The following is a 141,017-nucleotide window of genomic DNA, read 5'->3' as shown; positions in this document are numbered from 1 at the left end:
CATTGGCTTAAGAGTCAGTGACAAAATCTCTTGTGTATCTCCACATCATGCGGTCGGACCGAATTCTGTTCGCTTTCGACATGAGACTACAATGCGTGTCACATCTTAAAGGCTATATCCAAAATACCCCCCCCCCTAGAAATAAGAACGCCCCCATGGTGAGGTCTCTAAATACCTGACACACGCGAACGCCATTAAAAAAAGGGTCGGAAACGTAGGTATACCGTAAATTTTTGTTGGACAACGGACCTTTGATCCATTTACAGATGAATCAACCTAAAAACTCACTTTAACTCAACACAATTACAAAAAACGCACTTAAGAAATTTAAATTGGGTACTCACATACTGACTCGACTTCTAGATTTAGGTAAATAATTTTTGTATAGCAACTCTAGAATTGATTTAAAGTAATTAAGTTTAACTCGAGAAGTTTTGAAGAAGTATGTTTTAACTCAAGAAGAAGTTTTACTCTTTTGACAGTTGGGCAGCTCCACCTTCCCACTCGAGTGTTAATCTGGTCCAATCAATCATCGTCTTGATTTCTCGTCCTGAACTCTTGATTTTCTGTCAGGAGCAAGACAGCTCTACTCGTGTCTAACTATTCCGGTAAAATTGCGAATAGCTATTTTACTGTCGTATCTTTCTAGCGAGTTTCCCGCAATTCTTACTTGAATCTCTTATCTGATTTTGTTTGCGTTTTCAGTTGCCGCGAGAAACTTGAATATGACAGGCTGCATTCGAAATTTAAAAAAACTACTTTTGTACCCAAAATCGAGATTAAACTTCTAATTCAAAGCCAAACTTCCAAATATGACCGACTGGCATATACTGCCCGGACTCAAGATCGATGTCCTCATCGCGCGTCGCTGTCATTTCAGTGAGACTCCAGGTTGTTGAGTGCGTCTCAAGATACAGTGCCAACGGTCATTTACAGAAGTTGGCAGCAGTTTCAACTTTATCTACATCATCAAAATTCAAAGCCATGCAAAATTGTCACATTATAGCCAAACAGCAACCAAAATCTGCATCCACCTGCATCCTGAAATCCAGCTTCATAAGCCATCCTTCAGAAGTCTTTTTGTTTAACCCAGTCATACACTTGTCATGCAGCATTTTGATTTATATAAACAGATACATTATTTTGATAACAATATTTTATATGTTAAAATTTAATTTCCGTGCCCTCAAATTTTATCTGAGTTCACATTCAAGACTCAAGATCCAATCTCTGAGCATCCTGCTCAAATCATGCTCCCGTCTTCGAAGTACTGGGTCCAGACGCACTCGACTTAGTGATCGGCCTCATTAACTCATCTTAATCCTCGGAACTGATCCTCTTATTCCTCCCATGCCTTCAGCTGTTCTGATGATCGCATCCATTCTTTTGATCTTGCAATCTCCTCTTTTGACTTTGTAAGCTCTTCACCTTTTACTCTCTGTTCAAATGAAAGGAGTTATGCAAGCTCAAGCTCACGTTCTTCGCCATGTCCTCTTCCAGTATTGATTCCCTCGCCTTGGTTTTATCTCCAGACACCCTTTCAACTCTTTTCCAGCCCGCGGTTATGTTGGGTGAGCAGAGGTGGGTAAGCAGAGGTCTCTTGAAGGCTTCCTGCCCTATCTCGGCCAGGAGTTGACGGTATTCCTTCTGATGTTTCGTCATGTGATTCTTCGTCAAAGTGTATAGCCAAAAGGTCAGTGTCGCCCGAAACCATGAAAAGAATCGTATGCGGTCAACACTTGCCGCACTTCCATGGGTACAGCGAATACTTTGCACGCAGTCTCAAACAACTCAAGCCTCCTGTTATAGTCAATGGCAGGTATCGCCTCCACTGTTGGTGCCTTCGATTCCAGATAATTCGTTATATTCTCATCAATCCATCGCAGTGCCAACATCGAGCTCACCACGATATCCCCCATCAAGCATAGGTTTGACTGCTCTGGAAACCACACCGTCAGTGCCAGACAAAGACATGGGTATTCTCCGTGTGTCAAGTTGATGCTCCGGAGGTCGCGTCCTCCAGAAGCCTCGAGCAGGTATGTTCCATCATTTTCGCTTGTGCCACATCATTCTCATCCGCAGCTTGTGTGTTGCTTGTCGCCTTCCCGCTCGCGCCTTGCCTCTCGAAATCACTGGTGTTCTCCGTTTCTAAACTCGAGAGTTCCTTTCCCCAGATCTTGCTCAAGTCCTCTCTTCGGTCCCCTGGTACCACTCCCAGCATCTTCCGTAACAACCGATGCGAGTGATATGACATTCGCGCCAAGCGCACGCACTTGGGCACCGAGAAAGCCCTGTTAATCAGCAACCTCTGACTAGACGCCTCCACCATCGCCATGTGCAGTGGATAGTGACTTCCGCACAAGTTCGCCCTGACTGATCCCACCAGAGACTTCGCATTCATGCCTCACTCGCGGGAAAACCAATCTCTGCCTCAAGACCGACCTTCCATCCTCTGATATGCTTGTGGATCATTTATAGTACTCCAGGCCAGGACTCCACACTCAACGCTGTCACCACATGATGTTCTAATTCTAGCATCTCCAGTGACTGCAGACTACACAATCTTGAGGAAAACCCCGACGCCGTCGCTAAATTCACCGAGTTGCTCGCGTAACAATCAGCCATTATTTGCACCTCACTTTTTTCCATCTCAGTAAATTCACCGAACCAAGTGGCTAGATCTTTCCTTTGAAAAGACTGTATCCTGACACAAGACCGTCCATCACAAGAATTTTCTCCACCTCCACTCGTTAGATCAAGACAACTGCCTGGTTCCAGCTTCTTAGGCGACTCGTTCAGCTTGCTCATGCATTCTTCAAATTCTTTTTGATGAGGCAGGATCAATTTGTGTCCCAAGTTCAGATTCCCCAGATCCTCAACCTTCCCAGGTGACAGTGTCACTCGCTCCGTGACTTCTTCGTTCAAATTTCCCTGAGGATGTGGGCACCAAGAAAGTCTCAGCAACTTCCAAACAGTAGAAAATATGTCATCTTTGCCTCCCAGCCTCAGCTTCACCTTCCTCTAAGAACGCGGCATGCTGACAACTTCGGGCACCTTCTCAAGCAGCAAACCCAGGCTCAGTTTCTTCCTCTCAGTCGGATCAATCTCGATTATCTTCTCTGTCTAGAACTTCTGCAGCTCCGTAACTTCAAAATTCATATAGGCAGCTCCTGCCGCCGCATCAAGGAAAGGGTTGTGTGATATCCCCATTACGCCGAACACATACTGATACTCCCCTCGCTTCGTGGGTCTCGAAAAATCTTCCGCCAAAGCCAGGCTACGATGCACGTCATCACTCTCATCAAACTTTTTGTTCGAGCACCGTCGGATCTCGTCAAGCTCTGTATGGTTCTCCAGGGACTGCCTCGAACCATCCTCCTTCTGAACCGCAGTACTCTGATACACATTCAGGATGACGCTCGAGACTTTCTTCTTCAATGCTTTACCTCCCGCCGCACTTTGATAGCATGCCTGGAGGGTAGCATCAGGTATCACCGACATGATCCATCTCAAGAAAGAGGTGGCATCTTTTATCCTTGCAAGACTCAACCCTGAATTGTCTCGAGCAACATGCAGCGTCAGCATTCGATACACGTGCAGAACTTTGTCGCCCATTTTTAGTTTATCATATGAAGTCAACGCTTCTAGCGCCACTCCTGCCAAGCTCCACGTAAACATCAACTGACCCGCCGTCCTGACAAAAAGAATTGGCCAACAAATATTTTGCCGACGAGGGTCCCCACATTTCGACTTCAAAATACTCCAACAGCAACCTCTCCCAGGTTCGCCCAAACTGATTCTTCAACTCTAGTTCATTCACTTCCGCCATCTTTTGGATAGCCCAATTTCGAAGTTTTCTGGACACCCCGCATTCAAGTTTTTCCAGGCATCTCTCCGGTTTCTTCGCAGTATTCAGGGCTATCCGCCAGGGTCGAGAAGTCTTTCTCGTAAATCCTCTTCGAGGGGGTCACTTGCTACTTGTTTTACAATGCCCTGGTGTCGCTGCGGTATCCATTTTTTGTCGATGTCCACTTCTCGCATTTGTCCACTGATGGAGTCCTTCTTCGCATTCGCCTTTTGGGGTCGGAAATCTTCTTCCGTTCCGGGAGCCGTCGCGTTCTCCATCTCGATCAATACTTCAGCCAAATCTCGCTAGAACCATAGGAGCCATCTCCTTCAAATTCTTCCCTAAAACCGCCATTAACGAGAGTCTCGCTTCTTCTAACTCCCGCTTCCTTTTCGTCGACCTCACTCCTTTACTCGGGGGCATAGCCATGATCATCACTGAATCCCCTTCTTTGTCCAGGTCTTCCCCCATCCGACTCTTGCCTCCCCTCCTCGAGTCTTCGGAAAATTCTTTTTGATCTTCGTTTAAAAGTTCACGTACTCTTGATTCAGGTGTTGCCAGCTTTAGGTAGTTGATCGGGGACGGTTTTTTATTCATCAATTTCCTCATTATATTCCTCTTTTTTATTGCATTTGATGTTTCATTGCTTCTGAAGTAGGTAAACTCATTCGATGTTTTGTCTTTTTGGGTATATGTTTTTCCAATATCTTATGTAGCCAATCATACCATAAATCAACTACAACGCCGACATTGCTGAAGCAGTAAGGCAAGAAAGGATTTTGCACAATGTATAATCCGATTTCATTCCAATTTGCTTTTTCGAACGAAAACATGCTAAAATCTTCTTTTTTAGGCAAGGTTTTTGTCACTTTGAACCAATCATTTAAACTCTGTTTGAGCTGGAATGGCTGATGATCTGATTTAAATAGCTTCTTAACGTAATTATCTACACTTACGTTTAGTATTGGTTCTGTATTGTTGACTACAATGACATCAACTTGCTTTTTAGCACCTGTGATCAATTGCTGGTAACTGTGTTCGAACAACTCTTCTAGTACCAGTGCTTCGTCCAAATTTGAGGACTCCATATGATGCCAGTTTGTGTTTTCAAAATTGATATCCCCTACAAGCATTGTAAGGTTGGTGACGTGATTCCTTCTCAGTTCGTCTAAGCATTCAAGAAGCTCCAGTAGAAAAATGGGCGAATGCCTGTATGGACTGTTTATAGGGGCACTGTAGATACAGCATAGGAGACATCTGTAGTCATTAAATTCAAGCTGAACAAGTACTGTATCAGGAAATTTTGAGTCAATAAATAAACACCAGTGTTGAATACTTTTGTGTACTGGAATAAGCACCCCACCATGCTTTCTTTGGCCATTAACCGTATTACGATCATTTCGATGTATGACGAAGTTATTGAGAAAAAGTGCATTATCGGGTATTTCTGGTACTAACCAGGTTTCCGCCAAGCAGATAATTTTGAAGTGATCGCATTTTCTTATGACATTTGAAAAGTCCATGCGTTTAACAAAGTCTACAAGACTTCTTACATTGTACAAAAGTAGGTGGGTACTGTTTTCAAGAAGGTTTGCGGCGAGTCATGACAACGATTCCTCGTCATTTTTCATTTCTACCCAGTCATTCCCGTCCTTCTTATACAATTTTAGGTCGCGAATTTTGAGTCCCTTCCGTAATATTCCAGCTTCAATCATTTCTCGGCGTTTCTTAAGTATCAGACGTTCTTGTTTTGCTTCTTCAGCGTTGATTTCTTTACTTACAAATACTAATTTGTCGTACTCCTTAAGCTTGCTGATGGACAGGAGAATCAGTCGTCTGTGGAATTTATTTGCAACTGTGAAAACTATTGTCCTTGCTTTTCCCTCTTGATAGGGTCCGATACGTTTTATTTCAGTGATCTCACATTCGATTGATAAAAACGTAATCAAATCTGATATCTCTTTAATATCATGCTCAGTTCGCTCACGGGCAAGTTTTGAAGTGCTTTCAGGCACACCTCTTATTCGTATGCCTTCGGGGGTTTCGACTTTCACGGTTTTCTTTGGTGTTGGATGTTCTGCTCCTATATGAGTTTGTTTTGGAAATGGTTGTTTTACGAAGGATTCCTTTAACTCGGATATTGCTTTTTTGATTTCCGTTACCAATGTTTGAAGCAATTGAATTTTTGCAGCTGATTCTATGATCCGATCTTGCTGTTTTCGCGCCCCACAGTCATTGCACGGAAGAAGTGCCTTATTTCAGTGATTTCACATTCGATTGTTTAAACGTCATCAAAACGGATATCTCTTTAATATCAAGCTCATTTCGCTCACAATATCTTCTTGCAGCTCTTTTACGCCTAGGAGCGCTGCATGATTTAGTGCCGTACAGCCTTTTGTCAAATAAAAGTTGACTCCACAACTGAAGCAGGAAAATCAACCTCATCGGCAGATATTTCAAACTTAAAGGTTTTACAAAACTTTTGGCCCTCTTTTGCTGCATCTGTTGCAGATTTTAGCCTTGTTTTATGAGACATGGCTAAACACTTACTTCCTTTCTAAAAGTCTGTATCCAAAATCCGTAACTCGCTGACAAGAGCGGTCACTAGATTTTTTACCACAAACTCTTTAGATATCCTGTAACTCATGATCTGTAACTCGCTGACAACAGCCGTCACTTGAGTTCAAGCCACAAAATTTTATTACTGCAAGAAAATTCGTTTTTAATTTTGTATTACAAAATCCTTAACTCACTTACAAGAGTGGTCACTAGAGTTTGTTCAACAAACTGTTATTACAGATTTGAGTCTTTGAGTTTTGAAGATTCGTCGTAAGTTGGCCGGTTTTTGCTTCGATTGCTTCAATTTTTTTCGGACTTTTCGCGCTTGTCCTGGGTTCAAAAAAATTTGAAAATTTTCTGGAATTGGAAACAATTCTTGGTCCGCAAGTTTCTTTAGCTTGAAGTTTCTCCTTCGACGTGCAGATAGTCGCGTTTTCTTCTTGCAGATTTTTTGTTCGTATCCGTCGTAACGCAGGACAACGTAGAAAGATTTTAATTCTAATGCTGAGGGTTGATGCAATCGTTTGTATAGCTGCTTTAACTCTTCACTGATGTCGCCTCTTTCGTGAAGCAATATCCTTTACCACGTCTACCACGTTTTTAAAATCTCGATAGATGATTGAGGTTTCAGTCCTTTGGCAGTATATGATTGATCGAATACGAGATGAGACAGTCTTCAAAGAATCAGCCAACTCTGGTCCAGTTAGAGGTGAGTCAAAGTTGTTGAAGTGGGGTGAGAGAGAGTTCTTTATTGCGTCGTGCCAAATAACAAACTCTTCTGTTGGTTCCGCCTCTCTGATATGATATGCGTGAAGGTTGACTTTCTCGCTTTTGGTGTCCTTCGATTACAATTGAGGCCGCTTATGATGGCTGATTGATTTACGCCTAGACTTCTCAAGCGTCTTTTTTTGATATTCTTGAGAATTAAGTGCTCTGAAGAGAGAACTCGCGCCAAGGATAATCATTATAGGGCAACCACGGCTGCCCTCATTTCATTCAATCTTTAAAGACACTATTTAATAAGTTTAATAAGTTTAATAAGTCTAGTAGTCATAAGAAATAAACTGTCTGAAAACCAAATAAAAGAGCTGAAAAATTTAGAAACCAAACCGCAAAAATCTAACTTCAGCGTGAACAACAAAATCATCATGACCTACAAGTGTCATAACTGTAATTAGTAGCAAAAAACACGGATAGAGAGAAACAAAATAAATCAGCAATCAGTGTTTTTCGACGCTTTTTTGCATGCAAAATCTGAAACGGACAACCTTGAATTTTTTGTCAGACCAAACTCGAAATGCAAGATCGTCGATTATACGATGATTATTATGCTAGTCTAATTTTTAAATACTGCAATGAACATCCAGATTCACCATAAAATAGATAGCAAAATTAGTTAAAAAATCGTAAAATCCAGAATTTTTTTAACAAAAAAAAACAGATTAGGCTGCCCCAAAAAAACAAATAGAAGTGAAGATGATCAAATCATTCAAAATCATAATTTCGACGTCATGTTTTTTATTTCAGCTTTAATTTCCGTTGATGTCTAGACAATTGCTCTTTTTAATCAATTCTGTCTTACCGAATTTTTGAAACTCTCCATACCTTGATTGACTTCAACAACTTCTAGGTCTCCGCTATGTTACGTTCCTGAAGCAAAACACCCCAGTAAAATCTTTTTGGCCTTTCAATGACCTTTTACAATGCAACTTAAACGATATAAGCTAAATCGATACTATTTAATCGGAAAGACATGCCCAGACAGTACAAATTGTGTTAGCATCGGAACAGAAGTTACGAAGCGGTAATAATCATAATAATATTAATAATATGCATAATAATAATCATAATAATAATCATAATAACAAGGGTTCGCATAAAAACCAGTCATAGCAGTGTTCAAAGTTTAGTTTTCAGTTAAAAATGTAACAGTCGCCTACTTAAGTCACATATGAGGCAAAGAAAAATAGACCCCATAACCATTGGCTTAAGAGTCAGTGACAAAATCTCTTGTGTATCTCCACATCATGCGGTCGGACCGAATTCTGTTCGCTTTCGACATGAGACTACAATGCGTGTCACATCTTAAAGGCTATATCCAAAATACCCCCCCTAGAAATAAGAACGCCCCCATGGTGAGGTCTCTAAATACCTGACACACGCGAACGCCATTAAAAAAAGGGTCGGAAACGTAGGTATACCGTAAATTTTTGTTGGACAACGGACCTTTGATCCATTTACAGATGGATCAACCTAAAACCTCACTTTAACTCAACAGAATTACAAAAAACGCACTTAAGAAATTTAAATTGGGTACTCACATACTGACTCGACTTCTAGATTTAGGTAAATAATTTTTGTATAGCAACTCTAGAATTGATTTAAAGTAATTAAGTTTAACTCGAGAAGTTTTGAAGAAGTATGTTTTAACTCAAGAAGAAGTTTTACTCTTTTGACAGTTGGGCAGCTCCACCTTCCCACTCGAGTGTTAATCTGGTCCAATCAATCATCGTCTTGATTTCTCGTCCTGAACTCTTTATTTTCTGTCAGGAGCAAGACAGCTCGACTCGTGTCTAACTATTCCGGTAAAATTGCGAATAGCTATTTTACTGTCGTATCTTTCTAGCGAGTTTCCCGCAATTCTTACTTGAATCTCTTATCTGATTTTGTTTGCGTTTTCAGTTGCCGCGAGAAACTTGAATATGACAGGCTGCATTCGAAATTTAAAAAAACTACTTTTGTACCCAAAATCGAGATTAAACTTCTAATTCAAAGCCAAACTTCCAAATATGACCGACTGGCATATACTGCCCGGACTCAAGATCGATGTCCTCATCGCGCGCCGCTGTCATTTCAGTGAGACTCCAGGTTGTTGAGTGCGTCTCAAGATACAGTGCCAACGGTCATTTACAGAAGTTGGCAGCAGTTTCAACTTTATCTACATCATCAAAATTCAAAGCCATGCAAAATTGTCACATTATAGCCAAACAGCAACCAAAATCTGCATCCACCTGCATCCTGAAATCCAGCTTCATAAGCCATCCTTCAGAAGTCTTTTTGTTTAACCCAGTCATACACTTGTCATGCAGCATTTTGATTTATATAAACAGATACATTATTTTGATAACAATATTTTATATGTTAAAATTTAATTTCCGTGCCCTCAAATTTTATCTGAGTTCCAAGACTCAAGACCCAATCTCTGAGCATCCTGCTCAAATCATGCTCCCGTCTTCGAAGTACTGGGTCCAGACGCACTCGACTTAGTGATCGGCCTCATTAACTCATCTTAATCCTCGGAACTGATCCTCTTATTCCTCCCATGCCTTCAGCTGTTCTGATGATCGTATCCATTCTTTTGATCTTGCAATCTCCTCTTTTGACTTTGTAAGCTCTTCACCTTTTACTCTCTGTTCAAATAAAAGGAGTTATGCAAGCTCAAGCTCACGTTCTTAGCCATGTCCTCTTCCAGTATTGATTCCCTCGCCTTGGTTTTATCTCCAGACACCCTTTCAACTCTTTTCCAGCCCGCGGTTATGTTGGGTGAGCAGAGGTGGGTAAGCAGAGGTCTCTTGCAGGCTTTCTGCCCTATCTCGGCCAGGAGTTGACGGTATTCCTTCTGATGTTTCGTCATGTGATTCTTCGTCAAAGTGTATAGCCAAAAGGTCAGTGTCGCCCGAAACCATGAAAAGAATCGTATGCGGTCAACACTTGCCGCACTTCCATGGGTACAGCGAATACTTTGCACGCAGTCTCAAACAACTCAAGCCTCCTGTTATAGTCAATGGCAGGTATCGCCTCCACTGTTGGTGCCTTTGATTCCAGATAATTCGTTATATTCTCATCAATCCATCGCAGTGCCAACATCGAGCTCACCACGATATCCCCCATCAAGCATAGGTTTGACTGCTCTGGAAACCACACCGTCAGTGCCAGACAAAGACATGGGTATTCTCCGTGTGTCAAGTTGATGCTCCGGAGGTCGCGTCCTCCAGAAGCCTCGAGCAGGTATGTTCCATCATTTTCGCTTGTGCCACATCATTCTCATCCGCAGCTTGTGTGTTGCTTGTCGCCTTCCCGCTCGCGCCTTGCCTCTCGAAATCACTGGTGTTCTCCGTTTCTAAACTCGAGAGTTCCTTTCCCCAGATCTTGCTCAAGTCCTCTCTTCGGTCCCCTGGTACCACTCCCAGCATCTTCCGTAACAACCGATGCGAGTGATATGACATTCGCGCCAAGCGCACGCACTTGGGCACCGAGAAAGCCCTGTTAATCAGCAACCTCTGACTAGACGCCTCCACCATCGCCATGTGCAGTGGATAGTGACTTCCGCACAAGTTCGCCCTGACTGATCCCACCAGAGACTTCGCATTCATGCCTCACTCGCGGGAAAACCAATCTCTGCCTCAAGACCGACCTTCCATCCTCTGATATGCTTGTGGATCATTTATAGTACTCCAGGCCAGGACTCCACACTCAACGCTGTCACCACATGATGTTCTAATTCTAGCATCTCCAGTGACTGCAGACTACACAACCTTGAGGAAAACCCCAACGCCGTCGCTAAATTCACCGAGTTGCTCGCGTAACAATCAGCCATTATTTGCACCTCACTTTTTTCCATCTCAGTAAATTCACCGAACCAAGTGGCTAGATCTTTCCTTTGAAAAGACTGTATCCTGACACAAGACCGTCCATCACAAGAATTTTCTCCACCTCCACTCGTTAGATCAAGACAACTGCCTGATTCCAGCTTCTTAGGCGACTCGTTCAGCTTGCTCATGCATTCTTCAAATTCTTTTTGATGAGGCAGGATCAATTTGTGTCTCAAGTTCAGATTCCCCAGATCCTCAACCTTCCCAGGTGACAGTGTCACTCGCTCCGTGACTTCTTCGTTCAAATTTGCCTGAGGATGTGGGCACGAAGAAAGTCTCAGCAACTTCCAAACAGTTCCAAACAGTAGAAAATATGTCATCTTTGCCTCCCAGCCTCAGCTTCACCTTCCTCTAAGAACGCGGCATGCTGACAACTTCGGGCACCTTCTCAAGCAGCAAACCCAGGCTCAGTTTCTTCCTCTCAGTCGGATCAATCTCGATTATATTCTCTGTCTAGAACTTCTGCAGCTCCGTAACTTCAAAATTCATATAGGCAGCTCCTGCCGCCGCATCAAAGAAAGGGTTGTGTGATATCCCCATTACGCTGAACACATACTGATACTCCCCTCGCTTCGTGGGTCTCGAAAAATCTTCCGCCAAAGCCAGGCTACGATGTACGTCATCACTCTCATCAAACTTTTTGTTCGAGCACCGTCGGATCTCGTCAAGTTCTGTATGGTTCTCCAGGGACTGCCTCGAACCATCCTCCTTCTGAACCGCAGTACTCTGATACACATTCAGGATGACGCTCGAGACTTTCTTCTTCAATGCTTTACCTCCCGCCGCACTTTGATAGCATGCCTGGAGGGTAGCATCAGGTATCACCGACATGGTCCATCTCAAGAAAGAGGTGGCATCTTTTATCCTTGCAAGACTCAACCCTGAATTGTCTCGAGCAACATGCAGCGTCAGCATTCGATACACGTGCAGACCTTTGTCGCTCATTTTTAGTTTATCATATGAAGTCAACGCTTCTAGCGCCACTCCTGCCAAGCTCCACGTAAACATCAACTGACCCGCCGTCCTGACAAAAAGAATTGGCCAACAAATATTTTGCCGACGAGGGTCCCCACATTTCGACTTCAAAATACTCCAACAGCAACCTCTCCCAGGTTCGCCCAAACTGGTTCTTCAACTCTAGTTCATTCACTTCCGCCATCTTTTGGATAGCCCAATTTCGAAGTTTTCTGGACACCCCGCAATCAAGTTTTTTCAGGCATCTCTCCGGTTTCTTCGCAGTATTCAAGGCTATCCGCCAGGGTCGAGAAGTCTTTCTCGTAAATCCTCTTCGAGGGGGTCACTTGCTACTTGTTTTACAATGCCCTGGTGTCGCTGCGGTATCCATTTTTTGTCGATGTCCACTTCTCGCATTTGTCCACTGATGGAGTCCTTCTTCGCATTCGCCTTTTGGGGTCGGAAATCTTCTTCCGTTCCGGGACCCGTCGCGTTCTCCATCTCGATCAATACTTCAGCCAAATTTCGAGTCACTGAATTGCGCTTGTAGGCTGTCTTTTTTAATCTCGCTAGAACCATAGGAGCCATCTCCTTCAAATTCTTCCCTAAAACCGCCATTAACGAGAGTCTCGCTTCTTCTAACTCCCGCTTCCTTTTCGTCGACCTCACTCCTTTACTCGGGGGCATAGCCATGATCATCACTGAATCCCCTTCTTTGTCCAGGTCTTCCCCCATCCGACTCTTGCCTCCCCTCCTCGAGTCTTCGGAAAATTAAAATCTTTAATTATAATACTAGACTTACTTTTATGATCAATTTTGGTCTTAAATTTTTCTTCCTTAATTTTTTCAATCAGAGTAGAACTGTCTTTACATGATTTAGGCTCGGCATTTGGCTTTGTTTCCCGCAAGCTAGTCATCCTGCCGAACAATTCCCTTCTCGCCTTCTCATCCAGTCCAGTGGCCATCAAGAAAGGTTCTCTAAATCCCACTATAGTGTCCCACAGCTCTTCTTTGAATTAATCCTTTTTCACTTTCCTTTCCACCTTTTGATTAAACTCACTCAAGAACTCCTGCCGCCCTTTCCGATATAGCGTGTCCAAGAACATCCATTTGTTTCCTCCGAAGGTGTTCGTTTCCCTCGCTTCATCACTCAAGAGTACCATGCCCATATCCGGGTCACACGGTAGCAATTCCGGGTCACACGGTGTCTCCGACTTGTACGCTTCCACCAGAGTCAGTATCTAGCTTAATTCGGCCCCGGCTACAAATATACAAGAGTCTGCGGCCAAAACCACTTCTCCGGTGTTCCCCTGAAGTCCGAACCGGCGACGATCACTACTCTAGTGGCTCCCGGATCCGGGCTATCAAAGGCAGCCAGTGCCTTGGCCAACTGAGACCATTCATACTCCTCTCCGTATCTCGATTTGTTCGCCAATTTTGGGCCCGCGTAAGCAGTGTAAGGAAGCCCCATGGTCTCCGGATCTAGAAGCTTCTCCACCGCTTGCAGCGGCGCCGGTATCGCCATCTTATTCTGGCCAGATCCGTGTTTTGGTGGCTCTGTAATCACGCCTGGACTCCCCAGCTCTTTCAGTGGTCGGTAGTTGATTGGGCCAAAGATCGACCTCTTCGAGAAAAATAAGCCTCGTCTCCAAGATCCAGATCCCTTACCCTTTCTAGGTATCTGCCCTTGCTCGTGCCCTTCAAAAGAAGGGCACGAGCAAGGGCAGATACCTAGAAAGGGTATGGGACCTGGATCTTGCAGACGAGGCTCATTTTTCTCGAAGAGGTCGATCTTTGGCCCAATCAACTACCGACCACTGAAAGAGCTGGGGAGTCCAGGCGTGATTACAGAGCCACCAAAGCACGGATCTGGCCAGAATAAGAGTGGCGGTACCGGCGCCGTTGCGAGCGTTGCCTTGCTCGACCACCACTACCGATGACACCACCGAGCTTTGCGGCGTCGAAGAACATCTTCTGTCTTTTTCTAGAGATGCCTCGTTGCCTTGCTCCACCACCACTACCGATGACACCACCGAGCTTTGCGGTGTCGAAGAACATCTTCTGTCTTTTTCTAGAGATGTCGAGCCAGGCTGCCTTCTACTGCTACTCGCTGGACTGTCTTTAGAGTCGATTCTCTCCCCCACCCTGTCTTCCACCGGTCTGACTGGGAAGAAAGGAGGTCTTGGAGGTGGACCAAAAGTAAACTGTCCAGTTTACATCAAATCCGACTCTAGACAATTGATATACCTCTGGAAGACATTGTTCAACCGCTCCACGCCTCTCGGGCAATCAAAATGGATGCCAGTGGAGGAACATCCGTCCGCTAGGGAATCCTCCATCTTGTGAGCAGTATCAAGCAATCTAAGCGGCATAATACTGCTCCTTTGGATCTCGTGTACTATCCTATTGAGGTTACGCACACTGTCGTTCACGATCAGTCCATTCTTGTCATGCATCATATTATACGGTACCGTGCAAATCGTTTGTATCGTAGGATCCAGGTAGATCCTCGTCTCCTGTATTAATCAGCTCAATTTCTCGGGAAGCAGGGTCATTTTCCTTGATCTGCCTCTAGAATCATCATTTGTGCCCATCATCTTGGTGACAATATGTTTTTTTTTTACTTCCAGCATCTCCAGGGAAGCCAAAGTTTTAGGCATCGCCGCGCCTGAGAAACTCAAGACACCCATCTACCAGTGCTCTCGGACTATCGTAAGAACCCTAACCAGGCTGTCCTCGGTTTTCAAGTGAACCGAGCCCTCAGGTATCGTTGGTTTCTTCAAATAATCCACCCAGGCCATTTCATTGAAGGCCCCCCTCCTTTCACACTTTCACACCACCAGTATTTTTTGCGGTGTCGTTGGTGGTGTTTTCCATCAAAGTTCTTCTTGTAGTTCGCGATAATCGCGCCCCTCACTGTTTTATTTTCTCCAGGTGTGTGGCTCCTCATCCGATGCAGGGCTTTCAGGGAACCTCGACGGTAGTTTCTCTTGTAATTTTTTGAGAAGCGAAGTTCCGGCGCTAACCTGGCTACCACCAGTTGAACTGGGCGTCAAGCCAGGTTGTGCCACATCCACTGCCAGCGGATTGATTTGGCTAAGCTCCAGATCTCTCAAGGACGCTTTGGTTCCGAAGGGTCCGAATGTCTAGATCCTTGCTCAATTGCTCTTGGGCTATTCGATCAAGATTGAACCGACCAGTCGCTTTGGGTGTTTCGTTCGCTTCAGTCTTCGATTCCGGCCTTAATCGAGCAATCAGAGGTTAACTCGATGTCCTCATCTTTCGCTCCTCGCTTTTTCCCGCTTCTTGTTGCCGCCTCTGCATCTGCTCGAGTTCCGACTGCACTTGGTAGCGTATTGCCTTGATCTCTTGTAACTTCCGGGTCTGCTTTAGCTCGGCCCTCAATAGGATCCTCTCAAGTACGGCATGGTCCCTATCACGATTGGCTTAGTCCCGTCCACATTGGGTCCTTTCCAATTCCTTATTCAATCTGCTGGTGTCTCGATATGCCTCCTCCGTTTGTTGAGCTCGAATCATCGATGTGGGATTGCTGCTAATTGGAATCCCCGTCCTCGTGGTTGGCCTGGTAGGGCGAGGGAACTTGCCATTACAATATTCCGTGGTGATGCCCAGGCCAGGATTTCTCGCCAAGTCAAACAATCTCAAGCCTCTGTCGATGCTCCATGACAGCCACCTGGTTTGCTCTTGGTTTGATATTCCATCCGACGTGTAACCCACCATCAGCACCGCTTCCATTGCCTACTCCTTCCGAATCCAGCTGCAGGATGGTATTCAACATCACCGCCATCCTCTGGTCCACCTGGGAATGTTCCAGATCCCTCAGACGTCTGTACAGTTCGTCAAGCGTGGGCTTATTCGGTGTCGCGGGCATCGGTTACCAGCCATCGTCGAACACTGCAGAGTACTCAAGAAAGTACCGAACCAGATAACCACTAAGGAGAGTACCGAACCATATTACCACTCAAGAAAAAACTGAACCAAATTACCACTCAGGAATTTCCAAACCAGATCACCACTCAAGAAGATCTGTTTCAATGCCTCGTGACAGTGCAGCGTGAATTTCTAGATGCCCACTGATTATCTTACACTTTAATTTCGGTAGTTTCAATTCAATTTCTTTCCATGATTTTTCAAATTCATTCTGAAAACAAAACTGAGTTTTAGACTGGCACTGTTTTTATTCCTTTTCACAGGCTTCTAAGAATTATTTAAACAGTTTTGATTTGAAGATCTTTTCGTCAATCAGTCTGTTACTTGCCCCAATGAGTGAAACGTCATAATGGCGATCAACATTTCAAACGTTCAATTAAATAAAAAATCATGCAGTTCTTATAATAGTTTATCACCGTGTGAATTGAATCAAAGTTTCAGCTTAACTCATAAGCTGTTCCCACTTAAAATTTAATTTTACATTGTGTACAATCCCCCTTAACACAAGACCCTTGTAGCAACTCATGACTCTTGTATCAACTCGAGACTCAAGCAATGCTCAGGTAACATTTCTTGTGCAGGTGTTTTGTTATTTCTGTTTCAGCGAAGACCACGTGCAAGATGGCATTAAGCTCCCGAGGATTCAATTTGCCTCTGTTCGGATCGTAAACTGGTATCGAGAAATCTTTTTTTCTCTTTCGACCAAGAAATCTCTCAGTCGCGTCAAAGCCAGCACCACATGTTCAGGATCGAACACATTCTTCTCGCTGACCTCTGTCATCAAAAACACAGGGATTTACCTGGCACCTGAGATACAGAGGGTGGGAATGCTGCCAGACCTCCCAATCCCGGTCACTGTCTAAACAGGAATTCCACATTTTGATATTCTCCCTTGAAATCCGTCTCTAGCCTGATCTTGAAGCTCATGTCCGCTGTTATTCAGATTGCGCTGGTCCTGTCCGACATGATGAAATTGCTGTCTGTAATCAATACGTTTTCCCAGTATTCATTCGGTAATTTAGTTTTGGTCTGGGAAGTTTTTCCAACAGTGGGTTCAACTTCCTCTGATTCTGCCTCCAGTCCGCTGGTTTCTCTTGTCTCCCTGAGCTTCTTTATCATTAAATTTTTGGTGTGGGTAAGTCCTACAACCACTCCCCAGACAGACAAAAATATCTATCGACATCCCCGTGGATGATGCCGACTCTAAGTTGCTTGAGCGTATGTCTAGTAGTCGTTCCGTCGCTATCCATCCAAACTAGGGGTTTCTTTCCTTACAATTGCAATAACATTGCTTATCGCATGCTCAATTAAGAAAAAAGTATTTCAGTTTTCTATTGCTAATTTTTGTATAGTTTATGGTGACGTCGAAAAAAAAAGAAGGCCGAATAAATTTTTTTTTTGAACTTGAAACTATATTGAAATGGGAGTTAAGCCAGTCATTAGAACTGGTGGGTTAATCAGCCTAAAAACAGACAAAATTTTGATCAATTCTTCTTGACCAACGTTTTTCCTAACTTGTGTGGCTAGAAAATTAGTATGTGTCACCGGCTTTTCCTTAATGAATGTGGCTAGTAAATTAATTCAATTTCAAAGCTAGCAGATTCAAGTTATGCGTTTTAACAGAAAGGCCCAGCAATTGATTAAATCCTTGTTCAAGAGATGAGGACTTTACGGAAGAAATCTGTTACACAATTGTAATAACCTTGCTTATCACATGCTTAATTGAAGTAAAATAAAGCAGTTCATTTTTCCAAGGTAACAGCTGATTTTTGTATAGTTTATGCTGACTGAATTACGTAAAAAAAAAACGAAAACAAAACCGACAAGTAAAATATTTTTGAAGTGGAAACTAAACTGAATTGGGAGGTAAGCTAGTCATCTGAACTGTTCTTACTTAGCCTAAAAACAGGCAAAAATTTGATCAATTCTTCTGAACTCAATTTCTTCTTAATGCGTGTAGCTGAAAAATTAAATTAGTTTCAGATTTCGAATCTACCATGCTCAAATTATGCATTGTAACAGAAAAGTCAATTAAGTGATTGAATTCCTGATCCAATAGATGAGTGCTTTACGAAAAAACGTTCAGTAAACTTTTGCAATAATGTTGCATATCGGATGCTTAATTGACAGAAAAGAATGTAGTCTAGTTTTCTAAAGTAACTGCTGTTTTATGTATAGTTTATGGTGACTGAAATAAGTCGAGAAAAAAAGAAAACGGACAAGTAAAATATTGTTAAAATTGAAACTAAATTGAAATGGGAGGTGAGCCAGTTTTTAAAAAATTTTCCAAGAAGCGATTTAAAAGTCAATCCGGCTAAGAAAAACTATTAAAATCGAGAGTAACTTTTCAAATGATTACTTCGCTTTTGGTACTTCTTGACCGCAAAAGATCCGTGACCGCAAAACCGAAAAAAATCCAAATGTAAACTTGGATGACTTGCAAATTGATTTGCAAACTTGAATGTAATTAACTAACCTCCTCCCCCGACTAAGGGAAGTACAAAATAATGGAGGAAAAAGAAATAAATGCAAGGAAACGGAAATAAAAATAAAAACTTGATTAAAAAATCTTTAAATTTAAAATTTTACAAAAATATTATATATTTATGCAATTAAAACTCTTTTAGTTTCAGGAAAAATTAGTTGTTAGCACTTTTTCGATAAACTTGACCCAATAAAACAAAACTGGTTCAAATGGTTTTTTGTTCCGCTGCGAAATCAAAAAATTAAATTAAAGAGTTGAAAAAATCAGAAACCAAACCGCGAAAAAGCTAACTTCAGCCTGAATGACAAAAAGTCACGATTTACAAGAGACTTTATTACGTGATTTGGCTTCAACAAATTAAAGATCTCCAATTTGTTACGTTCCTCGAAGTAAAACACACCTCAAATCACGCCTAAAAGTTTTTTGGCCCTTTGAATGACATTTTACCTTTTGCACCTAAACCTATATAAAGTACGCCGAAAGTCTTTAATCGGAACAACCTCAAAAAAGATTGTTCGGTTCACATACATTCAGGAAAAAAAATCGAAAAAAAAACATTTTTACAGAGACGAAGCTGAGTTTCGCACCACATGCGACACAACAAGCATAAATTTGAAACGGCAATACGCTTCAAAACCTTCTTAAAGCACCTAAAACGATATTTCAACGATTAATTAAAGCTTTTCAGAGTTCCATATAGGGCTGATTTGAGCATTCAAAAATAAGATGACAATGATTTTTCTATCTAATAAATTATTAAGTAAAGATTGTTTTGACAAAATTTGGTTGCAAAAAACCATACTGCCCAAAATTTTTACACGATTTACATTATACTGATTGCAAGATTTTTGTACATTTCGGAAACGTAATATTTTAACTGATAGCCAGAAAGCCAAAAAGCCATCAGCTAAATAAACAGCATTAAAAGCAGCCTATCAGCAAAATGAGTTTTAAAAACTAAACATACAATAAGATCTATCAAAATGAAATAAATATCTTTGGTAAAAATCATGCCCAGACAAAAGAAAAAAAATTAGCATCGGAATAAAAATTACCATGCTGTTACAAAACAGAAAAATCTGAAAAATGCTGAAATAAAAATAAAATATAAAACATTAATTGGAAAAACTCTTACGACCTCTTTCTTTTTGAAACAATGAACTCTGCAAAACATGCCTCTGTGACAGTTATTTTTTCGATCTTTACCAATGAAATGGCTGCCTTTCTATCACTCTAGATTATCAAAAAAGTAAGAGAGTTGGTGAATGTGCTTTTTATGTGTAAAACGTAGTGAAGTTTAATATTGACGGTGTAGGCTGCAAGTGTTCATACTTAAGTATTTCTACTAGACAAAAACATTCGGGGTTGAAATTTCGTAGGATATAAAATCCCGCAAAATAACAACGAATTGTTTCTGATAAAAAAATCGAGTAGCTTATACATTTGATTGAATTTAAAACTAAGTTTCTTGTTTGTGGTGAATTTAGTTTTTACAAATTTGAAACCATGCAGACTTCTAGATTATATCTGAACCTTATAAACGGCTACGGTTCAAATACTTAAACAATCAGCCCACTCGCGTAACCACATCTTTCGGTAATTGTTTTCATCATGTAATTGCAAACTTTAATACCAAAGAAGAAACAGTTTACTCAACCATTTAAGATCGCTTACATATGTATATATCTGGTTATGATAGTCTCACCACCCTGAAAATCCGAAGAAAGTTTGTTGAAATCTTAAAACTGAATCCATGAAATTTAAAGAGAATGGAAAATACAATGTCTACATTTTACTTTTTAATGTTCTTATAAGAAATTGTTTTCAAATCGTTTTACGCTTGTGGAGGAAATTAAAGGAAAGAAGCAATCATTGATTACAGATGCCTCAAAATTGTTCTGATCGTGAAAAGTGTGATGAAAAACTTAAACTTTAAAATTGGGTTTGTAATCCAACTGAAGCAAGTATTTTAGAAAACTCTACGGCCCGAAATCATGCATCGAAAACAACCCAAAAAGAACAAAGACAGTTTTTTGACTGTAGAGGTTGAAAGGTGAAAAAACTAAAACACTATTCCATGTTTTTAACAGTTTTGCCGAGGAAAATCAAAAAAATAATCAATCAAAATCTATTGGACAAAAATAATTTACTCAATAATTTTGAGTGTTACTTTTTGAACTGTTCTAGTAGCAATTTATTGAATTTTAATCAAAAAACAGAAAGAATGTTTTCTCAAAATTATACCAAACAACTTGGCCCACATATCAAAAACAAGTCAAACGGCAACCTTGCAAATACGAAATTTTCAAACACTGCTATACAAAGATCGCTTTCTGTAAGAGTTAGACAGGGCTTTTAATAAGTTAAAACAAAATATTTGATGTCTGGAAACATCCACAAAATTGCCAAGTACAGCTTTATTTGATTTCGTAAGCAGTTTTTTGTTACCTACTTGAAAATAAATTGACCCTTTACAAACAGTTTTTATAAATTCCAACCCACTTCGGTAAACTGTTTAGAAAAACCAAAAAAAAAAAACAAATCATCTTCTTTTCCTCTCCTCGATATTCTCTCGAATAGCAGTACTGCTCTTTAAGATTTCCCTCCGGGCAATTATTTAAGCTTTTGCTGAATGTATGTAGCAGTTAAATTAATTCAGTTTCAAAATTCAAAAGCTTTCAAGCAGTTTCAAGGTTCCAATTATGCGTTGTAGCGGAAAATCCCTGGTCCAAGAGATGAGTAATTTACGGAAAAAGTCTAGCACCTAACTGCAATAACCTTGCTTATCGCATGCTTGATTGAAATAAAAGAAAGTAGTTCAGTTTTCAAGGTAGCCGCTGATTCTTGTTTATGGTGACTGAATCACGTCGAAAAACAACAAAAAAAGAAAACCGGCAAGTAAATTATCGTTGAAACTGAAACTAAATTGAATTGCGAGAGAAGCCAGTCATCAGAACTGCTGTTCTCAATTAGCCTTAAAACGTACAAATTTCAGATCAATTATTCTCGACACAATTTAAATTTTTCTTATTTTTTTAGAATCAAAATTATAGAAATTTATAATCATTGAATGCGGAAAAACTTATTGAATGCGGTACTCTATAATTGTAAAAATTTCTTAATCGTTCAAGAAAGTTCGTTCTTTGGAAAGGCTAACAAGAAACAATCACACAGACGGTTGCCCAAAGTTCAAAAATTTCTCAAAAAATAAAAGCCATTGATATGAAAGAAAATGTACCGATCGGGATTCTATACCTAGAGCCTCACTCTGGAGGCACAACTTTATCTTTCGCCTAAGCGTTTTGAAAGGAAGCTTATAATATAATCTGCAGAAAAGTTTTTTGTATTGAGCTCATAAATTTTAAAATCTCACCTGTAGTTATTTTTTAAATAAAATTATGCCGGTTTTGAAACTCGATTAATAAATTGCTCCATTTGAAACAATGAACGATCAATACATCGCTTTCTTATAACACGCGTAAGCGAGGAATAAATCGTTCAAAACTGATTTGAGGCAAATCGTTCGGTCATTTAAGAAAACTTTTCTACAAAAAACGAGCAGTTTTGTTTGCGGCTTCAACTAAAATTGTTGTTCTCGGTGAATATCAGAGCCTTCCAAATGTTGAACTTCATTTTTTCTGGGATAATGAATGCATAAAAAACAATAAAATTTTTTTGTTTTTATTGTTTTTTATGCATTCATTATCCCAGAAAAAATGAAGTTGAACATTTGGAAGGCTCTGATATTCACCGAGAACAACAATTTTAGTTGAAGCCGCAAACAAAACTCATTCTTTAATAAAAGATAGTAGTTCAGTTTTCAAGGTAGCTGCTGATTCTTGTTTATGGTGACTGAATTACGTCGAAAAACAAAAAAAAACAAAAAATCATTCTTTTAATTAAAATGTACAACGGCGCTACTTGTGCACGGTTTTAAGATGTTGGGGCATCGACATAAATGTTTCTGTCAGTGAAAATTGATTCCATTATTTCAGATGTTCGAGTCATTTGATTTTCATAAGTTTGATTTATGCTCATAGGTTCCAGTGGATTTATGCTCATAGGTTCCAGTGGAACATGGTAACTTGGTATAACATCATCTGCGTTAGTCGGTAAAATGTAATTGGCATCATCTGCATTCAGAGTGTTTGCTCGTAAATTGATGGCGGCGTTCGTGATGTTTGAGCCGGGCCTGAAATCGTAAAAGTCTATAACAATCTTATTTATCGACAAGGGAAGGACACGTCTGACATTTCAGCTGTTCAGACCTTTACTTTTTTGCCCCTCGTCTGAATTGCATAATATTTTTTGATTTAGTATAAAAAGTTCAATGTATTTTTAATGTATAATATTATACGATGCCGAAGATGTTTTAACATATGGCTTGATATGGCAAAAATGCGTTATTTTCTAGAAAATTTTGGCGCTGACTTAAAACCAAGGTCTGTGACTTTTTACGATTGAATTAAGCATTTATACTAAAACTTACATGAACACTTAAATTTTCTGAAGATATAAACTTACTCATATAATTCGCTGGGATTTTGGTAGAATTCATTTCCTTCTAATTCGCTGGGATTTTGATAGAATTCATTTCCTTCATCTGTTGTCGAGCCTGGCCTAAAATTTGATCTCGTGTCGGCTTGGTGGCTCCCACAAAAAAAATAAATGGATTTTGTATTTTTTTCTTTTCAATGAGATTTGCCGAAAAACTTAAAATTTTTACATTTCTGAACTTAAAAGAGCCTATTTGTAAAACGATTGATATTTAGGTTGTTCAGACTTTTCATTTTGTGACCTCGTCAGAATTACATGCTATTTCTTTGGAATATTGTAAAATTTTTCTTTTGATGTACATTACAAAGACAAAAAGCTTTCACATATGGCTTCATAAGCCAAAAAAGCTTTCCTTTCTCAAAAGTTTCAGCGATATTTGAAAACAATGGTCTGTGACGTTCTACAGCTGAATTAGGTGTTTATACTACAATTAAATGATGCTTAATACTCTGAGTATATAGATTGCGTCTCTATTTAGTTAGAAACCAGGTCTGTGACTTTTTACGATTGAATTAAGCGTTTATACTAAAACTTACACGAACACTTAAATTTTCTGAAGATATAAACTTACTCATATAATTCCCTGGGATTTTGGTAGAATTCATTTCCTTCTAATTCGCTGGGATTTTGGTAGAATTCATTTCCTTCATCTGTTGTCGAGCCTGGCCTAAAATTTGATCTCGTGTCGGCTTGGTGGCTCCCACAAAAAAAAATAAATGGATTTTGTATTTTTTTCTTTTCAATGAGATTTGCCGAAAAACTTAAAATTTTTACATTTCTGAACTTCAAAGAGCCTATTTGTAAAACGATTGATATTTAGGTTGTTCAGACTTTTCATTTTGTGACCTCGTCAGAATTACATGCTATTTCTTTGGAATATTGTAAAATTTTTCTTTTAATGTACATTAAAAAGACAAAAAGCTTTCACATATGGCTTTATAAGCCAAAAACGCTTTCCTTTCTCAAAAGTTTCAGCGATATTTGAAAATCATGGTCTGTGACTTTCTACAGCTGAATTAGGTGTTTATACTACAATTTAAATGAATACTTAATACTCTGAGTATATAGATTGCGTCTCTATTTAGTTAGAAACCAAATTGCGAGAACAACTTACTCATAGAATTCGCTGGGGTCGTTGTAGACTTCATTGTCATCAGCTGTTGTTGAGTGTGGCCCGACCTTGTGGCTTCCACTAAAAGTTAAATAGTTAGTATAAAATTTTTCTTCTCAATGAAATTTGCTGAAAAAGTAAATATGTTTAAAGTTTTGAGTCTCAAAAATCGTATTTGTAAATTATATTCAAAAAAATACTCGCCGCAACAAAATATTAAATTTGTACACTTTGAGTTCAAAAAGTTATAGGTGTAAAATACATTCGAAAAAAGACTTGCCAAAAAATTACGTTTTTTTACAGTTTTGAATCTCAAAAAATTTGTTTGTAACATCAATAACTCTGTAACAATCTGAAAAATATGACTTCCTAATAAATTTCATTTACAATGCGATAGAGCACTTCGAAAATCAACAACCTTTTCTTCTTCAGGTTCTATTGAAAAGGCGGTTAAAAGAATTGGTTTCAGTCAAGTGGTTAAGCAAATTACGTGAAGCAAAAGAGATCACAGTGAACTCTGTTATTATCTACAACCAACGTTGCAAGCTAGCAGACAAGAAGCTAAACAAAAACGGCACAGAAAAACAAAAAAGTGTTCAAAAAAGTTAAAAACCTAAAAAAATTCAACTATTTGGCTCAGATCAAATGATGCTGAGTTTGAAGAAAACACTTTCAGCAGCGCAATTGCTGGCATTAAATGAGTTTTCACAGACATTCATCGTGCATCAAGTAGAACGACAAAAACTGATTAAACGCTCGTTGCGCACAAAATAACAGCTGTCATACAAAATTCGAGCTTCAAAGATCTGACATTTTTTGATGCTCCTATTCGAAAAAAAACAAGACTGCTCGTATCAGGGCGAAGCCCTGAATGTTCCGACTGCCTTTTAATGTTTAAGGAGCAGTAATAACCTAGTAAAAACCTAGTAAAAATAAAATGTAATAAAATAAAATGATAACTTTTTTTTCTAAAATTTGAATTTATTTTGGCAAATAAGCTTCTTCCAACCAATTTGGAACGATTTCTAAGACGGATTAACTCTCCGCCTACGCGTTAATAGCGCGAGTTATATCGCGCGTTAATTGTCCCAAATTGGCCAAATTGGCAATCTTTAAACCCTCATAACTTTACCAAAAATGATCACAGGTGAAATATCTTTTCAAATTTAAGCTCAAGACAACAATACTTTTTGAATGATATAAAAAAATTCCGTCAAAAATGGCTAGTTAAAAAGTCGAAAATTGTCTGAAGAAAAAAAACCCACCCCGAGCACAAATATTCCGTTACTTTCGTATCGAAAGTCGGAACAATTAGGAATACTCGTATCAGGACGAAGCCCTGAATGTTCTGACTGCCTTTTAGTTTGCTTTCAATTTTGACGAAAGTTTTTCATTTTTTTTGAAAATCATCACCCCACACACTATGTTGAGTATAGAGTGATATTTTTTGAATATATCAAAGTTTCAAATCAAACAATTGGATGCCTCAATTCAATTTAAAACGATTTTTAAGATGGATTAAATCTCCGCTTACGCGGTAAATGGACATAATTTATGGCTTGTTATTTGACACTCCCAAACTGGCAACCTCTAAAACTCCATAACCCAACCAAAATTGTTCACAGGTAAATTAACCTTTTGTAAAAATGAGCTCAAGAAAACAAAACTTTTTAGCTGATATAAGATTGATGTCAAAACTGGCTAGGTAAGGTCTGAACAAAAACTTGAAATTCTTTTTTCCTTGAAACAATTCAAAATAAGTTCAGTATAAACTAATATAAAATAAACCAAAACAATTTAGGGCGGAAAAAGCGTTTATACACAAAAACGACAAAAATTGAAAAGGAAATTTTTGCAAACTCACCATATGGTAGAGGATTGAGTTTGCAAGGATTCAGTTTGATACGGGGTTGGATTGAGGACTTCCTCGAAGGCCTGATGTCTGTTAAAATGGAAATCAAGCCCCTTTTCAAGAGAATGGAGTTGAGATTTTGATGAGTTTGCTGAGTATAAAGTTCGATGAATGTGTTAACAGTCCATGTAGCGAGAAATAAATTATAGTATATATACTAAAAGTTTTGTTTAGAGAAGCCTCTTATATGAAATTGATGAGTGTGTTAAGAGTCCATATAGGGAGAAATAAATTGTAAGAAATATACTTAACAGTTTTGTTTAGAGAAGCCACTTATATTTTAAAAAAGATATGAACATTTTATACAAATGAAGTTCTTGTGCAAAATATGTTTTTAAAATGTAATTTTGTTTGCCCGGGTTGACCAAAACTTCTTATCATACAATTTCCATATATGAGAAACTTCTTGTCATACAATTTCATACAATTCCATGCGTACAGAAAATTGTATGAAAAGTCTATGATAAGCATTTTTCCATAGATGAAAATTGTATGATAGGTGTTTTCCCATAAACCAAAAATTTTGATTTTTTCTTTCTAAATTTAGTTTCTGAAAAATTTTCGGTTGTAGTTGCAACCGAACACAAGTGACAGAGACCTTGGTTACTCAAAACACCAAAGGTTGGACGGTCTTGCATTTACAATGCATAGAAAACGACCTGAATCTGGCTGTCTTTCACAATTCATATAACAAAAGTAACAAACTTTTATTTTTTGGCAAAATTTATTAATGATGATTATATTAAATTTTTGAATTTTCAAATTATCAGACATTGATCAAGGCGTACATTAACACCCCATACAAAAGAAAAAGGAATTTTCAGCGTTTTTGAAAAAAAAAATTAAGTGAAAAGAAAGTAAAAGCCAAATTTATCGTATCCAAGACTACGTTATGCACAAAAAATATTAAATTTTGCATGCAAAGTTTTTTTTTCGAAAAATGTTTGTTTGCGTACGAAAATCGATTCGCGGTTGAAAAAAAAACCAAAAAAATTTTTGGGCCAAATTTTCAAAATAGTTTCAAAAATTTTTTGTGTCGCCATCAAAAAAATGCCAGTCATACAATTTCTATATATGGGAATTGTATGATAAGCATTTTTTTCAAAAAAAAGAAAACCTCAGTTTTTTATCACCAGATTGTTTTATTAGAATCAAACAGCCACAGAAAAGAGTTTATACCAGTTTTCAACCATTTTTAGAAATTGTATGAAAATTGTATGACAAGCATTTTCCCACACAATTGATGTATGGAATTGTATGATAAGCATTTTCGGTGTATGGAGGTCAACCCGGGTGGTTTTGAAAAATCAGAGTAGTAAGGTAGACATTTTTTGAAAATTTCTCGTTGGCCTTTTATCCTTCAAAAATTTGTTCTTTCTACCGAATTTCACTTATTGCGGTAACTTCAAATTATTTTTGGGTAGCATTTTAAAGTCTTACAATGAGTATAAAATTGACTTAAGTTCCGCGCGTTAGTAATAAACAAAGTCGTTTCTATATCGGGGCAAAGCCTTGAATGTTCCGATTGCACTTGAAGGCCAATTTAAAAAATTTTCTGTTGAATAATTGATGAAATGATAAAAAAGAAAAACTGATTCCCCCACACGATAATTTAAACAACAAAACTTCAATTCGAGTCTCGCATTCTAAAGATACTACCAAATTTCTCGCCTCAATTGAATTTGGAACGCTTTAAACCCCGTTTAGGCGTGTTATAAGAACGCAATATGTCGCGCGTTAGTTATCCGCAATAAAGCCAAATTAGCTATTTTCAATTAAGCTAAAACAACAATGTATCTAGAATGCCTTAAACTGTTTTGTCAAAAGTGCATAACTGAAATGTCGAAAATTGACTGAATAAAAAAACCACCCCAAGCAAAAAATATTCTGCTTTTTGTTCGAAAGTCAGAACAATTATAGTGGCAGTACATAATTTTGTTACATAATATTGTACCGGTTCAAAAATTTGATCAATTTTCCTGTCCTTTGATATTAAATTAAAATCGATCAAACTAAATTGTTTGTCATTTTGGCGACTTAAGAGCCGTGAAAAAAAAGTAATTGATATATAAATTAGTGCCCAAATAACAAATAATTTGAACAAAAACAAGTTGAAAATTTCTCAATGCACCGGCCCGCACAGGAGTTTCATGGGAAATAATCAATTATAATCAATTATTATACCGGCAGAAAATTAATCCATATAATTGACTTTCATTACCCATCCAGGGAGATTACAATCGATAATTTTCAATATTTTTAAATCCATTATAATTATAATCAATTTCTTGAAAATAAAATTGACTTTTTTTGAGCCACAAAAATCCATGAAATTCGTTTTTGTTTCTATATTGGATTACATAGATATAAAAAATCTAGGATTATAATCCTTTTTTAATAGATTATAATCTATTTTTTTTGTAACTTGATGGATAATGACTATAACATGACAGTATAATCGAATAAGATTATTAATGAAACTCCATTCCGGGGGTTTCGTCATTTGCCTACTAGACAACCCATATCAGTATGGGCCCTGCAAAACTTTCAGCGACAAGCAAAATTACAATGAACGACCCTTTGCAGATGGGTTTTCCAAAAAAAAATGAAGTTGAACGTTCTCTCTTTCAGGGTTTCGACCCCCTGACGACCCAAAAGGTCCCACTTTGCACTATACAAATCCATTTTTGGCTGACTGACCTAAAAAAAATTTCTACAAGCGCCTCTGGCGCCCAATTATTCTAATTTTGAGTGGGGAGCGAGCGCCAAAAAAACGCAATTTTTCGGTCAAATTGTCCAAAAAATGTCTAAGAACGCTTTTTGAGTGCGTAGTTTTTTGAATGATAATCAGTGATTTTTAATTTTGTTACTATAATTTGCATATGGTTTATCAGTGTGTAGTTTTTCTTTTTTACTACGAATTCCTGGCTGCTCTAAATATTAGCCAGGTTTTACTTTTTAACAAATATTCTCGTTTTGTACCGTTTCGTTCAAAATGAACCTTTGTTTTAAACATTCTGTATACACCCACGTTTGTATGATTTTGACCTCACCTGTCTCTAATAATCTTTCAAGGCCAATTTCAAAAAAAAAACTTAAGACTCGAGTTTATCCATAGAAAGAGAACAATTTTAACAGTTTCATGGGGAATGGGGTTTGAGTTTGAGTAAGAGCAAACTGAATTCAATTACCATTTGAAGGCACGAATCGCACAGACAATTGAAGCGGCGACAACCGTGCCAAAAGCACTGATTGTAATTATGAGATATAGTTTCATCTCTGTTCTTTCCTCTGTTTTTTCCTTCGCTGAACACAAAAGTATCACAGCACATTTTCTCTTATGTTTTCGAAAACAAAACTCTGTAAACATTATTAATTTGGGATATAAATTTTTTATAACCGCTAAGTGCCATTTGAAATAAATGTACCTTTAAGTGTGTAGAAATCCATTTTGAAAACTTGAGGCATTGTAACACCAAAAACAGATGGCTGCAAATCAATTGAGTAGTTTGATGCTGAAGTTAACTCCGAAAGGTGGAAGCTACAAAAACTCATATCTATTTCGCAGCCTGAGTTTTCCAGCCTGAATTCTCGAGCCAGTTCGTTCTCCATTGAGCCATTGTGATGCTTTACAAATAACTGCAGAAACATAAAACAGCGTTAGAATTTTTGTGTCCATTTGGGAGCAGGGGCTGATTCGGGGAAGGGGTGGGGGCGGACGCCTTCCCTCAGGGATTCGACCCACAGCCGAAGACTCAGAGGATCCCCCCTTTGTTACTATTTTAGAACATCCAATTTGGCTGACCTACACTAAAGTTTTTCGAAAGGCGCAAATATATACCATTACGAGGCCAAATTGTGCATTTTGTAAATTGTAAGCGGATTCCGCTACAAGTAAGCTTCCTTTATTATTCCGACTATCTTAACAAAAATAACAGAATATTTATGCTCGGGGTGGGTTTTTTTTTCTTCAGACAAATTTCAACTTTTTAACTAGCCATTTTTGACGGGATTTTTTGAATATCATCCAAAAAATATTGTTATCCTGGGCTTAAGTTTGAAAAAATCTTTTACCTGTGATCAATTTTTGTATAGTTATGGGGTTTGAAGATTGCCATTTTAGCCAAGTTGGGACAATTAACGCGCGATATACTTCGCGCTAGTAAGGCGTAAGCGGAAATTTAATCCGTTTTAGAAATCGTTCCAAATCCAAATTGATTGAAGGAAGCTTATTTGCTATAATAGATTTGTTAAGAGGAGCAAAATCTACCACTTTCTACTTAATATGACGTGTGGGAAGATGTTTTCACAAAAAAAGACAAATTTAAAAAAAAAACTTAAATATTATTTTATCACATTTAAATTTTTCAAGTTATTACTGCTTCATAGACCTTAAAAAGCAGTCGGAACATTCAGGGCTTCGCCCTGATACGAGCAGTCTTGTTCTTCTTTAGTTCTTTCTTTTTGTTTGAATTTTGCGACAAAATTTCAAGATGTTTCAAGATTGGTCTCTGGAATCCAAACATACAGACACAAAATTGTGCGCTGGGGTTTTATTCGAGACTGGATTATTAAAAATGTTAGCCCAAATTCTGTCTTACTGCAGATTTCATTTCAATAATTTAATCACCAGCGGATTTAGGGGCTGATCCTAACATTTTTCTAAGGGCGCCTTCGGAGCCAAAATTTACTAATTTTGATGGGGTGGGGAGCGTGCGCCAATAAAAAACGCATTTTTTTTTCAAAATTTTCTAAAAAGTGCCTAAAATAGAGTTTTTATAATGATTTGGAAAAACTCAGAAAAACAATTTGGTCGAGCTAAAAAAAATCGACAGCAGGGGCGCCGCAAGCAGAATTTTGAAAAAAGATAAAAAAAAAACATTATTTTTAGGCACTTTTTGTAACATTTAAACCGAAAAATTGCGTTTTTTCGGCGAGCGCTTCCTTGCCAAAATTAGTAAATATTTTAGTAGAAAAGTTTTAGAGTCCGTCAGCCAAAAAAATATATATCTCAAGTTAGTATTAATGGGGACCCTTTGAGTGGGCAGGGGGTCGAATCCCTGAAGGGTGGAGAAGGCGTCGGCCCTCCTAAATCTACTGATGGTCAACAAAACGTTCAAAATTTTTTTGAAAGCCCGCCTTCCTCGAGGAAATCCTGGATCCGCCCCTGTTTGGGGGACTGGTTTATTAGCCAATCTGTGACAACAAGCAAAGAGCAGTTATAATTACGGCATACGAAATTTGATTAGAAAAGATTTTAAGGGTAGAACATTAACCGTATATTAAAGGGGATAGCAATTTGCATGTGATCCAATTAGCAAGCACAAACAGAACACAAGCTCTTTTGGTAACTTAAATGCCGCTTTTGATGCCAAACAACTCCAAAATTTGACAGAAAAAAAATATTTTGTTTATCGAACACGCCCTCTAATGGCTTCATCCTTGCAGTAAATGCGGCGTAAATAGTGACAAGTTCCACATCGACATGTATGGGCTCGGACAGAGCAAAGAAGTTGTAAATAGAAAATCAAGTTTCGTAGTGTTGCTCTAGGATCAGTCGCACTTGCTAATGCCTTGTTTGGACTCAAAAGCGGATTTTAAGAAACCAAAAGAGGAAGTGTTCTAACTTCGCTTGCTAATTGGCTCACCTGCAAATTGGTAGCCCCTTTAATATACGGTTAATGTTCCACCATAGAATATTTTGAATTCAAGTTTTGTGTGCCATAACCAGCAGATTTGGGGGAGGGACGGACGCCCGCCCCCCGAGGGATTCGTCTCCTGACGACCCAAAGGGTTCCCCCTTTGTACTAATTTGAGATATCCATTTTTGGTTGACGAATCCTAAAATTTTTCTAGATATCAGCAAATAGTTATGTAATGAGTTTCCAGACTTTTGTTGGTAAAAATCCCCCGACAATTCCAGACTTTTTGTTGGTAAAAATCTTCTTAAGACACGCAAATTAAAGTACAAACCCGACACGCATTGTTTTTATTTTTGTATAGCAATTAAATAAAAATTCCTTCTGGTTTTCCTCAATTAATTTTTTTTTGTTAATAAAAACGAAACAAATCTCGCGTTATTTGTCCCAAACTAGCCAAATTGTTGTTTTTCAAATCGCCATTTTTTGGTCACAGGTAAACTATTCTTGTAAATTGAGTTTCAATGTGTCATTACCTTCCAGATGATATAAGAATCAACTTTTGAAGAAAAAACTGCACCTAGCATCAATATACCATTCTTTCTTCGCAAGTCGGACCAATAAATCAAAAATAAGATGCTTGAATTGCGCTTGGCATGCTAATTGGCACGCATGCTTATCTTTTACACTATTTCAAATCAATATATAACAGAAACTCACCTTCGCTTCGAAGTCGAGATAGTTTTGAACAATGAGTTCGTTGTCAGTGACACAGAGAACGCAGTCATCAGAAGTGCAATTGAAACTGATGTCCAAATTGAAATCGATACCTGTAAAAAAATATATATGTTGAAGCTGGTAAGAAACAAGAATTCCACAATATTTCTCAACCAAATTAGCGAGGGATGTTGTCTGTCAATCAGCCCATATTGTTGATTGAATTTAGTATTTCAAATGAAAATCGAGATTTTTTTCTCTAAAATTAATGCCAACCAATCACTATGGAGCATGTTGATCCAAGTTTCCGTAGTTTTTTTTAAATGCTTAAAATATATTGAAATTTGGTTTTTATGTAAACTTAGTTTTCCTATTAAGAACAGTACTGAATTGAAATAATTTTTCGATTGAATAATCGAAGAAAAATATACAAACAAGTAAACACAACGTAATTTGTTTCCAACTAAGCTGAGCTGTAACCCAAGCATTAGTGGATTCGAATTAAAAGTATTTAAGACTCAAACTTTTTTGCAAGAGTCAATAGTTTTTCATCTAATTTTCATGCTAAAAAGGACATCTGTTTTTGTTTTTGTTGAGCATGACAACAAAATAAATTTATATTAAGTCGTTTCAATTATCTGAAAAAAGGTCTTTCATTTCGCTAATAGGTTATTGAAGCTAATAATTTTGCGCTGGGCAGCGGTAATTCTCCAAATTTTGATGATAGATTTCATTGAAATTAACTGCTTTTGGTCACGCACGTTTTCGCAATTTAAAAGTTTTTCTCTGCATTTGTTGCTGAAAAGGTGTCTTCTGTACTGATTTAAATTATCCGGATAAAGTGAACTAAAACAAATTTTTCATCAGCTTGTGCATTGGTTTTTTTTCCTATTATAAAAAAAGTTTGTACTGACGTGGGAAAAGATTTATTTTCTTGTTGATGGAGGGGGCTGACGTCTTCAGACCACTTGGTCCAAACTCTCTTGAAAAGATCAAATTGAGGTTTATCTCATCACCCGATGTGTAGTTGTAGATGTACTCGAAACAAATCAACCCCACACCTTTCTAAAACAAGAGAAACTTCGGCTATTGTACCATTTGCCATCCCCTCCTACGATTCTTACCATTCCTCATGTTTTTGGTATTCAAAATTTGCAATATTGCGAACGAACGGTAATGTTGCAAGATTGTTGCAATTTTTTCATTCTTCTGCCGAGGCTTTGGAGTTCAAAGTTTTGATTATTTCTTGCGAAGGGAACGCAAATCTAGGATCAAACAAGACAGCTAGTTTATCAAGACATCGACTGAGCTCTGAATGCCCTCTATTGCCGATCACAATCTTTTTGGTTAAAATTTTTTTTGCTTGTTTGCAAATAAAACAGAAAAAAAAATATTTGAACACTTTATTTATTAATTTTTTTGAAACACGCTATATTAAGTAAAAAATGAGATACTTTGAGTGTCATATCGTGTTAATAAGAGCAAACTTCTTGCATCTTTTTGCGCGTTATTTATCCCAGTTTGAATTGTAGTCGTCGAATAAACCCCAAATTCAAACTTTTTGTTCCGATTTTCAACGAAATTGAGGAATATATATGCTCGTGGTGGTTTTTTTAATCAGACCAATTTTACAAAGCTTGGGCCAACCGGGGGATCGATCTCATGATCTTGACCGTGTGTGCACACCACTATAGTAACCTACCACGATTATGCCGAAACGGCTCGTTTTATAGTTTACACGTGGCGAATTATCCCGCACTACAAAACTGTTCCGAATTGAATTGATGCAGCTAATTAGTTTTATTAATTCTGCGCACGACTCAAATTTTTTACACTTAAATGTTGACATTATAAGCCTAAAATTCAATATATTGCCAATATTTAATCAGCCAAGAACTATTTGAGACCAATTAAAGGGTATAATTTCTTGCAAGTGACAGGATGGTCACGGTATAAGTGCGGTCAATGTCATCATTGGCAAATTATTTCCAAGGAAAGCAATATCAGTGCCAAAGAAGTTGTTTTGAGGTTATGCATTGGTTCGCAAGAATTTTAAAATTGTACAAGAGAATTTTTTGAGCGATGACACTTTAAAAAACACTTCAAGTCGTTTCTGTGGCCTGTTTTCTTAGAAAAAACTAAATTTCTTCAAAGCAAACTATTCAAGAGAAAAAAAGTCAAAATATTTCAAGTTGTTTGGAAGCCCCTATTAGTTTGCAAAACTTCAAGGTTTCTAAGGCCAGCTATAAAGAAATGAAATAGAGAAATTTTTCTAAATCAAGGAAAATGATGCGCAATTATAATGTTTTTAAATGAAGTACATGAGCGATTAAACATTTAAAAATTTCAAATTGTTTTGAAAGCTTGAATTGATTTGCAATACTTTTAATTTGATTGAACAAATTTTTTCATTTGATCAATCGTTGACGCATTTCAAGTAGTTTTTATTAATTTGAGTGGATTCCCAAAAAGTAAACAGTTCTAGAAGTTTTATCAGTTTATGAAAATCTGCAAACTGTTTCAATGCCTTGGATTGCTTTGCAAATATATTCTGCTTCAAACGAGCTTTTTCAAGCAATTATATTGTTTGAAGCAAACTATCAAATCATCAAACTTTGAAGCCAAAAAAGTTCTTTCAGTAACTTGAATTGGTTCGAAGTAAGCTTGAATTGATTCGAAGTGACTCGAAAAAAAACAACCTTTGCAGTAAGCTATTCAAGCAATGAAACAATGGATTAATTCAAATCTGGTTTGATGAAATTTATGATTCATAAAAAAATTTTGTTTCTGAAGCAAAGTTTTGATACCTTGAGTTTAAATATTTAAACTGTTTTGAAGTCCTGAAGAGGTTCGCAAAATGTTTTGAGTTTTTTCAAGCAAGCTATTAACAGATGAAAATTTTTGTTCGACCACTGAAAGTGAGGAAAATTTTGTCGTTTGGTATTTTTTTTCACACAAAAGGTACAGTTTTTATTGTGGTCGGAACTTTCTCTGCCAGCTACACACCAATGGGCTAGCCTTGTAATTACTATAGTTGGTTTTCATATCTCTAGTTGCGCTGTATATCAATATAGCACCTTCCTAGTACAAAAAAGCTATACACCTTATTACGCACGCTGATATAAGTGTATTCAACTTTAGTGAAATGTAGAAAATGAAAAAGCTTCTCGAAACTTCAAGACAATGACTATGACCTAAGTCAAGATTTTATGATGACTCAAATAATGCAGACTTTGCAGTAGAAGGATCCTCTACAACATTTTTAGTTTTCGCTTAAGCAAGGCCCCTAACGATTTCATTAACCATTGTCCCCAGTAAGAAAAGCTTAATTATTGCGTCTAAAAGAGCATATGACGTTGCGTTGCAATAATAGATCTGCATATCTTGCTTCATTTTTTTTTCTAAATTGGCCAAGATAGCTTTACCAAAACCCACGTTATTTTAGAAAGCAGATCACAAAAAAACTTTACTTCATAAAAGGCCAAAAAAAATTAAAGTTCATTACAAAGATATCTTTCATTTGGTATAATAACTTTTGTCACAATGATGAGTAAAGAAGTCGAAGTTTGACTGATTAGACGAACACTCCAATCATATATAATCGGTCATTTTCTTCGAAAATTGGAAAAAAACTTATCACCTTTGATATTTCTTACATTATATTTTCTGGATGGATTTTTGAATAGATCATAACTGTTACAAATTAGTTTTCAATTTGATCTTTTTTGAGCAAAACTTTCTTTCACGTTCGATTGAGCTCGCATTGCGTTCATTGGTTGCGTAAAAGATTAAATATTGCCCAAATAAGTACAAATAATGTCTCAAAATTTGATATTTAAAAAAAAAATTACCTGCGAAGAGCCAAGAGATACATCGGATGACTTGCTTTCCCTCAAAAAAGTATTGTCCTGAATCACAACAACTTGAAGTTTGTTCACGATACCCGCAAATGAACCAATTGTCTTCCACAGGAAACAAAAGTGATCAGAATTCTTGGACACCTCCTGGATTGAAACTTCAGTTGGTGGCAGTCCTGAAAAAAATGGAAAATTCCACATCTTGTTCAATCCGGACTGTTCAAAGTGTGGCTAAAATTAAGCAAAAAAATTGCTTCAAAACTGTCAGTGAAGACTTATAAAGTGAAGACTCAATTTCATCCAATCTTTTCTTCATTCAAGAGAATAGTTCCAAAATAATTTTTTTTCGGCGCCGAAAGATCTTTTTTGGTTTTGGAAACATAATTGAAAAGTTTTTGATATGATATTACACTTGATGACGCGACGTTGTTGTTCATCAAGGGAACTATTTTCAAGAGGACTAGTTTTAAGCAAGAAAAAAAAATTGCACCAGGCTGAAGTTCTTTTTCCGCGTTTTTGTCAAAAACTTTACTTCTTAAACTATTTTTTTTCTGAAGTATGTAAGTTTTCAAGGCTTAAAATCGCAGCTTATTGCACTAAAACAAACCAGCTTGCTCGCTTTATTTGCTCGAAAATAAAAAAAAAGTGATAGTTTCAAAACAGTTTTCCTCGGCACTGAGAAATTTTTTAGAGTTATCAAATTTCGATCGATTCATGACCAAAAAAGCTTGAATTTCGAAATTTGCCCGACGTAATTATGATAATTGTATAGGGTACCGGCTTTTGCGAGGAAAAAAAAGTAAATTAGAATTTAAAAAGACATACGGAGACAAAGTTTTTCTATAAATAACTAATATTCAATAGATATATTATTGAATATTAGTTATTATATACTTATATTCAATAAAAAAACTGCCTGAAATTTTCACCATTTATGAATGAACCTTCGAGTAGAATCATCAATTGAATGACAAAAGCATGCTGCAATTGAATAAGTGTTATCACTTATCAAATTATCAGGTACTTAAACTTGAACTAGTGAAGATAAGTTCCGTTCTAAGCCATCATTTTTCAGACTTTCGGGGAAGCTGATAAAAAAAAATTGAGCTAGATTGATTTTTTCTCCAGACAATCGATTTTACATTTTTCACCTAGTGTTTTCGACGAAATGTTTTGTACTATCTGAAGGTTTTGAATTAAATTAGTTCATAGACATTTTGGGTCGAAGGGGGTTCTTTGAAAATGGTCATTTTGGGCATCTTTAGATGACTAACATTTGCTCAGGTGGCGAATCATTCGAATCAGAATTCACCCAAGAGTGATCTAAAGACAAGTTAATTGGTGCACCTAACGTCAGATATAAGATAAATGCCTATTGGTTCAATTTTTTTCTTTAAAACTCTTAGGGTGTCAATTGAAACTGCAGGGCTATTTTAAGATTTTTTTAACGTAGAAGTGATTTTTATCAAATTAAGCATATTCTTCGAAATGTCTTTTTCATATAAAAAAGCATTTTAAGATAATCTGATCTAAGTTTTGATCAATGTTATTTTAACCAAGCCTTCACAAATGAATACAAACTTACAAAAAATGAAGAAAAACTAAAAAGATTGAGTAGAAAATAAGGCTCTTTTTCCTCCCCATACACCCCCCCCCCCCCCGCCTCATCTCGTATGACCATCAATTTTATGATGTAATGAGTGGTTTTACAAGGTTAATTATGAAGGCCAAATATGTTTGCCATGGCCCGATTAGTCCGCATGCCAACTTTCTTGAACAATAGTTTTACTTGTAAAAAATTGCAGGTGGGGGGAAAGGAAAAAGAGCCGAAAATAAAAGCATTTAAAGTTGAATGTTTCTCCAGAATCGATGATCGTTGAAAACAATTATCGTAGTCTGTACGCCAAATAGCAACCTTTAACTTCATTGCATTTTATTACCCGCTGAACTTCACTCTCACAAATCAAAAACGTTTTTTAAATCGTTTTGTAAACTCCACTCACAAATCAAAAACGTTTTTTATAAATCTTTTTGTAAACTCTACTGACCAACCAAAAACGTTTTTAAAATTGTTTTGTAAACTCCAATCACAAATCAAACACCTTTTTGAATCGTTTTGTAAACGCCACTCACAAATCAAAAACGTTTTTTAAGTCGTTAGTAAAACGTTTTTTAAATTTTGTTTTAAATTATGGACCTCGCAAGATTTTTCGCTGTCTATGAAAAAGATATTTTTGATTTGACAATTTCCATTATTAGTACCAATTTTACCAATTAATACCAACTTGTAGCTAACCTGTAATGACATCTTGGCTTCCATAGCGAATACTGCGCTGTCCATTTTTGCTCACGCATCTAACCTTCAGCAAATAAACAGCAGCAAACTTAGCCAATTTAATCTCAGTATTTTGCTCGTCATTTTTCAACATTAGAGGCAGCACGAGTGAACTATTTTCTAGAATGTTCTGAGTTGAAATGATGTCATTGCCCTGCTCATTTTGTTCGTTGATTTCGATTTCGAACCACTTGAAATATCCTCTTTGGGGCGGTTCAAGGTTGACAATGAAAGTGCGGTGATCAATTGATGGCATCACGGATAATGCTTTTGGAGGCATTGGTGCTGAAAAAAAAATTTAAAAAAAACTTTTTTTTCTGAAGGCAAATTTCTGCTGCAAGAGCATCTGCAGATTGTTTGTGGGAACATTTGTCGACCATGCCGCAACTAATTTTTGGACCTCCGCGGCTAATTTTTTGACTGCCGCGACTAACTTTCCTTCAATCGCGCCAGTTGCGGTTAACTTTCCTTCGGTCGCCCCGGTCGTGGACACATTGCCTCGGTCTGCAAAGTCTACAAATACCAAGTTTTGGTCGCGGCAGTCTGGAAATACCAAAAACTGGTCGCGACCGACTGATCATAAAACCACAACCTCGACTAGGGTATGAAGCAAAACATTTCTTCTGGATTTTTTTATTGTCCCATATTTTTTTTTTGATAAGTTGAACTATGTCATAAAACAATAAGTGCTCCGATGATTGTCATTAACTTAAATTTTTATTATGAAAACTTTTATTATGAAAAACTGGGATAATAAGTTTTTTCTAATTACTGAGAAACATCATTTAGTGCACGAAGCAGGGGCGGATTTAGGGAGAGGGGGCCGAGAGGGGAAGGGCGGACTTCCTTCCCCCCTCAGAGATTCGACCCCTCGCCAACCAATGGTTCCCAACTTTGGTATTATTTTATGACATCCATTTTCGGCCAAATCCTAAAAATTTTTTAGAGGCGCTTTTGGTGCCAATATATACTAGTTTGTAAGGGAGTGCTCGCCAAAAAAACGCAATTTTTTGGACAAATTTATATAATTGTATTTTAATCAAAATTATAATTATTTATAAGCGCCAAGTTTAGATATTTGAACAATTTAGAATCCATTATAATGATAACATTTTTCGTGACATTATAAAGAATTAAATCAATTATAATTAATTATAATTTTTCCGAAAAACTCTCTTAGTTTTTCCAAAATAATCAATATAATCTATCATAATCTATTATAAAAAAATTTTAATCATTTTTTCTGTCAAAAATTTCTAAAAGTGAGATGTCTTGCCTTTCTTTGGTTCATCTGAACACAAAGTTTTACCACGAAGCAAAACTTTCATAGAGATCCCTTCATATTAGTTGAAAAAATCCCGCGGTAGGTGAAATATACTTTTTCTATATAGTTCATGAAACTAAAGCTGTGTGCTGATATTTTGGTGGTGAAAAAATGGTGAATCAAGAAGAAATAATAAAAATGTTATAAATTTATTTGATATGAAAAAATTTAAAACGATTTTGGCGTTTTTCACATAAACCAACGTCTCCGAAAAGCATAAAATATAAACAATTCAGGTGAAAAGTCGAATACAAAATGTGCAAACAAAATGGATTATAAACAATTGTAATCGAATAAAACGATATTTTTCTGCAAAACACACGAATTAGAAATTCGGATATAAGTAATCGAGCATAATCGATTGAAATGTATTATAACTGATTATATTTGATTTCAAAACGAGAGATTATAATCAATTATTAATTGATTAAATTCCCTTTTTTCACAATTTTTGTAAAACTGGTACTAAAATCATATTAAAATGAGTTATCAAGAGTTTGTTTTTAGATATTGCTGTAAGAGTTACAGTTTTCAGTGTTTAAAAAAATATATGAAGATTACAGCTGTACAATTAAAACAAGAAGTATCAAGGCGAAGCCCTGTTTGATCCGACAGCCAAATAATTGGTCTCGGATAGTATATGATATACTGAAAAACTTCGAATTAAAGGTAAAAATTTGAATCTTGTACGGAATAAATAAAGCCAATTAGCTTCCTGCATCCAAGTTTAAGCGTAATTAGTCAATTATAACGGATTATTGTGATGATTTTTTGACAATTATAACTGATTATAGTTACCAAAATAAGGTGTTTAAAGGATTCATAATTGATTATACTCGTGATGTTTTCCAAGAGTTTATATTCTCTTATAATCGATTATAATTGATTATAGTTCTTACAAAAAATTCTTAAAGTCATTTATAATCGATTATAACGATTATAATCTCTTATTTTGCCAAAGTTTTGTCAATTCAAAACTATATTTGAATTATATCTTATGAGTTATTATTTTTGTGTCAATAAGAAAATCTCTAAACGAGAGATCTCTTGAACACTTTGGTTCATCTGCACACAAAGTTTTACCACGAAACAAAAGTCTCATAGAAATCCTTTCATATTTGTGGAAAAGTTTCCGCGGTAGACGATTAATAAATCTTCTGAATCAATCATGAATCTAAATGAATTTGCTGATGTTTTGCTGCTTAAAAAGCATAAAATATGCATCACAAAACAACTCTTATGGGGAAGAAATGAAGAAAAAAATCATAAATTTGAATTGATTGGAAAACTTTACAAACACTTTTTTTCATTTTTCATAGTAGCCAACGTCTACAAAAAACAAAAATTTTAAGCAATTTAGATGCAACTGCGAACACAAAATGGACAAACAAAAGGGATTATAATCAATTAGAATCGACTATAATGAATATTTGTGCAAAACTAATGAATTAGAAATTTGAATAAAAACAAGACTGCTCGAATCAGGGCAAGCCTTGAATGTTCCGACTGCCTTTTCAGGTTTATCGAGCAGCAGTAACATAAAAAAACTAAATGTAATAAAAAAAAGAATTTTTTTTTTCTAAAATTTGAAATTTTATGAAATCATCCCGCCACACGCCATATAAAGTTTAAAAGAATAGATTTCGCAATAGATTTGTAACAAAACAATTATGGCAAATAAGCTTTTTTCAACCAATTTGGTACGATTTCAACGACGAATTAAGTCTCCGCTTACGCGTTAATAGCGCGAAATATAATTGATTTTAATTGTATCGAAAAATAGACGAATAAATAATTGATGACAATTGATTGTAATGGATGATAATTAAGTATAGTTTGATTTTAAAAAGAGGGATTATAATCGATTATTAATTGGTTAAAATTGATTGTTTCTCAATTTTAGTAAGACTGGTACTATAATCATAATTTAATCGATTATTAACGCTTGAAACTGAATGAGAGTTGGCTTAATTCAATTTGGAACGATTATGAGTGCGGATATTTTGCCACGCATAAACAAGTCCCAAATTGAAACTATCAAACTTGTTTTCGAGCAGCGACGCTATTCGCATTTAAGCCTTGCTTGGCAATCCAAAGATTTCCGGATCGAAAACCATTCGCTGTCAGTTTTTGTAAAATCGGTCTGAATGAAAAAACCACCCTAAGCATATATATTCCTCACTTTCCTCAAAAGGTTAATCAAAACCTCCTCTCCCCCAAAAAGGACAAAATTTCTGTTGCTGAGCCTCTACTGATACCTGCATCTTGCACTCTTGTGACTGCTTCAGATCTAACTTGGCCATCAGGGTCACTCACTGTGAAGACAGAGACAACATGGGTCGATCCAGGCACCAGGTTTGACACTTTGTACTGCAGATAGCTATCTCTACATTCAAAGTTTAGAAGTATCAAAATTACTTTACTTTCGCTACAACTATTTAAAAAATATATTATCTAACTGCATGTTTGCGCGAGAAAACAATTGAGGTACAAGAATATTTCGTTGTAGACAATTTGATTTGATGGAAATCATCCTCAAAAGAGAATTCTTCCTAATCTGCTCTAAAAATAGTACAGACACGAAAAAAAGAGACGGTAATTTTTTTTAGATCCGAAATTTTTTCTACTAAACTTTTTTGTTTGAAATGTTTCGATAATTTTTTTTTTTACTTTTCCACTTTTTTCAATTGTTCGACTCTCCCCTGTTGCTATGGATAGACAGCCAGAAAGAAAAGTTTGTTGTTCCGCCGGTAGTAGAATGAAAAACTACAATCAGAGAGAATCATCTCGCTTGCATAAATCATTGTTGATAGCTTTTGAGCGCTGGGTTCGTCTGGAAGACTTTGGTTACAATTTGAATCTTCAAACTGCATGAGACTACAATTTGACAATTTGTCGCAAAGCAATTTGTCATAAACTTAAGCCATTCGAACTTAGAGTAATTCTAAATAAATTAATTCATCATGGCACAGCAACCAATTTTTCCTAATGAGTTGCCCTGCATTTTAGAGAGTAAAACATTGCTTAAATTTACTGACACTTTTTGAGACTCGACCAAGTTTCCATCTAGTGCTTTGACTTCGACCACGAAATGAAGGAAGTGTCCAACCTTCGGAGGAAGCCAGGAAACTCCAAGTGATGTCTCGTCCACAGAGTAAATGATCAAACTCTCCACTGCATTGGGTTCTTCACATTTAATCAAATAGAAATTCGAGTGAATTTGAATTAATTGCATTGTTCTACAAAATTTTTTGCAAAAACAGAAAAACTCGAAGTTTGTCGGTAAAGGAGTAACAGTAATTTATACCTTAATAACGGTAATTCTAAAAGTAGGTCAGAATCTACTTAATTAACGTCTAAAAAGTTATAATTAAAAGCGAAAAGCTTTTTTAAAATGAAACTGACTTTGATTATTGTTTAACAGTTTTTTTTTCTCGCAGAATCAAGTTTACAAATTTCGAAAAGCTTTAAGGAGCTCAAATCACGACTGAATAAAAGTTTTCCATGATTTTTTATTTTCACAACCTGATTTCACAGCCTGATTTTCACAACCTCAAGGCTCAGTTGGCGCCAGTATAACTAAATTTGAAGAGGGTGCGCGCGTGAAAAAAAACGCAATTTTTTGGTCAACATTTTCCAAAAAGTGCCTAAAAACGCCTTTTTTGGCCTGTTTTTGCCAAAATTTTGCCTGCGGCACAGAAAATAGTGCCAAAATTGGGATTTTTTAGTGTTTTGGCGGAAATCGAGAAATCAATTTGGTCGACCCAAAAAAAGATAAAATGTTCGAACTTTTTTTTGAAAACCCGCCCCCCCCCTCCTGTCGAGAAATCCTAGATCGGCCCCTGCAAAGGGAATTAGCACAATCTTTTATCGCATATCAAGCAAACACCTGACCCTCAAAATGAGTTACGATGGTATGGTCCGATTCTGAGGGTCCAGTCCGGGTAAAAATCACAACTTGACATTTCAGCCCTGGCTCGCGATGATCAGCCGAAAGCACCTGTGATTCAAACTGGATTTCATCCTCTTCTGTTTTAGATGCACAATTTGCGGTTCTGCATTCAGTGGATTTGTTGGTTATGACATTTTCGTTGTCTTCTTTGATCATAATCTTCACTCCATTGTCTAGAAAACATAGCCAATGAGACAGTTTGAAAAATTTCGTTGAACTCAAAGGGACGGGGATCATTATCTTACTTTCGAGTTTTAACACAAATGTCAAAAAGAAACATATTTAAGTTTAATGTACAAGTAATTCGAGAGAAATTTTGGGGAAACTAATTTTAAAGCTGATGAAGTTTCGAAAACTTTTGAATTGATCATTGGATGCAATCATACTGAAGGGGAGAAAAAATAGACAAGACTGGTTGCATAGCAATGCTCTTTACTCCACTTTAAAAAATTTTGATTGAATTATTGACGAATTTTGTTTTTCTTTTTTACCCCTCCCCGCATACTATTTATTATACAAAGGCTGTGTTTAGCATCTCTTTTTTTATAAAAGAACTAAATTGCCGGCCTTTTATTCATTTTTTTATTTCATTTTCATTTTTTTCTTCTGTTTATCTTGTCACACGCTACTGTAAACTTCAATGGGATGCATTTATCGTCGGTTATTCTATTGAAATGACAAATGACTTGCCTCAATTCAATTTGAAAAGCGTTAAACCCTTCAGTTGTTTAAAGTGAAAAGCGTTGTAATAAGAACGCAATATATCGAGCGTTAACTGTCCCAATTAGTCGAATTGGTTTTAAACCCCCATAACTTTATTGAAAATGATTACAGGTGATTTTTTTGCATTCAAGCTCAAAAACTCTAAAATTTGTCACCGAATAAAGAAGTATTGGCCAATGATGCTCAATTAAGACGTCGAATTTTGATTGAAAGAAAAAACTACCCCTAGCATGAATATTCCGCATTTTCTTCGAAATTCGGAACAAAACTAGTCAAGTTTTTGAAAGAAAAACATCACGCTTACATCTGAATTAATCTGTTTTTTAGTTTGCGCCAACTTGTCAAATGGCATTACGAAGTTTTTGTTCCGACTATAATTGAAGATAATTACGGACCGTTTGTGCTTGGGGTGGTTATTTTTCTCCAGACAGAATTTCTTTTTCCGTTCAAAAAGTATTGTTGTCTTGAGCTCAGATTAAAAGAAAAAATTTTCACCTCTGATCATTTTTAGTTATTGGGGTATGAGTAAGGCAATTTGGCCAACTTGGGATAATTAAAGCACGGCATATTCGTGCTATTAACAGTTAGCAGAGATTTATTCCGTCTTAAAATTTAATCCAAAATGGACTGAAACAAGCTTTTTGCTATATACAATAATATTTACAAATCGTTTTGCGAGCCATATTGGAAACTGAAATTGGGAATTTGTTTTTTTTTTGCATTCCAGGTAAGCTTGCAGCATCAATTCGTCTGCTCGCTGCAGTTAAAACCCAACGTTTAAGTGCTTACAACAATTGACTGCTTTTTTGGCTTGAATAAATCGGCTGTTTATCATTTTGGACATATCTTTTGGCTTTCCATCGCATGTTAATAAACCTTAAAAAAACAAAAGATGGAAGAAAAAAATTGATAAGATTTTGTTATAATAATTGAGAAAGCCTATAATTTGATTGATGTATGTTTTCTTAATAAAATTTTTGTTTTTTATTTGATAAATGAAAAGCCTTGGTATTATCTTTTGAGTGTAATTCCTTGTAAAAGCAAATTGTAAACAATATAATTGTTTAGTTTTAGTTTCAGAAAGACTTAGTGGAAAGTTTTAGTTTCGAAATTGTTGCTTGACATTAGTTAAATAGCTCGAAAAAATGGGTCGGATACTTAGCTTTTCAATTTTCACAACTTAGAAACAGAAAAATAAGTAATCTCATACTAAGTTTGAATTTTATCAAAGTTTGCAATTTTTAGCACGATGGTAAATTTTTTTGACACTTCGATCGCTTTTTCCATTCTGAGCAACTTTTTGGCTAAAACTGTAATTGGTGTCTCTAGCCAGTAACTACTTTTTTTTGTTTTTGTTGAGCCAATTAATAATCTGAGGTTGAATAGTCTGGTTCAAGAAAAACTGAAAAACATTGAAAATGATTTTCATATATATGTTTTTTTTCAGTTTATTGTAATAAAAAATATTGATCACTCCAACCTAAGTGAAAACAAATGTCTTTTCTGTAATATGTCTCAGTTCGTAATGTGTCTCAGACACGAAAATGAGTTAATTGAATAGCCACGTTTTTTTTGGCACAACTGGAAATCAAAAGATTTAATCAACGTATAATAATTCAAACGATAAAAAAATTTTTACACAACAAAACTTGATCAATATTGGCATCTTTAGGTTCTGTTATGGATTGAGAAATCATTTTTTGACGTTTGCATTAGTTAACAATTTTTATCCTGAATGTCAACTTGAGAATCAAGTATTGTTGAAAAGATATGTCGCTTGACTTCATCAGATAGATATTGAAACACATGAAATCACAAATACATGAAAAAACAGGACAAATTTTTATATAGAAGATTTCAGAATTTGATTGTTGCTCATATCTAATTAATATCACAAAAATAGGGCCTTTTTTCTTAATGAGGGCATCTAATTGCCATGATGGTTGATATCAACGAAAAATTAGAAACATGCTTTTTAAATTTTTTTAAAAACAAATTCAAGTTACAATAACAGCCCTAAAAGAGGTTTTAGGCCAATATTTTTGTGATGCATGCAAGCATTATTAGAAAAAAAAATTTTATACAATCTAAAACGGTGCGAATTGCCGGGGACATAAATTTGTTGTACATTGAAGTCCTTTTGGAGCTACTGGGTTTCTTAGCAAGAAAGTATCTGCTTTTGCGTTTTTCAAAAATTGTGTAAATAAAAGAATTCAATACAGCTAAATATTTAATCAAAAAACAATTGATGCGCGAGATTTTTTTGATTTCTGCTTGAGCTTTCCCTAGTTAGTGAGAAATCAGTACTAGATCGATCAATTTTTTGCTGTTCTAAAATTTTTTCAATCTCAAAAGCCGGCTGAAATAATTTTGAACTTCCATGTTTTTTTAAATTTGCTATCCTATGATCTAAAAAATTAAGTTTGATTAACAATAAAAGATACAAAAAAACCATATTTTATTAACAACTAGTGACTTTTTTAAGGTTTTATTTTATTCACTTTTTACAATACTAGACTGTCATTATTAATCAAATACGGAACTTTTATAGGCAGACAAGCAAAAAAGTTTCGATAGAGTACGTATTTTTAAGTTGTTTACCAAAAAATAATTCAAAAACTGAAAAATCGTCTGGAACAGAGTTGATATAATAATATTTGCCACATTTTCCTGCAAATTAGTGTAATGACCTAAAGTTAATAATTGATTTTTAGCACCGTTTTTGCATTCGTATTTACTTTTTTTTCTGCCTTCGGGGTTATTGACTGGACTTTATTTTACACAGTTCTTAGCGAATAGATATTTGTTCAGTGAAATTTTTCTACCTTGTTTTGCTCAGTGAAGATTTGCTCAGTAAAGTTTTTGGAGGAGAGAAACATCAGCCGAGTTTTTTCAAGAAAGTTTAAAATGAGTCTAAATCAAGCTTTTGAAAAAGTTGGACGAAATAAAAGAAACCAAAATATATTCAACAGACGGTTAAAAAAAGTCGATAATTGCAAGAAGAAATTGATGAATGCAAGAAAAACATTGTTTTGTTGTGCCAAAACCTTAATGTTTAAACTTCTGAGATCTAAACAGATGGCCATGGCTCTAAAATTCTCTGTCTTTGTAGGAAAGATTATGATTGACACTGTTTTCATACAATTAACCCAATTTGTATGAGAAAACTGGATTTTAAAAATAATAGTTTTGCTTGAAAAGCTCGAAATTAAAATCTACTTTGCAATTAGATTTTGATCACATTTTTCTGGACATGAAAGTTTTTGCAGTTCAATAGTATTTCGGCTTCTTTTCAACGAAACAATCAATTAATTGTACAAAATCAAAATCCAAAATCAAAAGCCTATACAAAATTTAAGACGTTTTCTGAAAATTATTTTGCGTTCATCCACCCTTAAAAAATACTGACAGAAAAAATTTTCAGTATTCTGTGACACAAAATTGAGATTATAGCGATTTGAAAATTATTAATTTGTCAAACTTGGGACAATAATGCGCGATGTATTTTGTTCTATCAAGCCATAAACATCAAATAAATCCGGCTCAGAAATCGTTCTCATTGAATATGAGGCTAGCTATCTTGAATTATCATTAAATGGATAGACACCAGTAACATAAAGCTGTACTTATCATAGCATGAAAAGGAACTTATTTTCAGTTTTTAAATTTATTTTTGAAAATTTAGAAAAATGATCTGTTCTTTAGACCATATGAGCAGTCAAAACATTCAGGGTTTTGTCCTGATATACGAGCCGATGTGTTTTATTTTGGTTTCATATTTTAGCGACTTCATATTTCAGAGGTTTTTGATAAATTTGGTTGAACTTTATGACTGGAATGAACGCGGAGTTCCGTTTGTGATACAAAAAGAACACATCTGCCTATCCTCATCGGCTCATCATTCAATCTCAGTCATTTCTGTTTTGTAAAAAGTTCAAAATTGCGAATAATTTTGGTTTAGTTTTGGTCAGTAGTTTTTCAATCGAAATCAGACACCTAGTTATTACTCAGTCTCAAAAGAGTTCAGAAAAACTGTTGTTATTAACCAGAGAAACCCTGTTGATTTCACAACTTTTCGAAGTCAACGTTTAAAAGATTTGTCTTGCTCTTCACAGATGTATTGTTGTGTTTTCAGTTTAGCCATTTACTTATGACAAGTTAAATCATACTTTCTCAGTAAAGGTTTGGAAAAATTTTCCGTTTTTGAAAAAAATGTCTGAACGAAGACAAGAGGAAACAAAAGTTTTGATATAAAATAATTTTTCTTTGAATAAATCAAAACAACCAATTTTTTTAAATTTGTTTGTCTAAACAGTTTGATCTGCAACAAACTAACTTCATTTTTTGACCTTTATAATAACAAATTCTGTAGATGTAATTTAATTTGGAAAAATAAAGACTGAAATTTCTCAAAAACATTAAAGTATGGGAGCATAGGAAGTTAAACTACAAACAAAATAGATTGTCTAAACTATGAACAAGGTTATCTTACTTTCGATCAGTGTTATGTTGGGGACGGTGCAAATGACATTCACATCTACAAACTCAGAGACTGTGCTGTGATTCAGCATCGCTCTGATGCGGACAGCGTCATCATTGGAACCACTCGCAGCTACCAATGTTAGATTGCTGGTCAGCTCGTTCAGAGGCTGTGGCACTACAACAAAAAACTCTTTTACCCACTTAATCCCGTTTTTTTTTCCTGTGAGTTCATTTTTCTTGAAAAATAGGGGACCTATCGCACTCAAAAAATTGCACAGCATACGGAACAGATGCCATTGCTGGAATATAACTCTCCCTCTTTGAAAAGAACTTCCACTTCTAAGTGATTACTTAAGTTTATATCTTGCTGGAAATTTCCACCCCTTTTGCATTTGGGGGGGGGGGGGGGGCGTAGGTAACAAGATTTTCATTGCTTCCCAAATTACCTAGCAGTGATAGTCTAAAACCAAAACAAATAAGGGATACAATTTCTTATCAAAATCTTTAAGTTTGAGAAGTATCTTGGACATTCGTAGATGCAGCGCACCAGTAGTCATCGCCAGCCATTACAAGTAAAAAGTTGCATACGAACAATATGAAGCAAAAAACAATTTGTACCAATAATTCAAATAATTTTTCGGATCTTTTGGTGTATCCGCTGGGGTTTGTTAAAACCAGGTGCGGATCATCTAGCAAGTTTTTGACGAGAAGGAGCGCCATCCCCCCCACCCCCACCCCCCCCCCCCCCCACCCCTAAATCCGCTACTGATTAAAACTTTTGGTCCAAATTTTGTCTTACTGCAGATTTCGTTTTCGTTTCAAAAATTTAATCACCAGCGCATTTAGGGGCTGGCCCTAAAATGTTTCTAAAGGCGCCATCGGAGCCAAAATTTACTTATATACTAATTTTGATGGGAGTGGGTGAGCGCGCGCGAAAAAACGCGATTTTTTGGTCAAAATTTTCCAAACTGTGCCTAAAAATCCCTTTTTTGGCGCCTGTCTTTTTTTTTCAAAAATTTGTGTGCGGCGCAGAAATTTTTGTCAAAATAGCGTCTTTACAGTGACTTGGGAGAGCTCCGAAAATCAATCTGATCGACCTAAAAAAAAGGTCGACAAAACTTTCAAAATCTGCCCCCTCCACTCGAGAAAATCCTAGATCCTAGATCCGCCTCTGACTTGATGCACGTTGTGTGATCTTAGAAATCACCACTTAAGATCTGGCGGTGGTCAATTTTTTTCTCAAACAACTCGTGTTTCAAAAAACCTGTTCGCAACCATTACAACGAATAACATGAAAAAAGTTTTAATGAAAAGTACGTTGAAAATTAACTTCTACGCTGAAAAAATTGGCTCTTTTTATAGCCTTTCCAGCTGATGAATGTTTTTCCCATGGGTGGGGCCAAAGAAGGTTTGATTTTGAAAAGAACTTCAAGTTTTGAAAATAAAACAATAAAAAATAAAATTGTTAAGAACTTTTAAAACAATTTTCCAAATAGTCGCATTTTTTGGCGAGTTAGCCACTCATTATTAGTATATATTGGCATCGAAGACGCCTTTAGAAAAGCTTAAGTGTCGGTCAGAATTGGGTGTCGTGAAATAGTACCAAAAAGGAAAGAGGTTCGAATCCCTGAATGGTTGCATCGCTCCCCCTATATTCGAGCCTGGTTGGCGTTTAATTTCACTGGTTAGCGCCAGTTGAAAAGACACAAAGTTCACATAATCTGGCACTAACCAATTGGTGCACAGTTGAACATTGTTCTTTCTGTGATCGTTCCATTAGTGCACGCATTAACGGGGGACACGTGAAAACAAAACAGCAGGCCAGCGTCCAACTGATCTATTTGCAGTATGCTAGAAACGTCCACTCTTTCGGAAGAGCGCTTCGACAGTATTTCGTTTTGTGCCATGAAAAAGGAAACATAGTCAGCTTCTTCAATTTCAGCTGTAAGCTGCAGTTGATTGACTGCACATGATGAAGATGATGGTATGTTTAGTTGTGCCCCTGGGTCAGATAAAGCGACTATCAAGGTAGCTGAATTTGTAGTGATGTTCGAAGATGCCAAATTTTCATCAGAGTTACCTGGAACAAATCAACGAGCTGGTCGGTGATAGCAAACCGGGTAGCAATCTTGGAAAACCTTGTCAATATCAAGAAAGATCTTTCCAAATTAACATGCAAAATAGTGCAAAATCATGCAAGACCCTGCCTGATCTTGACAAACTAGCCATGTTACTTAGAAGCTTTATTATCATCTTGGCAAAACAGTTATGTTAATTGGAAGCTTTATTGTCATCTTGGCAAAATAGTTAAGTTAATTGGAAGCTTTTTTGTCATCTTGGCAAAATGTTTTTGTTAATTGGAAGCTTTATTATCATCTTGGCAAAATTTTGCAAGGCCTTGGAAATCATATAGTCGCTCTTCGAATTCTCTCATATAAAACAATGGCTTTTTTTTCATCCCCCTCCCCCCACCCAGACTGTTTCTGCGAGATTTTTTTGTAGAGTTCCCGCACTGAAGTTTCATGGATAATAACTGATTATATTTGTTTTTCATTGTCAGTCTCTACAAAATAACAAAAATAATCGATTATAATTGATTGAAAATGGATTATAATGATAATGTTTTTAAGCAACAAAATCCCAATATAATCGATTATAATCGATTATTTTCAAAAAATTTTATCAAAAGAAAAATAATCCATTTTAATCGATTATAATGGATTATAATCTTTTTATCCAAAGCTTTTTGTGTATTGTTTTCATTTTTTCATAACTTTGTTAAACTTAAGTTTCTTATTTTGTTCTCTCGCTTAATTTCATTTTTTCCTATTTTCAATCGAGTTATGAAAAATTACAAAAAGTTACCTATAGATCCCACACCAACTCCCCCCATGCTTACCCGTACTACAGTTATATGTCACCTAACTAGAGAGAGGGGGAGGGTACGCCGTGGTTGGTGGGTACGTGGGGGGATGGGGGTACGTTGGGGGGGGGGGTACGTTGTGGGTTGGGGGTACGTTGGGGGGGGGGTACGTTGGAGGGATGGGAGTACTTGACGGGGGTACGTCGTGGGTTAGGGGGTACGTTGGGGGGCGGGGGGTACGTTGGGGCGGGGGGTTGACGTGAGGAGCTGGTCAAAAATGCTGTTTTTGGGCACTTTTTGGAAAATCTGAAAATTACTACAAATTGGCCGCCCCTGGATGAACGCGTTCGTTCGAGTTTTGCAGAAAATTGCAAAAATTAGAGTCATTATTTACAAAATTGATTCAATTTTCATGGATTTTATGTACAAAAAATAATCCATTATATTGAAAACAAAAATGGATTATAATCGGTTAAAATGGATTATAATGGATTTAAATTGTTCCAAAATAATCGATTATAATCGATTAAAAATCGATTACGTGGTCTAAATTTGACATGATAATCGATTATATAGACAACATTTTAGTCAACGAAAATCCATTATAATCGATTATTACCCATGAAACTTCGGTGCGGGTTATGGTGGTTTGAAAGTTGCCAACTTAAGACAATTCATGCGTGATTTATCTCCCGCTTTTTTAGCGTAAGCGGCTAATTAGATCATTCCAAATTGAAACAACACTGCTCGTATCAGGTCGAAACCCTGCTTGTTCCGACTGCATTTTAAGGTATATGGAGCAGTGCTTACTTTCAGAAAGGGATGACATTTTTTTCTAAAATGAAAAGAAAAAAATCATCCTGCAACACGCTATTTAAAGCACAAAGTGATAAACATTGCTTATACCCAAGTATTAGATATACCAAAGAGCATGCAAATTAGAGCAATTTCTAAGATGGATTAAATCCCCGCTCACGCGTTTATAGCACAAAATTGTCGCGCGCTAATTGTCCCCTATAGGCCAAATTGGCTATCTTTAAACCCCTATAATTTCTTTAAAATGTTCACAGTTGAAATATTTTTTGTTTCAACTTTCGATACGAAAGTAACGGAATATTTGTGCTCGGGGTGGGTTTTTTTCTTCAGACAAATTTCGGACTTTTAACTAGCCATTTTTGACGACATTTTTTAATATCATTTGAAAGGTATTGTTGTCCTGAGCCCAAATTTGAAAAGATATTTCACCTGTGATCATTTTTCGTAAAGTTACGGGGGTTTAAAGATTGCCATTTTGGCCAATTTGGGACAATTAACTCGCAATATATTTGGCGCTAATAACGCGTAAGCGGAGATTTAATCCGTCTTAAAATCGTTCCAAATTGGTCAAAAGATACGTACGTATTTACCATAATTGATTTGTTACAAGGAGCAAAATTTATCCTTTCGTACTTAATATGGCGTGTGGGGGGATGATTTTCCTTAAAAAAAATTCAAATTTTGGAAAAAAAATTCAGTTTGTTTTAAATCATTTTTTAATGTTATTACCGCTTAATCCGTCTTAGAAATTGTTCGAAATTGGTTGAAAGAAACTTATTTGCCATAATTGATTTGTTGCAAGGAGCAAAACCTATCCTTTTGTACTTAATATGGCGTGTGGGTGGATGATTTTCATAAAAAAATTCAAATTTTAGAGAAAAAAATTTCATTTTGTTGTAATTCATTTAATTTTTTGTTATAACTGCTCCGTAAACATTAAAAGGCGGTCGGAACATTCAGGGCTTCGCCTTCATACGAGCAGTCTTGTTTAAATGGAAGCTCAAAAATGCTAGTTAAAAAGTCGAAATTTGTCTGGAGAAAAAAACCATCGCGAGCACAAAAATTTCGTTTCCTTTGAAAATAGTCGAAGCAATGGGGAAGGTATTTTTTTCATAACAATTCGATTTTGTCATTTTGAAGGAAAGATATAATGAAAATTTTCCAAATCATTTGTTTTTTTTCCTGGATTAATTTATCAAATTTTAAAAAAGCATTTTTATTGACTTTAAATGGCAGTCTAAACAATTAAAGTGTTGCTCCAAAACAAACAGTTGAGTTTGTAATTGTAAATTGTCACAAAAATTTGACATTCAAGTTAGTTTATATAAGAATACATGTTATGAAAATGTATGTTTACAACTTAGTTTGGCTTTGAAGGATACCAAAAAGGCATCTCCCTGTCGGGTGGCACCTCCAGAAAAATGTCTCATCGGAAAAATTTGAAAACAGTATTTTGAATTGTAATGTTTTACCACTCGCTTCACTTTTGGTTTTTCCATTTCAGCCTAAATTTGAAGTGTGCATGTTCTGCAAGAGTATTATTATACAGACAGGTAAACAATCAACGCATGTGTAATTAAAACCCACCAAAGATCATGCAAAAAGCTATGCAGCTTATCTAGGCAAGACCCTGAAAAAACCTATGGCAGAAGTTGCGAGATAATATCCGAATGATGATTCAAAAAGCCAAATCTATAAGATCTCCATTGTCTTTAAGAAACAATGAAACAAGTTTTTGAAATACCCATTTAGTTGATGTTCAGTTAAGTGGTTTAGATTATCTGGTATCAGTTCGTTTGATTTCAAAAAATTTCAACAATTAAGAGACACATTTTTCCATGAACGCTGCATTATTTAAGAAAGTTTTCACGCTTGGTAAAGTTTTTAACACGGAGGCACGAGTAACCCAATGATTATTCAGAGATTCCAAATTAAAAGTTTCAAGGGGGTTTTTACCACGAAGATGATTAAAAGTTTTTTTGAATATTTGTCTGAAAAATAGGTCAAAAACGGTTTCAACCTCAAACGAATGTAAGATATATGAGGTATGATCAAATTTTCTCTTGAAACAAGTAGTTTTAAGAATACATTTTTGCACACAAGTTTTTTTTCTAATAGGTTTTTTGATGTTGCACTAAATGCAATTTGAACCGTACGAAATTATTGGCTTTGCATAGCAGTTATAAAATTTAATAAGCACATTTTTCGAGAAATAGTTTCTAACTTTGAATAGTAAGCCGTTAAATTTAGCTAATTTACCACAAACATTATTAAATGACTTTCAAATTCAAATCTGTTGTCCCTTTGAATTCCTAAATACCTAAAATCAGAAACCTCGCCGAGTACATTTTTCCGAAAATAAAATTTTTCAATCAAAATTTCCCGTCCAAACATCATTATTTTGAACTACTTTTGATTAATGAGCAGTTTTTTCTTGTTGCACCAATTACAAATTTTACTTAATTCTGTCTGGAGTTTCGTTTCGGATTCAAACTTTTCAGCAACAACTACCGTTGTATCATCTGCAAATAATGTTAGTTTAGCGTTGCTGGCCGCGGCATATCATTTCTGTGTAAAAGGAACAGAAATGGCCCCAAAATTGAACCTTGGTGAACACTTTTAGTACATTCTCGCATATTCGAGACCGATTGGATCGAATAAACATATTGATTTCTCCCTGTAAGATAATTTGTTATTAACTTGTGAATTTTCCCTCTAAACCCATACTGATAAAGTTTTTCAAGCAAAATTTTCCGATGAATTTTATCAAATGCTTTTTTCAAATCAATAAAGCAGGAGTAAACTAATTTTTTATTATCAATTGATTCGCGCAAAAAATCAGTAATGGACAAAATGACACGAGTACAGTAATGATTGCTTCGAAAGCCAAAGTAATGCTATCAATCAAGCTGTTTATAGCGGCAAAATTGGATATGCGCTTGAAAATTAGTTTTTCAAAAAATTTACTTAAACAAGACAACGAACTATCTGTACGGTAGTTATTGGGTTCAATTTGTCGCCATTTTTATGCAAAGGTAAAATTTTTGCAATTTTGAGAAAATTAGAAAAACACTCTTTTTTGAAGCAGATATTAAAAAATGCGCTAAATGGCCAGCCAGCACCGGAGCAGAAAATTTTACCATTTTACTACATATCCCATCATGACCAGTAGACTTTTTATTGTTCAAGTTTTTCATTTCCTTTAGTATCTCATATCGATTGGTATCAGATATTCTGAACGTGTTTTTATTAACTGAAAAATTTGGTCTATACACGTTTTGTTTGAAGTTATCTGTTAGTTTTTCTACAATAGTAGCAAAGTGTTCATTGAAAACATTAACAATAAACGAAGCAGTATTCACATTTTTTTTACCACAGAAAGTATCAAAAACTCCGGACGAGTTCTTCTTCCACGTTATCATGTTATCATAGTACCGGCGTTTACTGTCCCTTATTGCCTTAAAAACATTGTTCCTACATGAGGTGAAATGATCTCTGTTTTCACTGGATGGTGTCTGAACCCTCTTTTTGTAAAACACCTTTTGTTTATTCATCATTCTCCTAATTTTCAGATTAATCCATGAGTGGTTGTTTTTATTCTTTTTTCGTATTTTTTGGGCAATACTTTGAAAGTTCATCAATCAAGGTTTGGGTCATTTCAATGATGTAAATGTTAGAATCATCATCATCAATTTAGTTCAAACGGTTATTTAGCGAAAACGAAAATTTTAAACATTAATCATCATTCAGTAGTAAATCATAGTTCAAGTCCGATTGATAAGAATCCACGTTTCGCTTTTGTGAACTAAATTTTAGGTCACACATAAGTCCACAATGATCACTAATAGAACAATTTAGGGTTGTTACCTGAGTTTTCTCCGCCGCAATTATATGTTCATTGCATGTACTTGATATATTACTTACATCAGTTGGCTCGGTATTTTGAATTTCTAAATCAAAAGAAAGCAGAAGATTTTTATAGCCAATAAAGTTGCGCTGGCTACCTATCATATCGAAATTTAAATCACCCATTAGCAAAATTTCACCGTTTAATGCTTTCATTTCCAGCAATAAATTACAAATAGTTTCAAAAAAAGGTCTAGTTTGAGATTTGGTGGACAATAGATTATGCAAATATTTACCGGAGGAAGATCGAAAAAACACATTTTGATAAGGATGTGCTCCAAACTGACTGATACTTTAAAAGAACTAAAATTAAGGCTACTTTTAATAAAAGCTGCAATGCCTCCACCTCTAGTTTTTACGCGGTTTGCACAAAAAATATTGTCATAACCTTTTAAATTATAAATGCCAATAGGAACATTATCCGAGAGCCATGTTTCAGTCGGCCCGATTAATGCAGGCTTGTTATCAAATGTTTCAATTAAAACTGATAATTGGTCATGATGGGCTCTTGTGGATTGAAAATTTAGGAAAAATGCTGTTTGCGTTGTTTTCAGGTCAGTCATATCTCGCAAAAGGATTTTTCTAAAATGAAAACAAAAGAGATTTACGGCAAAAAACTGTAATTAGATTTGAAATGCTTTTGCCACTAATCAAAGTCATTTTCATTAGTAATTTTTCCGTTTTGACGAATTTGGACTGTGGAGAATCTTTTTGAAACGATTCCACAATGTACCAATTTGACGGGATCCGATATCCTACTGTACAATTCATCAATCAGTTGATTTTTTTCCACATTATTCGGGGTTATTTCTCCGTCACGTTTCCTCACTGAAACATAGGGAGGGCGAGAAAAGTTGTTTTGATGATTTTGTACCACTCGAGGATTTTGATTTCTAACATTCTTTGCCTGTCTTGCTATCATTGGATTCTTATTTTTGAAAATTTGATCAGCATCCTTCATATCAACTAAGTTTTGCCTTTGAAATCCACCATCTGCTTTCAAAACGAAAACTGAGGAGCACAATTATATGTAAGTGTGTACATTCCCAAACCCCGAGAATAATCAAGAAGCTCTGAATCGCGCTGAGTAAGTTTCTCTGTGATATACACTGGTTGCTTAATTACAGGGTGCAAAAAATCTTTCAATAAATTTTTTCTGCCATAAATTCTGTTTTTTATATCAAAGTAGACAAATTTCACTATAACCACATGTTTTTGGTTTTGACTCACAGCGCCGAGGGGATGGCATGCCTTCAGGTCGTAGCTATTCACCTCCACGCCCGTAACGTCGTTAAAAAAGGCCAGGACATCTTGGGTAAAATTTCCGGAATATAAAGGTAAGTTTTGCAAAATAACACAATCATTTGAACTATATCTTTCCATTTCATTAACTTTTTTCTCTAGAAAATTCACCCGATTTTGCTTGCAATCCAACAATGATATCATCCTTAGTATTTACAGTCTCAATTAGCCCTTGTAATAAGCCTTTCAATTTAGGATCAATATTTATTTTCTGTATCTTTCATTTCATCAAATAAAGTGTTGAGATTCGCCATTGAATAAGTGTACGATGTTTTAAATTTGTGGCAAGTAAAAAAAGAGCAGTTTAGAGCCGACTGTTTGTCATTGAAGGTCACAATTTTTGGACACATTTTCTGGTCAAAAGTGCCTAAAAACACTTTTTTGGCCTGTTTTTCAAAATTTGCCTGCGGCGCACAAAAGCAGAAAATTTGGACATCAACAAGGTCTTTTTAGTGCTTTGGGAGAGCTGGGAAACTCAATTTGGTTGACTTGGAAAAGAAGGTTGACAAAATTTTCAAAAGTTTTTTGAAAAACCGCCCCCCCCCCCCCCTCGAGAAAATCCTAGATCCGCCCTGGTTAGCCGTAACAGTTTTTGGTAAATTAATTATTGGCAAAACTATGAATTTTAGACTGATAATATCAAAAATTAAGGGTTAAAATTTGAGTCGTGTATTGAATTTACAAGACCAATTAGCAGCCTCAAGTTAATTTGGAACGATTTTGTACTGCGGGATAATTCGCCACGTGTAGAGGTGAAAACGAGCAGTTTTGCCTGACTCGTTGCAGGTAAAAATAGTTGTGTGTGCTCCCGGCTGGGCCCACGCAGATCAAGGGAGCGCTTCCTCGAGGGAGCAAAAAGTTTTGTGAAATTAATCCTAACAAAAAAACCATCCCGAATATATATATATTCCTCAATTTCTTCGAGTGTTTGGAACAATAAAAACCACTGTGTTCGGGCTATTTTCTTTTGTTAGTATGCTGATAAGATATAACTGTAAAGTATCATTTATTTAACTATTTCGAAGTTCAGTCTTCACTTCACACGTCATATTGAATACAAATTAATAAAATAAATTCCATCAGATATGCGTTATTTGGACCAATCATCAGGCCTCAATTCATTTTGATGTACTTTTTGAGTCGTTTTGTTTGCTAAGTATATACTGATTGCGTATTGCGCTACGGGCTTTTAAAAAATTTAAAAAGGAAAGCGCATTAAATAGCTCAAAGTTCTTCAAGTTATCCAAAATTGCTGGCAACAAGTATCTATTAGTATTGGTTATAACATTTATTTAAAAAATCCCGAGCCCACATATTCTACCACATTTCTTTAAAATTTAAAACAACAATACTTCAAAAATATGCTAGAAAGCTTTATACAGCAGCGCTCATATTGGAAACTGTCATTGTTTGTGGGCATGATTTCAAGATAGTAGAAAAACCACCGAATTATAAGCGCAGAGCCCTAGTTGATAAAAATGGCCAATCTTGTAAGATCTTGTAAGATTCTTGCAAAATTCTGGTAGAAAACTACATTATCTTGCAAGATTCTTATAAGATTCTTGCAAGATCGTAGAAGATAGCCGATTAACAATTAATCATTCTAGCAAGATTCTTGCAAGACTCTGGTAGAAAACTGCCATCTTACAAGATAGCCCATTAACAAATAATCATTCTTGCAAGATTCTTGCAAGAGTCTTACAAAATCTTTCAAGATATTGAAGTCAAAACTAATCAATCTTGCAAAACTGGTTCATACAATACCTGACTTATACTTGGGGTCTGAATTAAACCACCAAAATTTGGTTGTTAAAGATCACTCACTTAGGTTGAAGATCAGAATTTGTGGTCCAATTCGTCGCTTGAAGCTGTTCATGTACACTTGTATTTCATAAGCCAAACCTCCAGTCAAATTGGTCGCATTGAATGCTAAAAAAAGGTTATTGGCAATTCTATACGACATCGAACTTTAAAACTTTCTGTCTTTAAAATGATTATATATTTGGAACAAATTTGTGGATTAACCTTTTGACATTTTACGTTCAAAATGATTTGCAAAAATTTTGTCTTACGGCAGATTTCATTCGATTAAAATCTTGAAAATTTTGTTTGTATTTCGATATCAGCATATTTCATCCGATTGCAAAATAGTGTTCTGTTGGTCTAAGGGTGGGAGTCGTTTACGCATGAGAGAGGGGGGAGGTGGATGTCGTTTCCACACGTATCTACCCGATTGTTTGAGAGATCTGAAAGCAAATCAAATTCAGTTCAATATGCCCTTTTTAGCACTATCGCAATTTTTCTTTGACAAAGTCGAACAGTAGGTCAAAATTATGAAGAAACTTTAAATTAAGTTCGAAACAAAAAGTTGAGCAACGATGCAAGCACAGGTCAAATGAAGTAAAAAATCTTCTTACCATTGCACTAAACAGGTATTCGAACCAATTAAATGATCCCCCTGATCTAAATGAATGAAGGATAACGCTCACATGCTCACATGGTTAAAAAACCACTGCTTTTTTCAGCCAATCAGAATTAAGTAGTTTGCGCAAAACGTAGCGCTGAGTTTTTGGAAAATAATCAGATTTTTCATTTATCATTCATCCTAAATTTGTTTAGAATGTTTAGATATTTTTTAAAATTTTTGTATCAATAAAAAAGCGTTTGCGTATCGATAGTTTGACAGTAATTTTGATAAATTTTTTCAACATTTTCGGAAAAAAAATGTTGGCCAAAAGTGTATATTTGTAATGACTTGCCTTATTTTTCGTTCAGCAGCTGCTTAGTCAGCAAATATTTAAACCAGATATTTTATTTTGAAACAAAAAACTTAAACAAAAACATAATAGAAACAGCCATTGAATAGAAGTTTTCAACCAGAAAGCGGCGAACTTTGAACTTTGATGTCTCTTTAAAGTTTTGCTACTTTAATGCCCTGTCATTCTTTAAACCTATCCGGGTCGAGATTGTTATTTTATGACCAGTCTGTCGCAGCCGAATCATAAAATTTCCAAAAAATCCAGATCAGATATAAGTATTTTCAAACCACCACGAGCAGAATTTGGTACTTCCATACCTAAGCAATGTGACGCGACAGGAGCGATCGAAGAAAAATTAAGTGCGACCGACGCGATCAAAAAAAAATTTCATCGCGATCGCTGCGACTGAAAGAAATTCAAAAGCGCACTGCACGACCAAAAAAAAACAAGACTGCCTCGTATCAGGGCAGAGCCCTGAATGTTTCGACTGCCCATTATTTGGTCTCAAAGAACTTTTGGTTAATGATATATTGACAAACTACGAGCTTCAGCCTGATAATATCAAAATTTAGTTTTTCGAAGTCTGAGTCGTGTGTCGAATTATTGATACCAAAAAGCTAGCCTCAATTAAATTTGGAACGATTATGAGAGCTGATAGCTGCCACGCATAAACTTTTTACGTATTGAAGCTACCAAAACTTAATTCGGGGCTGTAGCGATAAGCACGTGTGTCAATTAGCATGCGTAATTATAATAGTTAGAGCAGTAAACAAAGTAAGCTAAAACGCGTGAATCAATTGAAGCGCAGCAAACAAAGTTAGACAAAGTTCCAAGAATTTTTTCGATATCCCAGATAAAGAAAAGCAAAATTGAGAAAAAGGAAGTTACTGGGTTTCTGTTTTTTTTAAGTTCTCTCACAAACTGCGGCAAATCAGGCCAATAATGGACCGTTATTTGTGAAAACTACTTTTTTGTATATCGTTGAGATGATGTTGTTGCCGAGTTTTTGCAATCCACCATATGGTTTTTGAGTCGGGGGCCTCTCTCCTTGCCGATTTTTTTTGCAGAATAATTTTGTCAGTTTTTCTTGCTTTTTTAGATGATGAACTTTCGTCCTAGTGGAAGGCCCTACCCTTCTGATTTCCCAAAACCACGACGAGTCCCGATTTTTGCAATAATGAGTCAAAAATAAGTTATTGGATCGACTAAAATTTTCCATATTTTTAATTCGATAACTGAAAATCAAAATTTTTTGATGTAATTGAGAAAATTGGGAATTTTTGACTATTGCACTCTCAATCTGAGAGCAACTGGATATATAATTTTTTACAGCGACGTGTTTCAAAATCGGAAACCAACATTTTGGGCTCTATTGGTTGATTAAAGCTCGCAAGACATTTTGTATGCTGAGCAGTTAATATATACAAATAATGAGTATCTGTTTTCCCTCTCAAAAAATGCCTTCAAATGGGATTTTTTGCTCGTCCACAACTTAAAAATTTGTAAAAGCTGGCTCTCATAGACGAGGGGTTGTGGAAAAGGCTCCATCATGTACAACAGTGTGTCCGATTTTTGAAATTTTGTCAAAAAATTCCTGGGTGCAAAATGTTGCGACTCCAACTGAGTTTTTTCAAAACAAGCAAGAAGATTTTTCCAGTGTCTGTTTTTGCCAAAGTGTAGGTACAAAAAACGAGCTAATATTTGGCGAAGTAGGGGGCAGTAATTGGCTTCTGTTTCGATTTATTGAATAGGGAATTTTGTGGTTTCCTGGCTGCAGAATACATTCTGTCTAGTTTTTGACGACCCAATTCCTTGGCAGAATTTTTTTTGTCAAATCAGCACAAAAGTTATGTCTAACAATTTCTTTTGATAACAAAACTAAGTCTGAGTCGTGATTGTGTGCGTTCCAATAAATTTTTGCAGTATAATTGATTTGTTTTTAAAAGCGAAATCTATCACTTCGTACCTTATACTGCAGGTGGGGGATGAATTAAAAAAATTGTTTTTGTTTATTACAATTAATTTTTTCATGTTTTTACTACTCTATAGACAATAGACTTTAAGAGTCAGTCGGAACAATCAGGGCCTCCTTCTGATACGAGCAACTTTTGAATTTATAATCATCAATAGCTAAGTTTGTTGCCCCCCTATTTGTTTAGATGGGACAATTTCGAAAGGTCTCATTTAAATAAGTTTCTTTGTTGGTTTCAAATTGACTAGTATTTTATTCAAATTGCGCTACTTTTGATGATAATTGTTTCTTGAATTCTGATTGGCTGAATTAAGTCAATATTCTTGGAGCGGTCATTTGATTTTGAGTTATAGTTTTTAGATGAGACGCGAGCGCTCAATTTCAATTTTGCCCACATGCTGATATCCAGCAATCGGCTCTAGGACAACAAGCCGACGGGACTTCAAGCCGAAATAACTTCAGGCCGAAATATAAATTTTACGTACAACTCAAATCACTACTTTTTATCTGTAAAACGTTGCTTTTAAAAGTTTTAGGCAAGTTTAGACCAGAATAAACTTTATTCATGACAATGAATCACTTAGGATTGAAATCCGTTAATAATATCAGCCGGTTTTTGAAATGCATAAATTATAAACAAGAAAATTGCCTACAACCGTGTTTTATTTTTCAACTTTCCTAAACATCAGTTGGAGGCTTAAATTTCTTGAAATCGCCGATAACTACTGAATAAATATCATGAAATTGAGTAATTCTTCAAAACGTTTTCAAATTCATCATATTTCATGACTTGATGGGAAAATTTTTGGCTTGAAGTCCCTAATTTTACGATTTGGCTTGAAGTCCCGTCGGCTTGATATCCGGCACACCCAGCAATCAAACTTTCTTAAGGTTTCTAAAAAAAATCATGGGACTTCGTTTTCGATATATAAGGCCCACTCGGCCTTGGCGTTCCAATAACAAGGTTAAAAGTTACAATGGTTATAGGTTATCAGGCGTGGATCTAGGAATTTCCCTGTTTTGGCCATTTTCTTTACGCCGCAGACAAAATTTTGAAAAAACAGCCCATAAAAGGCGTTTTTAGGCTTTTTTGGAAAATTTTTACAAAAAAAAATTGCGTTGTTTTTGGCGCGCGCTCCCTCTCAAAGTTAGTATGTATTGGCGCCCAAAAAATTTTCGGGTCGGTCGGCCAAAAATGGATCTTAAAAAATACCAAAGTAAAAACTGGAAAACATCAATTTGCTGGCCTCAACTCAGTTCGGAATAATTATGAGTCATGTTAACACACCACGTTGCGCGTCAATCGAAAAACGGATTTTTTGACGTCTTATTTTTTCGAAATTGGTCAAAAAGAGAAGTGAAAAGTGATGTGAGCGCTGCGCTCTCTTACTTGTCGTTTTTATTGGTTCTTGTGGCTGTCCATTGACAATGAGTTCGAAGTCGTTGTATAAATCAGACGACACATTCCAGAAAATACGAACTGCTTGGCCCGCCACGAGAGTAGAGAATGAAATCGGGCCCAGCTTAGGTTCAGGGGGTTCTACAGAAAACAAAAAAGTGCATCCCCATGATACAGGGACCGAATTGTGTGAGACTATTCTACGCCATTCAGAAATGTGCCTTGTTTTAAATACAATAGAGATTATTTCAAATGCAACTTTAGAGAAATAGAAAAATTTCAAGGTGCCACAACAAATAGTAACACGGCATCAAAATCATTATTTGCCAGAAATATAAATCCGCAGATTAATGGGAGAAAGTATATATTGCGTTATCTGTTAATTTTGATTCATAATTTTTTTGAGCAAAATGGGGTTAATTACAATTTCACCCTCGCTTACCCGAACTCCTTTATGTATTTTTGTTTATTCCGTCCAAATATGATTGGCTGAAATTGAAAATTTCCGCGAATGATAGAGCCAACAACGATTTCGATTTAATTGAGCTGAGCGCTCTTAAGTAATTTTGGACAGAATATTTAGAGAATCCAAAACATATTGAGTACAAACTGCATAAATTTTCTTCATCGTAGTAGCATGTTAAAATGTTTACAGATCTGTCCTTGCACTGCAGGTCATTCTTTGAAGTTATTGGGACACATGTGTTATATTGCTGACCGTTATGCTCAAATGGGATCTGGCATATTTGGTCCAGTAGCCTTGAAGGACAAACACCGCATTGCTCTTAAAAAGGAACCTTTCATTAATGCTTCAAAACAAGTAAGACAAAAACAATATCTTATCAAGAAGCTTATCAAAACATTTTGAACAAAAATTATTCGAGACCAATTTGGGGCAGTCGAAACATTCAAGGATATCGGGGCAATGCCTTGAATGTTCCGACCACCCCATAACTGGTCTCAAATAATTTTTGATTAAAACTTTTTTTGATAAGCTATACATTATGTACAGCCAACATCAAATGCACATGCTTGAGATTAGAGTAGACTTATTATCACCAATTATAGTTGGCCTCAACTAGATATAAACCTGCTTCGAGTTTACAGAACAGCCGTAGCAATACAATGCAAGTTAACACTTGCTTTAACAAGTGTTAATTTGCATTAGGTTGCAATAACTATAATACTTCGTCAGGGCATGTGGCCTAGTGGATAGCACAACCGCAAAGTGCCAGTCGGGAGTTCGATTTTCTAGCAAGAAATAGGCCAGATTTAGCTAATTTGTAATTAAAAAAAGATGAGAAATGAAGAGCTTCAAGAAAATCCCTGCTTTAGTTAAACATTTCATAACGAGTTTCTGACCAGAAATATAGATTAGATATGAAGTATGTCAGGTCAGAAAAAAAAAGATTTTTTTTTCGATACGCGTACCAAAATATAAATAATATTCAATGAGCGTTGCCATCCGCATTTTAGTCTAGTGCAAGCATACAGCATACCCACTTGGCAATCTAAAGACTTCCCGATCGACTCCCATACGCTGTCAACCAATTAGGAATAAAACTGATAAGAATGAAAAGATTCAAATTTAAAATTTTCTAAATTATATTCTCTCATTGTCACACACAGTAGCGTGCCGAGGGGTAAAGTTGAAATGAGATCGACCACCCTTCTTCAATTCTGGTTGCCAAATTTTTCCAAAATGTCCCCACTTTGTATAAGTACTGCAATATAACCTAAAACACTGAACTCACCCATAACAGCCCGTCTGAAGTGTCCTAAATTCATCAACAAGCTTTAACAAAGTTCTCGAGAAAAATTCGACACGTGACAATTAAAAAACTTACCCAAATCTCTTTTCATTGAAATCTCATCTTCCCCTATAACAAACACAAATAAATTATATTTGTACAAGTATTTTGCAAAATTTGATTAGTTTGAATATATATATATATATATATATATATATATATATATATATATATATATATATATATATATATATATATATATAATTCAATGAAATATTCAACTGCAGATTACGCTATGTCAATTATCGAAAAAAAAAATGAGGCGTTGAAATAATCTAATCTTTTTTAAGAGCTAGATGAGAAAATTCATTACAAGAAGCAAAATCTACTTCGCTGAAAATTCGCTTATAGCATTCGACGCTTTATCAAAATTTGCATAAAAAAGACGCAGAGATAATCTTTTTTGAAAGATTTAGAGCTAAAATTTACTGCAAAAACAAAATCCACTTCACTGTCCATGGCACATGGCAGCCAAACATGGCAGTCAACCGATGCTTGGGGGTTGGCACTTGGTTTTCAAACTACGCCAAACGTAGATCGAATCACGAGTCAAAAAACATAAAATCATCAGTCAAACGGGGTCGAATCATAATTCAAAAAAAAGAATCATGAGTCAAGCGCGGTCAAATCATTAGTCAAAAAGGATAGAATCAGGAGTCAAACCTTGCCGAATCATAAGTAAAAACAAAATAATTTTAGCTGAAAACTTAGCAAAACTTTTCTTTTACACAAAGCAAAATTTTTCCAGAGTGTAACATAAATAACGCCTAATTTTGGGCGTTGATTTACCTCAAACCAAAAGTTTCAATGGGTTCCTCTTTTAAATTTTGAAGACTTGCTGACTCCCGCGGCAAGCAGGATTAATAGTTTTAAGGATTTCGTTTTAAGGATCAATGGTCAGATTATCGATTTCAGTTCAAATGTGAAAAAAAAGGCTGGGCAGATTCTAAATTCTGTATAAAAATATTCTTTCGTTGCAATTTTTTCTCATTTCAAAGACACCTATAACTTTGCTGTGCTCAATAAATCGTCTATAACTTAGAGTGAAAAAGGTGAAAACTATCAGACACTATTGAAGGCGGAAAATTTTAAGTTGTGCATGTCAAAATTGAGCATCAAAAACAAAGCAATCAACATGTTTGGACAATATCGGAGTAAAAATGAACCAAAAAATATCCCAAGCAATAACTCTGTTTCCTTCCTTCCCAGTACAGAAAACAAAAATTTGTTTTATGATTTTTTTCAGTTTATACGTTGAATTAGTCTCTTGGAGCTCAAGTTTTGCTAGGTATCATGAGGAGGATAGATAAAGAAGGCTCTAAAAAAATTTGCGGCAGTTTTAAATCTTAAAAAAAAAAACAAAGATTGAACTTAAGAGTATACATGGATGGTATGCATTTATACATGAAAACATTTGAAATCAACATAGAAAGTACTGCACAACTCTACATATCATTTCATAAGTTTTTTGTCTACTAGTTGCTCTATCCCCGTAGCTGTAAGTTTTTTTTAATACATTACGAGGAAAATCTATGGTGTTTGATACTTTTTCTCAAATGCATTTCGGTTAACTCAAAAACTGATCGCAGTGTTCAAAAATTAATAGCATAAAAATCTCTATTGACCGTGTTTCGAAACTTAAAAATGGTCACCGTTATCTCATTTTTGAGAAAAAGATAACTGTTTGCACCAATTGATATTTTCATAGGAACAAAAATTTTGGGAATTTTTTGTGTAAACTTCTACTTTATGTTCTATTTCTGTTTGTCATGAAAACTGTTTACAGCAGTTTCAGATTTTTAGTCCAAAACGATGCATTCTGAGCCAAACATTTGTTTTTCGGAGTTTAAACAATTCACCACTATGTTTATACAAAAAATTACTTCTGAGAGAACCACCAAGGAACCTATTTAAGTTGCACATCGCTGCACTTAAAACGGACATAAAAAAATTGAATTGAACAGTCAGAAACAAAAAAAAATTCAAAAAAATTAGAATGTTGAACATTTCGATACTTTCTGAAATCCCAGCTTCTCGTATTTAGAGCTCTAAAAGTTAGTAGTAAACTTTATCAACTGGTCCTATGATTTTTTCGATCAAGCATGGTTTTGATTGAGTGAGAGGATAAATTTTGTCAGAATTTCACTTAAGAAAATGCTTATAGTTTCGAAACTCGCATGTCGAAGGCCCTCGTTCTCGGTTTATTTAATCTTCTTGAAAAGTTTCATCATTTGGTTATTGCCTCTACCAAATGATCCAGGTCTCTATGGCCTCCAAAACACCCACAGGTCAGTATGAAAGCTTTTCAGAAAGCGGATGCCTAAGTGAGCTCTTGCAGCAGTACCCAGTGAACAAGTCTAAGAATAGCCCAGTTTCCCAGTTTGTATGTTGCAAATTTTACTCAAAAAGTGGATATTGAATAATTAATAGAAGCTCGATGTCATTCAAGTAATGACTTCATCTCAGATCAAAATCAACTAAAAACAAACTTGGAAAGCATGTCGTTTGTTAAAAATAGATGTTCTTTAGGCAATTCTTTTTTTTTGAAAAACACAAGCTTTGATCATGTTTTTTGGATTATTTTGATTTTTTCTGGAACTCAATGATACAAAAACTACTGATATTGGTCTATTAAAAAAACGTACAGTTCCTGACGCTGATTTCGACAACTTGAGCAGCCAGTCCTTCTCGCCTTGGCACAATGGTCACATTTTGGGAGGTACACAGCTCGATTGTTACTGCTACACTTAGAACTGAAATATAAAACCTTTGCTAAAACAAAGTATTGTGCACGTGACAATTAGTATACCGCATCAAGCTTTGAAAACTTAAACTCTTATCTGTTATAAGAATTCAGCTTGAATAAATAAAACTTTTAAAAACAAATATCGAAAGTTGCAATATTGCTAAAAATTTTTTTTGATTGTGAGAAAAGCTTTAAATATGAGTAAAAATTACAAGCACTGATTTTTATGAGGTCGATTTTCCGTTTTTTTTCTGGGGTGATGTGTCAGGTTTGAGGAATTGTTTGTTTTGAGGTCATCTGTTCGGAAAAAAACGCATAATTCATAGACAATCTGATCGATTTGTTGCACTACTTATTGTACAAAGAAGCACTATAATCTACTATGATCAAAAAAATCTGTTAATTTCTCACATTAAGAAATTCACTTTTAGTTATGACATGACTGCTCGTATCAGGTCGACGCCCTGAATGCTTCAACTGTCTTTGAAGGTCGATGGAACAGTGTTGACTTAAAAAAAACTGATTTGTTTTCTGGAAATCATCCCCACAGGCTTCGTAAAGTACAAAGTAATAGATTTTGCATACAGCAAAGTATCGAATACAACTACCCGGGTCAAGTTTCTGGACCAAAAATTGGTTTTTCTCGATTTTCTCGACCAAAGTTCGGTATGTTTTGACTTTGTTGACGTCATTTCGGTATGTTTTGACTGACTTCTGGACTTTCTCGAAAGACATTTTCTTAACATTTTTTTGTTCGTTGACCCCGCATAGATATGCTTCGACGTTCTCGTATGACATATCTAAAAAAAAATTGGACCCCTCATAGATTTGAACAAAAAATTTTCCAAAAACAATTTTAATCTACCTTTTGCATTTTCCTGCAAAACTCGAGCGCGAAGGAACACGTTCATCCTCTTTATCACGGTTCACTAGCCCTCATGTCCCGCGCTACACCCCTTGTTCAGTTTGGAACAATTTCTAAGACGGATTAAAACTCCGCCTATGTATGAAGAGCACGAAATAAATCATGCGTTAATTGTCCCAAATTTTCTAAATTGGCAATCTTTTAAGCCCCATATTTTTACAAATTTTTTAAAAAAATTTGAGCGCAGGACAGCAATACCGTTCAAATGATATCAAACAAAATGGTCAAAAATGGCTGGATGTCTAGAAAAAAATTAGCTATTGTTTTGGGAAAAAGCAACCTCGAGCTCAAATATTCCATCACTTATTCGAAAGTCGGAACAAAAATCCATTTTTAGACAAGGCAATTGTTTTTGATATAAACTGCGTTAAAGCCCTGGCTTACTGGATTTATACTAAGACGCTTCAACTCAGCGATTCAGCCTCCTCAGCATCCAAAGAGTCCCCCTTTGATATTGTTTTATGACATCTAGTTTTTGCCGACCAAACCTAAAAATTTTTTAAAGACACCTTTGGTGCCACATATACTACTTTTGATCCTTCAAAAGAGCGAATTTTTTAATGAACATTTTCCAAACAAGACCTTCAAAAAATATAGGACTTTTTTTCTGAAGTTTGCCTGGAGCATGAAAAATCATATCGTCGAACAACAAAAAGTCGACAAATTCCGTCTCATCAAGAAAGTTCTAGATCCGCCTCTGAAAACGGTACATCATTTTTTGCGAACGTTAAACTCAAATTCTCTTTTTGACACTTTCACAAGTGCAGTTCTTTAAAGATGATTTTTAAACTGAAATTTAGACTTTTTGGAGTTTTAGTTGTGCAGCAGACATAAACCATTTTCAAAGCTAATTGAATAAGCAGATAATATCCACATAAATGACCAACGTTGTTGGTGCTGGCACTTGAAGTTAATATGAGATTTCAGCTGTGATTTTTTTGCAAAATCTATGTGTTTTAAATTACATCCATCACAGTTTGCTATTTGCCAACTAGTTTTATATTAAGGCTTAGCGTAGTAGGCAGATCTCAAATCAATTTCAGAAGCAGCAATCTCAACGCTGGTTTTATAAAGATTTTTCTTGAGGGTAGATATATAAACAAACTGAAAAAAATAGAATCATACCAGTTTGAAGTAAATTGATTCTAACAAGACTTCTCATATTTAGAAAAAATTTCAAAAAACAGTCGGTTTTTTTTATTCTACACGCTATGTAAAATATTCAAGTGATTTATTTTGCCTCTGGTTATAACCAGAGGCAAAATAAATCACTTGAATATTTTACATAGCGTGTAGAATAAAAAAACCGACTGTTTTTTGAAATTTTTTCTAAATATGAGAAGTCTTGTTAGAATAAATTTACTTCAAACTGGTATGATTCTATTTTTTTTTCAGTTTGTTTATATATCTACCCTCAAGAATCAAGAGGGCTATTATTTTGTGTATAGTAAGTGGGTCTTAAAGATTGCCAATTTGGCTAATTTAGGACAACTACCGCACGGTTTGTACTTTACTTGACGTGTGGGGTACGGTTTTCAAAAAGTTTCGAAAATTGCATTTTTTTGTCAAACTTCATAATGTTTCAAACAAACAATACCCCATATAATATAAAAATCAGTCAAAACTTAAAGATTTTTGCCCTGATACGAGCAGTTTTGTTTTGTTGTTTCGATCTTCGAAAAAAACGGAATATTTATGTTTGGTGTGGTTTTTTTAATCAGTGAATTTTCGGCGATCGAATTAATAGTTTTGAGCAAAAAAATTTTTAATGCCCCAATGAAGATATTGACTCCCAAATTACAATTATATGGGTATATTTTACCTCCGATTATTTTTTGCAAAATTTTGGGAGTTTGAAAAATCGTTTGGTCATGCTCTGGACTAATTTATGCAAGCTTTGTAGATTTTTCCATAATCCTGAAAGCGTAACGAAGTTTATTTATGCGTGGCGATACATACCGCACAACAATATCGTTCCAAATTGAATTGAAGCTAGTCGGTCGTATTAGTTTTGCGCGATGGAAGTTTTCACGCATGATCTCTGATATTGTCCAAAGTTTATTGTTTTTCAAAAAACAAATTTGCCAAAAACCGTTTGATATGAATAAGGGCTGGTCGGAACGTTCAGCGCTTTGCCCTGATATGCGAGCAGTCTTGTTCATATTAAGGCTAGAATTTTGAATTAACAGAAAGTTTAGAATAAACTAACAGAAGCAGAAAAAATGATTATACCAAGTTTCATTAATAAGTGTGAGATGAAAAGATTGTTTTTCCCTGATAAATCTTACGATGAACGTTGAATATACTTTAATAAAAAGTTTTCATAAAAAATCTCTATTTCAGTTTCCTGGAAAAATTTTGGAGTGGGAAAAGGCCATTTCTCATCGCGATGATTTATTTGCCAATTTTACAGAGTTGTGTTCATGTTGTAACCGTTATTCAACCGACCTGTGGAATTTGGCGCGACGGAATGCTTCTCTTGCCCGTTGAGAAGAATTGAGTAGTAGTCATCTTCAAACTGGTTCAAAAACTCATCCGGCGTTTTCCATTGGAGAATTATTAATGTAGGACTGAAGAAAGCGAAACTGGGTTCTTGTGCTTCGCCGCCAAAACCTAATCAGAAAACGTTTATTTTTCGGAAGAGTATTTATTTTGTTGCCCTCTTTTAAGTAGTTTCTGGTCACAAACATTTATGTTTAATCCAATGGGGGCGTCAGAACAATTTTGTGTTGATAGGTCATATCATAACTCGTGTAGCAAATAGTACCAAAGGGGGCACCCTTTGCTTGGCAAGGGTCTATCGATTTCCTGAGAGGGGCACTCAACCTCCCCCTCAATTTCGCCGTTGACTATCCGCTTTTTTATTGCACCAACTCCAAAAATTGACGATGAACGCAAGCAAAGAGAAACTGACTTGGTTTTCAAATAAATTAACTTTCAATTCTTTAACGAAAAAAAAAATGAATGGCATTGAATTTCTTCGAAATTTAAGAAATCTTTATGAGAATTGTTTTTTTTGTAAATAAAACAACCAATTTGAGTAAACTGGACTATTAGTTAAACTTTTTTGGTTATTCGCTAAAAAATCTAAGTAATATCCCCTTTCAAGTTTGAGTTTTTCACATTTTTTTTGCTCCATATGCTCTTTAATTATAGACGAGTGCCATTTGCCTTCCATTTAACGAAGGAACTTAATTGAACTTAAAAGTTAAATCAAACCCCAAAAGATTTACAACATGAAAAAATCATATAAAAATCATCAAGACGACTTACATAAGTGTTTTTATTACGTTCATTTATGAAAGCTCCAGAATCCAGGAATTTTCTTAAAAGATTCATATAACAATACGAAAAAATTTTTTTTTGACTGAGAGCATTATTGAAGAGATCATAAATATTTTACCTCGAGTTTTGCAGCTTATATTTCGAGTGCTGAAATTGAAATCGTAAAACAGTTCTTGAAATTCGTCTTTTGATCGACAGGGGTTTGGAATTGAAGTGCGCACTGAACATATGAATTCAGTGGCAACTGGTAGAGATTTGATCGACGATGAATCGAAAGTGTAGGCATTCTGATTGTTTTGAGTCGAAGCCAGTAGCCACGCGGATATTAGGGTCTTCCCACTTAAGGTTGTAATTGTAATTTCATAACCATCTGGCCTTATTCGTCGGGTGTCGGCGGGTTCATCCCACGACAACAAAATGGCAAATTCATTGGAAGGAATTTGTTGCAGGTTCAGAACCGGTTCGGGGCCTAAATATCTGTGATTAGATGAATTTGGTTCCAATTTATCCGCAGTTTAATTAAAAACCGTAGTTTCATCGATTAATATGCTAGCAAGTAGCTAAGAGTCGTTCGTCTACATTTCTTTTATATTGATTCTATTAAAATAGCGCAAAAACTATCGGAATATTTTATTACTAAGTTCAATTTCAAGGAACATTTTTTCATTATTTCAACTTTTTTTCAAAACTAAAATGAAAAAACTGTCAAATGAACAATTTCATAAATAGGATAACTGATCTTTAAAATAGCAATTATTTTTGATTCCACAGTTTCCTGATGTACAAAATTAAAAAGAAAAATTGCACAAGAATCTTCGAATTTTTCTTTGAGTTCAACCAGGCTCAACCTTTGCTTGATTTCAGCCAAACTTTTCAAGCAAAAGTTCAGACTGGTTGAAATCAAGGAAAAATTCAAAAATTTATGTGTATCTTTTCTCTTCAATTTTGTACAATAGGAAACGATGGAATCAAAAAGATTTGTTTATTTTGAAGATCAGCTATCCAATTTATGAAAACAAATCAGGTTCAGGATAGAGTTGTATCAGTGTCACGAAAAGTATACAAAAAAATTGAGTCGTATGGCTAGTGTCTATTTGAAAGTTAAAAAAATGGTTTCGCAATTGAAGTTTTTTAAATTCAGGCTCGCGAAAATTGGTAATGTTATAGAACTAATCACAGAATACATTTTTGCTTCTATTTCAGATTTTTATAGAGTGAAGTTGTATCTGGGAATAGGCAAGAAATCAGAAACGCGATGAAACGTCAAACCAACAAAAAACAAGCTGGTAAAAAAACTCTTCAGTTTTTCAATTTAAATAGGTAATTATATTAAGGATGTCTACAGTTTGGACTTAAGGGAGTCTACAGTTACAAAACATAATCTCATCAATAAATCAAACTCAGAAAAAACTTGCTAAATTCTTGCATCAAAAAGTCTCTTTTAGAAGCTTAAATTTACCACGAAACAAAATCAAACTAAGTTAAACGAAAACTTTGTTTTTTTATGAAAAGCAAGAAAGATCATTATTGTTCATACTTTTGCAGAGGGCGAAAAATATAGATGGTGGGGCTGTCTTTTTTCAGTCCAACTTCCCGTAAAAGTTTTGTGGAAGCTGGTCGTTCAATACTTTGATGACCTAATCAACCATGCTGAGAGCAAAGCAACAAACATAATTTTGTACAAAAAAAACTTTGTACAAAGCAACCTTTCAAATTGAAATCAAGCAAATTCGTCTCATTAATTCTTTATACGACTCAAAATTTGGCAAATGAAGGGCAGTCGCAACAATCAGCATTTCGCTCAGATACGAGCCGTCTTGTTGTTGAAATCGATTCAGCTACTGTATTGCCATATTACTACAAGGATAGCGTGCAAGTATCACACAATGTTCCGACCATAGTCTCAAAAATCTACGATTTTTTTTAATATAAAAAATTGTAGCTTTTTCTGCGTGGTGTGATAAAATATTCTGACATAAAGCTATAATTAATGCATATTCGACAGCCGTAGCAAGATAGTAGAACAGTTCTTGAAGTAACAAGACTAGAAAAACAAAAAAAAAAATCAAAATTGGCAAAAAATGGCATTAAAAGCCTCCGGAGCTAGTTTTACTCAAATAAAATAAATATAAGCATAAATAAGCTATTGTAAAAATCCAAAACCAAGCAAAACTAAGCTTGCTTGCTCGCTCGCTTCACTAATTCAAGTTCAAACTAAAAGTCAAAAATTCAAACCGAATTTTCTCGATACATGCAGAAATTTTTTGAATTTTTCTAAATGTCGTTCGAATCAAGATTGAAAGATTTCTAATAAGATATATCACTCAAATCTCTCCAATGATTGACTTTGGTAACCGATAACGAAAAAGAATAGGCAAAAACAGCCGAATACAAAGTTTCTCCCCATTGTTCAAATGGTCGGAACAAAAAATGAAAAAGCCGAAAAAACACATAGTGCATGACTGCTCCTCTGAAGGCAAAGCTTTGACTGTTTTAAAAGACCCCTGACAGTGTGCCAAAAAAATTGGAACAACTGTTTTTGTACTATAAAAAGTATACAATTTTTTATGGTAGCTGAAGATTAATTAAGAGAAATTCAGGTAACAGATAGCTCGTTACTTGTCGTTTGTTTTACTTTTTATCATACATGTAACGTAGATCAAAGACGAAAAGATTTTAAAAAGGAACGGTGTTGTGGTATTGGCTGCTTAACACTACATTGCTAAAACCTGGCATAAGAAAAACCCTATATAATTTTTTGAATCAACCCGACTGGAAAAAAAATCTTTTTTTTTCTGTGCCATAACTTTGAAAAAGTCTGATTTTTTTGTCCCAATAAATAAAACATAAATTAAAGTCAGAAATGTCAATTTTATACCAACTTTTGACTTTGAGAGATCATTAAGCTTGTGCGAAACGAAGATCTATCCAAAATGAACTCTTTGAAGCAAAAAACTTTCGTTTTTAATAATCCCAACAGATCGTACACTTGGCAACCGCTTCTGTGTCCTTCGTTCTGTTCAAAATACCAAACTATATTTCTAGTTGTCACGAGTCTCCAACAAACAGTTTTAAATCTTTTGCTCAAGGATCCAGGAATTAGGTTAACTATCTTTAATGACACAGGACAAAGTTGTTCAAAGAGTGGAACAGAGTTCTAGATCAAATTATAATAAAACTCTGCACGCACTGCTCTATCAAGTATCAACAAACAGATGCACAAAAATTGTTTTAAACGTTTTCTAAGTTGACGAACATTTCATCTTTTTAGCAAAACATTTGGCTTGAAAAATATCGAAACAAAAAACGGTTAACGAAAAATGAAAAGCAAATAATCAAGAAAAACATAAGTATTCAGCATTTGAACACATAAACAGCCAGGTGCAAGTAAAATCTTTAGCAAAAAATTATAATTCTTGTAGATAGACCTGTGAAAAAATTTCAGAATTTAACAACCATCAAGGTACGATATTTTAATAAAAACGTTTTTATCCATATCAAATACAAAGACATAGCCATATTTTAAAAAGGTCTAGATGTGAATAACTAAAATCATTTTGACATAGCAAATTCTTTAATTTGCGCTTTCCTTGAGATTGGTAAAAACAAAGCACATCTTTTTTACATGCCTAGGGTTTGACACACTCCCTGCAAAAACATTTTTTTAGTTCACACTAATTATTAGACAGAAATTTTCCCGGACGGTTGATCTTTTGGGAGGTAATAAATCTACTGCAATGATTAAATTTTCAACTTCTATCGCAATGATTAAATTTTATAAACTTCTAAAGTTCAGGATTAAAAAAATTTATGGAAAGAATTTTTGACGCGTTAGGAAAGAACATTTTTGAAACAATTGAATAAAGATATAAAAATTAAAATGAGTTTTGAAAAAACACGCAGTTTGGTTTCCAAAGGAAAATCTTCCTTCAATGCCGCTATAACTTTAATATACACATTATTCTATAGTGTTTTTTACGGAGAATTGTCCACATTGCTTAGTTTTGGTTCTTGATAAGTATTTTTTTTTACAAAAATCTACAAAAGTCTACAAAAATCTAAAATATGAGTTTCTCAAAAGCGCTTATCGCTTTTCTAAAAAAGAAGTTCATCAGCCAGCAAAATAGAAATATACAATATTTGAATTGGAAAACTAAAATCATTGAATAAAAAAAGCAAAGTTCTACGGCAAATTATAGCTTCTTTTTAATCTATGAAGGTAAAGTAGACGCAGTGTTTCATTATAACCACGAAATTGAAGTTTTGAAACCATGCAATTTTTTATGGATTAAATTCAAGGTTTTCTGCACCATTGCACAAAACACTCGAAAAATACGTTCATTTTATCTTGTTGAACCTTATTGCAACAATTGAATACATAAAAAAAAATTGAAATGAGAATTGAAAAAATACGCAGTTCGGTTTCCGAAAAATAAATCGGATTAATTGTTCGGATTAATTTTTTCAAGTTTCTATTTTTATCCCATATAACATATCCCGTATATAGTTTTATCCCATAGCGCAGTTTTCCCACAAAAAAACAAAGCTTATAATTTAACCAAATAAATAAGCAATTGAATTGAAGACTCGAATCTAAAATGTTTTCGACGTTCAAAAAAATAAAAGAGATTTTGTTTTACACTTAGAGTTAATTTTTTGACAACATAATTAATTTAAAAAATTTTCCCCAAAAACATTTTTTTGATTGCTGTAGTATGAGTAGTTCTTTCAAGTTGCATAGTTCTTTTGAGCTGCATATAAACAGAAATTTTCTTAGATGTAACACTTATAGCCCTTTGAACAAGAAAATTTGCAAAGAACTAGCTGCCAGAGTCTGAAAAATTTTACTTTACAACCAAAAATCAAACTTGTTACATTTTGCAAAGTTTTAAGAAAAAATAATTACTTTTAAAGGTATCGGAGGATTGAGAAAAAACTTCTATGATAAAAAGTTCTTTAAAAACTTCTTCTTTTTATCCATATTATAGGTGTCACATGTGAATGTAATCTCTCCCATACATATTTTTCAGAAGTGGTAAAAACATTGCAAATTGGACCTCTGGTGATTTTTTTTAAAGCCATGGTTATTAAATCAAAATAAGTCTGGAAGAAAAAAGTCATCAAACGTCTGTAGAAAATATTCCGTCATTGAAGTGCAAAATTATCATAACTAGTTCGTAGCGGATTTAGGGGGGTGGGGTTAATATCGACCCCTTGCCTTGCCGACCCAAAGTTTCCCCCTTTGTACTATTTTGAGATATGCATTTTTGCCTGACTGACCCTGAAGTTTTTCTAAAGGCGCCTAAAAATTACTAAATTTGAGGGGGGAGCGCGCAAAAAGTGCCTAAAAACGCGGCGCAGAAAGTTTGTTCGAACTAGGGTCGTTAAAGGGATTTGGGAGAGCTCAGAAAACCAATTTGGTCGACCTAAAAAAAGGTCGACAATTTTTTTTTTGGAAATCCCCGCACCCTCAAGAAAATTTTACGTCGGCCCTTGACTTGATTCTAACCAATCGAAGCATAAAAATATTAAGTTATCCGATACAAAGCTCATGGTACTTATTCAAAGGCAGAATTTGTAGAATAATAATCATTCACAAAGTAGCATTGATATAAACTGTTTTTTTTTTATCAAAAAGAAAAAGGTGAAACTTGCCTGAGCAGTACTCGAAAGTAGCAATTTCGTAAGACTCGACATTTTGACAACCTTCTATGTAACTCGCAATTTGAATTCTAAAAATGTCGGCGGGAGGAAATTTCACTGCTATTGCTCCATCTGCAGACGCGTTATCCAGTCCTGCTGGAAACATCACTGAGGCAACAGGAGTGATTGATTTAATTCTGAATCCATCGATTTTTCCATCGACAGATGTCACGTCAGATTGAGTTGATGCTCCCAAATAAACCACGTCCGACTGTTGTTTTATCGCGATGTAAGAAAGATCCACACCTCTTGGGACTAAAACAAATGAAAATAATTTAATTTTAAAAAGCTTCAATTTATTTGAAACTCCCAACTACTTTCGCTACTTTTGTCAAATTGAAATTTTTTTGATCACTCATTCATAGATCACTAAGAGATCACTAAGGAATTACTTTGGCAGGTTTTTATGCCTTAGTTGTCAAAAATCTACTTTTTTTTTCATTAACTAGGCAGTTTTCAAATATCACTTTGACAAATATTACTTAGCAATTCATCAAAGTCTTTGCATTGACTTAGAGCAATTACTCGAGTGTGTTTTATGATTGTTATATTGAGATAAGGCGAGTTTTAGGTTGATCCATCTGAAATGGATCAAAGTTTCACTGTCTAACAAAAAGAAACTTAATGGATTGTTCCGACCCAGTTTTTAACGGCGTTCGTGTATTTTGGGTATTTTGAGACCTAAATATGGGGACGTTCTTATTTCTAGCGTGGGGGATATTTTGGTAGTGGCCTTTAAGCTGTAACGGGTTGTAGTCTCATGTCGCAAGTGAACCGAATTAGCTCCGACCGTTTTTGAGGTAGAAAAACACAAGAGATAGTGTCCCTGACTCTTGATCCAATGGTTATAGGGCCTATTTTTCTTAAGCCTCATATGTGACCGAAGTAGACGAATGTTACATAGTGTTTTTTTGGCGCTCCTGGGTGTTCTTACGACATCAAGACTACGGAGTTGAACCCACTTGACACAGCTCCGGGCTGCATGCCCATTCTAGAGTACCGGTAGTACGGTTCGGCGGGAACGTGCAAACCTTCCGGTTGTACCGTGATAGCTTTTTAAGAAAACTCGAGAAAACTTCCTGGTACGCTCTCCGAACGAGGCTTAGCTAACCGAGTAAACGGGGGCAACTAGGGGGACAAAAACACGAGCAAAAAAGAAAGACAAAAAGCGAAACAAAAACCAAAAAAAGAATAGAAAAAGGAACAAAAACCATAAAAAGACAGTGACTTTGACACCAGATTAGTTGGATCAAACCTTTATATTAATTAAATAGTATACCCATACTGTTTTATAAGTTCGATCGTTTCGATCAGTCTAGCAATTTAATTTGGCAACCTCAATAAAGTGCCCGAGAGTGGGGCGTTGTTAAGGGTTTTCAGATAGCTTGCAACTTAGCTGGACAACTAGGAGACTTGACTGGAAGAGGTGACCAGCCGAGAAGGAAAGTGGTTCAGGAGGATTTGGGCTGAACCACTAGGAGACTTGACTGGAAGAGGTGACCAGCCGAGTGGGAAAGTGGTCCAGGAGGATTTGGCCGAACCACTAGGAGACTTGACTGGAAGAGGTGACCAGCCGAGTGTGAAAGTGGTCCAGGAGGATTTGGCTATTCTCGAGTTCTCAAGTTGATCGAAACGGGTATCGTTAAAATCCACATTACATTATAGGAGATAAGTGTAAAATTGTATAAGCGAAATCCCCCGGTTTTGAGGAACGTTTTTGCACAAGCAGGCCTGGAGACAGGTCTACGGTTTTCTCTCAAGAGGTTTAGCACCCGGTGCTTAAGGTAATTTTCGGCTTAAGAGGGGGGCTAAAGAGGGGGGAGGTTAGAAGGGGGGCTGGTTAGGTTAGAGGTTGGCGGTAGTAAATTCTAAAAAGGGAGGAAATTAGAGTAACTAATTAATCGACATCGTTGATTTAGTTACATTAGAATCTTACACGCGTCAATCATAGGAAGCGGACATCCAAAAGTAAGATCGAATTAAGGTAGGTACCCCTGTCGGATCGGGTGGGGTGCACGGAACCGAACCCGGATAGAAAATACCCCATAAGATCGTTAGCAGGGGGAGGAAAACGCGAGGCAATCAGGTACCAGACATTTTTTCGATAGAAGGTTGACATCTGTCACCTTTGAATTTTAGGTGGGTACATCTCTCTGTTTTTTATTACTTTTTCTGTTTAAATTTTTACGTTTTGGTGAATATTTGTTATTGGTTTTTGAACGAACAGGTGATCACAAGATACCTGCGAACAATTTTTGGTTTAAAATTGCTTGAAACATCGAAAAGGAGATAAATTCAGGAGGTTCAGTATTTGAAGCCTTTGGCCATTAAGAGAGGGTATTTTTTTTTTTTTATAGAGCTCAAGTGGTGGTACAAGGTGCAGTGATTCAAGAAGTCCCTACAACGAAGAAGAAGAAATCCTAGTGTCCAGATACTTGGTGACAAGTCTTGGGACCAAAGAAGTCTTGGGACAGTGCAGTCTGGGGACGGTCTTGGAACGGTGCAGTCTTGGGACAGTGTTGGGCCAGAGCAGTCTTGGTACAGTCTTGGGACAGTGCAGCCTTGGGACGGTACGGTCTTGGTACATTATAGTCTTGGGACGGTATAGTCTTGGGACGGTACGGTCTTGGGACAGTGGTCTTGGGACAGTGATCTTGGGACACTAGTCTTGGGACAGTGGTCTTGGGAAGTGGTCTTGGGAAGTGGTCTTGGGACAGTGGTCTTGGGACACTAGTCTTGGGACAGTACTCTTGGGACAGTACTCTTGGGACAGTAGTCTTGGGACAGTAGTCTTTGGACAGCAGTCTTGGGACAGTAGTTTTGGGACAGTAGTCTTGGGACACTAGTCTTGGGACACTAGTCTTGGGACAGTAGTCTGGGGACAAAGGTCTTGGGACACTAGTCTTGGGACACTAGTCTTGGAACAGGGGTCTTGGGACAGGGGTCTTGGGACACTACCAAGAAGTACTGGGACAGAACCGAGCAGTCTTGGGACAGTAGAGAGAAAGCTTGGAACGGTATAAAAAAGTGGGGTGACGGTACTATAAGAGTACTAAGACAGATTGAATTAACTAATCGCAGAATTAAGTACAATAGTACTAGTCGGAACCCGGTACGGTTGTGATCACGAATAAAGAGATTTTTTCATAAGGCTTGGAAGGGAACTGAAATCGTTGTTTTTATTACATTTTAAATTTCATTTTACTAAAAAGTTTTCAAAAAAGATTTTATTCTTAGAATAGAATTGTGTATATAGTAATATTGTAAATAGGAACAATTGTAAATAAAAATGATGAGACGGAGCAGGGTACCGGTGGCTGAAAAAAGATCAACTGAATCAAAGACAAAGTATAACTCGTCGCTACGTAAAACGACATCAATGGGCCCAAAGAGAACAAAGAGGAACCTTTCAGTTAGCATGGTCAACACGAGGAGTAATGCAGAAAACAAGACGAAAGACGGTGCCAAAGAGAAACAAACGGAGCCTGCCATTGAGATCGATCTAGAGACACCAGACCAGAGTGTGGATGAGGTGGAGAAGAAAGCGACGGAAACAACACCGATGCCGAAAGCGGAAGAATCAAATCCAAAGCCCATGGAGTTCTCGCCGATAGACACTGTGGAAGAAACAACAGGCAACACGCCAAAGAACGTCTTTTACGGAAAGATTGGCGATAATGGTCGGAATGAAGTCGAGAGACGCAGCAGCGGAAGAACCGAAAGCCGAGAGAGGCAAAACATTTGGGACAGTTCTCACGAAAACGACAGACACCGACCAAAGTGAAGACCAGATCAGACCGGGAGCACCAGCCAACAACAGGGCAACAGCTGACCATGATATAACTTCTGTTGAGCTGGGCGATTTGATGGCGAAGTTAGATCATATCGACAAGAAACTGAAGCACAGGGAGGAGGATAGAGAGGTAATAAAGAAGAATTAAGATACAACAAACACGAGTACCTGGACAGCTACTTCAACCTGGCCAGGGCAACAGAGGAAAAACTTCAGCAGATGTCAGACAAGGTAGATGCCACTGACGGGGAACGAGAAAAAAAACATCAAAAAAGACTTACAAGAGATGAAACAACGATATGATGATGTCAACAGCCAATTAGGAAGTCTCGAAACGGGAATGGACACAATGAGTAGGGATCAAGCTGAGAGTTCATGCACGATACAAGCAAAACTAGACGCAATCTTGAAAATCTCTACGTCACAAAACAGGCCGGCAGCGGATCGCACGCAAGGCAACAGGGTTGACTTCGTGGAACCACAACGGAACAAACGGCAATCGACACCGTTACCTTTAACCAGGGATGCGGTGAGCGCAGCACCGGTGGCTGCCAAAACAATTATGAAAAGTGGGACAGCAAATACAACGAGTGGTCCAGGAGACTCCACGACTCACAGCAACGTAGGGCCAGATGCTATAACGTGGGCAAGCACCTGGGAAATGATGAACAGGACACTAGAAGCCTTCGCTACGAGGAACACTGACTCGAATGATAGAGGAGGGGGCAAGTCCAGGAAAACTTTCAAAAAACCGAAAGAATTCAAGGATGATTCGGATGGATGTATTGACACTTGGGTAGAAGTTATGAGATTACATTTGGATACTCAGCAATTTAGAAGGCACAGCGTTGAAATGCGTGGCTGCAAAGAAAGAAGAAGAACGCGACACAGCGGATAAAATTTTCGAGATATTGTTGAATCGATTTGGATCGGGTATGAAGGGTCACCAAGCGATGATGCGATTTGAGAAGAGAAGGCAAAGGGACGATGAATCAATTGATCGATTCCTGGATGACAGTGAGAGCTTGAGACGAAGGAGTGACCCTGAAGAATCGACAAACAGAAGAAACTTTAGCATTGCCTCGAAGTTCATTGATGGGATGAAGAGTGATGACTTGAGAACAATGTTAGCAACATACTACACATTGTCGAAAGATAGTGCACCGACTCCAGAAGAGATGAGACAGAAGTCGAGAGAGTACATGCTAATGAAACCCAAGAAATACTCGTGATCAGATAACAGGAATACGCAAGGGGGGAGCCAACCGCAAAGGTCGTCATGGTACAAGCCTAGAGATGACATCGACAAACGTAGATCATGCGCGAACTGCGGGTCAGCTGATCATCACGTGGCGGATTGCACAACATACAAACAGGGCATGAAGAGTCTGGGATACGCACCAGATGAGGAGGACATGAGCCAGATGGAAGAACACGAGTACTCTAGTGGCTTAATCATCAAGATAGGTGCAAGATGCTTCTGCTGCAGTCAGGAAGGGCACTTCAGGATGGATTGTCCTTTATTTTGGGAGGCGGCCAAGGATCAGAGTCACCCCAAACATAAATTGGCATTAGCGGCGGTGCAGAATCAGCGAAATAGACAAACCGAGTTTGAAACAAAAAACTTAGGAGTACCGAGCACGGAACTGCCAACAAAAACAGTGAAAGCTGTAACGCAAGTTAATAGTGCAATAGAAGCCACAGCCAGAAACGCTCTAGATATAAATTATGAGAAAGCGGCAGAGGAAGCTATCAATAAGGTGAAACAGGACCTGGCGGCGAAAGAAATAGAACAACGACTAAAGCAAGAGATCGATAGACAGAAATTGAATGAGGCATTAGCTTGCTCGCAGTCAATACCAGAGGCTGTAGCGGGGTCGACCAAGAGTGGAAACTGCAACACTGTAAAAATTGTGACGGGAAAGCCATTAGGCATAACGAAAATTGGAGCAAGAATAATGTCAATAATCACCGTGGGCGGCCATGAGGTGACGAGAAACTTGAGCGAACCCAGTGACCAGACAATAATGCACATTGATGTGTACGCCGATTACTTGAGTGGTATAAGCCCACAAACGACTTCTAGAGCACTGAGGGCACTACTCACAAGAGGGCGTAGCAAGTCAGTCCGAGTTGACAACAGGTACACAGAAGCTTATGGTCCGCATGAGGTGAAGCTAAATATAGATGGGATCAACATCTACACGAAAACAATGATAACATGTGATGAAGGTCTAGTAGGGCAGATCTACGTAGGAAGAGAAGAACTAAAGGTGGACACTCTGCCATGCTGGAGGAAGATGCAATGCACATTGGGACAGAGGTAGACGTATCAGCACACGTGCTTGACATAAGTGGCAAAAAGACTCACTTGCGTGGGTTACTCGATACTGGTGCGGTCTTGAGTGTAATACCAATTGAAACTTGGGAGCGAATGAGCTTCAACAAAGATGACTTGATAGACTCGAGAATACGGTTGTCAGCAGCCAACAAAGGGGCGCTGCGGGTGCTAGGCAGGACACCAATAATAGCCCTAAATCTGGGGGAACGCAATCTGTGGATGAGCTTTCTTGTAGTAGAAAACCTGGACGAGTCTGACCAATTCATTTTAGGCAGGGACTTCATCAGGAACTTCGACGTAACGATTGATTTAAACAATGCGATGTTCAGGATAAGAAACCCGGATAGGAGGTACGCAATAAAACCGGTAAATTTAATAATAGCGAATGAAAACAAAGCACCGGTATTCTTGAGTAGGAGGGTGAAGCTAAAGGCGTACGAAGCAGTAATCGTATGCTTGCGAATGAAAAATTACAAAGAACTAAGTGACAACAAGCAAGTATGCATAGTCCCGAATCCAAATAGTCAAAGTGCTGCTGTTTTAGGAAGATCCTTTTCGATAACGAAGAGCGGCCTCTGCGTCAGTGTCTTGTTGAATACTCTTGATATACCCATCACAATACAGAGGGCGAGAAAGCTGGGATATGCTTTACCCGTTAAAACTTGATATGAAATGACTGAGAATTCAAAACAAAATGAAATTGTTGATTGTCCTAATCATAGGGACAAAATTTGTATCATCTTGAGACGATTGAAGAAAATAAAAGGTTAATCAGGTCTTCTTAAATCACTTAAGTCAGAGACGGACGATGGGCTATCAAGCTGTTCGGCCCACAACTTTCCGGAACGGCCCATTTTAGATGAAATGCAAAGTGATAAACCGGTCCTACCGGAGATTGAGCACTTGAGGGGCAAAATAACGGACGAACAGCTCGAAGCCATCAAGGACGTATAAGAGCGGAACGAGGAGGTTTTTTTGAGACATAAGGCAGACATCGGGTGTTGTAATTTTGTCGAGCATGAAATAGAACTTGAGGAGAATGCGGTACCGCACAGGGAGGGGGCGAGGCGCATGACCCCACACAAATCGGATGCGTGTGTAGAAAAGAGATCGAAACGTTACTAGAGTATGATATGATAGAACCATCCAAATCACCGTGGGCGTGTTGAGTAGTGATGGCCGAAAAGAAAGGTGACCAATTGAGGTTGTGTTGTGACTTTCGATACCTGAACTCTGTCACGGTGAAGGATGCCTATCCCATACCTAGGATTGATGAGAGCCTCTCGAAGTTAGGTGATGCAAAGTTTTTTACGACTCTTGATTTAGGTTCGGCCTTCTGGCAGGTACCGCTGAGGAAGCAGGACAGGGACAAGACAGGGTTCGCCTGCGAGTTGGGTCTTATTCAATGGAAACGGATGCCGTTTGGTCTTTGCAATGCCACCGCCACATTTCAGCGATTGATGGCACACGCACTAATAGATGTGACGAAGAAGTATGGCAATCTGGTAATGTGCTATGTGGATGACGTGGTAATAGCGACGCGCACTCTAGAAGACCACATTGAGAGACTTGACGAGGTGTTTGCATGTATGAAGAGGTCGGGGCTGAAGTGTAAACCATCAAAGTGCGAGATACTCAAGGATTCGATAAAATACTTGGGCAGGATGGTGGACAGGCACGGCATCAGACCTGATCCAGATGCGGTAGAAGCAGTTCTAACTTGGAAATCGGCGAAAACGGAACATCAGTTGATGAACTTCCTGGCTTTGCAAATTACTACAGAGAATTCATCAAAGGCTATGCAGACAAGGTATACCCGATGCAACAGTTAATGAGACACAAGGGCAAGAAATTCACGTGGAACAACGCAGCAGAAGAGTCATTCCAGAGAATAAAGAAAGAGCTGTGTGAGGCACCACTAGGTATGCCAACTGAGAAAGGGATGTACATGTTGGACGCGTCGGTAGTACCGATTTCTGGAATGCTCCATCAAGAACAAGAATGGAACGGCAAAACAGTCTTGAGACCAATAGCGTACGGAAGCAAAGTCTTAAGTGACACGGAAATGAAGTACGGGGCACCGAAAGCAGAGATGTTCGCGGTGGTTACCTTTGTCGAGAAGTATAGAGCATACCTAGGCAGCGAGCCATTCAAGCTGCGAGTCGACAACAGGGCACTAAGCTGGCTGAAGACGTACTCAATGGACCAAATTACATTGGGAGGTGGATAGTTCGCCTTGATGGGTAAAACATGATACTTGAGCATAGAACACGAGACAAACATCAAAACGCTGACAGCTTGAGTAAGAAGACGGAGTTCTACGAGAGACAAGAACAGAGGGAGGCGGATAGACCTGAAATCAAGGATGGCTTCTCCTTCATGGATAAGGAAACGTACGACAGTCTTCCACTCACGAGATGGCTGGATAAATCAGACAAACCGATAGAAGATCACCCCGAATTACCAAAAGAACCTCCGGAGAAGACAGTCTTGAAGAAGAAACGAGGGATGCCGATAGGGATCATACTCAAGTCTAAGATTGTGAGGGAGACGCTCAAGGCAAAAGGCTATGATCTTAACCAGGTAGAAACGGGAGATGCACAGATAGATGATGACTTAATGAGGTTACTCGAAAAACTAGCAGAGGATAAACCCGTGATCCAAGAAAATGGTAAGGAGGAACCGGAAGTCACGATACTGCGAAGGAGTGAAACAGTGGGCAATGCAGACTCTTCAAGAGGAAGTGTTACTCATGGCAAAGTTGTTGTGCGGTCACTGGTTGACAAGATCCCTGAAAGCATTCTTGAGCAGACTCAGGTTAGGAAGAAGAAAGTGGCGTTCAAAGAAGAAGCTGAACATCTGGGACTAGGACAAGAGTCCGGGGAGTGGTCCATGTCCACGGAAGAAGAAGAAACTGGAGAAGAAAAATTATCCGGGGAGTGTGAAGAATGGGATGAGGACTCAGATGAGAGCAGCGACAATCAGGATAGTCTACGCATGATATTGGCGGAAGAGAAGATTAGACACCGCAACAGGGAATTACAAACAGATCCATTCTCAGGAACGTACAATTTGGACGTACAAGAAGTACGAGGTGGTGAAGAGCTTGAAAGAATTGCGGTTTCGAGGAAACCATTCAGGGAACTATCATGCAACTCAAATGTCAGAACAAATCTGGTGCCAGAAGATGATATGAAGATCGTGAAGAGGGTAATATGCGTGAAGCTGAATGATGACATCCACAACCCTGGGGAAATGAACGGACAGATCATGGCACTAAAGGAATATGTCAAGGCGAGATATAGGCTGTCGGACCTGAATAGAGCCCAAAAGAATGACAAGATGACAAGTAACCTCTCCAAATGGATCCGGACGGGATCCAAGGAGAAAGGGGAACTCGAAGAAGACAGCTACAAGATCTTGAGCCAGTTCTACAAGGAAAAGAAAGATTTACTTTATCACACAGCTGACGGGGTGGTAGCTTGCAAGAGAAAAGATGAGGAGAAGATATTACACAAGCACAACCTCATCATATTACCACAGTTGTATCAGACAGAGGTGCTATTCAGATCGCACAATCAAATGGGGCACCAGGGGATAGACAAAATGCAACAAAGAGTACTTCACAGGTTTGATTGGCCAGGATTGAGGAAAGCTTGCGAGAGATGGGTGAATGCCTGCCTGGCATGCCTCCAAGTAAAAGACCCAAGGAAGATGAAGTTCCCACTTAAATCCGGACATGGAGGGTCTTGAGTACCGAGTGGTAGAGCCAGCGTGTGAAGTGAACGAAAAAGGCACCAGAGAGAAAAATGATGGCAACAAGAACTTGAGTTTGGACGACAATGAAAAGATAGAGGTGGACTCTGAAGCAGGATTGTTTGTAGAGGAGGACTGGAATGATCCGGAGCAAAATGAGGTGCCAAAGTGGATGGAGCCAGATCGACCAATACCACCGGGGACCAGGACTCGTAATCGTAAACGGACAAGCATGAGGTACAACAGGTACGGGAATTACTTCTTGATTGATAAGATACAGCCAGACAAATTAGGCGAAGAACTACTGAGTGCGGGCGAATTAGAAGCCGAAGATGAATGGCAAGTTATTGATGATGGTGGAAATTATCCGCAGGAAGACTACTCGACACCAGAATTGGAGACGGACCTGGAACAGAGCGAGATCGAAAGGAGGGAGAATACGAACTTGAGGACATTAGAATGGATGCGCGAAGTCAAGAACGAGAACTGCGAAGGGCAAAGCATTCAACAAGTCAACGTGTCATCGAAAAAACACAAGAAAACAGAGGATCCTCTCTTCGGCTGGACGGCAACAGACAGGTCGCTCGAAATTCCGCCAGATAATTCAGACCCAACATCTTCGATGGGGACGTCGATAAATATTTTTGTCCGGGGAGTGGGGGTAGGACTTACCCTACCGAAAATTTGATGATAAAGAAACTCAGGGAAGTGAGAGAAACGAGCGAATTGCAACTGGATGAAGAAGAGCCAGAGCCTACCATAGGTCGGAATTTCAAAACGAAATTTGAAATACCCAATGAATACTAGGAAAACATCATGATAACGGATAGCGACTTCATCCTGTCAAACAGGACTAGCGCGATCTGTATCACGGCGGACTTGAGTTTCAAGTCAAGACTGGAGGCCGACTTCAAGAGAGAATACCAGAACGAGGAGTTTCTATTCAGACAGAGACCGGGGCTCGGAGGAATAGCGGCGCTTCCCCCATCAGTAGCGCAAGTCCCAGGCAAGTACCTGTGCTTCCTGGTGACGAGGGTCAATGACAGGAACACGATCGACCTTGAACACGTGATGTTGGCACTAACAAGACTACGAGACTTCATGATTGAAAGAAGGATAACGGAGGCCTCAATGCCGGTCTATGACCCAAACAGGGGCAAGTTGAGCCCAAGGGAACTATATGCTATCTTGCACGTGGTCTTCGCAGAAACAGAGATAATAGTACATCTGCACAAGAAATACTACTTGAGCATCGCCTGAGTTGGGTACATGGGGGTCTCGAGTTGGGTATTGGGGCACGGCACAGGTGAAAAGATCTTAAAACGCGATTGGCATGACAATTGAATTTTAGAAAATTGACGGTGCTAAAACATAAAATGAATCTGCATGCTCTTAGAAAACTTCCAATTGAATTTTTTTAGTAGAATGAAAAGGATAAGGTTTTAACTATAATGGTAAGGGGGGTTTAGATTCGGAACATGACATCTTAGTCTTAAAATGGATTTTATTTTCAGATCGATTTGATAAACAAAGTTGACAATTCAACCACACTCAAGTGAAAGAGAGAAAAGAAGGTCTTGAACAAACTCGTGATCATCAACGCTTGCAAAAGATATTTGCAAAAAGATATTTCTCAAGTACTCAAGTTGGTACGGTACGGTAATACTCAAGTCGGTACGGTAATACTCAAGTCGGTACGGTAATACTCAAGTTGGTACGGTACGGTAATACTCAAGTCGGTACGGTAATACTCAAGTCGGTACGGTACGGTAATTCACAAGTTGATTAATACTCAAGATCATCTATAAATCATAGAAATGGCAGAACGGTTCTGGAAGTTCATGCCCGCAGCCCTGAAGAGGTCCACGCTTGATGAGCTATACAGACGCCTGAGGGATCTGGATTACACCCAAGTGAATGAGAGAATGGCGATGATGCTGAACGCCATCCTCCAGCTAGAAGAACAGGGTGAATGCAGGGAGTCTGCGACAGAAGCTGTGTTGATGGTCGGCTACACCACTGAGGGAATATCCAACCAAGAGCAAACCAGATGGCTGTCCTGGAACGAGGGGATTCGACTTGGCAAGGAACCCTGGCTTGGGCAATAACACCGAGTATGGCACAGGGGAGTTCCCACTACCGATCAGACCATCAGCAAGATCAGCGGGCCAGAGCACGAGAAAGACACCATCTATGACGCGAGCGCAGCAAACGGAAGAGGCGTATCCGGACCTCAGTGCTCTGAAGAAAGAACTTGAGAAGATACAGAGGGAGAGGAACAAGGCGAACCTCGACCGGGATCAAGCGAAGCTCGATAGAGATCAGGCTAACCTGGAGAGGGACCAGGCGGTCATCGAAAGGGACCAAGCGCAGAGAACACTTGAGATGCTGAAGGCCAAGAACCAGCAAGAACAAAGGGTGCGAGAGAATGCCGCGAATTGTGAACAGCTGAAGTCGGAACTTGAGAGGATCCAGCAGCGACAGCGCGAGCTCGATATGCAAAAGGGAGCCAGGCCCAAAGAGCGAACAGTTACCGGCTCAAGGCCAGAGTCACGTATGGAGGTGGACGAAGCCCCCAGATCAAAGGGACGATTTAACCTGGACCGCGTGGCTCGAGAACACACGAGTGAGGGGCTGGAGGTATGGATACCGACCGAGTCAACGTCATCCCTGCGTGGCCTAGAGACACAACCGATACGTCCGTTAATGGACGTCGCACTGCCTGGGTATACCCAGAGTTCAACCCCGAGCGGCAGTCAGGTGAGCGGCAGCTCGTCACGTCTGAAGGAATTAAACGAGAGACTACAACTACGAAGTCGTGAGAGTCCAGCAAGAGTGGAGCTACCCTCGACGTGGAGGGAGCAACCGGTCAGGAGCGTGGTGATTGCAAGTTATAAGAAAAACACGGAAGGCAGGTATCACAGGCAAAATCGCATGGATTGGAGCGCGGCACAAAGAGTCAGGAGGGATTGTTTCCATGACGCGGCCTGGGTGGAATACCATACCAGCCACGTGTGCCGGAGGGCACAGTCGACCTCATTATAGGGGACAGCCTGCTGCGGGTGCTGGCCCGGATTCAATCACATTGGCAGACTGGGATCCTGAGTTTCTCTGGAGCCGCGACACCACAGATATTGGCATCACTCGAGTTGCTAGGGATGACAAGAGTATACACGGTGACCTTGATGGTTGGAACTAATGACGTGTCCAGGGGTGAAGCAATGAAGGTCATGAGATTACATGATAAGTTGAGCTGTATCCTCGAGGAGCTACGGTTTCAGATGGATCCCGCTGTACTGACAGTTTGTACTGTCCCTTATAATATGAAGTTCGACCAACACGCAATGGAGATGAACACGAAGGTGCGGAACTTGAACGAGGTAATCCGGCAAATACACCAGAAGAGTGTCCTTCCCATCAAGCTATTGGATGTGGCAGAGCAAATGGAGCAGTCCTTTCCCAGCGATGCATCTTCAGATGAAATTCATTTCGATAGGCCTAAGGGAGTGGAATGGCTGAACGATTTTTTCCAAAGGCACATAAGTGCATTGGAGGCAGATTTGCTCGAGACGGCCCAATTCACATTCGGCCCACCCCCAAACCCTCCTTTCCTTGCCTCAAGAGATCTGTCCAGTCGCCTCGGGGCCAGAATCGATTCTAGAGACAGCTCGAGGAGTAGTCATACTAGGCTACCAGGTTCTGTACCAACGGAGGCTGATGAGGCGATGTCGCCAACGCCTCAAAGTTCAGCAGTGTCCTCGGTGGTGGTAGTGGAAGGCAAGAGGGTGGAGAGGCCGGCGGAAACAAGCCGGATGAGATACCTAGAGAAGGTGAGAGAGCTGGATTTGGAGGATCTGGAGTGTATGCAAGAGTTGGCGGAGGTTCTGGGTCTCGTGCAGGTGTCACACGAGGATTTGGGCAGGCTCCAGTGTGTGGACTGGTTGAAGGCTCACGAGACGCATTTCTCAAGAGCAAGAATGATGGAAACGGTGGATCTGACTGGGATTCCCACAAGATCAATCATGGGACCCATTAATTACAGACCTCTCAAGTTGCTGGGCAGTCCGGGAATCATTGTGGAGCCCCCTAAGCACCGAACCAGTATTGCCAGAATCAGGCTGGCGACCCCCGCGCAGCTGAGGGTAGTAGACAAGCTACTGGATCCGAAAGAGATGAAACTGCCGGATGCTGCTTACGAAGGTGCGGGGTTGGCAGACGATCCGAGATACGGGAAACCCTGCGGGAGTGCCCAGTTGGCCAAGACACTGACCATTTACGACAGGGCGGATCCAGCTGCCGCGAGGGTGATTATTGTGGCAGGGTCGGACTTCGAGGGAACGTCCCCCAAGTTATTCTGGCCGGAAACCCTGGTATATTCGCTGCCGGGTGCTGAATTGAACCAAATGCTGACCTTGGTGGTTGCAATAAAATCAGAGATGCCTTGTGAGCCAGAGTTGTTGCAGTTTGAGGGATGAATGATCACCTGTATGCGACAGGACTTCTTGAGCAGCTCAAAGGTGATGAGCCGGCGCCAAAGAAAATCTGGGAGGTTATCCAGACCTTATATGAACGAGGTACAAGAGAATGTCAGTTCCCGATTTGGGTCCAAGACGAGAGTGGTCTTCGCGACATCCCCCGGATACGCGAGCATGCCTCCCGCTCTGCAAATCGTGTACGCGGTTCTGATCTTAATAGCCGAGGGGAATGAGTGGCGGATCCTGATGGCAGCTCCCAATCGTGAACAGGAACCGACGAACCTGAGGCTTCGCAAGTCGGAACTGGCGGCGGCATGGGCGGACGTGTCCCACGCGTTGAGGGGTTTTTATGAATTAGCAGATATCCTCATTGTGTTGGACGAGGTCCTCTTGCTAGAAATATCGAACTTCGCCAGACAGCTCAAGTTCAGTCCGGTCATCGGAGACGACCATCCGGTAATAAGTCACTTGACGGCCAGCTTGTGGTTTCAAAGCATGGATTTGACGATCATGAGTTCCACCAGTAGGTCCAGAGGGCCGAGCAATGAAAGAAAGAACGTGGCTGCAACGGAGAAGCAACTGGAGTCGATGGTGTATCGACTGGCGCAAAAGAGAGGCTGGTGGCCGTTCCTGACACCAAGGCTGGAGAACGCTACGGATAAGACAAAGGAGAATGCCCCACCTCTCGTGAAGCAAATCTGAAGTTTTCTTGAGAAGCAGTTGGAAGTGGCCGAGGATAGGGAAATGACAGTGACCAGGTTCGTCACAGCTGCAAACGAGGTCACAATCGGAGGATTCTGGAGGGAGCACGCAAAGGGTGAGCTGAGGACGAGAAGCGATCACGAGATTCTCAAGTTCATGAGTCCTTGTTGGGGAAAAGAGTTCATGGCTGGAGTGTTTTGTGCACAGGAGACCATTTTTAGGGCCTTTGTACAAGATATACTGAGCATGCCCCTCAGCCTGCTGTTGGCACTATACATGGTTTACCCGAGGTACTTATTTAACATGGGTCCAGCCTTTATGTTCAGTCGGGGCGTGGAAACACTCCGGATTGACGGATATCTAGCACTGGTACTCCTGACCCATGGTGAACTAGTGTCATTTCATCGATTAATGAAATATGGGGAGACACTGTCGATGGTGAAAACCCACTCGAGCATCGACACTTATTCATGTAAGAGTGCAGCAAGGCTGAAGACGCTGCTAGTAGAGCACCTCTTGATGCAGAATCGATACATGACTGGTGAAGAGAAAAATCCGAGGAACAGTGCCGAGAGAGCTGAGAGATGATTTGAGTGAAATCTGGGGGGAAGAGCTTTTGAGCTTGGAAAATGAGAACACAAGTAACCACGAGAAACAAAACGTGATCGTAAAACCGGTGGGTGGTGCTCCAAACATGGAGGAGAACGATACGATACCTGAGAAGGTGATGGAGCTCGAGCCTCTCCTGGCAGCCTCGGGAGAGCGCAACCTTAGGAGCAATGAAATCACACATGGGGAATGCCCACGCCACTGTCTGGCACGAACGGTATGGTATCCGGATCACGCAAACCTCTGCCTGGTATGGGATGTGGAAGAAGTTTGGTCGATAGGACAACCGGATGACAGGCAAAAGGTGACGCTCTTGGTGATGAGCACGATGCTGGCTCTAAGATGGATTGAAGCAAATGTAACGAAATATCGGGAAACGAAGACGCGGAGTCGATATACGCAATAGATTACAGCAGGAGACTCGAGTTGTTTGAAACGGCATGCAAGGTATTCGCCATACCAATGGAGGTCAGACACGTATGGAGCCGCTTGAGGTTCTTTCCTTGGTTTCGAGCGACGTTGACGTCTTGGTTATACATAGTAACGAAAGATCATATGAGGAAATATCAAAAGGAGTATCGACAGTTCCAGGCCGAGATAGGACCGGAGGCCTTCAAGAGACCTCTGCTAACCCATCGAAATGCGATCACGACGGGGTGGAAAAGAGTTGGTAGAGTGTCCAGAAATATCACCAAGGCGAGAGAGTCGATACTAGAGGAAGACTTGGCGAAGAACGTGAGCCTGAGTCTTCACGATTCCTTTTGTTTGAACCGAGAGTCGAGGGTGAAGAGTTTGTCCAATCAAGCGAAGAGATTGCAGGAGCAAAGGGAATGGATGCGATCCTACGAACAGCTGAAGGCTTGGGAGGAGATTGTGATCAGCTCCGTTGACGAAGAAGCACTATTGGAACAGATCACAGTGTCAAAAGTATCTGGATCGGGTACCTCGAGGGCGAAGAACACAAGGTGAGCCAGTGGCTCAAAAGGAAAATTCTAGAGTCTTGAGTCTTGAGAGGGAGGGGGCTCGAGGGTGAACTCGGATGAAATCTGGGTTCACGAAAAAGAAATTTTAACAAATAAGATATTGTTATTAAGATGCTAGACCTATTATATAAATCAAAATGCTGCATGACAATTTCATGATTGAATGGGACAAAAGAAGTTTTAAATCATTAGCTTAAAAAGAGAGAATTCAAAGGTGCAGGTTTATGCAGATTTTGATTGCTGTTTAGCAATAGTATGAAAATTTTACATGGTAGTGAATTTTGGGGTGTAGATAAACTTAAGTCTGCTGCAAACTTCTGTAAATGACCACTGGCACTGTAACTTGAGCAACACTCGGTTTTCTGGGATTCAAAACAGACGACAGCCCGCGATGAGGACATCGATCTTGCGTCCGGGGAGTTTGTGCCAGTCGGTCATATTTGGAAGTTTGACCTTGAGGACCACGAGATACGTGGTTTTGGAGTGGAATTTAATTTTTAAAAAAAATTGAATGGAGCCTGTTATGCTCAGTTTTCTCGCGACAACTGAAAACATTATAAAATAAAATCAGAACGACCGAATTTACAATTGCGGGAAAGTACTTAAGAAAGCAGCGGGAAATTGCTATTCACAATTTCCTGATACAAAATAGAACGCTTGTAGAGCCGTCTTTTCCTGAAATAGAAGAAGAGACAATTGCGAGAGAAGAGTACAATTATTCGAGCTGAACCAGAGTGAACCTTCAGTGGAAAGGTGGACAGCTGGGGTGTCCCAATGGTTCAGACTAAAACTTCAATTCTAGAGTCAAAACTTGTTTCCCTTATTAAAACTGATTATCTTTGAACTCCTCAAGTTATCATAGTTATTTCTCGAGTTGCTCATCAATTTAATTACCCCTAATTCTCGAGTGTGCCGACATGTGAGTTCTCAATTTAGTTTTCTTGAGTGTGTTTTATGATTTTTATGTTGAGATAAGGCGAGTTTTAGGTTGATCCATCTGAAATGGATCAAAGTTTCACTGTCTAACGAAAAGGAACTTAATTGATTGTTCCGACCCGGTTTTTAACGGCTTTCGTGTATTTTGGGTATTTTGAGACCTAAATATGGGGACGTTCTTATTTCTAGAGTGGGGGGATGTTTTGGTAGTGTCCTTTAAGCTGTAACGGGTTGTAGTCTCATGTCGCAAGTGAACCGAATTGGCTCCGACCGTTTTTGAGGTAGAAAAACACAAGAGATAGTGTCCCTGACTCTTGAGCCAATGGTTATAGGGCTTATTTTTCTTAAGCCTCATATGTGACCTATGAGACGTCAACCAAGAAAGGAGAAAAAGGTAAAAAACATTTTCGATCTGGAAAAAGTTAAAAATACGGGTAATTAAGTCAAAAAGATAAGAAAGGAACAAAGAAAACGTAACAAAAACAAAAAAACTCGTTTTAAACTACCAGACGAAACCAATGAACGCAACCAAGAAATAAATGACAAAATCATGAAATAGTTGAGCAAAGAAAAGACCTATTTTTACCAAGAGAGGATGAATACTGCGGATTATTACTAATGGACTCAATCGTGAACAGAATCAATGGAGAAAAAATAACAGAAATTATATTAGCGAGAGGTTTTGGGGGCCACAAAATTTCTTGACTGATGGAACGTATGAAAAACAGTAAGCCTCGCAATTTTAAACACGTAACTACATTGATTGGAATAAATAACTGTCTTTCAAACACATTCAATGCAAAAACTCTGTGAAAAGCTTAGAGAAATTAATTTATTTTTTAAATCGTAAGTTTACTCCCCCCCAAACAATCTCAACCTGTACCTTTACACTTTGAGGTAACCGCCTACAATTTGAGACAATCAGTTATATCATATTAGCTTCCTATTAAAATTTTGTGGAACCAGCTTATATTGAAAACTGGCGGAATCTAGAAAAACTAGCTATAATCGTTCTGCAGAATCTGCGAAAAAAACTGAAGTTCAAATTTTACGTTACAGGTATCGTTTTGTAAGTGGAGTCCACGTACATTTTGAAACCTGTTCAAAGACTTGTCTCTGAATTACAGTGCCCTATAAACACCGAGTTGTGCCCTATTCAGTGCACAGTTTTGCCTCGAAATGATCCGAAGAAAAAAATCCATATCAATTTTTTTGAGAGTAGAAAACACTACTTTTGGAGACTGTTGTTCCGAGTTTCGAAGATAAGTACAAATTATTTTCTTGCGATAAATTTTTTTCACCTGACGATTTTTAGGTCACCAAATAAAGTTTTTCCTTGGAAACTACGGTTTTTGAGTTCAAATTTCATGGTTAGAAGATACAATTTTTTCAGGTGTCTCAATTAGTCCTTAATAGGGGTGGAAATAACTTAGTATGAACCATAGCGGTAGGAGCTGACCTTGTTTACAGGATCTTCTCAGAACGAAATTTGGCGTTAGCTTATTTTTATGTAAAGCAGTAATTCTTACCCGTACAGACATGTGCTTCATTGTAGTAAATTTTTCCAGTGTCGTCTTCTAAGATTACTCCAATTGAGTAGGATTCTCCTGCGATCAAGCCATGCAGAACAATAGAATTGTTAAATTTCACCTCTATGCTTACATTGGTACAACTCGCTCCGATCGCCGTATAGCAGTCAACATGTTTCAGAGAAAGGCTGTCGTTTAATTCAGTGAGAATGATTTCAGCTGACGTAGAGTTGCTCCAGATGTCTTGGTCCATTACTACCTCGCCTGTTTTGAAAAGAAAAGTATAAAAATTACTGCTCGTAGCATGGCATATCACTGAGCTTTCCCCCTGCCGGTCAGTTCCTGCTTCACAAAAAACGACAAAAATTGCAAAATCTTTACATAAAAGTATTAATAATTTGTTTCCAATCTAATCTAATGATAATTTATTTAAAACAAAAATAAGCAAAAAAAAATTGACTGAAATGGATTGAGAGGGCGCCATTAGATCTTATGGTCTGTCTTCAAACGCCTCAGGCAGAAAAAAGTAAATCTTGCATTATCCGCACGTAGTAAGATATGAAGCTGCTCGAAACTTAAACTTTTGATCGAGTTAAAGAATTCGAAAGAAAAATATTCTTAAAAAAGTTACAATTGAACTTTATTATCCAAGTTGAAACTTTCTTAAAAATTGTGGTGTAAAGCATGATTTGATTTTTTGCTGTTGTTTTGAAGAAATGTGGCAAAGTTGGAAAAACTGATAGAACTAGGTGAAACAATGGCTTAATTGTTATTTAAAAAGGTGTCTCTTATGATTTTGCTGTTTGTTCAAGGTTTAGGAATTTTTTTTTTTTGTTTGCGGTGCGCTTAAACTGCAGAGGAATTATCTCAGTACCACATTTGGTTGACTTTAGAATTGATAAACCACACTGTTTTGTAATGCATTTTTTTAATAGTTTCAGAAATTTGACTGAGCAATTCGGTTGATCAGAAAACTGCAAAGTTTTCTCGTAGTTTGCTTATTAACTTTGACCTTTAATAACCAAAACCTATTCTGATTATTCTTATAATTTTAGCTTCAAGTGGTTTGATTGATGTTATGTCTGTAATGGCGTAATCAAGTATCCCGTATTGTGAAACCAGTTAAACGCAAGTTTTTTAAGCTTCGAAAAATTGCGCCAGCTTCAGCTACTTGCACATTTGATAGAGGACTCTGCAAAACTGGAGCAGTTTGTTTGTTGTTTTTTCTATACGAGGGAAAATCTATATAAACTCCCTAGTACCCGTAAGATTGATATTTTTTGATTTCCTCGATATTAAATGAAATACGGTCGTCGATGTTTTACAGATGATGGTTTTTCCAATCTTGATACTTTTAGTTTCGCGGCCATCTAGTGTTGGTTTGTGTTTGCTCAGCCATTTGTTGGTTTCCTTCATGTCTGCTTGATGTACTATTGTTACCATTGGGCATTTTAACTTTAAGGATTGCATCGTGCGAATGAAGAAGTAAGCTATGTTTGCTTGTGTTTTTTGTCGACAGTTAACTCATTCACAAAAAATTGGAAAAGAAATAGACCAAGAAATGAGCTCTGCGGTACTGCACTTTCAACATTAATAAGCACAGGTTTGTAATATTCCTTTTATGAATACTGCGCACGATCCGATAAACGCTGTGTTCGTATATCTTGTTTACATGTCCTCGGAGTTTTTGGAGCAAAATGGAATGATTAACCGTATTAAATTTTTTTTTTCAAACTTACCAATGTGCCCTGTGTTACTGTAAAAGCAAGAGTTTTTGTTTCAAACTATTTCTTTCGTGACTAATGCTGTGCCTCGTTTATCCCGAAATCCATTTTTTAATATGACAGCAGAACAAACTTTTGAAAGAATTGGTTATTAGTTTGTATTTTAAAAATTGTCCCAATTATTGGCTAAGAGGAAATTGTCTGAGTTCTTCCGGCTCCTTTTCCGCCTTTTTCTGAATTGGTACAAATATTGGAATTTTTAAGCACTTTGGAAAACAGTTTTTTCTTAACAATTATTAAAAATTGTTTCAAATGGATCAGCTAGTAATTCTTTTACGCGTTTTGCGAAAAAATAATAGATGTTATAGCAGTCTGAGTTATATCTATTTTTTGGAACGGCCTTTTTTTATCTCTTGAATTTTCTTAAAAAACATTGCTTTAGATTCCTCTGTAATGGTGGTTGGCATTGAATTGCTTTTCCTTTTGGATTTGGTATTTCTTTTAGGCTCGCTTAAAACGCTCAAGAGCTCGCGGCTAAGGTTTGTTGAGTTTTTATTCAATCTGTATTGATAGTAACATCATTTTTGTCTGTGACTACTCTTTTGACAAAGTTCGATTGATTCTTTTATGCTACCTGATCCGCGTTAAGTTTGAAGTACAAAAAAATTACCTAATTTATTTTTTTTGCGGCCGCATTTTAACTCCATTATCTATCTATATTGTTTCGTATTGATTTTTGTTTTTTTTTTCGAGAAAAAAAATTGTTAATCGCTTGTGTTAGTATGTTGTTGATATTTATCAAATATGTATCAGTATCATGGTTCTTACTTTGGAAATAATTCGACTTCGTATCTATGTCCTGTAGTGCAAAAGTTATCAGTTTCTCGGTTGTATCTCATTCGTTTAGTTTATGCCAAGGCCGGCTGTTTTGTTTGGTAAATTAAATTGTTTGAGATGTTTTTCTAGCGAAAACAATTCAACAGTGGTCAGATAAATCAGTTTTAGGTGTTTTTGTCGAACTATTCATGGATGTGAAACAAAATCTAACAGAGAGTTGCTAGATACTTGAATTACTTGAATTACTTTTTATCTCAAAAGCTATCAACAATGATTTATGCAAATGAGATAATTCTTTCCGATTGTAGCATTTCATTCTACTACCGGCGGAACAACAAACTTTTCTTTCTGGCTACCTATCCATAGCAACAGGGGAGAGTCAAACAATTGAAAAAAGTGGAAAAAAATTATCGAAACATTTCAAACAAAAAAGTTTAGTAGAAGAAATTTCGGATCTAAAAAAAATTACCGTCTCTTTTTTTCGTGCCTGTACTATTTTTAGAGCAGATTAGGAAGAATTCTTTTTTGAGGATGATTTCCAACAATTCAAATAGTCTACAACGAAATATTCTTGTACCTCAATTGTTTCCTCGCGCAAACATGCTGTCAGATAATATATTTTAAAAATAGTTAGAGCGAAAAAAAGAATAATTTTGTTACTTCTAAACTTTGAATGCAGAGATAACTATCTGCAGTACAAAGTCTCGAACTTGGTGCCTGGATTGACACATGTGGTCTCTGTCTTCACTGTGAGTGACCCTGATGGCCAAGTTAGATCTGAAGCAGTCACAAGAGTGCAAGATGCAGGTATCAGTAGTGGCTCATCAACAGAAATTTTGTCCTTTTTGGGGAGAGGAGTTTTTGATTTAACTTTTGAAGAAAGTGAGGAATATATATGCTTGGGGTGGTTTTTTTATTCAGACCGATTTTACAAAAAAAAATGACAGCGAATGGTTTCCGATCCGGAAATCTTTGGATTGCCAAGCAAGGCTTAAATGTTAAATAAGAATTGCGTCGCTGCTCGAATACAAGTTTCATAGTTTCAATTTGCGACTTGTTTATGCGTGGCAAAATGTCCGTTTTCATAATCGTTCCAAATTGAATTAGGCCAACTCGCATCCAGTTTCAAGAGTTAATAATTGATTATATTCTTATTATATTACCAGTCTTACTAAAAATGAGAAACAATCAGTTTAACCAATTAATAATCGATTATAATCCCGCTTTTCAAAATTAAAATAAAACTAAGTATCATCCATTACAATCGATTGTCACTGATTTTGTTTCATGATTGATTCGGAAGATATTTTTTTCATCTACCGCGGGAATCTTTCCACTAAAATGAAATAATCTCAATGAAAATTTTGTTTCAGATGAACCAAAGTGTTCAACAGATCTCTTTTTTCGAGATTTTTTTATTGATCCAAAAATAATAACCCATAAGATATAATTCGAATATATAGTTTTGATCTGACAAAATTGTGGCAAAATAAGAGATTATAATCGATTAAAATCGATTATAATTGGTTCTAAGGGTTATTTGTAAGAACTATAATCAAATATATTCGATTATAAGAGATTATAATCTCTTGGAAAAAATCACGATTAAAACAATTATAAATCCTTTAAACATCTAATTTTGGTAAATATAATAAATTATAATTGTCAAAGATCATCAGAAAAATCCGTTATAATCGATTATTTACGCTTAAACTTGGATGCGGGTAATTCAACACAATTTTTGATTTTAAACAAACTTGCAGTGAAAGATATCAATTAAAAATCACATTTTATCTACAAACAGTGATATTGGATCAGTTGCGTTTGTAACAAGTTTCGAGCCACTTAGCTTGTCGCGTATACGGTATTGCATCAATGGAAAAAATAAATTTTCGCAGGCTTTAAATGTCCCAAATACCTTCCGCGTCTTAATTTTTTGTACCATCTTAATACATGGTAAACAGTTGTTAAAAGACAAAAGTTGGCCTTTTTTTGTACCCTAAAGGTTTTGTTGAAAAAAGTCACGAATTGTGCTCAAATGGTTCTGTTTACGATTGATATAGCAGGTACCTGTCCTAACATGATTGAAAGTCAGTGTTTGACATGCACTTACGCGAGATTATCGAGTTAGCGAAAGAAAAACATGCAAATGGTTTTTCATATCGCCGAATCAGCCGAAAACTGAATTTACCAAGATCAACAGTGCAGTATATGATCAAGAATGACTACTCAAGAGTGAAAGCAAAGCGGGAACCCAAGCATGTGGTCGTTGGTTTCAAAAAACGATGTATAAAACGTTGCATTGCAAAAACGCAAAGACAGGGTGACAGCCTCAAAATACCTGAGGCAGACAGCCCTCAAAGTCAGCAGAAGAACAGTTCATCGGGCTTTATCAAGAATGAGGTGTAGGTACAAAAATGCAAAGCTTATGAATATTTTGACCAAAAAAAAGCAGAAAGAAAACCGAGTACGCCTCTGCACTGCAGTTGCCAAAGGGCTGCCCATTAGTGTATCTGAACTAACTTTTGGTCAAAACTGGTGAAGTTAAAATTATAATTATTTGACATATCTTCTCCCGTTTGGCGCTGCTACAAAAATTATCACACCGACATATTTTTTTTTAATTTACAAAAAAATGAATGAAGTGGAAAATTTTGCCAAATAAACACGTTTAAAAAAGTGTCAATCAAATAATTGATAAAAAATCAATAAATTTATTCGCCAAATAAATACGAAAAAAGTGTCAATCAAAAAGATTCTAAGCTCTCTGTTAAAGTTCTAAAATTATCAAAAAAGTTTTTATTATTTTTTGTTTACCTGGCATGACAATTGTGAAGTTTGTCGATGGTCCGCTCATGTTTCCACATTGAGCTGCTATGGAAAGTTGGTACACACACTCCATCGCCACATTGACAATGTTTTGTCTCACACTCAAATCGGTGAAGCTCCCCGCTGTCTCGGTACATTTTTCATCGACACTTGAGAGTGAGTAGTGCATGGAGGAAAAAGAACCATCGACTACACCGCTTATTCCATGGAAAAATATTGTTCTTCCTTCGTATCCAACTTGAGCTGTCGAGCTGTTGATGTAATCTGGGACTGAAGTTAAAATCAAACTCAACAACTAATCAAAAAAGACTTTCTAAAACAACTTGCTTCAGCTGGAAAAACATTTAAAATTCAGAAAATATAGCCAAACAGATAAACTTTGATTTTAGAAAGAATTTTCAAACCGAACACCGTTTTAATTTTAGAGAGTGAATTTTTCTTCAATTGAGTTTTTTTGGTATTAGGAAAAGTTTAACTAAATACTAGGACTCTTGATTAGAACAGGAAACTGGACGCACTTTAAATATAATTCTCTTTATTCATTATTTCTATGACGGTTCTAATTAAGCTCTTGAATTTTTGTGAGCTTTGTGAATTCAACAAAAAGGCCGATTGCCGTGCAAGTAAAAAAAAGTCCCGATCAGATCGAATTGGGAAAAATTGACATAAGAAAATGTATCCAAGCAATTATTTTAAAATTCTTATTGATATTTTAATTGAAAGGCGATTGAATTTGATAGAACAGCAGCAACGAATAATACTTGTCGAGAACGCAAAAATGGAACAATTGTTTGACACTTTAATTTGAAATCTGAAAAAGCTTTAATATATAAATAAATACCTTTGACCATCTACGAGCTTTCCTTGCGCCAAAATGAGTCGAGGAAACAACACATCCAAGACCCATGGTAAGAAATATTTGAAACTGATTTTGTTTTGAATTTCCAGTCAACTAAATTTGATTTTTGGCGCACGCTATCTAATTGATAAAATAATTGTTTTTGTTTTGTGGCATTCGCGAAGTTTTTAGAGCAAAAACATTGCAATCATGGTTTCAAAATTTCAAATACTTTTCATAAAAATGTCGATTTGAGATTCTTCGATGAGCCCCATTGGTTATTTTTTACAATAAATGCAAATAAAAACACCGTCTGTATCATACCATTGACTTTTGCTGGGATAAAAAATCTGACTGAAAAAATAGAAATTAGGAATATTCGGAATTCATAGTAAATTAGGCCGATTAGAAAACAGTTTTTGAAGAAGTATGATAAGGAAAACGAAAAAAAAAAATGTAAAAAGAAATTTTTAGATTTTTTGTACTAGAAAATGGGAATCAAAAACTTCAATATTCAAAAATTTTCAAGAATAAAAGTTCAAAAAAAACTTTTTTCTACATTTTTTTTTCGTTTTCCTTTCTTATCAAATTTCTTCAAAAATGGTTTTTTAATCGGCCTAATTTACTATAAATTCCGAATATTGCTAAGGTATATTTTTCGGTCAGATTTTTTATCACAGCATGCGGCAAAAATCAGACTAGTTTGAAAAATTTTCTTTTTGTATTTTTAAGACTATGGTCGGAACTTTCTGTGCTAATTCCTATCCTTGTTTCACTTTAGCTTTTTTTATTGAAATATTCTCTTCTTTTTCCAATCATGGCAGTTTAATATTTTGTTTAATGTTTTGCTTTTACCACAAAAAAATATTTGCTTCTTATCCCAACCTCAGCTGACCTTTTCAAATGGCTGTTTGGCCTTTTTTCATTTATTCAATTGTACAATTTTGACTGAGATTTCATTTCGCTATAATGAAAATTAGAGGTTTACCTTCTTTTTCTTTTTTCCCCTACCTGCTGCGGTTTTTTATAATTTTTTTTCCCATTGTATCCCATTGTTACAAAAACTGGCATACGGACTACTTAGGTCATGACAAATATATATTTAGTCTTCATACCTAACCCTAAAAAACCCCTTGATAAGCAATGAAAATGATGCTTATGTGAGGTAGAGGGGTGTTTGGGGAATAAAAAGAGCTGGTTCACCAATACAGTTATTAAACCGGGACGTCAAAATTTTGTTAGACACAAAAATTTACCCACCCCAGTTTAGCCAACCTTAGCTCCTCCCACGTTTACTGTGGTGTTCAAAACATTTGAGGTGGAAACTGAAAAAAAGGGAATTGTGAGGTAAGTGGTCTGTTGAACGTATTTGAAATTAACTTTTTCGCTTGTTATAATTTGCTTCAAATTTTTGCAAGAAAATCGAATTTAATTCTAGAATAAAATGGATTTTTTTTTCAAATATAATTATTCAAAAATGAATTATTTTGACAAAAATCAATTCCAGTGCAAAAAAACGGGTTATAATCGATTGTTGTTGCTTTTTATGGAAAAAAGTTTTCTGTTCTGAATAGTACATCTGTAATGGTCTCAGAAATCCATTATTATCAATTTAAGTCTCCGGTCAATTTCGATAAGATCTAGAAAACCCATAATTACCAATTACAATCCAACAATTTGAAGCAAACAATTGTGTGGTTTTTCCAGGCTAGTCATTTTACCGCACTCGATAAAGCCGGCATTCAGAAATTCTTTTGCAGTGAGTTAATTAATCTAGGTTTCCCATTCTATTAAAAATACCAGGTTTGAAATGGCATATTCAGATAGTGAGTCTCATATGTAACAAACTTTGGTTCCCAAACACACAATGTACTAAATATAAGATGGAATGAACAAAGCTCGTATCAGGGCAAAACATTGAATGTTCGGACTGCCTTTTAAGGTCTATGGAGCAGTAATAACATGAAAAAATTAATTCTAATTAAAAAAAATGAATTCTTTTTTTTTAAATCGAGAGTTTTTTTTGTGAAAATTTTCCCAGCACGCGCCATATAAAGTACAAAATGATAGATTTCGCTGCTATAAACAAATCAATTGTGGCATATAAGCATCCTTGAACCAATTTGGAACGATTTTTGAGACTGATTAAAATTCCGCTTACGCGTTAATAGCGCAAAAAATATCGCTCGTTAATTGTCTCAAATCGGCCAAAATGGCAATCCTTAAACCCACATAACTTTTAAAAAAATGATCACAGGTGAAATATCTTTTCAATTTTAAACTCAGGACAACAATAGCTTTCGAATGATATAAAAAAACTTCAGTAAAAAATGTCTAGTTAAAAAGCCGAATTTTGTCTGAAGAAAAAAAAACCCACCCCGAGCACAAATATTCCATTACTTTTGTTACGAAAGCCGGAACAATAATCGTGGTAACGAGTTAAGTTATGGAATATCAGTTTTTTGTACCAAAAGTGTAAATTTGATTTTGTTGAAGCTCTTGTAAAAATTCATCGAGATGTTGCCAAAAATTTCGTTATTCGTTATTTTATGGGTAATATTTTGCAATACAAAATATCCGGAGCGTAAAGCTAAATTAATTTTGTACAAAAATTGTAATCATGATAAAACAATGGTGAGATATGTGGTTTCTGCACAGAACATGTTTTCTTCAAGAAACTTTCTCTCAAAAATTTCACTCTTACTTGAGCTATATATTGTTATAGTTGTAACTACTAGCCACAATGCAAAAACTAACTATATCTGTGGTGAAATTTAGCTGAAACTTAGCTGAAACTTCTGAATACTCGGAAAAGTCTTGATAATTATCCTACTTTTTGAAACTCAACATAAAAATCAATCATTAACACTTTCTATGTATGCCTGACTAATACTTTATTGATATAAAAATTTCAAACAAGATCCATTAAAATAACAAAAGATAGCATAATTCTAAAAAAAATTGAGAAATTGTTTTGATTAGGTTTCATCCTCAATTGTGGTCAAAAATATACCCAAATGTATATAGAAAAGACTAAAAATGAAAAATGTGATTTTTCCCCGTAGAAAATAAATGCAATTGCTGAGGAGAGTCCAATCTTTTGCTAAATTGTAATAGAGTCAAGTCTTACCAATTTTTTCAATTTGCAACCACCAAACTAATTTTTTAAATGAGACAATGTTGGAGAAAAAACAGAAACCGGTTTCAAACACTGCATTAAAGACTGAGCAAAGGTTAATATTTATAACCAAAATGGAGTAAATTTCTTAAAACTAAGCTGAAAAGTTATTCAGAATGGGAACAAAACCAAAATCAATCCTCTATATATTTGTTCATAATCTCTCTTCTGCATCCTTCTTGTTTTTGCATAGTTTTTCACAAACTGTTGCGTTCAAAATCATTTCTGCGTTCTGTTATTTCTACTTAATCACAATCGAATTCCTTTTGCATAAGTTCTCAGTCACTTATAAAATAATTAGAGTAGAAATTGTATCAAGGGATTATAAAACAAGCAGATAAATTTAAATTTAGAACCGAAAAAGATTGTACTGGAATTATTTTTGCCAAAATTGAAATGGCGGGCTAGAAATCTCAAATTTTTCAATTTTGGAAAAATTTTTTTGCCAAATTACAGAAATTTTTGTCTAATTATTAACGATCATGCAATGTTGCTTTATAAGCCGATTTTACATTTGATTTTTTAAAGTTTTTTCAATAATTTAGTATAAAGTATTGGAGCTAGTTAAAGCTTACAAATGGTAAGATACATATGCGAATACTATAAATCCATTTTTACTTAACGTTTGTATTTTAGGCACTGTAAAATTAGGCATTGAATTTCAGTTCTGAGATTCTGCTTTATCAAAAAAATTTAAAAAAACCCTTTTAATAAAAAATACCATGACTTATTTTTACAAAATTGATTTTAACATTCGTATCGATTAGGCGGTAGTTTTCAGTTCTAAATAAGTTTTAATTCGATTTATTTTCAGTCCACCAAATTTGCCAGATGATCTAAAATTGAAGCTAACCAAAGTGATGATACAAATTTTGATTAACATCTCTTTAATTTGTTCCCGAATTTGTTTTCCCGAAGGGAAAATTCTCACCAGTTACAGGTTTATTTGTAATTTGAAACAATAAAAATCTATTTAAAACATGAGAATTTTCATGTAGAACTGTTGGAAAATCACAATTTTTCAAAGCACAAGCCCCCCCCCCCAATCTTCAGCATGAATAACGCTCTGTTTCTTGAACCTATTCAGAGAATAACTGAAACGTTTACTTAACGTTTGTATTTTAGTCACTGTAAAATTAGGCATTGAATTTCAGTTCTGAGATTCTGCTTTATCAAAAAAATTTAAAAAAACCTTTTAATAAAAAATACCATGACTTATTTTTACAAAATTGAACTTAACATTCGTATCGATTAGGCGGTAGTTTTCAGTTCTAAATAAGTTTTAATTCGATTTATTTTCAGTCCACTAAATTTGCCAGATGATCTAAAATTGAAGCTAACCAAAGTGATGATACAAATTTTGAAGGGAAAATTCTCACCAGTTACAGGTTTAATTGTAATTTGAAACAATAAAAATCTATTTAAAACATGAGAATTTTCATGTAGAACTGTTGGAAAATCATGATTTTTCAAAGCACAAGCCACCCCCTCCCCCCGTCCCAAATCTTCAGCATGAATAAGGCTCTGTTTCTTGAACCTATTCAGAGAATAACTGAAATCTAATAACAGAAATCTATAATATTTATAAACTGCGTTTATGGTCAACTTGTCGATGTTGATAAGCAAAAAACTGTCGATACTCTTGTACAGGTTCTCAAACAAAGTTGATGTTATTGAAAATATCCGCTATTTTTAAAATCATTACAGCAAGTTGGAGATTTTTGAACAAATTCAAAAGTTTTTCACGACAACTTGAATTTGCTTTCCTTGCTTTTTTCATTAACCTTTTTTTTTAGTCTTTTTTGACCAATTTAACGACACAATTTAGATATTTTACGTTATTGCGTAGCGTTGCTTCAAGATTTCCTAATTTTTGAAACTTTACCATACAGATTTATTTGCAAAACCTAAAAGTTATGCTAAATTGCTCCACCGATTTGATTACTGTAATTCAAACTAAATTTTAAATTTGACGTTCCTATTGTGGTTAACTCTCATTAAAATTTTTATTAGTAAAAGGGTCTGAAGAAAAAACATTTTTTTTAGATAGCTTACGAAATATGAGATTAGAAAAATTTAAATGATACAAAAAATTCATTTCGAATAGCTGTAAGCAACTTTGCATGGTATTTTAGCTGCTTCGATTTTTGAGGCGGTTCGGATTCGATGAACTATGTGTCAAACCTGTGCAAATAAGACACGTGTAGACCAAGTTCTCATCGCCATTTGGACAGTGACGAGCTAAACCAGTAACAGTCAGGTTGTATTCGGTTCCTGGAGCCAAGCCACCAATGAGAATTGGAAGATCCCGATACCAAAACGACTCATCAAAGATTTTTGGAGCAGGAGAAGAAGTTGAGGTGTCAGATAATTTTGATGAGTCGATCACAGTAAGACGTGGCCACGAGGAGTCCGTACCGAGGTTCAAAAGTTGCAAAAAAATTTAACACTGACATTTCGATGAACTGAAAATTTGTCGAAAAATTCAGTTCAAAATTCAGTTTCAAAATTTTATTTCTGTTCAAACGTATAATACTAATTTTTTTACTCGAATCCTAAAGGGTCAGAAAAAGTTTATAGTTTTTATTCCCTTTTCTAATGATATTATAGAGTATTTACAATTGAAAATGTTAATCGGGTAAAGTTCAGCCCTTCATCGATTAAAGCACAAGATTATTCTATGAATTTGAATTATACTAAAGAAAACCAATGAACTCAAAACAAAAGTTTAATTTTTGCGAACCTAATTCTGTCAATCACTTCGGCCATCTAATCTTTTGACTTAATATCTTGCTATTTGACAATATAAATTGTTGAATCTCGGTACATGAGTCTATATGTGGTATCCAATCGACATTGTGGAATATAATTGAACTCCTATTCACAGTTTCTACTTGAGCTCTTACTGTCGGAGCAACTAAAAAAATCATCAGCTTAACTTTCCGAAACGTTCAGACTTTTCTAAAACGTTTCAGCTCAAACATGATTATATATTTTAGTTCAAGAACCAAGATCTTGCAAGATAACCCCTCATTTGCAAGAATCTGCAAGATTTTGCGATATAACCTTCCTTGATCGACTAAGGCTTTCAAACTTTCTCTGCGGTCAGTTCATTTTTGCTACTCAAACTAAGCGGAACAAGTTTTGGCAGTCAATTTTTTCGAAAGTTTTGTCCAAACATTGTTTGCTCAATTTATTCCTCCTTCAACATGTACTATTTTTTTCCAACATAAATTAGTGGGCCAAACTATATTCGGTTGTAATGAAAATTCGCTCAAAACTTCATTACAAATTTTGGAAAAAGACGAACAGTTAGGGTTCAACATTTTGAATATTTTTTGGAGTATATCAACAAAATACCATCCAACATATTTATCTAATTTTAGTACCAATATGTCTTGTTAAAAATTATTTTTCATGTTACATTCAGTTGATTTTGGACATTTATAGAATAATTTTTGAAACGAAAAAATAAATGAGATCAGAACATAATAAAAAAGCAAATTGGATCAGTTTTGAGAATAGTGGGTGAATTTTGTTGTGAACTAATCCAGTTGTTTTTTTTTCTGTTGCAGTTTCTAAAAAATTACATATCTGGTCAATAGTGCGAAATTCCTTTCTATCAGAAATTTGAAAAAAGACAGCTCGTCTGTTTGTATCAAAACGAAGCCTTGAAATTTCGGACTGCTTTTTTGAGGTCTACATTGTACTGTTCGCATGAAAAAAATTGATGAAATTAACTTCAAAAAACACGATTTTTTTCCAATTTTTAAAAATCATCCCCCGCACGCCATATAAAGCACAAAATGATATATTTTGCATATAGCATATAAACAAACAAATGAAATAGCACGACTCAATTCAAATTGGAACGATAATTTCTAGGACGTATCAAGTATCCGCTTCATCGCTGCGTTACTAGTATGTAATATATCGCGCATTATTTGTCCAAATTTGGCCAAACTGCCAATCTTAAAACCCCTGTAACATTACAAAAAAATCACTTTGGAATTGTTTTTAAATTCCATCTCAAGGCAACAATATACTTTCAGTCGAAAAAATTCAGGTGAAAAGTCGATAATTGTTCGAAAAAAAAACCAATCCGAGCACAAATGTTCGGTCATTAATATTAAATTCTTAAATTCTTGAACAACTATTAAATTCATCAAAAGGCAATTAATGATCGCAAAAAGGAGAAAAAAAGACAAATTGCCTGAGTCATTAGAATTGAGTCTACAAAAAACAAGTCACATTTTTGTTGCGGATTTCAAAATTAATGTGTGTAGGGTGGTTTTTTATGCAGTAATTTTTTCTTTTTACGAAATGTTGTTGACAAACTTTATAAAGAATTTTTGAAAGAATTAACGAGCTATATATTTCATTTTTAAAGCACGCGTAGAGTAAGTGCTAACTAAAATCGATTCATAGTGAATTGAAGCCAGCATTTGGGTCCTATTTATAGTATACCAGATCATAATTAGATCCCTTACTGTTTTACATTGCGTGTGGAGGATAGAAGGAAGAAAAAACGAAAAAGAAAATATTTTCTTTTTTTTCCACCATTTTTTGATAAATAAACTGATTTTTGGACCAAAAATTTTTTCTTCAGCTTTAAACGCAACTGCAACATCCCGATTTTGCCCTAAGTTTTGTTTAATTTTCACTTTTTCTAAAAAATTATTTAATTGTAAATCCAGGCTTACTGTTTTCCCATATAGACATAGTTTTCAGCGTTTGGTGAGTGTTTCAACTAAATCGATTTTTGAACCAAAAAATTTTTCTTCAGCTTCAAAGGCACTTGCAATATCCAGATTTTGCCCTAAGTTTTGTTTAATTTTCACCTATTTTCAAAAAATATTATATCGTAAATCAAGGCTTACTGTTTCTCCATATAGACATAATTTTCAGCGGTTTTTGAGTGTTTCACAATTTTCAAAAATTCATTCAACCTAAAAATATGCTAGCACCAGCCACTTGAAATCAATCAAAAGTGTTTTATAGGAAAAGGGAAGGTGGCTGTCTTAAAAAAATGCTGTTTTAATTTTTTTCTGCTCTCTGCTGGAGACTTTCGCATTTATCTATAAATCTAAAAACATAAGCTCATAATCAAAGCATCAAACTTTTAGTTTTTCTCAATATTCGCGCGAGTAAAGATTATATTGTACATTTAAGTTCATTTAAATTTTCTTGCGTGTCCATTTATTACGAAAATTTTCTCAATGTGTGCAGATCAGTAATGGCAAAAAGTCATTAAAGTTCAGGTATTTGATTAGAAAAGTACAATAACATCACTCTGGATCATCGGGCTAGTTATAATCACTTGTCATTATCAAACTGGAAAGTCATCGTTTGCAATGAATAAGAACCAATGGATAAAACCATTTGGATCTTCCATTTTGACAAAGAAAACCAATAAAACTAATTGGACCAGTCGGAGTGTTTTTATTGGATTTTTAAAACAAAACTTCAGCTTTAAAGGCATGTCGTCATTAGTTATCTCCACTTTTCTGTTGATTGAGAAAACTGTTTCAAGAAATGGGCACGGCACGCAAGGCACCTTGACGAAAAGTTTCACTTTGCCATGAAAGAGTATAGAGAAGCAACATCAACTTGGGGTCTTTTCGGTTATACCGTGCCTTAAATGGAAATATTTGGCAATTCAAATTTTGAGTTGAAAATAAAAGGCCAAAGCGAGTGAAACAAGCACTGGCGTACAATTAGCAGCTGCTCGATTAGGATACCTTGTGATAAGTTTGCCAGGGGAAGGTTCTCATACTTGAGGGACCGAATGCATGAAAAATTCCAACAAATCAAAATCGCTAAGCATTTCTATTGGCTTAATGCTTTTCTCACAAAATCGAAATCAATATTTGCAGAAAATAAATTAAATCAGTGGAAAATAATCAAAAATGTTACAAATTGCGGGTTACAACCGCATTAATATTCAAAAAATTATCAAGATTAATGAGTTCAAAATCATAAAAAGTTTTCAAACTTCAAAACTCATCTGCGTATTATCTAATCGGCAATACTAACACTAATGACTAGGATTCTTTCTTTGAGATTTTCGCGATTTATTTTGAGATTTTGAATACTCATTTCTGATTGGCTGAAAGTAAGTTTGAATTAAATTCAAGCATTCGGTCCCTCAAGTATGAGGGAGGCCACCAATTTGCCACATACTTATGCTTCCCTAATCGAGCAATTGCTAATTGAACGCGAGTGGTATATAATTGTTTGTTTCACTCGTTTTTCCGCTTCCAATTTCAAATCGAAATTTGAATTGCCAAATTAATCCATTTATGGGAGGGGGTATAAGCGAAAAGACCTTAACTTGGAAGAATGTCACTGAACTTAAGTATACAAAAGCAGTTTAATTTGAAATATTCAGAAAAGAAATCAAACAATTCATTGTTCCGACTTTTAATACAAAAGTAATGGAATATTTGTGCTTATTGTGTGTTTTTTTTCTTCAGACAAGTTTCGACTCTCTAATTCGCCATTTTTGACGGATTTTTTTAAAATCATTCAAAAACTATTGTTGTTCTGAGCTCAAGTTTGAAAAAATATTTTACCTGTGACCGTTTTTCGTAAAGTTACGGGGGTTTAAAGATTGCCATTTTGGCCAATTTGGGACAATTAACGCGCGATATATTTCGCGCTATTATCGCGTAAGCGGAGATTTAATCCGTCTTAGAAATTGTTCCAAATTGGTTCAAGGAAGCTTATATGCCATAACTGATTTGTCAATAGGAGCAAAATCTATAACTTTGTATTTTATATGGCGTGTGGGTGGATGGTTTTCACAAAAAATCTCGTTTTAAAAAATTTTTTACTTTTTTTAATACAATCAATTTTGTCATGTTACTACTGTTTCATAGTTCTTAAAAGGCAGTCGGAAACTTCAGGGCTTGGCCCTGATACGAGCAGTCTTGTTCCAATTTGAAACTAAAAATTAATCACGTTGTTTTTGCTCCATTTGCGTTTTGTTTTGTAATTTGTCAAAACGTTTCCAAATGACTTTGAATTGAATTTAAATGGGAATCGAAAAACAAATAGCGAAAACCCAATTCCAAAAAATTTCAATGCGCAATAAAATTTAAGCAAAATTAAAATCCTGAAAAAAGTACACGACTCATTAAAAATCTAAATTTTGTTGCTTGACAATTATTAAATGTCAAGTTATGGACTATCTTCTTAATTTGTAATATTATCGAGTTGTGCTCATTTGCCCATAGCCGTATTTTCGTTTTTATAATTGAAAAGCCCAGTTATTTTAAAATCTACTCACGGTTGCAACCAAAAGAAAAAACCATGTCGCCTCTCGAATCTGCTTCCCAACTGTTGTCACATTCCGTGTACCCATCAACGCCAAAAAACAAATTGACTTCTACTCCGTAGTTGACACCGTATATTGGCTCTACTTCAAATTGGTAGCTTGAAATAGTCGAATTCGCCCTTTCGTAGCGAGAGCGGTCAATGATATAATCATAACAGTATGTGTTGTTACAACGGTAATTCAATTCCAAACTCCATTTGTCAAAGTTTTCGGGTCGATTATGCACTCTAACTGTTACATTTCCGCCATCAACCTCGGTTGTTATGTTGGGATCAGGTGGCTCTAAAAAATAAACCGATTAAATTTAAAGTGATGATGGAGATCATTTCTTTTATTTTGACCCTTCTCCATCGCCCATATGATTTAGTTCTTAAACATTCGAGATTGGATACTTTTGTTTCTGCACAAAAACTTTTGTTTGTGCTCTTTTCCCTCCGGCTTTATGGTGTAACGAGAGGTTTCACAAGGTCAACTATTGGGATCAAACATGTTTGTCGTGGTCTAATTAGTCTGCATTCCAATTGTTGTGACGATCAGGCACTGTTAGCAGAATATTTACTAGAAAAAACTCAAATGTGGAGCGGGAAAAGGTAAAGAGTCAATGTCTCAAATCGCAATTTTAGATTTAAGTTTTCATGCAAACTGAAAGATCATGCTGATATTTTGAGCTCAAGTGCTTGACGTGTCATAACTTTTGTTCCGACTTCGAAAAAAAACGAGCAATATATATGCTCGGGTTAGTTTTTTTTATTCAGCCCAATTATACAAAACTCTGGTCTCTCGGGGGGATCAAAAACTTGATTTGCATGGGGCCAGTTTATGTGCTCACTTCTATATTAACCTGCCACGAGTCTGTCTGAACTGCTCCTTTTATAATTTACACATGGCTTATTATACTGAACTACAAAATCCTTCCAAATTGACTTGAGGCTGTAATAATTAATTTCCCATAAACTATTCGAGTCCATTTAAAGGGCAGTCGGAATATTCAAGGTTGTGCCCTGATATGAGCAGTCTCGTTTATAAAATTATACAATTTTAGTGGCTTGAAAATTGCTCATTTGGCCAAATTAGAATGATAAACGCAGGGTTAATTTCCTTCTTTTAGTTCTTAAGGGGTAAATAAACCCGAATCAGAAACCAAGCCAACAAGAATTGTGGCACGCTGTTTTATCCAAATATGTGTGAATGGAGCGGTCTATAATTAGACAACCACTATTTCACACTCGCCATTAACTAGACAAATAAAAGGGGCTATTCTCACGATTCTGGTGCCCAAAGATGGAAAAAAATCAGCCAATCAGAATAAGAAAAAGTTCCTATTCGCTGAATGGTTTTTGCACTGAGCTGAAACCAAAATTAGCAGAAAATGATTTATAGCATGCGCAGTCCGTGTATATTCGAAAAATTTTGCGTATTTTAATTTCAAATTTTTTTTATCGGTATCTAAAAAAAGTAGTTAGTATTTCGAATGCATCTTTGATCTGGCAAAAATTCCTGTATCTGTACTCTGCCTAATTTTTAATCAGACAGAATTAAACGTAGTGGCCTGCATTTATTAGTTAAATTTGAGTTTTTCGCGAACTTTTTGAGATTTTGATTACACAAATCTGATTGGCTAAAAATGACTGAAAAACAATTTTCATTATTCGGTCCCTCTATTATGTGACTCGAGATTGTATTTAAACTAGTTTAACAAATAATCAAAATTTTTATCAAAGTTTGGTTCAATTTTGTCTAATTTTCAGATACATTCGTCCAGAATTCAGAACTTCAATTCAAATTTTGTAGGCAGAGCTTTGATCAGCCACAAATTTATTTTCAGCGGTAAGGAGTCCAGGCGTTTTAGTCCAGACAATATGTTTTTGGTAAAAGCAAAATCTTTTAATAAGTCATATGGAAAATTCCAAAACTTCAAACCAATTTGTAATTTCTTGAATTTTTGAAATGTTGCAATAAGTTCTAAGCAAACTAATTAATAGGCAATTAAAGAACCCTGATACAAACAGTTTTCTTTATTGTTAGGACTGTTTTGAGAAAATGACAGAACAATTGTGTTCGGCCTGGTTTTTTTTTCTAGACAAATTTCGACTTTTAAACTAATTTTTTGACAAAAATTTTATATTATTCGGCAAATATCGTTTTCTTGAGCTCAAATAAAAGAAATTTGTTTCGATTGCGATCACTTTTTGTAAAAAAAATGGGGGTTTAAAAATTACCAGTTTCACCAAATATATTTCTTGTTAGCAACGCGCAAGTGGAGCTTTAATCGGTAATAAAGGGCGTTTCAAGAAAATTGAGGCGAGCTGTTTCTATTTAGCTTTTCTCTGCGAGGTAAGTATATAAATAGTTTGTAATTTAAATAGCGTGTGGGGAATAGCGTATGGGTAAACTCATTTTTGTATCAAAAAGGTAATATTGCAGCTTTAATAATATCATCATTGATTCACATTTTTTGAACGCTTTTTTAACCCAGTCTTTTGTCTATGAAGCAAAAATTTCAAACCAATTTTTTTCGAGCCACATAAAACGCTCTGCACATTTCTTATGGCAGACCAAATAGCTTCTATATGTGCTGAATAACTTTAGCTGCGTTTGAAAATGTTACATGATTTGCAATCAAACAAAAACAAAACATTGAAACAATTTTCTTTCCCACCTTTTCCGTTATAAAGAAAAATAATCATAGCAAACAAAAATTAAGTTCGGATAAAAGTTTATTGTTCCGACTTTCGAAGAAAGTGACGGAATAGTTAAGCTTGTTATCTTTTTTTCTGACAGATTTTGGCTTTTTAACGAACTATTCTTATCATTTTTACCTCTAAAGATCTTTACGTCTAAAAAAAAACTATATATGAAAAGCGACTGTGTTTGGTGATATTATGAGGAATTGGAACTGTAGTGTATTATAATTTATGATAATTAAAGCACGATATTTAACAGCTTTCTGTCAATTCGTATTTTGTGCGGTATAACAAATCCCTAAAATTTGAAGTGAAGTAGCTTTATTGTTGCAATTAACTTATTAATATATTATAATCTCTTAGTTTGTGAAAACTTTGTCATGCCAAAAGTATTTTTTGATTATATCCTATGAGTAATTATTTTTCTATCAATAAGAAAATATCTCAAAGCGAGATGATTTGTCACACTTTGGTTCATCTGAGCACAAGTTTTACCACGAAACAAAAGTTTCATAAAGATCTTTTCATATTAATTGAAAAAATCTAGCGGTGGGTGAAAGTTAAAATTACCAAATATTTCAGTGCTGATATTTTGTTGGTGAAGAAACTTAAAACGTGCTTCATAAAACAACTATAGCAGAGAAGAAATTAAGAAATTAAAGATTATGAAGTCAATTGTAAGCTTTTAAAGCTGTTTGCTCAATTTCCATTTAAGCCACCGTTTACGAAAAGCATAAAGTTGAATTAGAAAACGGGATTAAAATAATCAGTTATAATCAATTGTAATCACTCATAATTGTATCAAAAAAAGATGGATTAATGATTGAATATAAAAGATTGAAATTTATTTTAATTGACTATAATTTGAGTTTAAAAGAGAGATCAAAATCGATCATTAACTGAATAAAATCATTTTTTTTCTCGTTTTTAGTACAACTGGTAAGAAAATCATAATATAATTGATTACTAACGCTTAAAATTTGATGCACGCTTGAAATAAATGCCGATTGCTTCCCACATACCGATCAGGCCTCTCTCAATATGTAAAAGAGTGAATCAAAAACTGATCGCTAGATGGGAAGTAGGGAAATTTCTGTATGCTTGAAGTTAAATTGTCTAGTTAAGTCTTTGTTAGTAAACTTAAAGTTTGTGTAGTTTACATGCAAGAACCTTCCAAAAGTATTACAAAATTCAATTCTACTTTGGAATAAACATATGAAAAAAAATATTGTTCATTAGGTAAACGTTCAATGAGGTTACTGATTTTACTAATTCAGCTTTCAATTGAGCAAATTTTCACAATCCTTTGAGATTACCAAACAATAGTAAAAATAATCATAAAAATATGTGACTCGAGATTATGTTTAAACTAGTTTAACAAACAAGCAATAAATTTTATAAAAATTTGGCTCAATTTTGTCTATTTGTCAGATACATTGGTCCAGAATTCAAAACTTTGTTCAAATTTTTTAGGCAGAGCTTTGATCAGCTACAATTTGTTTTTAAGCAATAAGGAGCCCAGGTTTTTAGTCCAGAAATTTTGTATGTGTTATTTGTTATAAGCAAAACCTTTGAGTAAGTCATATATGAAATTTCAAAACTTCAAACCAAATTGTAGTTTCTTAAATTTTTTAAATGTTCCTAGAAGTTCTAATCAAACTAATATATAGGCAATTAAAGAACACTGATACAAACAGTTTATTTTTTTATTCCGATTGTTTTGAGAAAATGACAGAATAATTGTGTTCCGCCAGTTTTTTTTTTCTAGGCAAATTTCTACTTTTTAACGAACTTTTTGACAAATTTGTTTCATACTATTCGACAAATATTGTTTTCTTGAGCTCAAAATAAAAGAAATTTGTTTCACTTGTGATCATTTTTTGTAAAAGTATGGGGTTTTAGAAATTACAGGTTTGACCCAATTGGAAACTTTAAAACGCCACATAAAACGCTCTGCACATTTCTTATGGCAGACCAAATAGCTTCTATATGTGCTGAATAACTTTAGCTGCGTTTGAAAATGTTACATGATTTGCAATTAAAAAAAAAAACATTGAAACAAACTTCTTTCCCACCTTTTCCGTTATAAAGAAAAATAATAATAGCAGATAAAAATTAAGTTCGGATAAAAGTTTATTGTTCCGACTTTCGAAGAAAGTGACGGAATAATTAAGCTTGTTAAGTTTTTTTCTGACAGATTTTGGCTTTTTAACAAACTATTCTTATCATTTTTACCTCTAAAGATCTTTACGTCTTGAACAAAAAAAACTATAGTTGAAAAGCGACTGTGTTTGGTGATATTATGAGGAATTGGAACTGTACTGTATTATAATTTATGATAATTAAAGCACGCTATTTAACAGATTTCTTGTTATAGCCGATCATAGTTTTAACTGATTATAGTGGATTATAATCTGCATATTTTTTCAGTTATTTGCAAAATTTTCATTATTTTATGCTATACTCGCGGCTTACATGAATTCTCAGCCTAATCATTTTTATATAAAATGCGCTTTAAACGTTCCCTATATCTCTATTCGTTCGCGTGTGTCCCGTCCCCCTTCTCCAATTACTGGTCATCCCAATCCCCTGCTCCGCGTTTACGCTCCCCCTTCAATCCCTTCATTTACTGTTCGCCTCAACGCCCCCCCCCCCCCCCCGTTTTCACACCGCTCATACCCTCAACAACCGCCCCTTCCCGTAAATATGGAAACCAGTGGGGTTTGAGGAGTAGGTTGTACGGTAGTGGGGGGGGGGTGTAGATGGGGGTAGGCAAGCGAGGAGATGTAAGCGGGGTTGGGGGAGTAAAGATGGGGGGCGGGGTTGTGAACGGGTGTATGCAAACAAGAATGTGTAACCGGGGGGGGGGGATGTAAAGTGAAGGGGTGTAAAAAATGGGGCGGGGCGTTATATATTGGGACGATGTTAATTTAAAACAAGACCAAGAAGTTTCAACGAGAGTTGACCTACACTTTGCGCGTATGGAAGTGAACTTTCAAAAAAACCACTCAAAAAATTAAGGGCCGCCCAGTCCAGGACATTGTTCATCAGGAACTGGTCGGCGACTCATGCCCAAAGTAAGTTTAAAAAAGATGATAAAACTACACAATTAAACTCACAAAACAACATCAAACATTTTTTCTCTTTTTCTTCTAAAATTTTTTACAATCAAAACATATGAGCTATTTTTCCGCAAACTATTTTGTGCTGCTGGAAATCATATAGAAGAATAAATTTGTAAACGTTGCAAAAATGTATTAGAGTTTCTATAAACTTTTTGTAGATGGACTCCAAAAACAGAAAAAGAGACTCACTGGTAGTGACCTTAGACGTTTCAGATTTATATTGCGGTATTCGAAAAGAAAAAAAAATTATCTTCTAATTCCAATTCATCTTGAACTTGAGCTCTCCGGAAAATTTTTGTGAATATGAAAAATTGAGAAATGAGAAAAATTGGAAAACTAAAAAAAAGTGAACAACTGGTAATACATTAGCATTTTCATAATTGAAGTCACTACTGTATAATTCGTAATTATCAAAAACATCTTGAAGAACGTGAGATAATCAAAATGTTTTAGTTTGGAAAATTTTAATCTAAAAAAAACCAGATACAAGGAAGACTTGAAAGCTTCATTGTTACTATTCAACATTTTTTCTAAGAGCCTTACAAGTCCTTCTGTTTTTTGCCGCTTTGATATAAAAACATAGCTGAACATAGCCAGCAGACAGCTGAAAAAGAGTCAGTCATTGCAACGAAACATATAAAAAATACTGGCTGATTTTTTTTGGGAAAAGAATCCTCCTTTGAATTTCAAAAACAAAAACATATGCAACTAAAGCTCTTGGAACTGCAAGAAATTATTATGATTAACATTCTTTTTGATAAAACTAACCAACTTTGAGGCAACTGGATAAAAAGCAGGGGCATGGATATAAGAGGAGTCGGAAGGGGTGGACGCCTACCCCCTCCTCAAAGATTCGACAGCCTGCTGACCAACGGTTCCCCCTTCGTAATTTTTTGAGATATCCATGTTTGACTGACTGACTAACCCTAAAACTTTAATGTGAGGGGTAAGTACGCGCCAAAAAAAACACAATTTTGAGAATTTGGCCAAAACATTGCATTTTTTAGTGCTTTGGGAGAGCTCGGAAATCAATTGACTTAACTTAAAAAAAGGTTGACACATTTTTTGAAAATCCCCCCACCTACACTCGAGAAAATTCTAGATACGCCCCTGATCATTGGGTATATTTTTTGCGCCAAAAGGAAGTCTAAAAAAAATCCTCTATCGAAACAAGAAATCAATCACGTTTTTGAGACCATAATTTTTGCTGTTTGAAAGTGGAGTTTGCCTTCCTTGAAACGAAGGAAGATAACTAAAAGAAATGAAGTATCGAACTACAAAAAAAAGTGTCACGATCTAAATAATTATCTTCTTTACGTTCGTTGACTTGTAAAACAAGACTGCTTGTATCAGAGCGAACTCTGAATACTCCGACTGCCTTTTAAAGTCTAAGGAGCAATAATAACATGAAAAATTTAAATGTAATTAAATTGAAATTAAATTTTTTAAAAAACTGAGATTTTTTCTTAAAAACATCCCACACACGCCATATTAAATACAAAGTGAGAAATTTTTCTCCTATTAACAAATCAGTTGTGGCATATAGGCTTCCTTGAACTAATTTGGAACAATTTCTAAGATGGATTAAAACTCCGCTTACACGTTAATAGCGCGAAATATGTCTAGCGTTAATTGTCCAAAATTTGCCAAAATGGCAATGTTTAAACCCCCATAACTTTACGAAAAATGATCACACGTAAAATATCTTTTCAAAATTGAGCTCAAGACAACAATAACTTTTGAATGATACAAAAAATCTGTCAAAAATGGCTTGTTAAAAATCGAAATTTGTCTGAAGAAAAAAACTCACCTCGAGCACAATTATTCCATCATTTTCGTTTCGAAAGTCGGAACAGCAAGCATACTAGAATCAGTACAACTGCCTTTAAATCATTTTTTTAGTAAATTGATAAAAATTGCCAGCCGCCATAGTCAGATATTGATATTTAGTTTGGATTAAGGTCAAGAAAGGATATAGGGGGTGGCAGCGGGGCTTCTTTCTCAAGGATTTAACCCCGCTAACCTCAAAGGGCTCCTTTTTGTTTTTTTTACATCCTTTTTGGCTGCCCATCCTTGCAATTTTCTCGGCATTTTTAACCTGTTTTTTTTTTCCAAAAAAAATTACGGCTCGGAAATTTTGGTCAAAGTAGGGTCGTTATTTTTATTTTCGATGTCTCGGAAAATCAATTCAGCCTACCTTAAAAAAAAGAATTTTAAAAAAATGGTATCCCCCTGAAAAAACCTTAGATCCTCCTCTGTTCAAAATCATGGTTCAAACAAAGTGTTTAACTTTAATCCTTTTTTGGAAACTGTTACTAACCGGTGCAACCCACAAATTGAACCTCCTCGCTTTTCAATGGTTCTGTTGGTGCAGTTCTGCAGTCGGTACTTCCACTGTAATTTCCCCCCAGAATAGCCCTTATGGATATCGTATACCTGACGCCACGATCCAAATTCTGTGTTGTAAGATAATGCGAATCTGAAACTGTTGTATATGATGTGAGAGGCTCAGGAAAAACGGAAGACACTATGATGCCATCAAATATCTCGCCCGACGGAGATGACACCTCTACGTAAATATATGAATAATATGAATATATCGCACTTGTTCCTAATATCGGAGGTGAAGGAGCTGAAACAAAGCTATTTGTGAGTGTACACGAAAAATGATTGACCAAGTGTATCAGCTCTTCTATCACTTCCAGACTAAGTTTGGTAATTTGTTTTGCTTCAGTTACTTTTGTTGTGAACTGTTGGATTTTGAAGTGAAAGGGATCACTCCATTGAAGTTTTTATAGCAAAGTGAGATGGACCGAAATTTATTTCATAGAGTAATTTCAGATTGAGGACACGGTTTGTTGGTCAGGCTGCTATTTATTTTCGGACGTTTGGGTTCGTGCTGATTTTTCAGTAATACTGCTCGTGGATCTCCCGGGTTGACCTCCATAGACCAAAAATGCTAATCATACAATTCCATAACCTAAGTCTATGAAAAAATACTAGACTTACAAATTTCATACATTTTGCTAAAATGTAGTCATCGAATTTTCGAAGAACTTTTTTCTTCTTTTGGCATAAATTTCGCGCATCGTACTATATAAAATAGAAAAATTTTTTGTCAAAAAAAATGCTAATCATACAATTTCCATATATCGAAAGTATTTGACTAACATTTTTTTGATGGCGACAAAATTTTTACAAAGTTATTTTGAAATTGGCCCCACAAATTTTTACTGCTTTTTTTTCTACCGCAAATTGAATTTTGTACTCAAACAAACATTTTTCAAAAGAAATTTTTGCGTGCAAAATTTAAACTATTTTGTGTATATCCTAGTCTTGGATACACTAGTTTTGGTTTTTTTTTCCTTTTCGCTCAATAACTTTTTCAAAAACACTAAAATTCCTTTTTCTTTTGTATGGCATGTTTATGTATGTCCTGATCAATGTCTGATAATTCAAAAATTTAAATTTTAAAAACAATCATCGTTGAAAATTTTTACCAAAAATTGAAAGTTTGATACTTTCACTATGATTATTGTGGAAGACAGAATTGAGACTTTTCAGGCGGATTCCTGTGAGTTTTTATGCGACACGGTCTAACCTTTGGTTACTTTACGCTTGAGTAACCAAGGTTTTTGTCACTTGTGTTTGGTTATGAACCCAACCAAAAATTTTTAGAAATGAAAATGTAAAAAATCAATACTTTTGGTTTATGGAAAAATGCTAGTCATACACTTTCAGTATATGAAAAATCACTAATCATAGAGTTTTCATGCAATTTTTTGTACTTATGGAATGGCATGAAAAGTGTATGAGTAGCGTTTTTCCGTATAAGAAAATTGTATAGTTAAGATTTTTGGTCAACCCGGGCTACTTAACAATCTCCACCCCTTATGGTACCTACTTGAGAATCTTCACCCTTATAAACAAAAACAGTAAATTAACACTCAGCTTTCTAATGAGATTTCTAATTTTATTTCATTCTGATTGGTCGAAAATCGAGCATTTTGATCTACTCAACAACCCCTCCTTTCTTGAAAGAGGTGAAGATTGTTTACTAGACCCCTGCTCGTAATCCTGCTCTTATTTCCTTGTCTGAATTCATTTTATTTAGGGTAGTTATATTTACAAAAAGAAATTTAGCGTTAGTCATGGGATCTGATTGGTTAGTCAAAATAACGAAGATTGCTTGAATCAGTGCGGAGTCTTTAATGTTCCGACTGCCTTTTTTTCTTTTGAGGTCAATGGAGCAGTAATAACATGAAAAAAAATAAGAACATTTTTTTATTGTGATAATCATTCCCCCACGCCATATTAAGTACAAAGTGATTGATTTTGCTCCTAGTAACAAATCAATTATGGTGCCAAATAAGCTTCCTTCAACAAATTTGGAACGATTTCTAAAACGGATCAAATCTCCGCTGACGAGTTAATAGTGCGAAATATATTGCTCGTTATTTGTTCGAAATTGGCCAAAATGGCAATCTTTAAACCTCCGTAACTTTACGAAAAAGGATCACAGATGAAATATCTTTTCAAATTTAAGCTCAAGACACCATTATCTATTGAATGATATAAAAGTTTTCATCAAAAATGGCTAATTGAAAACTCGAAACTTGTCTAAAGAAAAAAACAAACCCGTGCTCAAATATTTCGTTATTTTCGTTATGAAAGTCGGAACAAAAAATTACAATCAGAGTACAAAGTAAAAAGCAACAACAATCATGAAACTTCAAACGGGTTGCACCTATCTCGGTTTGACTGAAAGCTTTGATATTTGACTTGGCCTTAAATAAAAAAATTTGGGTTTGATTAATGCGTTGATTGATTAATTCTTATGGTTCCGACTTTCATAACGAAAGCAACGGAATAATTGTGCTCGGGCTAGTTGTTTTCTTCAGACAAAATTCGACTTTTTAACTAGCCATTTATGACGGAGTTTTTAAAAATCATTCAAAAGGTATTTTTGACCTGAGCCTAACTTTGAAACAATATTTCACCCTTGATAACTTTTTTGTAACGTTTTGGGGTTTCAAAATTGCCAATTTGGTCAATTTGGCATCATTAACGCGCGATACATTTTGCGCTATTAACGTGTAAGCGGAGATTTAATCCGTCTTGTGATTTGTTCCAAATTGGATAAAGTAAGCTTATTTACCAAAAAAGTTTTGCTACTAGAAGCGATATCTATCACTTGGTACTTATATGGCGTGTGGGGGAGGGGGGGGGAGATTTTTTCAAAAATTTCAAATTTATCAAAAATATATTTTATTTTTTTAAACATTTTTTTCATGTTATTACTGCTCCATCGACCTTAAAAGGCAGTCGGAACATTCAGGGCTTCGCCCAGCTACGAGCAGTCTTTTTTGTTTTGTGGTCGTTTATTAATCGGAAAAATAAATTATGTGGTTTTCGCTATATATGCGAGAGCAGTTTTGGTATATAGCGCTATATTGAGGCCCAAGAAAGGAAAGATTAACGTTAGTTGCTAGTCATTCTTTTCATTATGGGTGAAGAGAAATTTTGAAATTGAAGTTTACAAAAACTAGTATGAAATTTGTTGTTTCTAAAACGTGATTGAAGTGATCATTCATCAAGCTAAGGTGCATTCTGAAATATGCAAATTTTACATTGTCATACAAAAAATTTAAGGAATTGGTCACGCAAATTTTGAATTTCTACGTGGAAAATTAGTATTTTCGTGGTTTTGGGACAAAACTTTTTCGTGGATAGTTAATAATTACTAGTACCTCATGAAAAAAATGCTAGCAATCGAAAGATTTTAGTTTCGGTTGAGTGCGGCCATGAAACAAGAAGTGCTATATTTGTGTGTTGAATATGAGTGCAAAGATGTGACCTGTTATACGTGGCTATATTTTTCGTGATGGTGTTGTTCGAACAATTTAATAATGGCGGGCTGAAACCCTTTCCAGCGGATGACAAAACAACATTGCTGGACTGATAGTATTGGCCTCTCAAACATGGACAGAGGAAAGATGTTTGAGAGGCCAATAGTTTCATAGCGTGCCAAAAATTGAAAATTCTTGATGATATTCGTCAAATATAGAAACAAAAAGTGAAATATATTTTTTGTTATAAAAATGATAGCGGTGCTGTGGTTGATTAACCGGATTAATACATGAATGATAATTTTGAATGAACTGATCATTTGTGTGTATGCGTCACTTTAGCAATTAATTGAATCTCGTTCGTTAAGTTGACATCTCCCTCAATGGGCTTCAGAAACTTGCAATTGAATTGAAATCATGTGGGTATGTTGATAAAAACGAATCAAACCTTTTTTGGTTCTCACGCAAAATCCAAGGATTAAATATTAACTGTGTAAAATCCTCATGCAAAATCCAAGGATTCAATTTGAGTGGTATTTATATTTAAAAAAACCATTTGATCTGACAAAAAAATATCTTAGTTGATTGTGAATTTCGTTTTCATTATCATAACCTTGACCATTCTGGTGATATCAGCATGCGTGATGGTCTTCAATAGCGGATTTAGGGGGGGGGGGGCAGACGCCCCCCTCTTGTCAGGGATTCGACCCCCTGCCGACCCAAAGGGTCTCCCCTTTGTACTATTTTGAGATATCCATTTTTGGCTGACGACCCTAAAATTTTTCTAAAAGCCCCTTTGGCGCCACTTTATACTAATTTTCAGGGGAGAGCATGCGCCGAAAAAACGCAATTTTTTGGTCAATATTTTCCAAAAAGTGCTTAAGAACGCTTTCTTGGCCTGTTTTTTGATAAATTTGGCTGCGGTGCAGAAAATTTGGTCGAAATGGGGTCTTTATAGTGATTTGGGAGAGCTCAGAAAATCAATTTGGTCGACCTAAAAAAGGACGACAAAATTTTCAAATTGTTTTTGAAAATCCCCCCCCCCTTGAGAAAATCCTAGATCCGCGCCTGATGGTCTTCGTAAGTGATAAATTCAAAGTTGGGTTTCTTTTGCCAGATATCTGAGCATCAACAAATAAATTTAAGGTGCTTAGATTTGATCTAATAACAGCAAACCTAATGGATTGTTGATAGTTAAACACGAGTTCCATTTGATACATAGATGAAGACGATGCTCGTTGACAAAAATCTCGTTTCGCCTTGATGTTTGATAAAATTATTAATATTGTGGGAAGCGTGAGAGAAATGAGCTGAGCGTGGGCGATTTAAAGCCGCGTGTTATAGAGATGTTTTTGAGGCCATGTTTATGCGTGCTATGCCCGCATTTAAGAAAATTGAAAACAAATCAATTATAATGGATTTTCGTGGTCTACAAAGTTGTAAATATTCCCATGTTACGTTCAGACAATAAATCCATTTTTTTCTCGCCAAAATAAAATGCAATATAATTAATTTTGAATCCATTATAATGGATTTTATAATAGGTAGGAAATCACATTAAAATGGATATATTTTCCACTTTATTTTTGTTACGCGCGTTGAGCAAAATTTTGCAAGATTTTCAGCGTTTATCAAGTGAGTAATGCGGAAAATTTGCAAAGCGACTGTACGGCCTGGCCTAATGCATTTCAAAACCTAAACTCAAATTGCAAAAAGATTCCAATGAGCTCTCACCCCCCCCCCCCTCCCCCAACGTTTGTCCCCCTTTGCTTCCCTTCAATCCCCCTACCCGCACCGAGCGCCCATGGATCATAATCCATTATATTGTCATAATATGGTCAGCTTCTATAAAATGACAAAATAATCGATTATAATCCATTAAAAATGGATTATAATCCTAATATTTTTTATCCCAATAAAATCCATTGTAATCGATTATAATCGATTAATGGATTTTTTCGAGGGGTTATTCATGAAATTTACAATTTTGTTCAAAATTATCTCAATTCCTGTTTAGTGTAGTTGCTACGTGTTATGTTTCATAAAATGTTACATTTAAGAAGAAAAATTCATATGATTTTTGTCTCAACTTTTTCTAGTTCATCGCAGTTCAGCACTTCATTTTACCCCCCCCCCCCCCCAGCCAGTTAAGCCCCCAGTACCCAGTATACTACCAATCACCAGTTTACTATCCCCACCAGTTTACCCCCCTCCCACCTTTTACCCCTCCCCCCTCCAGTTTACCCTGCCCCTTTAGCTGGGGGGGGGGGGGTAAGAAAGCTTGAGGGGGCGAGGGGACGAAGTTGAGACATGGCATTTAGTAAAAAACAGGGCATAAATTCTGCAAACTTCTCGCAAAATTTGCAAAAACTTGCAAAATTAATCGAATTTAGTTCTAAAAATGAAATGGATTATAATCAATTATAATGGGTTATAACGGATTTTAATTTCAAAATAATCCATTATAATGGATTATCTTGGAAAAAATAATCGATTTTAGTGACAAAAATAATGGATTACAATCAATTATAATGGATTATATTTGTTCATAAATAATCTATTATAATGGCTATATAATCGATTTTGTGGTCTGAATTTTACATCCGTAATGGATTATAATCGATTATTTTTGTCTCGGGAATCCCCTATAATTGATTAGAATCCATGGGCGCTCGGTGCGGGTAACGTTTGCCCGTTTGCTCCACTCCCCCCACTGAACCCCTCACCTGAACTCACATACCCCCCCCCCCCACTTGAACCCACATACCCCCACCTGAACCCACATACCCCCACCTGAACCCACCCCCATCTCCCACATGAACCCACCCCCACTGAACCCCCGAGGGTAGGGGGTTGTTGTAAATGGGCAAACGCTAGGGGGGGTAATGAAAGGCGGATTTTTCCACCTCCAACTTTACCCCCCCCCTAATATTTCTAATAATTAAACAAAATTATTGAAAGGAACAAAATTCAGTTTTTGAGTAACATAAAAAGTAACAAAAATATCAAAGTTAGGCAGAAGAAAATTAAATTGAACAACAAGTAACCAACGTAACCAACTTAGTTTAAAACGTAGAAAAGACTGTGTGTGTTGAAGATCGTTATCCCAGTAAAGTGGAAAGAATCTATCATAATTTAGTTTCATTGTCAGTGTTCACAAAAGTGAAAAAAAGTTGATCATAATGGATGAAAAAAGGATTTTGTTGCCTGGAAAAATAGTAATATCATAATCCATTTGTAATTGATTATAATCGATTTGTTTTCACTTTTGTGGACACTGACAAGGAAACTCAATTATAATCGATTTTTATTCATGGAACTCCGATTGCGGGTGGTCTGCTATGACCATAACTTTGACATGATGATTGAACGCTACGTTTTGTATGATCGTAAAATTGATGAGTTCGACAGGAAAAATAATGGAATTTTAACCGGTGGGCTATTAAATAATTTTTTAATTGTTTTTCCAATTGAGGAAACACTATTCTGGAAGTTTTCTGGGGTATGGGTTTGTTCTGGGATTACTTGAATATTTGCCGGTGCTCTAAAAACATTAGCTTTGTCAGCTTCGGAAATTAAAATTACGAGTCTTGGCGAAGTGAGGTTAGGGAATATCGAGTTGGTGGAGTCTGTTTTAAGTGATAAGTCTGTTTTAAGTGATGAGTCTGTTTTAAGTGATGAGTCTGTTTTAAGTGATGAGTCTGTTTTAAGTGATGAGTCTGTTTTAAGTGATGAGTCTGTTTCAAGTGATGAGTCTGTTTTAAGTGATGAGTCTGTTTTAAGTGATGAGTCTGTTTTAAGTGATGAGTCTGTTTTAAGTGATGAGTCTGTTTTAAGTGATGAGTCTGTTTTAAGTGATGAGTCTGTTTTAAGTGATGAGTCTGTTTTAAGTGATGAGTCTGTTTTAAGTGATGAGTCTGTTTTAAGTGATGAGTCTGTTTTAAGTGATGAGTCTGTTTTAAGTGATGAGTCTGTTTTAAGTGATGAGTCTGTTTTAAGTGATGAGTCTGTTTTAAGTGATGAGTCTGTTTTAAGTTATGAGTCTGTTTTAAGTGATGAGTCTGTTTTAAGTGATGAGTCTGTTTTAAGTGATGAGTCTGTTTTAAGTGATGAGTCTGTTTTAAGTGATGAGTCTGTTTTAAGTGATGAGTCTGTTTTAAGTGATGAGTCTGTTTTAAGTGATGAGTCTGTTTTAAGTGATGAGTCTGTTTTAAGTGATGAGTCTGTTTTAAGTGATGAGTCTGTTTTAAGTGATGAGTCTGTTTTAAGTGATGAGGGATCGAATAATTCTCAGGGCTCTTTGGGCCCGTCTGTTTGTGCATTGCGGGATTACATATGTTAGATTTTCGGGAACGAAAGTTTGTGGTATGGGTTTGTTTTATTAAATATTCAGAGTGTTTTTTAGTCATTGTAGGAATTTGCGTGCTCTAATTTGATTTGAGCTTCGTTGAGAAGAGTTGAATTGTTGCATTCTTTCTGGACGAGGGAGTAATCATTTTGCATTTGATAGTGTTTGATGTTTTTTTTAAATTTCTTTTTATGTTTCTTGTTGCATTGAAATTTTGCGTACATGAAAAATTGTTTTTTTTCTGATCCCTCATAACATTCTAGATATAAAAGTTGGTATTTTCCGACTTTGTTACATGACACGAGAAAGTTGTGAGTTGAGGTTGGTTATTTGTCACTATCAGTGTTTTATCAAGTTAGAGCCTTCCAACCATTCTGCTTCATTTGAATTACTTGTTTTGCGATGATAATTGACGCCAGTTCTGATTTGAAAGAGCACTTGAAAGTCACTATAATCTTCAATGAGCATTTTTTGTTCTGTAACAGAGGGGTTGTTTTCTCTACAGGTGTGTCGGACTTTTGTCACCTCGATAGTGGGTTATCATAATAACGCCCTATCAACCATTCTGTTTGTTTGATCATTATTTTTTGCGATGATAGTTGATGCAACTTATGATTTACAGAGCAATTGCAAATCAATACAATTTTCATCGAACATTTTTTTCTTAAAGAGAAGTTTGGTTTTGTTCAGAAATTTATAGATTTTTTTGGTTAACGGATTGTGAGACAAAAAATGTTTTTAAAAATGATGATTTGAATACAAGGTAAGAAAACACTTACTTGACATCTTACCACTGATTCTTTTGCTGATTTTTTTTGTGAAATTGTATGATTTTTAATTTGTCAAAGTAGCTTTTATGGAATAATTATTGCTTGCAATCTTCTCCATTTGACCAAAAATGCGTAAAAGGTATTTCCACGCTACTTTCTGCGTAAACAGAATGAGTTGAGGCCAAATTTATCATTTCGTACTGAATCTTGTATGAAGCGGAAGAGTTTTTTAAATAAAAAAAAAAACAAGTTTTCGTGAACAATAAAGGGAAATCGAAATGGTCAAAACGTTGCCAGGATACCAAGACATTTGTTCTTTCATTACGAGGCCAAACTGTGCATTCTCTGCATTGTACGCGGAATCCGCAACAGACCAAAATCAGATCTGTCGCGGAATCCGCAACATTGCTACTTTTTTGATCTTCTATGCTGTTTTGGATTTCACAAACAAATACCTAAATCATTGTACCGCTCAAAATTGCTCCAAAAATAGGCGAATTTGCGGAATCCGCAACAGTAATTGCGGAATCTAGAATAGTTTAAGGAAACTACAAACAAATGATATAAAATTTATGAAAAACAAACTGTCGCGCTCTAATACAAATTTTGCGGATTCCACTTACATTTGCGAATTCCACTTAGATTTTGCGGAATCCACTTACTGAGCAACTAGCTATATTTGCTTGATGCGGAACCCGCAACAAAACAAATGTGCCGACAAAGTTTACCTTACAGGTATATGTATGCGGAATCCACTGAAATTTTGTTTGTGGAATCCACTTACATTTTGGAACATATTTTATGACTTGTCATACAAGAACATACAGACACAAAATTGTGCTCCTATCCTGTGCACAGTTTGGCCTCATAATGTTTGCTCCCTAAAATAATGCTACTCAGGGAGTACCGAAATGTTTTAGCCGAGACTTGAAAAAGTTTTAGATTAAAGTCTAGAACTGAACTAGAGTGAACCTTCAACGGAAAGGTGAACAGCTGGAGTGTCCCAATGGTTCAGACAAAAACTTCAATGCTAGAGTCTAAACTTATTTCCTTTATGAAAACCGATTAGTATTGAACTACTCAAGTTATATTATTTAATTCTCGAGTTGCTCATTAATTTAATTACTCCTTATACTCGAGTGCGTCAACATGTGAGTTCCTAAGTTAATTTTCTCGAGTGTGTTCTATGATTGTTATGTTGAGATAAGGCGAGTCTTAGGTTGATCCATCTGAAATGGATCAAAGTTACACTGTCCAATAAAAAGTAACTTAACGGATTGTTCCGACCCTCTTTTTAACGGCGTTTGTGTATTTTGGGTATTTTGAGACCTAAGTATGGGAACGTTCTTATTTTCTAGAGTGGGGGGATATTTTGGTTGTAGCCTTTAATCTGTAACGGGTTCTAGTCTCATGTCGCAAGTTTTAGATTAAATTCTGCAGACCCAATGATATGCATTTGAAAACTTTGAACTTGATTACGCTTGAATTAGTTATCGATTAGTTTGAATATGCTAAATTTAGTTTTAATTGAATTTGGTTAATTAATTTAGCTTTAAAATTTTTTAAATTGTATGTATTTTCAAAATTCAGGTCAGATTTTGTTCTATTAATGCTAAAACTTTTTTAGAACAGTTTTTCTGCGATCTTTACCTAAAAACAATTTTTTCCCTTTTTTGAAGGAATGAGCCTTAATTTTTTGTGGTTGAAAACAGCACCGAGCTCCCACGGATCCTAATTGATTATATTGTCATTATATAGACAGTGTCTATGAAATTACAAAATAATCGATTATAATCCATTAAAAATCGATTATAATGAATGACACTTTTTTGAAGCAATAAAATCCATTATAATCGATTATAATCGATTATAATCGATTTTTTTTTTTGAGATTGAGTTATGATCCATTATAATCGATTAAAATCTTTAGACGCTCGGCGGCCATCACTTAGAGTTTTATCTTGTTTTACAATGTTACTTGGTTGTTATAGTTCGGATTGCCTTTTTTCACAATATTTCATATTTTTACATTTTTTTTTTAAATTTTCGATCAAAAAATTATAAAAAATTGCGACCTCAAAAAGGACATTTTGAGACAAAACATGTAAATTTAGCTTTGTTGTGCTCATTTATTAGTGTACCCAGGTACCATGAGTCATTCGTAAAATTATTTTAAAATTTTAAAATCAATTTTGCACCTCGACCCGGGATACGATCACTCACCAGTTTTTACTTTTACCAGCGGCGGGTGGTTGTCTTTCTCGGAAACATTTATTTCAATTAATTGGTCGGAGCAGGCAGCTATTATGGTTAAAATTGTGATGTTTTTCCCTGAATTTTATGTATGTGCATGTTTTCGTATATTTGCAGTTTTGTATTTTTACATCTTTAAACTTGCCTTTTTCTTCCAGGCATAATTAGAACTAAAAATAGAATCGCTGAATTAGCTAACTAAAATGGATTATAATCGATTATAATGGATTATAATGGATTTTTTTTACCTCATAAATAATCGATTATAATCGATTATAATGGATTATAATGGATTTTGTTACCTCATAAATAATCGATTATGATGGATTTTCTTGACAAAATAATCGATTTCAGTGACAAAAACATTGGATTATAATCGATTATAATGGATTATAATGGATTATTTTTCTCAAAAACAAATCGATTATAATGGCAATATAATCGATTTCGTGGTCTGAATTTTCCATCCGTAATGGATTATAATCGATTATTTTTTTCTCGGGAATCCATTACAATCGATTAGAATCCATGGGCGCTCGGTGCGGGAATATTGCGAACTTCTTGCACAGCAACTATTTATTCCTGTTGTTTACGTTATAATTTGCGCAAAACAGAATGAAAAAAAAACATGCTGTTTGGGCAATGCAATATGCAAAATACTCGATGCGTGCTGGGAAAAGTGTTTTGGTAACCAGCCGTTAAGTCCTCAAGTCCATAAGTATTTGTTATTTTCAGTCGCTGATCGCTTGTGCATAATTACGATGTCAGCTCATCTGAACGATGTTCAGTCAGCTCATCTGAACTCACGGTGTAAACCTATTTATGAACGTGAAATTGTGAGTCTGTTACGTTTTTGCTATTATACGTTTGATCACCATGATTAATCTTTCAGCATTGAGATTTCAAATCCAAACTATGCTAAAAATTAAGCAGTCAAACCCATTTCGAAAAGTGACACAAAAAATATATGATACCAATGAACAGAAAAAAAAACAGGAACGCAGCATTTGTAGAAGAGCTTTGGCCTATAAGTTGGTTTTCATAAAAAATGAGTTTATGAGTTTTCATAAATAAAGAAGAAAAACTTTTTTTATCAAAAAAAGCTAAGCATACAATTTTTTTGAAGTTTGTCGAGTTTGATTTAATAGCTTTTCTATTTTTTTGAGGAAACAAATACTCATACACAGTGGCGGAGCTAAACATGAAATACAAGACGCAGAAACAAAAATCACAAATTTTGAAAACTAATTTTCCGAAAAAAAATTATCCAGCAAAATTTTATTATTTATATTTGTTTCAGTTTGGTCTTGAATAAATTTTCAGTCAAGAGAAGGGAATTTCTGAATCATAAGCATCGATATAAGAATATAAAAAACTTAAGCTGACACTTGTTGAACCGAAAAAAAATTGTTTCACTAAAATCCGAGTCCACTTCAAAACAATTACAAACACCGTCTGAAACCTTTTAAGCCGAGTAAATAGAAAACAGGTGAACAAAAACTTATAAACGGAAATTGGAGTTGGTAAATCTATAACCAGACATGCTCAAAGTGCAGAAATGCTGAAAAATTGTCTGTTATATGACAAAAGTACATGTATGTAGATGAACTGCTTGTAATAGCCTCACGAAAGTACCAGCACCAAATTTGAGAAGAAAAACTTTGACTTTCAAAAAGGCAATTTTTAACGGTATTTTTATGCGATAAATATTGATGATCTGAAAAGTTTAAACCGTATTCCATCTGTGATCAAGGATCAGTCGGAATATTAACCCTGATACGAACAATTCAGTTTGTATTATCATTTGTATAATTTTTTATGCATTGAAACTATATATTTTTTAGACTGATACACTATGTAAAATTCTTCACACTCTTTTATTAATCTTATGATCTAAATAATCTAATGAGTTTTTCTAGATCAAAAATTAGACAAAACGGCAACCAATACTTGCAATAAAAATTATAAATTTACAAAAAGCCATTTGTTCTATTGATGATTCCTCTTTATTATATCTTTGAGAGAAATGCTAACCTGTGCAGAGATTTGAAATCAAATTTTCTTCAGCTCCGTTTGCAGTTCCACACGTAGATGAGCTCCAGTTACCCATTACACTCATCGAGTAAACACGACCTGGTAAAAGTCCTTTTACCGTCATGGGAGCATTTCCCGCAACCGACCCAGGGGAAAACCCGCCCGCGGGTACCGTGTTTACAAGCTGATAGCTCCAGTCGCTTCTGCATGTCGAATTGAAAATTTCTATGCCTTCATCGTTCAATGTAACTGAGTCATTTGTTGCGGTGAAAGTTATGTTTGGATTGTCGAAACTGTTTCCAGTCGTTTCTAAAGCAACGAGATTTGTATTCTTTAAAACGAAACTAAAAAAATATTGTACGTTTTTTAATTGAGAACCCAAGATTCCACCCGCACTCAAAAAAAGAGAAAATAATTGATTATATTACAATTATAATAGCATTTTATATCAAAATTATAATTAATTCTATGCGCCAAATTTAGATGTATAAACGATTTATGATCCATTAAAACGATGACACTTTTCGTGACATTATAATATATTATAATCAATCATAATTGATTACAATTTTTCCAAAAATCTCCTATAATCTCTTTAAATAGATGACAATACTTTTTTTGTTAAAAACCTCTTAAAATGAGATGTCTTGTCACTTTTTGGTTCATTTGAACACAAAGTTTTACCACAAAACAAGAGTTTCATAGAGATTTTTTCAATTCAGTTGAAAGAATCCTGGGGTAGGTGACGTATAACTCATCTACATAAATCATGAAACTAAAGTAGTGGGCTGATGTTTTGGTAATCAAAAAAACTTAAAATGACCGCCATGGAAAAATTATAATCAAGAAATGAAAAAATAAAAATGTTATAACTTTGAATTGATTTGAAAACCGTTGAAACAGTTTTCCAATTTTTCATATAAGCCAACGTCTACAAAAAGCATTAAAAAATAAGCAATTCATGTGCAAGGTCGAAGTCAAAATGGGCGAACAAAAAGTATTATAAACAATTATTATCGATTATTATCAATTTTTCTGCAAAACAAATGACAGAAATTCCGATAAAAGTAATAGATTATAATCGATCATAAAGTATTATATTTGACTGTATTTCATTTCAAAAAGAGAGTCTATAATTAATTATTAACTGACTAAATTCAATTTTTTCTCAATTTTTGTAAGACTGGTACTAAAATCATATTATAATAGATTATTAACGCTTGAAACTGGATGCGGGCATGGATAAAACTCTATTATAAGGAATTTTTGTTTTTCTAATTAGAAATTGTTTTTGAATAATTGCTTATATTAGATTAATGGCAGAACACTAATCAAACAAAGTAGAAATCAATTCGATCTAATCTCTTCGATTTTAACGAAGAATAATGGAATAAAGCGATTTTAAAAAGATGAAATTTTATATATTTTTTAAGCAAAGCCTATATTTTTCAGAGGTTTTCCGCGTTTATATTCAAAACTTAAACGTTGCAATTGATTTACTGGTTTTACATTAGGCTTTAAAAAAATCGTACTGCTTTTTCTCATTTTCATCACAATTTGTGCCTCATTGTTGCTATTTTACCTCCCTCGCCTCATTTTGTGGGATCAAAGTACTTTTACAAACTACGTATCAAAACTAAATAAATCAGCGTACCATATTTTGTAACAGTTAGACAATGTGATCAAAAAATTTCACAACAATCAGAGATGGGGAAACAGAAAGAGCCCTTGTTTTCATTTTTTTGGACCTCATTGTTAATTATTTACTTCTTTCACTCACTTTATGTGTTGGGGTTGTGGGAAGAAGCGGAGAAAAGTGGGGGTGAGAGGAGAAATGTTTGGAGGAGATGGAGGAAAAAAATGGGGTTACTCAATGCTCAATTTGGAATTTAAAATTGAGAAGAGTGGTCTTAAAGTTGTGAGGGATATCGTTTTGCAAAAAATCGGTAAATGTGAGTAAATTCAGATATTGAGTGAGCTGAGGGTAACGCAGAAAGAGCTGCAATGCGTGCAAAAATTATGGTAAAAAAGTTGTATCACATATATTCGAAAATATATAATTAACTTGGATTCCGAATGGATTATAATCGATTAAATAATTCAAAAAAATGGGTTTTAAGTGATTACAATGGGTTGCTTGGTCTCAAAAAATAATAATAATCGAATATAATGTAAACATTTGTGATCGTGAAAAATAATTATAAACTATTAGTGTTCACGAAACTGCAGTGAGGGACAAACCAGCTTAAAAATGCGTCTCTTTTCCAGTCCTTCCATAAATTTTTCTTAAATTCGGTTTGGGACAAAAAGAATTTTGGTGTTCTAAAAAGAAATAAAACGTGTCAACAAGAACAAGTGAACGTATTTAATAATATTTCCAACATTCAGATGCCGTATGAACAGTTTTTAAGCATTTTGTTTTTTAAACGAGGGAGCATGAAACTGAAAAATGACCATATTTATCAGTATTTTATGTTCTAATTTAAGAAAAAAATGAAAAGTTTATGCTCGTGTGGTGTTTTTTCGGACAAGTTTTAATTTTTAATGGAGTTTTGGATCATGTTTTTTAAAGTAATCAGTTTTTATTAAGGTATTAAGGTCTGAACATTGTCATTAAATGTCATTGATAAGTTGCAAGACTCTATCCTATTACTTGAAACCTAAAAGCTCAATGATTACTTCTTTTTTTAAAAACTATTGATAGAGTTTCAAACGAAAGTTTGAAATAAAAGAATCGGATGTTTTTTGAAAATGCTCTTCAACAGTTTTTGCATCTTGTTAGGGAACGACTTCAAAAAAATATCTGGAAAAAATTTTTTATTCTCTTAATTTTCTTTCGAAATTTTATCACTAGTTTTGTAAAAAAAAGACATAGTCATTGGAGCTCAAAAGAAGCTTATCGGGTATCTTGATCCGTATCAAGCTTTGCATTGATAGGAGCAGTCTTTTTGTTTTGTGCCGATGATTTAAACCATTAGAGAAAAATGGTAGCAGCTTGCAATCATATTCAATTTTTCGTATTCAGTTTTTTTTAAGCAAAATAATGCTCAATAGGGTTGAAGTTGGAACAAATATATGCTTCAACTGAAAGCATATTAAAATTCCTTTCGCTATCCAAATTTAGGTTAAAAAAACGATGAAAATACTATTTTTTTAAATACTGTACTGATATAAACTATTTGGAGAAAACATAAAACTGTCTAAATTTTGAACACGTCTTTTGCACCAATAAAACTCCAAATTTTTGATTTAAAGCTTTGTCTTAAGTTTTACGCAAATTTTTAGAAATCGTTCTCTCTCAAGTTTTCTCAAACTACATAATAAGCCCACAGTCATATGATTTGCGCACCAATGTGGGGAGAATTTTGCCAATTATATTTCAAAAAATTACTCCCAGTTTATTATTCCTAAACAAAATTCCATTAATGTCCACTATTTGATTTCAGTAAATTGCATCTATTTTACCATAGGGTGGATTGGTAGCGATTGAAACAAATGCAAAATAATTATCGCACATGATTTTCTTCGAAAACACCTTTAAAGGGAATGCATTATGTAAAATTTTTTGAAATTCGTCAAAGCAACAATTTTCACGTAAAATCAATTTCTTTGAAAACAATATGACAAACATTTTAAAATTACTGACCCAAGTTGTATTGAAACCATTTCAAAAAAAACCGACAAATTAAAGAAACAGGGAGAAAATATCACAACAAATACAAGTGGAAAATCAGATTTGAAGAAGACAGGCAAACAAAACCGAACTGAAATCAATTTTCATAGATCATAAATAGGTGTTCGTACAATTCTCCACTGCTTTTTTGTGCAATTTTTTTAGTCCATGAAGTTTTATGAAACTGAGCGATAAGTTTTTTTTTCAGAATGTGAAAATGTACGACAAGCATGTTTGTAAGCCCGGGAAGCTAAAACAAACGTCACTGTACTGGCGACAGTTTTTAAATCCGTTACACGACAACTCGCAACAGAAGACAACTCATAATAAAAGACAACTCGCATGAAAAGACAAGAGGCAATATACTCACCGACGCAGTCGAGCCAATGCTTTTCAAGCGTGCCGACTATTAGTAGGATTTTATACGAAACTCAGAACTGGTTAGCGTGGCGCACCTACTGGTAACCTTAAACCAAAATCTTAAGTTATTTTTCCTTTCCCATTAATTTTGCGAGCTTTTATGTTACGAGTTGTTTTTTGTTGCGAATGGTTGCGGTATCTTTCAGTCGATACAAACACCGCTGGTTAAACGATGTTACCAACAAGTTGAACATATATATATATATATATATATATATATATATATATATATATATATATATCTGTGTTCACAAAAATTTAGAAAAAAAAGAACCTCATAAGTATAATCTAAAAACACTCATTCTGCTACTATCCATATTTCTTATATGGTTATGCCGCAACCGAATCGGATGAAATTCATATGAAAAACTATAATTACTTAGCCAGGCAACGTTCAAAAATGAGGAGAAAATTCATTAAATGCTTGACCGAAAAACAATTTTTGGTGTTTTCTTAGAACGATATCAATGCGATTCCATAAAAACTTTTCATTCATTGCCACAATTGGTTCGACACGACAATTGGTCGCAAACGACAATTCATTGCAGGTAGAAAAGCGACAAATTGTCGCAGGACAATTAATCAGAATTATTGGTTCAGTTATGCGGTGAAACGTTGCTTATCGAACACCAAATCCGCTAAGACATAAGTTCTGGTTGCGGCGAATTGCTTAATCAATTTAACTTGACTTACATGTGTATTTTGTGTGCAACGCATTGATGCTTCTTGAAATGCCATCAACTGTTGCATGCGACCAAATATCGATTTCGACAAATTGTCGCTGCACAAAATCGTCATAATTTTTGACCCCGCGAACATAAAAAGTTGCTTCAATTGCTATTCCGCTATTGTTCATTTGAAGTTCAGGGCTGGTTTTTTAATTATGGACATACACTCAGACACGAACAAGAATCTCATCCAACAATAGTCTAAAAATTAGTCAAGTTATAGTCTAAAAGTTTGTGGCGATAGCCAGGAAAAGAGTCAAGCTAGTCTGGAAATTCAAAAGCTTTAGTACAAAAGCTAAATATTAAAAGCTGAACAGGAGCTGGACTAGTTTGGATTCAAAGTAGCAATAGTCTAAAAATTTTTAGCAAAAGTCTAGACACAAAAGTGCAATAGTAAGTCCGAATGTTTTGACGATCGTCTGGACATAGGTCACATCGCAAACAACACTTCAACAAATCTATTTTTGACACCATAATAACGAAACAAGTTTGAATTAGAAAAGAAACAAATAAAAACAAATCGCGTTTGGTTGTACTAAAATTTTTATCGACTAGTTTTCTAAAAAACATTCTTACCGATGTTTAAAAAATAATTGCATAATTTATTCATAACATTTAACATGGTTGATTGTAATTTTAAAAATTATCCAAAAATCTTACACCATTCCCAAAACAGATGTGTTGCGGAGTCAATTTTGCCGACTAACTTTCTGTATCAAA

The 141,017-nt window shown here is 36.0% G+C and overlaps 1 protein-coding gene and 1 long non-coding RNA gene across 2 annotated transcripts; both read right to left on the bottom strand.

The window, feature by feature from the left end:
* Positions 1–22,341: 22,341 nt before the first annotated feature.
* On the bottom strand, positions 22,342–109,480 carry LOC134841562 (uncharacterized). The gene is made up of 27 exons (XM_063857593.1): positions 109,259–109,480; positions 103,047–103,328; positions 97,669–97,932; positions 78,497–78,799; positions 72,960–73,310; positions 72,005–72,169; positions 68,531–68,638; positions 65,922–65,954; positions 65,829–65,852; positions 64,685–64,858; positions 64,066–64,215; positions 59,769–59,873; positions 50,790–51,137; positions 49,068–49,232; positions 43,795–44,025; positions 42,939–43,086; positions 42,159–42,286; positions 38,538–38,861; positions 36,236–36,417; positions 33,299–33,449; positions 32,388–32,497; positions 29,457–29,667; positions 29,220–29,334; positions 24,120–24,197; positions 23,577–23,672; positions 22,973–23,068; positions 22,342–22,640 (listed from the first exon to the last, which is right to left on the bottom strand). Exons 2-27 carry the CDS (start codon positions 103,225–103,227, stop codon positions 22,382–22,384), a joined length of 4,500 nt encoding a protein of 1,499 aa, XP_063713663.1. The 5' UTR covers positions 103,228–103,328; positions 109,259–109,480; the 3' UTR covers positions 22,342–22,381.
* Positions 109,481–109,898: 418 nt separating this feature from the next.
* Positions 109,899–122,679, bottom strand: LOC134842915 (uncharacterized). Its single transcript, XR_010162570.1, has 3 exons — positions 122,543–122,679; positions 114,366–114,695; positions 109,899–109,991 (listed from the first exon to the last, which is right to left on the bottom strand). It is a non-coding gene; the product is annotated as an uncharacterized LOC134842915 (long non-coding RNA).
* Between the last annotated feature and the right edge of the window lie 18,338 nt (positions 122,680–141,017).

Source organism: Symsagittifera roscoffensis, chromosome 3 (genome assembly GCF_963678635.1).
Source record: "Symsagittifera roscoffensis chromosome 3, txSymRosc1.1, whole genome shotgun sequence".
Lineage (NCBI taxonomy): Eukaryota > Metazoa > Xenacoelomorpha > Acoela > Convolutidae > Symsagittifera > Symsagittifera roscoffensis.
This window is presented reverse-complemented; position numbering and strand designations above follow the sequence as displayed.

What these genes read in the sequence shown, in the direction of transcription:
- LOC134841562 (XM_063857593.1), bottom strand. Translation starts at nt 103,227, where the DNA reads ATGCACTACTCACTCTCAAGTGTCGATGAAAAATGTACCGAGACAGCG. An exon ending in AGAACCAATAAAAACGACAA is followed by an intron (nt 59,874 to 64,065) that starts GTAAGAGAGCGC and finishes ACCTTTTTTTAG; the next exon opens with CATTCAATGCGACCAATTTG. An exon ending in GTTCAACTGTGCACCAATTG is followed by an intron (nt 49,233 to 50,789) that starts GTTAGTGCCAGA and finishes TTTTTGTTGTAG; the next exon opens with TGCCACAGCCTCTGAACGAG.